We start from the raw sequence: 144,179 nt of genomic DNA on the forward strand, positions 1-144,179 counted from the left end.
TGCTTGCTCAACAATGATCTCAGTCCCTTCTTTAAAGCGTCCAGCCCTGGTAAAAAGTGGATGAGGGACCTTCTTGAAGGACCCTTGTGCTTTGTCCAGGTTGGCATATGTTGCTGCAAATTGAGATAGTTTCTTAAGGAAAGGGGCCCCAAGAAGAAGTCCCTGCACCAAGGGACCTGCCTCAGATGTGGCAAGATCGGCCAACTTCGGGTCCATCTTAATAAGAATAGAACGCCGCAGTTTGCTAGAAATGGAGCGATTGACGTTTCCGAGAAAACACATGGCCCAAGAGGCCCAACCCACAAGTACTTCGGGATCAGTAGGAGTTCCAGATTCCTGAGTGAGAAAACCAATTTCAAGTATCTTTGTCAGAGGCCCAGCGATGTTGAGAAGCTTGTCCTGACCTCCGTGCTATGTGTGATCTATGCTCTTCTTAGGGTCTTTTGACAACATTTTTAAATAGGTCACCAGAGTAGGGCCAATTTCGGGTGTTTTGGTAACCTTAGAAGAAAGGTTGGGTATAGGGCACTCGGACCGCAGACGAGATCTGACCTCTTTATCAAACCTGTGACGTATTTGGGCCTGAATGTATTCCGCCACCTCGTACGGAGGGGCCCATGAGGATGACCGAGGATGAATAACATCCTCCGGTTTAAACGTGAGAATCTTAGGAGCATTCAAGGCCACCTTAGAGTGGCAAGACTTTTTTGTGCGTTTGCGGGGAGGGGAAGCATCCCCTTGACCAGGGCTGTGGGAGGAAGAAGAAGACCCTGAATCTTCTTGAGTACTTGCTTTAGGGGCAGTATTGGAGGAACTACAGTCATGGTCCTTGGCTAAGGACTTCACAAATTGTTCAAAATAGGCCACATGAGGATTATCAGATGTGGAGCCTGCAGAGCCCTGCAAGATTGAGGGATCTTTGCTGCCGCTAGAAAGATTGCCAGGGATTCATCCTGCTGCTCTGCAAAATCAAACAAGTGCTGCTTAATGGGCTGTATAGCATTAGCCAGAACTATATTAACAGTGTGGTGTATGACAGATTCAAGTGCATAGACTAAGTCTTGTTCGAAAGACCCCACAGAGTCATCATAGTATAGACCTGCCCCTGATTCTTCATCATATGTGGCCATGGTAAATGACACAATGGCGTAAACCTTCAAAATCAGGGAAAAACTGATTGCAATTAAAGCTTCATTGTAGAAGTGGGGAGGTAACCACACACAAAAAAATCCCCCAAGGCAGGTAAAGAAAGAGGAGGGTTATGTCTCTCATTATGGTTATATAGGGCCTGTGGCTCTGTGATTGGTCATGTGGTGTTACTATGTTTATGGGAAGTGTAGTGTTTAAAACTTTTGTTTTAATTGGTTGCTGGAAAATTAAACCATAGCAAGAGAAGCATAATCATGGCCTCCGGTCCTGACATAGAATTGGGGTAAGTGCAACCTGTTGGCAGGTATGAGTATATTGTCCAGTTCTATTGTTTCCTTTGCGTTTTGGGTTGGAGTTCGGCATTTGTATCTGTAAAAACAGGGCCGCAAAAGTAAAACCAGGACTTCACACTCTATTCAAGCTTTACATGTTGCAAGTCGAGATCTCTGCCTCACAAGGTAATTCATTCCAAGTTCAAAAATATATAATGTTTATGTTACGCTACTAGTTTTGAACCCAGAAAATGACCACTTTTAGCTCACACAGTTTTAGCTTCATATATTTTTTATTATTGCTTTTCGGCCCCTAAAATATTTCAGATGCTCCATTTTAAGAGTGTCCCATTTCACCGCACACAAACTTAGTGGTCATTTCGCAGCGTAAAAAACTAGAGTGTGCAACAAAATGTGCCACTTTCTATTGTACTGCCATTCAATTGCAGTGATGTAGTTGCTTGTTTGAAATACAGCTTTATATCACTTCTCTGTATCATGGCCGTCTGTATTGGCCACTGTATGTTGGCCATAAACATAAAAGAAAGACCGCCGCTGCATGTTCAATGTGTGTGGCTGGGGGCGTGTATGCAAATAGAGGCCCGTTAGCCAATCAGTCTGCAGTGGGCGGGGAAAGGGCCAGGGCATGTGGGAAACTTGTTTACAACTAAAAGAGGGAGCTTTAACCGGGCTGGCAGCGTCAGCCAGAGGAAGGAGGAGGGACGAAGGAAGCCCAATGAATAGTGATATATTACCACTAGCAGAGGGAAGCAAAACCAGGAACGGGATCGCCTCTAGGAACCGGCTTCAGCAAGAGACGCCCGGCTTTTGCACAAGCATGCACGGTGCAATGGGCACAGCCTGTCTGTGCAGAGGCAGGGGTGCAGCAAGGAGCCCACCTGCATTATATGCATGCCACCTTGCTGGGGTCTAGGATTCCAGAGGGCTGCTTCCATCGGAGATCCACGCCTGGTCTGGGCTGCAGCCCTACATGAGGCTGTGTGTACTTTCCACGGGGAGGCTTTTGGAGCTGGAAACAGAGCGCGAGCCAAGAGGGGGTGTGTGAGGGGGAGAAAAAAACAATTTCAAAACAAGCTCGGGGGTGTGTTTACATTCTACCGGACCGGAGAGCGAGCGCCGGGGAAAGCAGGTAGGAGGCTACAGAAAAGCACGGGTAAACTGTTGATTACAAAAAAAAGAGGGGTTGCAATGCTGTTGCGAATGCATGCTTGTTTATGTTTGCACGTTCTGTTGTACCCGGCGCTTGATTGTTTTGCAAGCAGTCGGTGATCAACGACGAAGCGTTCCATTGCAAGAGCAGCTGCGTAGATTGGGACGTTTTTTCTGTACAAATCGTTGCGCGCTTTATTCGCACATATGCTAATTGATGCATTAATATTGCGTGGAAGCACATGTAATGTTGGGGATGCACGCATGGAAAGGATGTGCGTGCAGTACGTGACAGCTACAGCCCGGCACTATCTGACAGGTAGAGCCCCCAGGAGCCAGCCGAAGCCGGTTTGCACACGTCGGGCCAGAGGGTCTTTGCACGCGCAGTGGTGAGCACCGGCTTGTTTACGCACATTGTGCACGCTGAGGACTGGGGGGTGTTCGGTACGTGTGTGTTTTCTTGCGGTGCCCTACTTTACGTTTTCTGGGGGCGTGCAGCAGGAGTGGGCGCTGGCATTGCACCGCCCCCTCCCGCCAGTCTTGTAAACCGTGTGCTTGCTGGCGGGCCGGGCGCAGCGCGTGCTTATATTTGGCACCGGTCTCGGCGCTGAGCTGGCTACAGGGGACATTCTTACTTTTTATCGTGGCTCTAGGGGTACGCCCCCCTCCCATGCGGGTGAAACCCCTCCCTCGGGAGCCGGCTCTTCAGATAAAACGCGGGCGAGCAGGTCCTGAACCGGCTAGCGGCAGACACACCCACCTCGGCCGTAGCCAGAGTGCCATCTCCACTCGGCAGGGTAGAGGGCTCCTACCGCCCCAGCGTGGGCTGAGATGGGGGGAGACTCCTGCCTCATGGAAAGAGGGATGGGATTAGGTCCAGGTCCGAAAAAGAGTTGTCAGAAGCCCAGGGGTCAATGGGGGTGGGGACAGCTACCCTTCATTTAAAGGCCAGTGTCTCGGATAACATTTTTTTTAAAATAATAATCTTGAAAGCGTTTCTTTATTTTTCAACACAAGCGATCTCGTGGCATCTGCCTTAATGGGAAGTGAACATTTTAAATGTGCGTGTTGGTTATCTAAATAAAATAATTCCCCGTAGCCGCTCAGTGTTCTATACTTGTTTGCTTTCCGAGGTGGGTGTGTCGTCTCAGTGTAGTGCTGAGAGAAGAGTGTATTGCTCCGCTTCTGAATGACGTGGGAATGTTTTCTCTCTTTCCTTAGTGTGTTTGGACGGGGCAAGTAACTGATATCAACCCAGGCATGGTCTACAGGACAGGGGAAATTAGAGTGCTAATCAATTTACTCTGACTGTGGCTTGACCACCATAGTAAGGGAGGCAGTAATTCTACCCTCGGACGGGTAGACAAACGCTAAACCAGTCTGGCAGGAGAGTGGCCTAGATTATGAATTCTGTGTGCCTAAGAAGACAGGAAGTCGAGGTAGACAGAGGGGTTAATTGTATAGCCGACTCATCAGCCGCTACCCCTAGCCAATGATAAGGCAAGTAGTGAGGAGCAGGGTTCACCCTACCAGCAGCAGAACTAGCTCATGTAAATCATTCACTGATCTTCGTGTCTCCCTCAACCTACAGGTGACAAAGCAGCATGGTGATTGGGTGCATTGCAGACTCCACTGTCAGGCACACAATGCACATCAGCAGGGGACTGGCAAAGAAGACCACTAGGCCTGGTTTGGGTATTTTGAGCGTTGGATAGGGGGTGCTGGGGAAGAAGTGTGGAGCCTGGTGCCGGCGTAGGCCAGAATTTGGTGAAGTGTGTGTGTGTGTGGGGGGGAGCAGGGGCTGCCATTTGGGACCACCGGGAGCATCTCGTGGCTATCCTAATATACTGGAGTCCAATTCAATAGTGTTAACTATTCCTGCCATAATGGCGGCCAACCCTGGCATTAGACTTTGCTTTGTGGTGCCCATCCTTGGATTCTAATGGCCATGGTAATACATTTTCCATGTCGTTAGTTGTACTTTTGAGTACTTGATAACAATGACAAGCTTGGTGTGGGGGACCAACGTCTACTTAGTAAATACGAACAGTAGTATTTCGCCGCAAGGATTTGAGGGTTTCCAGAAAATTACAAGTTTTTTTTTTGCTGTAATTTAGTGTGCCTACTCTAAATTAAAATCTATATCTTGTGTTTGATAACAGAATGAGTGTCTTTTTAGAAAGTGATATGCTGATGTTCGGGAATAACACTTGGATGATATTTCAATAATGCATGATGAGTTGCTGTTTAGTTCCTTGGTGACAAAAGGCGCTTGCTGTTAAGGCTATCTGTTCGTGATTCGTTGTGCATTGTGGTGATCACTGATGGTAATCCTAAATTGGGGAGGGGTCACTGTTGCAAAGTAGTATTGTGCTCACTATCATTAATGTGATGTTAGGAGCTTGGAGAGTGTTTCATTCGTCAGAGGAAGCTCTGTTTTTGTAAAATGTTGAGAGCCTCCAGGTGAGGAGCCTCAAGCGGAAGTGCTTGTATGTAAGAGAGCTAAATGTTCGCTGCTTGGTCACTCCTGTCATATTTTCTATGTGGTTGAACTCGTGGGCTCTCCAGACTGAGCATCTTTATGTGGATGAAAGAGGTTTTGGCACTTTGTGACTGAAGTGAAGGAACTCTCAACTACTACGATATGTTGTGATACATGCCAACCAAACTGTAGTAAAATTTGTCAGCTTTGTGCGCACTGCTATAGACAGTATCCTTACACATATATTGTGTTTCTTGGCAACACATACCGCTTCTGCTCACCGCCAGGTCGAAGTCGAGCATACAGAGTGGTGTCACCCACAATATCTCAGCAGCCCTGCACGTAGATGATTGAGCTATGTGTCGACTCCTTGTGGGACTTCCAAAGTGAAGAGTCATAGTTAGCAAGGGAGATTCTGAAAAAGCATTGTTGGAGGTGGACTTGGCACAGCCTGTATTCTTTATATATTAAAAGTCACAAAACATGTTTTTGTTTTCTAAAGCCCATTCTCTAATGTTCCAAGCATTATCACCAAGGCCACTGAAGATACGAGAATTGAGGGGCGTGTTCTAATGTCCCAAGCCCGATTTAACATTAGCTTATTTGATTTTGAGTGTCCTTTGCCTAGTTAGTCAGAAAACAACCACCGTGTCTGCAGGCTCTAAGTTCTTTCATGCGTGCTGCAGCGCTTCTTTTTACACGGATCCGGTGTCAGCTCCGTACTCGAATCCTGTGGTTTACAATTCCAACATTTATGTACACAGCACACAAGCCTGACAAATGCTATCACTGGCATGGATGGGTCAGCCCATGCGCCTCAGTGGCTCTGGGGTAGGAGACCACACCCCGCTCACGTGCTGATAGAATGCTGTTTTTCCACAGTCTGATACAGCAGCCAGGCTTTCATAATAAACAAAAAATAAATAAAAATAAATCTGTCTATGGAGAATTAAACGTTCAAGCGGTTTATATAAGATACTAAAACAGACGGCCTGTTTTTGCTTTCATTTATCTCTCCATATCTAGTTGCACTGAGATGGCTTCTGCAGGTACTTTCCCCCGAATAATCTTAACTCCTACGTATAGATAGATGTCTACACCTTTGTCTAATATTTTGGACTGCAGTTACTTACTTTTTGACCTGTAGAAGCTTGCTCTGCCATTCTATCCGTTTCCTCTTCAGAATCGTAAAGACTCTAATTAGAGTATGGCGGTCTTTACTGTCTGTCAGGACGGCAGAGGATATTATGTCCACCACTCTAGAGGGCAGGAGACCACATATTTAGGGACCATCACCAGCTCAGCAGAGATCTCTGTGCCTTCAGAGTCACAGCAGTTCTTCTGAAGGGTCTGCAAGTTTGAAGCACCACCATCATCTTCAGGTTGCCCTACACCAAACCTTTGTTTGTTTAAAAAACAAACTCCCAAAGCATGAGTTGTTATTTGAAAACAGAAAACTGATGACCCATACACCCTGAGAGTTCGCTTCCATGATGCCCGGTTCCTTTTTCCTTTTTTTCTATTCAACACAACCAGGTTTTTCTTTCCTGTTGAGGACGGACTGAAAAAATGCATTAGACTGTTTGCTCTACATAGGGCAGATGGTGTGGTGTCCTTACTCACGTGACCCCTACTTGTGGGGCAGTGGGAGTAAGCATTCCGACAGCAGAGCCACTGGGGGCACCACTGTCAAAAAGATGACTGTTCACCCATATTATATTAGAGCAGGCATACCTAGGGTTTGATGGATAGGCTATTCCACCACTTTCATGGTGGAGTAACTCATCTTTCAAACTCTAAACCTGACCCGTAATCCTTTATCTTTAGGGTTTCAGGAACTCCCTACATGCTAATCACCAAACCTCCATCCTTTTGTGTTCTTCCTCACAGAGCATAGCATGCATTGACCAAGAAAATTGTTTTGACAAGTGAACATATTTTCTTAAGTTTCAATAAGGCGGAAAACTGGTACCACTTGAGAAGCGACAGTGCAAGTGATCCCTGCGGACAGCAGTACACTATGGGCAGAGCAAGAATCCTTCATTCTCTTCCAGGGGATCCTCATCAATAGTCATAAACATTGAATATTCCCGCCCTTGTGCGGGGACCCCGGAGCATATATAAAATACACACATATAAAGTATGAAATATGCACAAAAAAAAATATATATAGCATTTTTAGTAGACATATTTTTCATACTCAACTCATATATACATGTGTAAAACAGCAATGCAGGCTATAATCATAAACAGGCTAAAATGCTTTATTTCTATGAAGTATTTTTTTTTTTTTTTTTTGTTCTTTATAAAATTACAATAGAGAATAAATATCTACCCAAGCTCCAAAACTGGGCTTAGGGAAATAAGCAGTAGTAATCACTAGAGAAAAAGAGAAAAAAACTACATTGAAAAACAATGGAGCATTCTTAGCCAATAGGCTGCATGCAGGTTAACACAGGAGAACCATAAAAACTTTGGCACCGTGCCTTTAAGACCCTGAGCACCTCCAGTATCCCACCATGCCTCAGGGGTGAAGGAGAGGTGACAGTTGGTTCACAGTTAGGTCAGTTCTTTTTTCCGGCTTCTTCTGAGAGGATCCTGGAGCATTGAGCTCTCAGTTTTTCTGAGTTTCTCTCAGAAAAATACTTTAAAACAGCGTTTTTTCCTGTTTTACTTGACATCTAACATCATTGTCTGAGTTTGGCAGTTTTTTCCTGACAGAAAAATGCCTTCCCTTTTTGTCAAATGCCCTTCCTGTGGGAAGAAGAAGGCCCAGTCAGATCCACACTCTCTTTGTATTGTATGCCTGCCTCAGAGTCACTGCCCTGACACATTCGCAAACACTGCAAGAACATGTCAAAGAGGACTCTGAAGGACAGAGAAAAGATCAGGCTTCATGGACTTCACGAGAGGCAGAAAACATCATCCTCTTCGCTTCCCAGGCAGCCAACAAGCCACTCTCAGGAGAGAATGGCTAGGTCGACGTCAGCAAGTAGGAAAGTACCTGTTTGTTCCCCGTCGACGTCGTCGCTGCCACCATCTCACCGTCATAGATCGCCGTCGACGGCGACCCGCCCGACGTCGAAGGATACGGCATCGAGAGAACATGGCCATTGCAGGGGCATATCTCCATCGATGGCAGCCCGCCGATCGACTCACCGGCGCGCCCGTTCGCTGCCGGAGGCCTCGCACCCCTCGACGTCAAGAGACACGACGTCGAAGTCGCCACGGCGGCGAGAGCGACATCCGCCGTCGGCCGCCCACCACTCCACGTCGAGGCACACGACGGCGAGCAGGTCGAGGTCCAGAGATCGCCGTTCGACGTCGAGACACTCAACGTCGAGGCACTCAACGTCGAGGCAAGAACAACCGGTGGCGCTCCCTTCGACGTCAGTACAGCTGTCGACGTCGACACAGGTTTTACCTGTCTCGCAGGGACTAGAACATCGACTTCTGCCAGCAGATAAGGCCGCTCCATCTCCAGTGGTCTCCATAAGGAGTGATTCATCTCATTCGAGAGCGGCATCATCGGGGCATGTTTCACCCATCAATTTGTCGCCAAGATGGTTGGAGAGCCTTAACAGACCAGCGGCCTCCCCGGATTCGCAGTATTCACGGATGTACTCTCCTACTGCCTCTCTCCCGAGAACACCATCACCGACAGCGCGGGCAGGACGGGCTCGTTCTGCTTCTCGCCAACCGACCACGAGGCCTGGGCGCTCTGTTACAGCGTCTCGCAGCAGGTCGCGTTCCCAGCGACGATCTAGGTCACGATCAGGACACAGAAGATCGCCCTCTTGGTCGTCGTCCGGGTCATCCGTCGGACGTTACTCCCCCACCTTAACAGATTCTCCACCAGCTAGAGTCTCACCGGTGGATGACATCACTACTTTTAATGAGGTACTTTTCAGGGGAGCACAGAAGTTAAACATAGAGGTTCCAGAACCATCAACCTCCTCCTCGGTCATTTTTGAGACTCTACAGCATAGAGCAGTTTCGAAAAAGCTACTGCCGCTAGTGCCTGGTCTGTTGCAGCCAACCATGGACACTTTTTTGGCGCCAGCCACCCTCAAATCTGCTCCGGCTAGGATTTTGAAAAAATATAAAGCGCCTGAACAAGATCCTTTATTCCTAAGAACGGATCCGCCACCGGACTCAGTAATATTGGCCGCAGCCCGAAAAACTCACTCAGAGGCATCATCCTCCACGGTCCCACCGGACAAAGAGAGCAGACATCTAGACTCTCTGGGGAGAAAAATGTGCGGCACGGCGGCATCTGTAATGAAGGTCTCCAGCGCGTCTGCACTCCTAGGCAGATATGACCGTTCTCTGTGGGACTCTCTCAACAGGTTCACAGAAAAATTACCTAGGGAAGACAGACAGGACTTCCAAGAGATCCTGCAAGAGGGATGTCTGGTATCCAACCAAGTCATCAGCGCAGCGGCAGATGGGGCAGACTTAGCTGCACATGGGCACACACATGGAATCTGTGCAAGAAGGTCTTCCTGGTTGAGATTGACTGGTTTAAAACAGGAAGCACAACAGCGCATCCTAAATCTCCCATTCAACGGGAACTCGCTGTTTGGTACCCATACGGACGAAGAAATGGCGCGCATGAAGACTAAAGTGGACACCATGAGGGCAGTAGGCCTGGAAAGGAAGAAGGACTTCAGGCGGAGGTATAGGCCTTATGACAGGCACCCTTTCCAGCAGAGGGTTCAAACCCCTCACTGGTCCCAGAGGCCACAGCAAAGGCAGGGACGCCCTCTATTTCAGGCTCGTAAGGCCACAAGGGAACGAGGATCAAGTAGACCTCAACAGTCCACACCAAAAGCGCCGGCCAAGCAATGAGAACTCGCTTCCCTCAACACTCTGCACCACTCCAGTGGGGGGGAAGTATCACAGATTTTCTTCACGAGTGGCACTCTATCACAAAAGACAAATGGGTGCTCAACATTGTCGAAAATGGCTACTCTCTTCTTTTCAGACAACCTCCACCACACTTGCCACCAGCCAAATACAATCCATCTCATGTCAGCCTATTGCGCAAAGAGGCTCTCGCCCTCTTACGAAAGAAGGCAATAGAAAAAGTTCCGCTTGCACACAGAGGAAAGGGGGTTTACTCCCGTTATTTTCTGGTAGCGAAAAAAGGCTGAGAGGGCGTTTTCAGACCGATTCTGGACTTACGGCTTCTGAACAAGTACATAAAAAAGCAAAAGTTCAGGATGCTGGCCCTTCACCAGATTTTCCCTCAGCTACATCAGGGAGACTGGATGTGTCCATCGACCTGCAGGATGCATATTTTCACATCCCGATAGTTCCCAAGCATCGGAAATTCCTGCGCTTCCAGATAGCCTCACAACACTATCAGTTCAAAGTGCTACCATTCGGCCTGAAATCTGCCCCCCGCGTCTTCTCGAAATGCGTGGCAGTGGTAGCGGCACATCTTCAAAAACAAAAAATCTTCATCTACCCATACCTAGACGACTGGCTACTGAAAGCCTCCTCTCCGGATCAGGCGAGAGCCCATCGGGACATTGTGCTCAAGGTTTTCGAGTCTCTAGGTCTTCAAGTCAACTACCAAAAGTCCACCTTGATTCCAACACAGAACCTCCACTACCTGGGAGCTATACTAAACACAGAGCTCCAAAGAGTGTATCCTTCGGAGGAACGACTATTATCAAAAAAGAGAAAGTGTCAAGACCTGTTAAAATCCGACGCACCTACGGCCCGTCAGGTGACATCTCTACTGGGCTCCATGGCATCATGCATTTTCATTGTCCCAAATGCCAGGCTGCATATGAGGCCCCTCCAAGAGGCGTTGGAGAACAACTGGAGCCAACGAACAGGTCGCTGGGAGGACAGAGTTCGGCTGCCGATAGCAGCACGTCAGTCATTGCAATGGTGGATGCACAGACCTCACCTGTCAGTAGGGGCTCCGTTTCACCAGGTAATTCCATCCGACACTCTGGTAACGGATGCATCTCTTCAGGGTTGGGGGGCTCATCTAGGTCCCCTTCAAGCTCAGGGCCTGTGGTCCGACAACGAAATGAAGTACCACATCAATCTGCTGGAGCTCAGAGCGGTCCATCTGGCTCTCAAGTCTTTTGCTCCATCGATTCAGGGGAAATCTCTCCTAATACAAACGGACAATACAACCACAATGTATTATTTGAACAGACAGGGGGGAACGAGATCCCTACCCCATCTCGGGAGTCCCAAACAATCTGGCATTGGCTCCTGGCCAGAGGAATGTCACTTACAGCGGTTCACCTACCAGGTCAACAAAACGTGGAAGCAGATTTCCTGAGCAGACACCTAGAGGACGCCCACGATTGGGTCCTACACAGCGAAGTCGTCGAAGACATCTTCGTTCAATGGGGTCGACCTCAATTGGATCTCTTCGCAGACGAGGTAAACAAGAAATGCCCAGACTTCGCATCCAGGTTCTACCGTCCGGGATCTCGAGGGAATGCCCTGTTGATCGACTGGTCAGGGATATTTCTCTACGCTTTTCCACCGATTCCCCTCATACCGGCAGTGATCAACAAACTTTACAGATCCAGCACCAGAATGATTCTCATAGCTCCGCAATGGCCCCGTCAATTCTGGTACACAGATCTCCTCGACCTATCGGAACAACCTCACAGGAGGCTGCCGTGCAGACCGGATCTTCTGAGCAGGATGGAGGGCAGGGTTCTGCATCCCAACCTACCCTCTCTGAGCTTGACAGCATGGCTCCTGAATTCCTGCAGTATGGGCACCTAGGGCTCTCGCAGGAGTGCATGAACATCTTGAAAGAGTCCAGATGACCTTCCACGCGGCGTTCTTACGCGTTTAAGTGGAAGAGGTTCTACATATGGTTCTGTCAGCAAGGTCAGAATCCCATACGGGCTCAGGAGGAGGTCATACTGTCGTACTTACTCCATCTGGCAAAGTCCGGTCTGCAGGTATCATCTATTAAGGTACATTTGTCTGCCATTACAGCCTATCGCAAGTCACCTTCTCAGGAATCCTTCTTTACGAAACCAGTAGTCAAGGATTTCTTGGAAGGTTTGAAAAAAGTTTTTCCGCCCATTCGGAGACCCTCCCAACCATGGGAACTGAACATAGTACTGTCAAAACTTATGGGCCCTCCTTTCGAACCTATACACAAAGCCTCTTTGCAACACCTTACGTGGAAGACCGCTTTTTTGGTAGCCATTACTTCCGCGAGGAGGGTCAGTGAAGTTCAGGCTTTGTCTTCCAAAGAACCGTACACAGTCTTTCAGGACAATAGAGTAGTTCTGCGAACTCACCCATCATTCCTACCGAAGGTGATGTCAGAATTCCACATTAATCAGACTATTTCTCTACCGACTTTCTTCCCCAATCCGGAGACTCCGGCGGAGAAAGTGTTGCACTCCCTAGATCTGAAAAGAGTGCTAAAATTTTATTTGGATAAAACAAAATTGATTAGACATTCCAACCACTTGTTTGTAAATTATGGTCATTTGAGGACAGGAGAGGCAGCATCTAAACGAACAATATCAAGATGGATAGTTTCTTGTATTGTTAATGCTTACCAGTTGGCTAACAAACAACTACTTGCTAGACCTAAAGCGCATTCCACAAGGGGAAAAGCAGCTACTGCTGCCCTCCTTAACAATGTTCCAATATCTGAAATTTGTAAGGCTGCTACATGGAAGTCTGTACATACATTTACTAGACATTACTGTTTGGACTCAGATGCAAGAGCAGACGCCCAAGTGGGGCAAGCCTCTCTGAGAAATTTGTTTGCATGATACATATCTATTCCTGCACTTCTATTGGACAGTCCGCAGAGTTTAGGGATGGGCTTGCTAATCTATTCATTGTTTATGACTATTGATGAGGATCCCCTGGAAGAGAAGGATAAGTTACTTACCTGTAAATCCTAGTTCTCTTCCACGGGTATCCTCATCAAAGTCATAAACAATTCACCCTCCGCCCCGGACGCACGTCTCCTAAAAGTGCAGGACAGACTATCTTTCGAATCGGCTACACAGATTGTCACCGTAAAAAAGTACTGACCTAACTGTGTACCAACTGTCACCTCTCCTTCACCCCTGAGGCATGGTGGGATACTGGAGGTGCTCAGGGTCTTAAAGGCACGGTGCCAAAGTTTTTATGGTTCTCCTGTGTTAACCTGCATGCAGCCTTTTGGCTAAGAATGCTCCATTGTTTTTCAATGTAGTTTTTTTCTCTTTTTCTCTAGTGATTACTACTGCTTATTTCCCTAAGCCCAGTTTTGGGGCTTGGGTAGATATTTATTCTCTATTGTAATTTTATAAAGATAAAAAAAAACTTCATAGAAATAAAGCATTTTAGCATGTTTATGATTATAGCCTGCATTGCTGTTTTACACATGTATATATGAGTTTAGTATGAAAAATATGTCTACTAAAAATGCTATATATATATTTTTTCGTGCATATTTCATACTTTATATGTGTGTATTTTATATATGCTCCGGGGTCCCCGCACAAGGGCGGGAATATTCAATGTTTATGACTTTGATGAGGATACCCCTGGAAGAGAACTAGGATTTACAGGTAAGTAACTTATCCTTCTCCTCTTAACACAGAATAGGTATAGCTCAGGTAACAACAGTACAGCTTTCCATCGCGCATTCATAGCACTTGCATTAGTAGCACAGTACTCCCCGAGACGCATACACCTTCCCCCATACCCTGCCATGCAACAACAAGGGCAGTTGTAGGTCATCATTTCTTCTCATTGACAACAGGTATTACATAGAGACAGCAGGAGAGAATTATATTTTTACATGCACAGGGACCAGCATCCTGTGTCCTTTAGCATCGTTTCTCATATTGAGTACCTTTAAAGTGGGAAAACAATATGATGTATTCACAGACACTGGAATCCAGTGAAATTAGCAGCCAAGAGCTAGTTTGTAGAAATCCTTAGTTTAATGTGGCGCAACAGGTTTACAGAGTGCACCTCTAATTGACAGGGATCATTTGAGCACACAATCTCTCTTCCAATCCCAAGTCAGTGTTCTATGATGATGCAGGGCTGCTCTATGTTGCATGAGCTCATCACAAACCACTCCAGTTGCCACACACACATTCCACATTTACAGATTATCAACTGATAAATACAAAACATGAGATGCACAGTCTCTGACGAACCAAATAGAACATAGGTGGCTGACAGCTTGAATAAACCAAATGAGAGCAATTAAAGCATGGCATGCAAAGATTGGTCTGGTCTGTAGTCCAGGAGTTTCTAAGGCAAAACCCTAAGTCTTAATCTATGGTGGTTTTGTTCCTTGAACACTAGCCTCCAAGTCACTTCTTGAAGAACCCTGCAGAAAAAATTCTCTCAAGACTTTAAACATCCTCCCAACTTGTCACCATTGTCCCTCCTCAATGATCACAGCATTGCCTCATACTGTCAAATTGTATATAGGGGCAAGAAACCTTTCTTTAAAAAAGATAGTCTCCTTGATCCCGACTCAATCAGTCACTAAACGTTTTGAGTATTACTCTTGTGGTGTGGTGAAACATAGTCTGTCTTTACTCTTTAGCCTTAGAGCTGCACATCTGTTGTCCTCATTACAAGCTTGGGAAAGTCAACCATCTTTGGAATCATAAGCTCATATCCGCTTAGGATGTAGTACCCAGTCAGTGTTCCCCCATGCATCAGTTGAAAAATCCGATCTTCCAGGTATAAAACTAACCCATGTCTGTAAGCACTCACATCAACAGCCCCTCCTTAAGACCACACAAAGGGCTATACAGCAGAATCTTCCTAAATCACTTTATTTTGGTGCAACCATGTCATGTTTCACTCCTTTTAAATACAGTGTTTCTCTTAAACAAGTGTCTAAACCTGTGTTAAATTTGCAAAATCCTTGATAAATTTGGAGTAAAACACATTCCTTAAAAAATACCATAATTACTTTTTATTTTTGACGGAGAACCATTCACAATGCAATCAACAATACCAGGATTCGGTTTGACTCCTACAGTAGTCAACACGTGGAGCACGTATTCTCCTTCATTGGTCCTAAAGATACATCTTCTGCAATGTTTACACCTTGGTCAAGTAAACATTTCAGAAAATGTTTAGTAGACTCATGTAGCTGCATTGTCTCACTACAATCAATATGTCATCCTGAGAATCTGTTATGTTTGGAATGTTTTTGAGGATCTCAGAAATCATCCTTTAATAGACAAAAACAGCAGACACTAAACCAAAATGACATGAAACAGTATTGGTAAGTCCTACTTGGTGTAGAAAAGACTGCCTAGCTGCAGGGTTTAAGACAATTTGACAATAGGCTGCCTTGAGGCCAAATTATGCATAACATTTAGCTTGACCTACAGGTCTTCCATAATTGGAAAAGGGAAGCTTATGATTTTATTTTTCTGAGATTGATGCACATGCGTGTGTCACCTGTTTTTTTTTTCCAGGCAGAAACTCGTGGGGGCAACCATAGTGTGAAATTAGTAGGTTCAGTTATGCCCTTATTAACATATCTTCAGTCTGCTTGTTAAAAACATTGAAGAGTACATTGTATAGCTTAGGCTTAACAAGAGAGTGATAACATTTAGTAATATGTCTGTAACCTTTGATGCTGTTAGGTTAGTCACGGGAAACATCATTGTATTTATCAATCCGTAATTGCACATTGTCACCATTCACAATTGAAACTTCAATATTTGGGCACTTTAAAAAATATCTGCCTTGAACCACTATCATAAAACATTCAGCCCCCCTTTTTGCTGTATAAATTTGCCTTTGATGGAATGATCTTTAATTGCAATGTCTACCTAGAAATATCTAGATTAATTTACCCCCCCCCTTCCCTGAAATGACAGCTGGTGGAAAAAGTACTTTTTATCTCCAATCCTGTTAATATTTTTCAATAGATAAAACAGTAGTTCTTGCCCCATGTTGACTTGTAAGTCAACCGGTTGTCAGCGACCATTGAATATATAGCTCATCACATCTCTTTGTGGTTTCTACTACACCAGTATTCCATGTTTATTAACAAAGCAAACTGATGCATTTTATGTTCTAAACCATTATTCTCAGCATTGGTGTCTTCATTCACCACACATTGTACCTCAGCTTTCCCACTCCCTCTGCAAACGTTGCTAAAATAGCCAATTGTAACACTTTTTTTACAATGGTGATCAATTGTGGGGAATATATGGAAATTTGCTAAACAGTAAAATGATTCACATTTGTAAAATGCAGAGGATTTGACAGCATGTTACTTGCATTTTCATTTTGTAATGAGAGATATTGGACCCAATTCACAAACTGCATTTTGTAGTCGGTAAAATAGTACTGCTTACTCCAAAATGCAAGTAGGATATCTGTTTGCCTCTCCTGTCTTTTCTGTAGGGAGATCTCCACACATGTAAGTTTACTGCTTGTTAGTAAATGTGGAACGGAAGAGGCAGGTGGGTGGTTGATGTGAACATGGGGAATATCTACCAAAAAATGGGGAGGCATTTAAGGAAAAGTAAAGGAGGGGTGTTTGACCTGGCCCTTTTTGCAGAGTTATCCCCAAAGATTTTGCCTTCTTCCTCCTATTTTTCGGACCTGTTTTTGTTGGCTTTAAGACCCTGGGCACTTTACTACTGCTAACCAGTGCTAAAGTGCAAATGCTTTCTGTCTAAAATGTATTGGTGATTGGTTTATCCATGATTGACATATTTGATTACTAGTAAGTCCCTAGTACAGCACATGGTGCATGCCCATTGCCTGTTGATCAAATGCACTAGGGGGCCTGCAGCACTGATTGTGCCAACCACATGAGTAACCCTGTAAACATGTCTCAGACCTTCACATTGCATTGTCTGTGTGTGCAGTTTTAAACTATCATTTCGACCTGGCAAGTGTACCCACATGCCAGGCCAAACCTTCCTTTTTACTACAAGTGTTACCCCTAAAGTGGGCCCAAGGTGCTAATTCAGGTTATTGCTGTTGCAAGACATATCTTTCCCAAAGGGTAACATGGGATTTGCCTCAAATTTATTTTAAGTGTAATTTCCCATTGTGAGCAGATAGAGATGTGGAGTTTGGGGTCTCCAAACTCACAATTTAAAAATACATCTTTTGGTGAAGTTGGTTTTTGAATTGTAAGTTTGAAAATGTCACTCTTGGTGGGCATGTTCTTGCTTAACCATTCTGTGCCTTTCCCTGTCTGCTGAATCCACGTATGGGTCAGGATGACAGATGGGCTGTTTGTGTATTTACTCTAGACAGTCACTCAGAGCTGATGTGTGCCCTGCATATCCTGATGGCCCATCACCAGGCTGATGGGTCTTCATGAGCTAGAGTGGTGGAAGGAGTTGACACTTGCAACTGAAATGGACTGTGCCTGTCCTCACACAAATCAGTCCTCACCCCCCTAAAGTGTGCCTGGGGCCTGTGCATGGAAAGGCAGGGTCTTGTGCACTAGAAAGACTCCTCTTTTGAAGTTTGCCTTATAAGAGAGAACTTGGTATAAGTACTCAACCTCTGACACAACATAGTTAGAATCCTTTTTCACTGAGACCGTTCTGCCAGGAGGAAGAGCTAGAAGCTGTAGGAGGGACTGCCACTCTGCCTGTTGCTTTGTTGTGCTGGCCTGCTGCTTCTGTCCTGGGAGTGAAAGGATCAACATCCTGCTTCCAAAGGTTCTCTAAGGGCGTGGACTGAGCTTGCCCCCTGTTAAGAAGTCTCAGGGACATAAAGACTTCACCTGCCAGCACCTGGGCTCTCTTGCTGAGAGTCCTGATTTGCCAAGTGGTGCCAAATCTAGTTCCTGTGCTCTCGGTAGTGAGTTCTGGTGCAAAAAGGAAGAAACTAGTGTTTTGACTTCCAGAACGACTTTGGAACCAGCGCCGCTCTCTGTCCCTCTGACTGCACCATAGCCATGGTCCCCAGTGAGTGCAACAACCGTGACCTACTACACAGGCCAGAGGCTACCACAGCTCCTCCAAAGTCCCGCCACAGCGAGAGTCCACAGTGCGTATCACAACGTCCGTCTTACCTGACTTTGCAACCAGGGTGCAAACCACGGCCAACTAGAGACTCCATTTCTAACAAGCAGTATGGGGGATAGGCTACCTCAAACTCCCCACCCACAAAAGAGTAAGCTACTGCTATTCAGAAAAATCTAAAGTTACTACAGCACTAAGGGTGTTAAAGCAGTACTAAATGCACTCTGGCCCAGACTTGAAGTAAGTCAAATACCACACATGACAATTCACAGGTATTGCATCACTCCCATAGAAAATAAAGGAGGCATGGGCTTAAAATAACACCAGATAGAAGTAATGTTAAATATATCAAATTAATTTGATTTTTTAAATGTATGTATATTTTTTTTTAATGTTAAACAATTCTAAATATTAGTTTGAAATCTAATTACAAACATTACTTTAAAATAAAAATAAACTTTTGTTAAATTAAATGTGATTTAAAATCAACACAAATGTTAATAATATACATTAAATACAAATTTCTCTAGCTTTAAAAAATTATTTAAGAAATATTTATACATTATATATATTTAAATAGTACGCAATTAAATGAGTTAATTTGCTATACATTTTATTAGTTCTATGTTAATAAATATTTGACACAATTTTCCATTAGCATTTTGAAATAACATATATTTTAAGGACTAATATTTAAAAGACTTTAAAGATGCTCCCAATACTTTCCAACAGGGACATCTCTTCTGCTGTTACAAAGATCTGCACCAACATGTGGAAGTTACTAATAGTAAATTTAAACTTGTAAATTTAGTTCTCTCGTAGGGGATTTCCATGTATAAGCGGTGAATAGTCCCGCCCGCCTGCGGGGACCCTGGAGCACTTTTTCCAATATAACTTCTTAAGTGTTCATGTTCGCCTTACTTCAGGAAGGCCTGTAAAGTCACTTAAGAATGTCCATATGCAGCCTAGAGGAAAGGCTACAGTGTCCAAAATTCTTCATCCAGTTTGCTTTAAAAAGGACAAATGCCTTGAAATGCATGAAAGTTGAAATTTAAGGAGAAAAAGTATTTCACAAACATTTTTACAATGCAAAATAATGATGGAGTGCAGGGCAGTGTGGCCCATAGGCTGCCATTATCCATGAGAAAAAGGAGACTGACTTTAAGAACAGCCAGTCCTCCAGTATCCCATCATGCCTAGTCTGAGGCAGTTACCTTAGTTCTTTTTTCCGGGCTCTGCTGACAGGATCCTGGTGAACTGAGCTCAACCTTTTTAGGTTTTGTCTCCCAAAAAATCAGTGAAATTTTCAGTGACAACTGTTTTGACGTCTTTTGCCTGTCTTTTTCTGACTGGAATTAGGCTTTTTTTCTGAGGAAAAATGCCTTCTCTATTCGACAAATGCCCAAGATGTGGCAGGAAAAAAGCCAAAACAGACCCTCATGATGTCTGTATTATCTGCCTTCCATCCTCACATCTTCCTGCCTCATGTAATATCTGCAGAACATTTTCTGTACGTACCCTGCGCGACAGGGAGAAGATTCGCCATCAAGGAAAAACAAAAAGGTGATGCCAGAAAGAAGCCAGTGGGACCTCTGGGCGAGGTGAAGGTCACCAGAGCTCTTCCCTCAGCCTTCAGCGGACTTGGAAGGTTTGAGAGGCGTTTTTTCGGGCAGAAAACGCTTTTAGTCCCCGTCGACGTCAAGGAGATCGGCGTCGAGAGCAGGTACGGCGCCCACATGTTTACCGTCGAAGTCTGGATCGACGTCGCACAAATGTCGTCACACGACGTCGAGAGACCGCACAACGTCAAGACATCACAGCATGACGTTGAGGACTCCAGAGGCTCGGCGTGAGACGTCGAGGAGTGTGTTGACATCAGTGAATTCGATGTCGAGAGGAAGGAAACGTCGTCATCACAGTCCGAGGTCTAGGTCGTCGTCGATGCATCGGCGACGAAGGGAGAGGTCGACGTCGAGGAGACAGAAGACTTATAAAAGGAGAAGGATTTATTCCTCGTCGGAGTCACAATGGTCCAGGGAAGTTTCGCCTTCGCTGGTTCTCCTTCCTTCGTCTCCGTCGCCAACTCCCACTACCTCTCCACCTCCAGCTGCAACTTTGCATCCTCAAGAGCTGCCTGCCCCACTGCCGGCTTCTTCGCTGCTCCAGACACCTACGCCACTTCCGGTGCCTTAAGCACAGAGCGTCACTCCAAATCCCAGACTGAGTTAAGATCTCGCCACTGATCACACCATAGCTATCACACATCTGGCCGTTCAACAAGATCAAGGCACTCTCGTCACAGATCGCAACAGGGGTCCAGGTCACGCTCCTTCCGACGCTACCACGGAAACTCCTCATCTACCAGAGACTATTCACCTACTAAATCTGACTCACCTCAACCTCGTTCGTCACCAGTGGACGACATTAATACCTTTCAGGAAGTCTTAGTTTGAGGCGCAGCAAAACTTAACATTTCAATGGCTGTCCCGACACCAAGTACTTCAGTCATTTTTTAAACGCTTCAGCAACGTTCAGCATCAAGACCTTTACTTCCTCTGGTGCCGGGTCTCCTAGAACCCGCCATGGAAGTCTTCCTGACACCGGGCACGAAAAAGTCTGCTCCTTCCAGTCTACTAAAAAACTACTGTCCTCTGGAACAGGACCCTTTGTTTCTACGGTCCGACCCTCCACCTGGTTCAGTGGTGATCCTTGCGGCTTGTAAATCTCATGCCACTTCTCCGTCGGCTACCTCTCCGCTGGACAAAGAGAGTAGAAAGGTGGACTCAGCAGGCCGCAAAGTATGTAGTTCGATGGCAACATCCATAAAGGCAGCAAGTGCCACAGCCCTCCTGGGAAGCTATGATAAGGCTTTGTGGGACTCCCTGCTCCAATTTGCTGACCATCTCCTGAGGGATCAGAAAGAGGATTATTTAGAGATTGTGAAGGAAGGTGCTATGGTCTCCAATCAGGTCATTAGCACAGCAGCAGACTCATCCTTGCTCTTGGCACATGCATACTGCCATGGAATATCCTTAAGGAGGCATGCCTGGCTGCATCTAACGTCCCTCAAGCCAGACGCTCAACAACGTATTCAGAACTTGCCATTTTCAGGATCCACACTGTTCGGCTCTCATGCCGATGATGAAATGGCAAGAATGAAGACAGAACAGGACACTTTGAAAGCGGTAGGTCCTGAAAAATCTAAAGACCGAAGATCCTTCCGTCCCTTCCAGTGCCACTACCCTTCTCAGAGGGTTCAAATCCCTCAGTGGCCATCGAATAGATTTCTGCAGCAGTTCCAAAGAGTCTATCAGCCTCAAAGGAAACAACATAGAGGACGAGCTGCACACCATTCTACTCAGGTTACCCGTCAACAACCAGCCGCAAAACCCTGAAAGTTTTCTTCCCCCAAGGCCGTTATCCACTCCGGTGGGGGGAAGCATCACCAATCATTTAACAGAGTGGCAACAAATTACAACAGATACTTGAGTCTTAAACATTATTCAGAATGGGTATTGTCTCAGATTTTCCACCAAAGGCAACCACTTCTGATCTCACCCTCTTAAAGGCGGAGGTTACCATCTTGCTAGAAAAGAAAGCGATAGAAACATTCCTTTCACCCAGAGAGGAAAATACATTTATTCCAGATCCTTTCTGGTCCCAAAAAAGGATTAAAAAAAAAGAGTTCAGACCCATTGTAGACCTGATGGTTGCCAACCATTGGATCAAAAAGGAAAAGTTCAGGATGCTGGCCTTTCACTAAATATATCCCCGAATTCACCAAGGGGACTGGCTTTGCTCAGTCGACCTACACGACGCCTACTTTCGGATCCCTATTGCGAAAAAACATCTAAAGTTCCTGTGATTTGTGGTGGGGAAACAACACTACCAATACACTGTCCTCCTATTTGGTCTCAAATCTGCACCCAGAACTTTTTCCAAATGCATGGCTGTCGTAGCAGCGCATTTTCGAAAGCACCGAATATTTATTTAACCATATCTGGACAACTGGTTTATCAAGGCAGCCACCTTTCCAGAAGCCCAGCAGCACTTCAATTGGACATGCGATCTTCTGTATCGCCTAGGGCTTCATGTCAATTTTCCCAAGTCCATGACAAAACCTGTCCAGAGACTGCATAACTTAGGAGCTACCATAGACACGCCGCAGGGAAAAGTGAATCCTTTGGAGGAACGACGTTTATCAATCCTACGGAAGTGCTGCGCGCTCAAGACTATTCTTCGCCCCATAGTTCACACAGTTTCCTCACTTCTTGGCTCCATTGCCTCTTGCATTTGCCTAACTCCCAGTGCACGCCTCCACATGCGACATCTCCAGGAGTGCGTGGAGGACTAATGGAATCAACGGACGGGAAACTGGGAAGACAGTCAGTCTATCCACCCATGCTCTCCAGTCAATCTGAAACAAGGAATGCCTTTTCGCCCACATGCTCCGTCTCAGACCATTGTGACGGATGCTTCTCCCCTCAGGTGATCTCCTGATCTCCGAGGAAAAGAACCACATGAATCTCCTCAAGCTACGTGCGGTTCACCTTGCTCCCAAAGCCTTTCTCCCTTTGTTCAACACCGACACCCTTCTTGTCCAGACAGACAATACAACCAGCATGTATTACCTGAACAAGCAGGGGGGGCGCTGGCTGCTGGCCAGGAATATAAGATAATAGCCCCGGAATGGCAGAGGCAATGGTGGTTCCCGGACCTCCTTCCCCGGTCGCTCCAACCACATCTCAGACTTCCATGCAGATCAGACCTCCTCACGAAGTTCGGAGGTCAGCTGACACACCCCAGTCTCTCCTCCTTGAATTTGGCAGCATGGCTTCTGAGCTAGTGCAGTATGGGCACTTACATCTTCCACAGGACTGTATGGAGATTCTGAAAGAAGCAAAACGGCCTTCCACCCGAGCTGCATATGCCTCCAAATGGAAGAGATTTTGTATCTGGTGTTCCTCCAAGAAGATAGACCCAGCATTTCACCAGTAGGATAACATCCTGCCATATTTGTTACACTTAACAAAGTCTGGTTTACAATTATCTTCTAAGTCCATCTGGCAGCTTTGACTGCATACAGAAAAGGTCCTTCACAAACCTATTTCTTTCAGTTTCCAGTCATAAAAGATTTTCTAGAGGGTCTAAAGAAAGTTTTCCCTCCACTCAGGCGTCCTTCCCCAACATGAGAGCTGAACGTGGTTCTTTCACGTCTCCTGCAGCGTCCATTTGAACCTATACACAAATCATCTCTCCAGCACCTCACTTGGAAAACGGCTTTCCTGGTGGCAGTGACATCAACATGCAGAGTTAGCGAGATCCAGGCTCTCCGTGCCCATGAGCCCTACACAGTGTTCTACTCCTCCAAAGTAGTGATGCGTACACACCCTAAATTCCTCCCCAAGGTTATCTCTGATTTTCATGTCAACCAGAGGATTTCCTTACCAACTTTCTTTCAAAATCCTGCCACCCCAGCGGCAAAGGCACTACACTCTAGATGTAAAGAGGGTTTTAAAATTGTATTTAGACAAAACTGAATCTATTAGAAGATCATAACACTTATTTGTCAATTATGGGCCGGTTCGTACTAGTCTGGCCACCTCTAAACAGTCAATGTCTCAGTGGATAGCCTCCTGCATTCTTTACTGCTGCCAGCTAGCTAACAAATCTCTAGCTAGAAAACCAAGGGCGCATTTTACTAGAGGCAAGTTGGCCACGACTGCCTTGTTGAGGAATGTTCCTCTGGCAGATATCTGCAGGGCTGCGACCTGGATGTCTGTTAACACTTTCACAAAACATTACTGTCTTGACTCTGATGCCAGGACAGATGCTCAAGTGGGACAAGCTTCTCTCAGGAACCTATTTTCTGTAAAGTGCATTCCTATATTGTTCGGTCTACTCTTCCGCTGTTTCTGGGATGGGCTTGCTATTCTATTCACCGCTTATGACTATACATGGAAATCCCCTTCGAGAGAAGGAATAGTCTTTTACCTGTAACTCCAGTTCTCTTGTAGGGGTATTTCCATGATAGTCATAAGTAACCCTCCCGCCTATCCGGCGGAGTAGACTGAATAATATCTCAGGTATACCTTCACTCTCAGCAATGACTGCTTACAAAAATAACTGATGTAAATGCCTCACTCTAGGCATGATGGGATACTGGAGGACTGGCTGTTCTTAAAGTCACAGTCTCCTTTTTCTCATTGATAATGGCAGCCTATGGGCTACACTGCCCTGCACTCCTTCATCATTGTTTTGCATTGTAAAAAGGTTTGCGAAGGACTTTTTCTCCTTAATTTTCAACTCTTTCATTTATTTTAAGGCATGCTCCTTAATTTTGTCCTTTTTAAAGCAAACGGGATGAAATCTTTTTGACACTGTAGCCTTTCCTCTAGGCTGCATATGGACATTCTTAAGTGACTTTACAGGCCTTCCTGAAGTAAGGCGAACATGAACACTTAAGAAGTTATAGAGTTATGGAAATACCCCTATGAGAGAACTGGAGATACAGGTAAGAAACCATTCCTTTTCGCTGCCTCCACTCCCAGAAACTAGACGGTTGAGACATGCAAGTCTCTACTTGAGTGCAAATCTAGACTCGGAAATGGCAAATAGCCCAAAAGCATAGATTGACATCAAGTTGGAGGAGTAATTTACTCATGTAAATGTATCTTTGTGAATTGTCCCCATTGTTTCTCAAGGCACGTATCATGGAATCATAACAATCTGGCTGTCGATGAGAGTGGGTGTTCAGTAATTTAAAGAAGATATAGTAATTTGAGAATAGCTACTGCATGTTTATCAATTAATTTGTAACTGCTTTGAATCTTCTTCAGGCCTTTCCATGCTCCTCTGTATATCAAGAGCTTGGTCCAGTATGGGATTTTTACATGACAATAGCCATTCTTGCAAATACGCCTAGCCACTGACTCGTCTGTGGTTAGTTGTGAGGTGAAATCTTCAAATTCACAGCCTTTGGCTAGAGCACTTAAAGCTGTGACAAAAGCTTCCACCACTTCTTTGGGCCCCTGTGCACTAATAAAGATCTTGTGACGATATACAAGTAAAGTTATCTGGCCTTCAAAATACTTCTCTAATTGTTCTGCAGTTATTTAGAACTCCTCTAAATCTGCTCCTGCCTAAGGTGTATAAGGCAGCAGATTATCATTGCCTTTCACGCCTAAATAACTTAATACATTTTCTTCCCATCTGGCCTAAATCTGTGGCCATCAATTGCACCCATATCTATATTAAATTTTGCAAACCATGTATTCCGGTTTGTGGGAACATTACAGACTTCTTGTAAAAATACTAGTGGATGTGTTGCATTTAGTGCATTAGCTATATTCACACTACAATAATACACCACACAAAATGTCAAAGGCTATGTGGGGATTTGCAAAATAAATTATAAAAAACAGAAATGTTGTGGAATATTCCACTTTAAAGATTTTATTTGTATATGTATGTACACATCTGACAAAGTTTGGAAATACTGAAGTGGACAACCAGCTTTGTGAAGGAAGTGTGGGAAACACTGACAGTATGTTTGCAGAGTAGTTTCCCCTCACCTCTTAGTGTGGAGTTAACTACAGAAGAGTTATAGTTGTGAAAGTAGATATTGAGTCTCTTTGTAGGCTGAACACAAGTGGCACTGTGCAGAATTCAACAATAAATAATACAGATGAAAAGTTAGCACTGTCTAACAGCTGAAAATAATGCACAAGGTTAATAAATGTCAGGCGGCAGCAGGTGATCCTGTTTTTAAGCCAGAAGTGCTTCTCCAGAAATGATCATTAGGACCGCCAGCCCTTCGTTACACATGAATAGGAGTTGGGTTGCTCTGCAGAGTAGTCCTTGGCAAGAAGAAAACAATTGCTGGAGGTAATGCTTAGGCGCACACGAGGGCAGCGATCATCATGATGAGATGCCAGTGCGTGCCGTGCGTGGCAGTATTCACCCAAGTAAGTGTGCTTACACACTTGAGGCCACCAGTGAAGAAAACATGCTGGGGTTTGCAAGAGCAGTGCCTGCTAAAATGTTCTTTAACTGAAGGATTATTAATTAACTGTCAAACTGCATATTAAGTTATAGCTAACCTTAATGATAAATTGACTTCCAATGGCAAATGTTTCTGAGCAGGGTAGATTGGTCCCAGACGTCAACCGCCCTCTCTCTCTTCTTCACCACTTAGGGTCACTTATTAATGCTCTGTTCTCAATCTAAAATATCTACAAACACATGAATCCCATGAAAGCATCAGATGGAAGTGTGGGAGTAAAGACCTATAGGTTTAATGAGGCTCAGCAAGTTTACAAAGCATACCGCCTACAGCCGGGAACCAAGTGACTACAAAACCTGAGAATCCCAAGACAGTGATCTGTGAATGATGCAGCAGTGTTCTTTAATGTGTGAGATTCTCACATGACGCTTTAGTCACCACAAAATGTGGCAAGTGCACAAGGAGGAAGTGATATATCCAGAATAAGTTATTTTACCGAAGTACAGTATATGCATCAGTTTTACGAGCTGACCAGAGTATCTTCCCTAGTTCATAGGCATCATCTGCTTTTTTGAGCTTAGTTTAGGATTGCCTAGCCCATTTTCTTTATTATTGTCCATTTTTGGAGGCTTCAAAAGAAATGTTATGTCAAAGTGTGTAAAAAGACATCTGGAAAATTGTGTCCAGTTCTTGATGACTCCCTCACCTGCAGAATTACTGCTACATTTAGATGCCACATCTGGTTGTGATTTCCATTTCTGGATGCCATATTCGAAGTACTGTATCTCATTCTGGGGCCACTATAGAGTATTGTGTTTAATTGTGAAAGTCACCTCTGATGTTGAAGCCTCATTGGATGTATTGTATCATGTTCTGAGGACTGCTTCTTGTATATTTTTGGAAGCCACAAATAGAGTTATCAATTTCTGGATCCAGTTCTGGTGTTTTGTGTGCAGTTCTAAGTGTCAAAGATTAAATATTTGTTTATTTGGAATGGAAGGTTGGTTATGTTGATGGGAGGGGGTTGAATGGATGAGTAATTGGATGTATGAAAAAAGATTGATAGATTAATGGGTCAATGTGAGCATTGTGGGATAGGTTTAGAAATGAGTAATATTTGTGTATTGAGTGGATTGAAAGGATGGATAAGTTGGGTGGATGGGGAGAAGTTGGTGTCTCTTTCCATCTGTGTCTTTCGAGGGAGATCGGTAACTTGAAGAAAGGTTGAATGGATGGGCGAATTGGAGGAGCGAGAGATTAGGTACTCAGTAAGTCATACAGCTAAAAGTATTGTATCTGTGCTCTTAAAACTAGCAACACAGCCATAGGATATGCATGGAAACATACCATGGACACAGCTAAACACATGAATCCAAGTGATGTGCAGAAGAGATTTTCAGGTATACTGCTGCAGGTACTGAAATTAAGTGTATTATTTTAGAGGCATTCTGAATATAACAAATTGTAGGCACGTCATGTTTTCTGTGTATCACTTTTGTATGTCCTATAGATGGATAGAAACATAGAAATTGCATAAATGATACGTTATAAGAAAATACACATCATTTTGGGGTACCTGTAGTAGATTACTAGGAACAGCCAAAGTGCCCCGTGTCAATTGCACCTACTTGATTCTAATACTGATCCACAAAGCTACGCTTAAAACAAGGCAAAATTCGTATCCAGTATTGGATCGTCCATAAATTCACATGCTTCAATCATCCCCGTCGTCGAAGTGGGAGTCCCACGGTATCCTAAAACAGCAGGAAGTAAGAACATCCATAGGCTATAATGCTAGCAAACTCAAACATGTAGCCTATCCATGTCCTTTTGTGAAAAAAAAGAACCAAACTTGATCTATGACCCATCAGGCAGCAGCACCCTCTAGAATATTCTCAAAAGAGGCTCATTCTCTCAGATTTTTTACTGCACGTCGTGTGAAGGGAGTGTCCATGAGCTTTTCCTGTCAGAACAACTGTCTTATCTCAGAAAATGTGATACTTTCAAGAAAGACCTTTTTCACCCTTCTGAGATCTGTGGCAAGAAAAGGCTCCATGTAGATGATCCACATAAATATTGCCTGCATCCCAAACATCAGGTGAAAGACTGCAAAATATGCTGCGGATTCTCTGCTAGAACTCTGAGACACAGAAAAGGAAGGCTTCTAAAATGGTTACAGGAAAAATCCTGTACTTCAGGTGAGGAGACTGACTGAGATCCAAAGCCTTATAAAAGGTCTAGATCTTCTGACCCGGGGCCAGCTGAGGAAGGCAGGAAACATCACAAAACACACCATAAAGACCCTTCCAAAACCTTATCAGGGTCATCCTCCTCCCAGCCATCCTCTCCACGTCGCAAGGAGGAGCTCCGTCACCGTTCTCCTTCCTTAGAGCCATCAACATCTAAAAAGGTACCACTTAAATGGAAGTCGATGACGCTACCATTGATGAGCATGGCGACGACTACCACAGTTACCGTCGCCACCGTCTCGTCTGTGAGACCCTCGTCGACTATGACAACATCGACGTCAGTTCTTAAAGCTCCCACCTTATCAGTTAGGGTGAGTGAGAAAAAACATTCATCGATGGAGCCATCTGAGAAATCTCCACCACTGCTAATGACTCAATCTTCGACGAAGACAACTTCAGACAAGCCTTAGTTGATGAGGGCTTCGTCGACGAGGACATCGTCGACGGAAACAGTTCAGTCGAAGAGACCGACAACAGCTACACCATCGACGAGACCGTCGGCGGTAGCCCCGCAGATAAGACCATTGTCGTCGACGCCATCAACAACACTACTGCCGTCGACAATACCATCTTCGACGCGACTGGTTCCTACCATTCAAGACAGTGTGGTCACCATTTCTGCTGAACCTCCTGATCTTCAAGCAACAGTCAAGATCACAACACTTTCCAGATCTGCCTTACATCCCACCAATACATCCCCTAGTAAAGTAACATCATTGCTACCTAGCCACTTGGTGGACTGGGAAGAGACTGAGGACAATGTGCCTTTTGGGGGACGCAGACAGCCCATCACAGTTACATGTAAAATACCTAGAGGATGATGATGAATACGAACAACAATATCAATCTTATTATCCGCATCAAAGACGTTACTATGAGCCCTTGCATCAGCAGAGAGAGACAGTACACATGCCTGCTTCCTTAATTCAGGACTTACAGTCCATTCTCCAAGACCATAAAAGGAGATTTCCAGCTGCAGCTGAGGAGCAGCCGCAACAACCTTCCTCACCGGCAATACCGAGGAATATGCCTCCTCCTTTGGCAACGTCCAGATTCACACCTGCAATATCGGTTCCCCCCAGAGAGGACATCTCCTCTTCGGAAGATGAAAGGGAAGAAGGAGAAATTCTCACTTCTCAACATCCTAACGAATGGGATGACTATTTAGCCCTTAGACCATCACCTCCTCATCCATCAGATTCTCCTCCGGACGATATAGGAGGTTTCCATAATCTAATGGTACAGCCGCTACACATTTCCACTTACCAACATCTATCTTGCATTCAGAATGCTTCCTTCATGATTTTAAAGAACAGGCAAGAAAATCGGTGTGGGCAATCCCCATCATAGACTTCATCTGGAGTGAAGGTATAAAGATTATGAAAAATCCAGCCACAGTCTCGTCAGTGCCACCTAAACTGGATAAAAAGTATAAGGCTACAGACGACTCTCTAGCCTGTTTAACGGGCACCCAAAACCAGATTCCGTCATATCTCAGGCTGCCCAAAGATGCTCTAAGAATCCATCTTCGCCTATTTCTGCTCCACCAGACAAGGAGGGCAGATGTCTGGACACTGTGGGCAAGAGGTTTTCATCCATTACCTTGCGTGCTGCCTGCACCCTGGCTATATTAGGTTGCTATGACCGTCAAATGTGGTCTGACATGAATGCTTTTATCAATCTCATCCCAGAAGACAAACAACCTGAGGCCCGAATGATACTACAGGAAGGGGAGTGCACATCTGCAGAAATAATCAACTATTCCCTGGACATAGCCTCCATGGGTTTCCGGCAGTTAGCAGGAGCAGCGGTTTTGCGCCGCCAAGGATGGTTAAAGGTGACCTCTTTCAGGCCCGAAGTCCAATCCAGAATATTAGACGTGGCCTATAATGGCTAAACCCTTTTTGGGAAACACATAGATGACGCCCTACTAACCATCAAGACAGATACACAGACTGCTCGTTCTCTGGGTACTCTACAGTACAAGAAGCAGCCCTTTCGGGGAGTCAGAGGTAGAGGTTTCACTCCGTTTTGGGATACCTACCATAGACAGTACCAACAGTCACAGTACAGACCAGCTTATCAACAGTCTTATCAACAGCCATCTACAGCTGCCTACATCAGACAAGGCGGAAGATGAAAATGGACCCCACATTCTCGGGATCAGAGCCGTAAACAATGATCCTCATCAGGTGCTGGCTGCAGTTCAGTGCTTTCCACAAATCAATCCAGTGGGGGCAAACATCTCAAATCAGCAACAGAATTAAGAAAGGATAACATCAGACAAATGGGTGCTGGATATAGTGACTCATGGCCACACGCTAGAATTTGTACAGAAACCACCAAACCACCCTCCTGGGAAATGGCATTCACTTCATGTTCACTTGCTAAAGCAAGAAGTATTCCAGATGCTCTCCAGGGTTGCGATAGAAGCAGTCCCTGTTCATCAGAGAGGCCTAGGATTTTATTCTCGGTTCTTTCTCACAAGAAAGATGTCAGGAGAATGGAGCCCAATCCTAGACCTTAGACAACTAAACACATTTCTGAGGAAACAGTCCTTCCATATGATCACCCTGTCGGATATCCTTCCCCTTCTCAACAGCGGAGATTACATGACATCGTTGGATCTCCAAGATGCCTATTTCCACATCCCCATACACTCCAGGTACCGCAAATACCTCCGCTTCATTGTAGCTGGTGCCCATTATCAGTTCAAGGTTCTCCAGGTCAGATAAAGTCAGCACCAAACATTTTCACATAGTGTCTCGTGCCTGTGGCAGCTACTCACCGCAACAAAGGCTTTCAAATTTTCCTGTATTTGGACGATTGGTTGATAAAGGAACCAACTCTGCAGCAGTCCTCCAAGGGCACCAGTGCCTGCCTAGCCTTATTTCACAATTTAGTTCTGACTGTAAATCACCAAAAATCATCTACTCTTCCACACGCAAGATGGTCTTTTTCTGTGCAAAACTCGACACAGACAAAAACAAGGCTTACCTTTAAATAGGAAGACAACAAAAGCTGTCTAACATGGTTTCCACGATCTCGAAAAGAAATTCAGTTTCAGTGAAAACATACAAGTCGCTTCTAGGAATGATTTCTTCATCAATCAGCTTGGCCCATGTGGCAAGACTAAAAATGAGATCATTACAAGAGGAATTGCAACTGAAATGGATCCAGTCTCAAGGGTCCTTTGAAGACTCAATCAATATCACATCAGACATGGTGGAGACCCTGAGGTGGTGGTCTCAAACCAGTCATATCCCTCAATGGTTGAGCTTCCTAACTCCAATGTCAGATTCAATAATAACAACGGGCGCTTCTCTGGAATGCTGGGAAGGTCATTTGTAAGACGTGCATTCAAGGGAAATTGTCCGACTCACAGAAGAAGATGCACATTAACTTTTAGAATTAAAAGCGATATCTCTTACTCTGAAAGCATTCCTCCCTCGGATTTCATCCTCACTGTTGATCCATACAGACAACGCAACAAGCATGTACTACGTCAACAATCGGGGAGGAACATGATCTCTGTCCCTCTCAAGAGAAGCACAAGCTCTCTGGGAATGGCTCACTCTCCACAAAATCTCTCTGAGAGTGGAACACGTTCCTGGTATCAACAACACCCTGGCGGACTCTCAGCAGGATGGACGACATTTGTCACGAATGGGAGCTGTCGGAAGGAAGTAGACAAGATCTTTCAATTCTGGGGACGGCTAACCTTAGATCTCTTTGCCATCAACAAGAACAACAAATGCCAATTTTACACCAATCGATACCCACTCCCGGAGACGTGGAGGAATGCTCTTTCAATGCGATGGTCTAGGATCTTTGTATACACTTTTCCCCTCTTCCCATTGATCCCCAGACTTCTCAAGAAGATGAATTCAGAAGGCTGCAGGCTCCTACTCATAGCACCCAAGTGGCCCAGACAGTATTGGTACACGGAGCTCATTCTCCTGTCGGTGGCCAATCCCTTACGACTTCCCAGCAAGCACAACCTACTAAAGAAGAGACAAGGGCAGATATTTCATACAGAACCAGCCTCTCTCCAATTGCATTCATGGTTTCTGAGTTCCAGGGCATGAACATTGACGAAGAATGCAAAGTAATTCTGTCAAGAGCACGAGCACAAACAAGACTTACAGGCTCAAGTGGTGAAGATTTTGTATCTGGTGCCAACAAAACAATATGCATCCGTTAACGGTTCTACCAGAGGAGATTATAGCATACCTCCTTGCTCTATCCAAAACTGGTCTTGGACATGCCTCAGTTAAGGTTCACCTGGCAGCTACATCCGCATACAGACGCTCTGCAAATGCACCCTCCCTGGGTTCATCCAGGCTCATAAAACAATTTATGAGAGGTCTGTTTAGCACTTTTTCTCCGGTGTGAGCACCTCCTCCTCAGTGGCATCTAAACATTGTTCTATCGCAATTAATGAAAGCTCAGTTCGAGCTCATGCACAGAGCGGATCTGAAGTATCTCACATGGGAAGTGGCAACCCTCCTTGCACTTACTTCCACTAGGAGAGTCAGTGACATACAGGCATTCAGGAACCCTTCCTCTCTTTCTCAGATGACTTTGTTCTTCTTACAAGAAACCAAAGATACATTCCTAAAGTGCCTTCATCTTTTCACCTAAACGAACCGGTGATATTGAGAACTTTCTTCCCAAATCTATTGACTGTGGCTGAAAGAACTCTCCACACGCTGGATGTCAACGATGTTTGAAATTCTACCTTCAGCGTACTAAACAATTCCGTAAGAGAGACCAACTACTAGTCTCTTACGGCCAAGGTCATCGGGGTACAGGAGTTACTAAAGCAACGATAGCCCGATGGATTGCATCCACTATTCAGTTTTGTCATATGAAGGCTGGGAAACCACTAACCTGCTGGCCTAAAGCACACACTGCAAGAGCAATCTCAACATCAGTTGCTCTGTTTTAAGGCATTCACCTTAAACAGGATATGTCAAGCTGTAACGTGGAAGGCTACACATTCTTTCGCACAATGTTACTGTTTGGAATCAACACAACAAACCGATTCACTCGTGGGACAGGCATTCTTATGTCATCTAATTCATTAAGGTTAGCCAGAATGTATATATTTAATTTGATATCCAATTGCTTCTAAAACCTGTTCAATTATTGTCCGACTATGTAGTAATAAATAAATACATTTTATTTATTTATTTATATATTGGAATGCTCGCACCCACCATCCATTACGGGCATATCAGTTATTGTGAGTACTGCTGGCTATTCAGCTTCAAGCATGTGAATTTATGAAATATCCAATACTGGATAAGAAAACAAGTTACTTACCTGTAACTACATTTCTCCAGTATTGGAATCTTTCATGAATTCACATGCGACCCACCCTCCTCCCCTTTGAGGCTCACCTTTCTTTTTCAGTATATACTCCTCACTCTGCTGCTCGAAAATCTGAGCCTCTTTTGGGAATATTCTAGAGGGTGCTGGCGCCTGATTGGTCATAGGTCAAGTTTGGTTCTTTTTTACAAAAGGACATGGATAGGCGATGTGTTTGAGTTTGCTAACATTATAACCTATGGATGTTCTCACTTGCTGCTTTGTAGGATAGCGTGGGACTCCCACTTCGACAACGGAGATGATTCAGGCATGTGATTTTGTGAAAGATAACAATACTGGATAACTGTAGTTACAGGTAAGCAACTTGTTTTCATATCTCTGAATGTGAATACATATGTAAAGAAAAAATTAACTTATGATGTTTTTACTGGATTTAGAACTTATTCTCTGTAATCGGGCCAAAACTTCTCACCTCAAGTCGTTTTAGACTGCAGGCTATAGAAAGTCACAAGAGAAAATGAAAACCAAACCACCTCCATGTCAGACAAACTCTCAGTCCTCATATGAAACACTCGGTTGCAAAGCCATTTGGTCTTGTCTTTGTAATGCTAGATCAGAGCTGTTGGTTTTGCCAGTGTTTGTAAAGATTTCCTAAAAAAATTAAAAGGGGAAAACAAATCGGAATGCTTGAGGAAAAGCGAACATATATTACGGAATCTCAAAATTGTACATTGAATTTAGAGTTTTCAATTTTATAAATGACATGGTTTAATTTTCAAATACCTTTCACTCGGGAAACTGTTCCAAATTTAAAAAGAATAAGGAGGAGTCAGAATGTAAAGCAAAACACTTGCCAAGGCCTAATTTATTTTCCAAATTAATTATATATCTACTCCTCTGTGTAACCGAGCAAAAGTATTCCTGTTGTTATGTTTTCACAGACAAGCGGAAAGAAGTGCGTGGGTGGAGGTTGAGGGATAAGCAGCACACAAGAGTGGGAGCTAAAACACATGCACTCTCGTTGAGTGCTGAATGAAAAAGAAAAAAAGTAGTTTCCTAAATGTGAGCAGTGGAAGTAAGCCAATCAAAAGGATAGTACAGAAGCTATGTCCCTGCGAGGGACGATCAAATAGAAGACAAGCCACCAAGAAACAAGTAAATGAAAGTGACAATACATCCAACTAATCGTAAGCAATGGGCGGGCTGCAGGCCCGCATCATGCTTTGTCTCATAAACTAAACATAAAAAGCTACATCAGATGGAGTGTATTTCAATTGGGCTGTTTCTTTGTTTACCATTTCCATTGCCCTTCCAAGTGCCTGTGACTTTCAGAGGTCCAACATCTGTGACGTTTTCTGATAGAGATTTTGTCACATTTACTTTTAGGCAAACACCTGAACCTGGTAAAACAGTGCAGGCGGATGAAGAACTTCTTACTGTCCTTTCTGCCAGCACACCAAGATCCTAAGCAAGGCCCACTACCAGAGCACAGACTCCATCTGCCTGTGGTTAGTGTGTGCAACTTGGTGCACCACTTCACGCTTCATATTGATGGTCTGCGGTTTGATACAAACAACTGCTTCATCTTGTGTTCATCAGTGCTGCAGCTCACATTCTTAGATCGTGAAGCAACCGCTTAAATGAAGAGCTACAGTAATCATACCGGATGCTTCACCATGCATGCCAAGCAAAAGAAACACTCCTTTACCGGAGAAAGGAACTTTAAGGCGTCCATCTACTTTCTCCTGTGTAATCTCTTTCCTTTAAAACCGCTCCTATGTTTTTGTTCTATCAAAAATTGTTCTTACTTTCCCTGAGACATTTTTCTGTATCGCTGTGCTGTTGTTTGTGCCTTTTAAATGACTACTTTCGTTATGAATAAAAAACAAAGACTGTTTCTGTTGTATGTTGAAGAGGGCGGTTACAAGTGCACAAGCTCTTTTTGCAAGTGCACTGTATTTTGAAACTGGGAGAAGTACTTGGACGTTTTGCTAATTCCTCATTTTTAAAACCAGTTGAAATATTTGTGTTTTTGCCTCATTGAGGATTACCCAGAGCACACATCAAATTAGCAGTTACCAGTCTCTTATAGTGCAGGAAGCGAAACTCCTCTGGATAGGCATATTTGAATGGGGATAGGGATTGAGAAAACAGTGAAGTGAAAAAGAAAGTCTCCACCTTAGGATTCTATGGTTTTACTTGTTAAGACATTCTGACTTTCATCTAATCTTAAACTAGTAACTAAGTAGGTGAGTCTGACCTTGTAACAAAACATACAGGTTTCACCTGAACAAGAAAGTGTAGTCTTTTGTGAGACAGTGCACCTTTACTGCTTTCATATCTGTTACGAAGGTAAATAAAATCAGGTACTGCTAAACAAGTGCATGTGATTACTTTATCATCAGGTTTTATCTTAGTTATAGATCCCACTTGCACTTAAGCTATAATTTTATTGGTCATTTGGAGTAGTATCAAATTGGTGAAGGTTTTTAAATTATTACTCTAGGCAACACTGCCAGGTGCAAGGTCCCTGCAGGCAGTTGTGAATGGGGTGGTCACTATCCGTTTCGTAAAATGTGGTTACTACTGTAACAATGATTATATGTTAGTAGCCAGGGATTTTGATTTTGATAGGTCAGATGAATCCCTCATTAAAGAAAAGGTTGGAGACAGGGAGTATGATCAATCAGCGATGATCTTGATTGGTCAGGTTAAGCTTACATTAGAGAAGAGGTTGGAGACCGCCGGTATGATCATTCAGGGATGATTTTGATTGGTCTGAAAAAGTTCTCATTAGAGAAGGGTTTATTTTTAAGAGAGACGGTTGAAACGAGTTGGTGAGCAGGATAAATCTCATTTTGAAAAAGTGTATTTTGTAGCATGTTGAGTACATTTTTTAAACTGGAACATCTGAGAAATGAGCAATACTAAATGGATTTGGAATGTTAGCCTGGAGTCTAGATAATGATTGTATCAGATGATTTAATTTTTTTCACTAAGTTGTATAAATTACAATCTGTACACTGCCACCCCATTGAACTGCATTGTTATTTCCAGCTTAAAATAACTTTATTAGAGTAAAACATAGTACATTGCTAATAATACTTAAAAATTAGTACAAAGTTAGAGCGTAGGGAAAGGGATAAAAAGGGAAAAAATAGGAAGGGAGCATGGTAAAGATAAAAATACACACGGTCCAGAGTAGAAATAATGTAATACCTATCATAAGTATATTGGTAAAACATAACAATTATGCAGTATAAGGCCATACAATTAACATCTCAATTATGAAAGAACTACAACATGAGCACATTAATTAACATATCAAGATTTGGCAGACAGCGAAGTACCCATGGATTCAACGTTGTGCTCTTGTAGAAACAAACTCAGGCAGGCTGGAACTTCAGAGGTGAAAGTCTTGTTATTGTAGGTGACCCTGAACAAACAGGTATGGAGCAGATCAAAGTGGGCCCGATGGAATGAAGAGCTGGTTGCATGGAAATAAATTCCTTATGTCTGTCTGCAGTAGGTTTGGTGTAATCCTGAGAGAAATATAAGTTATTGCCTGACCATAACATTTGTTTTTTTGAGCAAGCTGCCAACAGGACTTTGAGAAGGTCCGTGTATTCAAGAAAATAGTGAATAACACCTTGAGGTCTTCTGGGCATAAATGCAGCATGAGGAACATGTTTGAATCTGTGAGCCCGTTGTATATTTAAGGGAGGGGAGTCTGGTATTTGTAGTAACTTAGGGAGTAATGTTCTGGAAAACATGAGGGGACCTGATCCTTCTGTTCCCTCCGGCAGACCATCAATACGTAAGTTATTACAACAATTTCTATTTTTTGAATCTTCAACCTGTTATGGTAGTAAAGAAACCTGAGATTGAAGATGGGTGACTGTGAGAGCTGTGTTAGCGTGATTGGAAACATTCTGTTCAGCTATCCCCATCCTATGCTCTAACTTAGACCATTTATCATCAAGGCTTTGAAGTTTTTCCTTGGTCTCTTCCATATAGGGGCGTAACACCCTAATTTCCTCCAGTATCAGGTCCAAAGCGATGGAGGAAGCAGACTGGGGGAAGGTTTTTTTGTTCGTTTTTTTGTTTTACCTTTTAGTGTAACTTTTCCTCACTGTACTTGATAAAGTGGTGCTGCCTGAAGGTAGAGAAGATGCAGGACTCCAAGATAGAGTAGAAACTGAGTCCTCCATGTCAAGATCTGAGGAGAGAAAGGAGAATGGAATGTTGAAGTTATGTGAGAGGGCAGAGAGTGCTTTAGGTAGTTAGTAAGATCTGAGCGATAGAAATGAAGAAAAGGAAAAAACAAAGGTTGCACGCAACCCAAAGGCACAGCAGGAAGTTATGAGTTGTCATTAATATGTGCTGCAAAATTCAAAAATGTCTTTCTACATGTGAGCAGAGGCGCAAGAGGGATAGATTTGGTTTGCTATGCAGGCAAAAATGGTAAAGTTGTACCTCAGTTGCACGTTGTCTGGAATCTTCTTTTCATGATGGTTCCATGGCTGTCTTCCTCCTAATGGCAGGTGCTGAACGAGGGAAGAAAGTGTTATGCTGTTCTAATAATGTGCGCAGCCTCAAACAGCCGAGCACAGTATTTTAATGTGTCAGCCCCTGTTCACAGACTCCGCCCTGCGGCAGACGGCATTGAGAACAGCCACCTCCATAGATGAAAACTCTCCCGTCGCCTCACGTGAGAGATATAAGGACGCCTCCATCTTCGATGGGTGTCAAGCTATGCCCCCTGCCTTGATATTTCCCACATCACCTTGACTGTTACCATTTTCCCGCTGCTTGAAGAAGCCAAGCCTCACAGAAAGCTGTCTGCTTTTGAAACCTGAACAGGATAACCATATCACTTGAATATTGTAGCCTTGTGATTTACAAATGCATAAGAGCCAAATTCAGCTTTGTTGTATGAAGTCATCAAACAAGTGTTGCTGTGAACATCTGTGTTGTGCTTACGGTTTGTTACTTCATGGGCCCTAATCACAGCAGCAACAAACCGTGAACTGTGGCAATGTAGTCTTCATAGAAGCTGCTGCGATAATACTTTGCAAATCTGTCAGTATTTATTCATTGGACACCTATTCCATACAGAAAGATCCACTTGGTCGATGTGACATAAATATCTTTTCGGATGATCAGCCATTCTTCAAGTGAGATTTGTAAAATTCCTTGAAGCCAGTGTTGCTGCATAGCCATCAACTAAGAAAACAAGTTACTTACCTGTAACTACAGTTATCCAGTATTGGTATCTTTCATAAATTCCCATGCTTGAATCATCCACGTCGTCGAAGTGGGAGTCTCACGGTAGATGAAAAGCAATAATTAACAAATCTTTTTTTTTTCTTCCTATAGTCTATAATGGTAACACAAATCACTCATATAGCCTGTCTAAGTCCTTTTGTGAAAAAGACCCAAACCTGGCTGATGGCCAATCAGGAACCAGCACCCTCTAGAACACTCTCCAGAGAAGCTCTTTCCCTCAGATTTTCTAGCATGAGAGTGAAAAAGATCATGACCTGAGAGGAAATCCGAGCGTCTAAGGGGAGGAGGGCGGGTCGCATTTGAATTTATGAAAGATACCAATACTGGATAACTTTAGTTACAGCAGGTAAGTAACTTGTTTTCTTATCCAGTATTGGATATTTCATAAATTCACATGTTTGAATCTGAATAGCCAGCAGTACTCTTAATCAACATGATGCCCACAGAGGATGGTGGGCACGAGCATAGAAATCCTGTTAAACTTATTACCAAATAACAAGGTTATAATTCTCTTCCAGGGGAATCCTCATCAAAGTCATAAACATTGAATATTCCCGCCCTTGTGCGGGGACCCCGGAGCATATATATATAAAATACATACATATTATCATGTGTAAAACAGCAATGCAGGCTATAATCATAAATAGGCTAAAATGCTTTATTTCTATGCAAGTTTTTTTTTTTTTTTTTTTTTTATATTATAAAATCACAATAGATCATAAATATCTACCTAAGCCCCAAAAACTGGACTTAGGGAAGTAAACAGCAGTAAATAGCAGAGAAAAATAGAAAAAACCACATTGAAAAACAATGAAGCATTCTTAGCCAATAGGCTGCATGCAGGTTAACACAGGAGAACCATAAAAACTTTGGCACCGTGCCTTTAAGACCCTGAGCACCTCCAGTATCCCACCATGCCTCAGGGGTGAAGGGAAGGTGACAGTTGGTTCACAGTTAGGTCAGTTCTTTTTTCCGGCTTCTTCTGAGAGGATCCTGGAGCATTGAGCTCTCAGTTTTTCTGAGTTTTTTCTTCAGAAAAATCCCTAAAAATAGTGTTTTTCCTGTTTACTCGACAGATAACATCTTTTGTCTGAGTTTGGCAGTCTTTTCTGACAGAAAATGCCATCTCTTTTTGTAAAATGTCCTTCTTGTGGGAAGAAGAAAGCCCAGTCAGACCCACACTCTCTGTGTATTGTCTGCCTGCCACAGAGTCACTGTCCTGACACCTGCAAGTATTGTAAGAAGATGTCAAGGAGGACTCTCAAAGACAGAGAGAAAATCAGGCTACATGGGCTTCAGGAGAGGAAAAAGTCAACATCCTCTTCACTTCCCAGGCCTACAACAGAAGGAATGGCCAGATCGACGTCGACAGGTAGGATTGTGCCTGTTTGTTCTCCATCGACGTCATCGGCGCCACCGTCTCACCGGCATAGATCGCCGTCGACGGCGACCAGACCGACGTCGAGGGACAAAGCGTCGAAGCATGGACAGCACAGGGGTACATCTCCGTCGACGGCAGACCGCCGTTCGGCGTCGAGCCATCTCCGGCGCTCCCGTTCGCCGTCGAGAACATCTCGCCCCTTGGCGTCGAAGGACACGACGCCAAAAACACCACGACGGCATGAACATCCGCCGTCGACCACTCGCCACTCAACGTCGAGACACACGACGGCGAGTAGGTCCAGGTCCCGCGATCGGCGATCGGCGTCAAGACATTCAACGTCGAGGCCTTCGACGTCAACTTCGACGTCGAGAACAGTCGAACCATCGCAACTTTCGACGTCGAGGATGCAATCGACGTCGACACAACCTTCAGCTGTGTCACAGGCAGTAGAGCCAGCGGATAAAGCTCCCTCACCGGTGGTCTCTATACGGAGTGCATCATCCCATTCCAGAGCGGGCTCATCAGGGCATGTTTCTCCCATCACTCTATCACCTAGATGGTTAGAGAGCCTGAATAGACCGGCAGCATCCCCGGATTCCCAATACTCTAGGATGTATTCTCCTACTGCCTCATTACCTAGAACGCCATCGCCTACAGCTAGAGCAGGACGGGCTCGTTCTGCGTCTCGTCAGCCGACCACAAGACCTGCACACTCTGCTACAGCTTCTCGTAGCAGGTCTCGTTCCCGAAGGAGAACCAGGTCGCGAACACTACACAGAAGATCACCTTCTTGGTCTTCTTCAGGATCGTCTGTTGGGCGCTACTCCCCCACACTGACAGATTCTCCACCTGCTAGGATCTCACCGGTGGATGATATCACCACTTTTAATGAGGTTCTTTTAAGGGGAGCGCAGAAACTAAATATTGAGGTACCGGAGCCGGCCTCCTTATCCTCAGTTATCTTTGAGACCCTACAACACAGATCAGTCTCGAGAAAACTGCTACCACTAGTACCGGGTTTGCTGCAACCTACTATGGACACCTTTCTGACTCCAGCCACTCTCAAGTCTGCCCCGGCTAGGATTCAAAAGAAGTACAAAGCTCCGGAGCAAGATCCTTTATTCCTGCGGAAGGATCCGCCACCGGACTCTGTTATCTTAGCCGCAGCCAGAAAAACACACTCTGTGGCATCATTTTCCACAGTCCCCCCGGATAAGGAGAGCAGACACCTAGACTCCCTGGGGAGAAAGATGTGCGGTACGGCGGCATCTGCTATGAAGGTCTCCAGCGCCTCAGCGCTTCTGGGCAGATATGACCGCTCTCTGTGGGACTCACTCCACAGATTTACAGAAAAGTTGCCCAGGGAAGATAGACAGGACTTCCAGGAAATCTTGCAGGAAGGGGGCCTAGTATCTAACCAGGTCATCAGCGCGGCGGCGGACGGGGCGGATTTGGCTGCGCATGGGTATGCGCACGGAATCTGCGCTAGGAGGTCTTCCTGGCTACGGCTCACGGGTCTGAAACAGGAAGCACAGCAACGCATTTTAAACCTCCCATTCAGCGGGAATTCGTTGTTCGGTACCCACGCAGATGAAGAGATGGCCCGAATGAAAACGGAGGTGGACACTATGAGGGCAGTGGGCCTGGAACGTAAGAAAGACTTCAGGCGGAGGTACAGGCCGTACGACAGACGACCATTCCAGCAGAGGGTTCAAACCCCTCACTGGTCTCAGAGGCCACAACAACGACAGGGACGTCCCCTGTTTCAGGCACGTAGACCCACAAGAGACCGAGGGGCAAGTAGACCTCAACAGTCTACAGCAAAGACACCAACAAAGCAATGAAGCATTGCTTCCCTCAGCACTGTGCACCACTCCGGTGGGGGGAAGTATTACGCATCATCTTCACGAGTGGCACTCCATCACAAGAGACAAATGGGTGCTCAATATTGTCGAACATGGCTATTCTCTCCTTTTCAAAAAACCTCCGCCACACTTGCCGCCAGCAAGATGTTTTCCTTCTCATCTCAGCCTGCTACGCAAGGAAGTTCTTGCACTCCTACAAAAGAAAGCTGTAGAAAAGGTTCCTCCGGCACAAAAAGGAAAAGGGGTGTACTCCCGTTACTTTCTGGTGGCGAAAAAAGGTCAACAGGGCATCTTCAGGCCAATTCTGGACTTACGGCTCCTGAACAAGTACATAAGAAAACAGAAGTTCAGGATGCTAGCCCTTCACCAGATTGTTCCGCAACTGCATCAGGGAGACTGGATGTGCTCCATCGACCTACAGGATGCATATTTTCACATCCCAATAGCATCCAAACATCGGAAATTCTTACGTTTCCAGATAGAGTCACAGCACTACCAATTCAGAGTCCTACCATTCGGCCTGAAAGTCTGCACCCAAGTCTTTTCAAAATGTGTAGCAGTGGTAGCGGCACATCTTCGAAGGCAAAAAATATTCGTCTACCCCTACCTGGACGACTGGCTATTGAAGGCTTCCTCTCCGGATCAGGCGAGAAAACATCGAGACATTGTTCTAAGAACTTTCGAGTCTCTAGGTCTTCAAATCAACCACAACAAGTCAACCTTGATTCCAACACAAAACCTCCACTACCTGGGAGCTATACTAAACACAGAGCTCCAAAGAGTGTATCCTTCGGAGGAACGACTTTTATCAATCCACAGGAAGTGTCAACAGCTATTCACAGCCGATGCACCTACTGCTCGTCAGGTGACATCGCTTCTGGGCTCCATGGCTTCATGCATCTTCATTGTCCCGAATGCCAGGCTACACATGAGGCCCCTTCAGGAGGCATTAGAGAACAGCTGGAGCCCAAAGACTGGTCGCTGGGAGGACAGAGTGCGACTACCAGCAGCGGCTTTTCAATCACTACAATGGTGGATGCACAGACCTCACCTGTCGATAGGTTCTCCGTTTCACCAGACAATTCCAGCCGACACTCTGGTAACGGATGCGTCTCTTCAGGGTTGGGGTGCTCATCTGGGTTCCTTCCAAGCTCAAGGTCTGTGGTCCGACATGGAAAAGAGCTATCACATAAATCTACTGGAGCTCAGAGCGGTCCATCTGGCTCTCAAATCTTTCTCTCCATTGGTTCAGGGGAAATCTCTCCTAATTCAGACAGACAATACAACCACAATGTATTACCTGAACAAACAGGGTGGAACAAGATCACTACCTCTGTCTCGAGAGTCCCAAACGATATGGCATTGGCTCCTGGCCAGGGGAATGTCTATCACAGCGATACACCTGCCAGGTCAGCAAAACGTAGAGGCAGATTTCCTGAGCAGACATCTAGAAGACGCGCACGACTGGGTCCTACTACTCGGTCAATGGGGTCGACCCCAGTTGGATCTCTTTGCAGACGAAGCAAACAAGAAATGCCCAGACTTCGCATCCAGGTTCTGCCGTCCGGGATCTCAAGGGAATGCCCTGTTGATCAACTGGTCAGGGATATTTCTCTACGCCTTTCCACCGATTCCCCTCATACCGGCAGTAATCAACAAACTTTACAACTCCAGAACCAGAATGATTCTGATAGCGCCACAATGGCCCCGCCAATTCTGGTACACGGATCTACTCAACTTATCGGAAAAACCTCACAGGAGGTTGCCGTGCAGACCGGATCTCCTGAGCAGAATGGAAGGCAGAATCCTACATCCCAACCTTCCCTCTCTGAGCTTGACAGCATGGCTCCTGAATTCCTACAGTATGGGCACCTAGGGCTCTCACAGGAGTGCATGAACATCTTGAAAGAGTCAAAACGACCTTCCACGCGGCGTTCTTACGCTTTTAAGTGGAAGAGATTTTACATCTGGTGCTCTCAACAAGGTATAAATCCCATACGAGCTCAGGAGGATGTCATACTGTCCTATTTGCTTCATCTGGCGAAGTCTGGTCTGCAGGTATCTTCTATTAAGGTTCATTTGTCTGCAATTACAGCGTATCGTAAGTCGCCTTCTCAGGAATCCTTCTTTACGATACATGTAGTCAAGGATTTCTTAGAAGGCTTGAAAAAGGTTTTTCCTCCCATTCGGAGACCTTCTCCTCCATGGGAACTGAATGTAGTCCTGTCAAAACTTATGGGCCCTCCCTTTGAACCTATCCACAAGGCCTCTTTACAGCACCTTACGTGGAAGACGGCTTTTTTGGTGGCCATTACTTCAGCGAGGAGGGTCAGCGAAATTCAGGCTCTGTCTTGCAGAGAACCGTACACGGTTTTTCAGGATAATAGAGTGGTTCTGCGAACTCACCCATCTTTCCTTCCGAAGGTGGTGTCAGAATTCCATATCAATCAGACTATATCTTTACCGACTTTCTTTCCCAATCCGGAGACTCCGGCTGAGAAAGCATTGCATTCTTTAGACTTGAAAAGAGTGCTGAAATTCTATTTGGACAAAACAAAACCGATTAGACATTCTAACCATTTGTTTCTGAATTATGGTCATTTAAGAACAGGAGAGGCAGCGTCTAAACGAACGATATCAAGATGGATTGTGTCTTGTATTGTTAACACTTACCAACTGGCTAATAAGCAATTACTGGCTAGGCCAAAAGCGCATTCCACAAGGGGAAAAGCGGCTACTGCTGCCCTCCTTAACAATGTACCAATTTCCGAGATTTGTAAGGCTGCTACATGGAAGTCTGTGCATACCTTTACTAAGCATTACTGTTTAGACTCGGATGCAAGAGCGGATGCCCAGGTGGGGCAGGCCTCTCTTAGAAATCTATTTGCATGAATATGTATTCTTTCCTGCACTTCTTTCAGACAGTCCGCAGAGTTTAGGGATGGGCTTGCTAATCTATTCAATGTTTATGACTATTGATGAGGATCCCCTGGAAGAGAAGGATAAGTTACTTACCTGTAAATCCTAGTTCTCTTCCAGGGGTATCCTCATCAAAGTCATAAACAACCCACCCTCCTCCCCGGACTCAAGTCTCCTAGAAGTGCAGGACAGATTATCTTTCTGATCAGTTACACAGATTGTCACCGTAAAAAAGTACTGACCTAACTGTGAACCAACTGTCACCTTCCCTTCACCCCTGAGGCATGGTGGGATACTGGAGGTGCTCAGGGTCTTAAAGGCACGGTGCCAAAGTTTTTATGGTTCTCCTGTGTTAACCTGCATGCAGCCTATTGGCTAAGAATGCTTCATTGTTTTTCAATGTGGTTTTTTCTATTTTTCTCTGCTATTTACTGCTGTTTACTTCCCTAAGTCCAGTTTTTGGGGCTTAGGTAGATATTTATGATCTATTGTGATTTTATAATATAAAAAAAAAAAAAAAAAAAAAACTTGCATAGAAATAAAGCATTTTAGCCTATTTATGATTATAGCCTGCATTGCTGTTTTACACATGATAATATGTATGTATTTTATATATATATGCTCCGGGGTCCCCGCACAAGGGCGGGAATATTCAATGTTTATGACTTTGATGAGGATACCCCTGGAAGAGAACTAGGATTTACAGGTAAGTAACTTATCCTTCTTGTATTATGAGCATAAAGGAACTATACATATAAATCTCTCTCTCTCTCTCTCTCTCTCTATATATATATATATATATATATATATATATATATATATATATACATATAATCTATAACCGTGTGTCAACCATATCGCATATCAACTATAGAGTATTGCATATAGAATTGTGTCAAAATAATATAGGAAAGATCTCACCTTAGCGAAAGAGGTGACGTAAGACAGCCTGTCCGACTAGAGAGTCAGTTCTTTGCGACGACTCCAAACAGTAGTGCTGCGTAAAGGAGTGCGTAGTCGTCCATGTCGCAGCCTGACATATTTTTCCAGAGCAATGCCCTGGAACAGAGCAGCCGATGTGGAGACTGCTCTCGTGGAGTGCGCTCTCGGGCGCTTAGTCAACGGTTTTCCTGTTTTGGTGTGGCAAAACTGAATTGTAGATGCAATCCACCGGGCTATGGTGGCCTTAGTGACCCCTGCACCTTGCCGTCCATGAGCATAAGATACCAACAGCTGATCTGTCTTCCTTATCTGTTTGGTACTTTGGAGGTACAATTTGAGGCACCTCTTGATGTCCACGGAATGCAGAGTCTTTTCTGCGATTGTAGACGGATTTGGGAAAAAGGTTCGTAGTATTACAGGCTCATTCAGGTGAAATGATGATGGCACTTTAGGAATGTACCTGGGGTTAGACCTGAGCAGAGCAAAGTCATCCGAAAAAAAACAGAAAAGGTTCCTTAGTAGTAAAGGCCTGTATATCGCTGACTCTCCTGGTGGAAGTAAGAGCAAGCAGAGTTGCCACTTTCCATGTGATGTACTTGAGTTCAGCTCTGTGAATGTGTTCGAACTGAGCTTTCATTAGCTGGGCAGGACTACATTCAGATGCCACTCTGGCGGAGGTGGACGCACCGGAGGGAAAGTGCGGAAGAGGCCTTTCATGAACTGTTTAATAATCCTAGATGTGAGGGCATATCAGCAGAGCGCCTATAGGAGGCTATAGCTGCCAAATGAATCTTAACTGATGCATGGCATAAACCGGCCTTTGAGAGGATGAGAAGGTACAAGAGAATTTGTTCCGGCTTAATCTGTAAAGGATTGAACTTGTTCTGAGAGCACCAAACACAAAATCTCATCCATTTGAACTTGTACGTCCTATTTGTACTGTCCGCTCGTGCCCTAGATAAAATCCGTCTGCATTCTTGGTCAATGTTCATCCCCTCGAACTCTCAGAACTCAGGAACCAAGCGTGCAATTGCAGAGATGTTGGATTGGGATGAAGAATCTGACCCTGAGTCTTTGTGAGAAGGTCGTGGTTGCAGGGAAGGCGCATGGGATTGGCAACGGACAGGAGTAGGAGCTCCGTGTACCAATACTGCCTGGGCCACCTGGGCGCTATGAGAATGATCCTGCAGCCCTCCGACTTCATCTTCCTCAGGAGTCTGGCGATCAATGGGATGGGTGAAAAGCGTACACAAAGATCCCGGACTATCTCATCGAAACAGCATTTCCCCACGACCCCGGGAGTGGGTATCGACTGGTGTAGAATTGGCATTTGGCGTTCTGATTGGTGGCAAACAAATCTAGGGTTGGTTGTCCCCAACGCTGGAAGACGCCGTTCAGTACCTTCTGGTTGAGTTCCCACACATGGCAGTTGTCGTCCGTCCTGCTGAGAGAGTCCGCCAGGACGTTGTTGACACCTGGCAGGTGCTCCACCCTGAGGCGAATATTGTGCAGTGTGAGCCAGTCCCAAAGAGATTGAGCTTCCCTTGAGAGGGACAGTGATCTTGTTCCTCCCTGCTTGTTGATATAAAACATACTTGTTGTGTTGTCCGTCCGGACCAACACTGATGACCCTGCAATGCGTGGAAGAAAAGCCTTGAGGGTGAAGTGGATCGCCTTTAATTCCAACAGATTTATGTGCATTCCTTTCTGGGCATCTGACCATCTTCCCTGAATGCGCATGTCCTGTAAATTGCCTCCCCAGCCTTCCAAGGAAGTGTCTGTCATAATGATAAAATCTGTTATTGGCGTTAGAAAGGTGAGCCCTTGAGAGAGATGGTTGGTCTGAGACCACCATCACAAACCCTGCAGAATTCTTGGTGTAACACTTATTGAGACGTCGAAGGATCTTTGCAACTGGGTCCATTGGAGCTGTAACTCCTCTTGCAAAGGTCTCATTCTCAACCTTGCTAGATGAACTAGGACGATGGCTGAGGAAATCATGCCTAGTAGCGACATTGAACAGTTGTACTGAAACAAACTTTTTTCTGGAAATACTGACAGCCAAGTTGGTTAGTTTCTACTGCCGTGCCCGGGTGAGGTATGCCTTGTTTTTGATGGTGTCGAGTTCTGCACCTAAGAAGACTATCCTGCGTGGGGGAAGGATGACTGACTTCCGTAGGTTTACTGTTAGTCCCAAACTGCAAAACAATTCTAGGCAGGCTTTTTTAGCCCTGGACGCTAGTAGTGATGAAGGAGCTTTTATGAGCCAGTCGTCCAGGTATGGAAACACCTAAAACCCCCTGTTGCGGAGAAAACCTGCAACTGGTGCAAGACAATAAGTGAAAATTCATGGAGCTGACTTCAGACCGAATGGGAGAACTTTGAATTGATAATGGGCACCGGCCACAGTAAAGCGGAGATACTTGCGATGTTTCTGATGTATTTGTATGTGGAAATAAGCATCCTGGAGATCCACTGTTGTCATAAAGTCTCCAGGATTGAGAAGGTGTAGGATATCCGACAGCGTGATCATCCGAAAGGATTGTTTCCGAAGGAACTTGTTGAGCTTCCTGAGATTTAGGATTGGTCTCCATTCCCCTGACCTCTTCTTTATCAGAAAGAACCGGGAATAGAACCCAAGACCTATTTGCTGAACCGGAACCTCTTCTATCGCTCCCTTGGCGAGCATCAGGAACACTTCCTGCTGAAGCAAGCGAAGATGGAATGGTTTTGATGTTCCTGGTGGATGGTGCGGTGGTTTTTGTATAAATTCCAAGGTATGACCTCGTGCCACTATATCCAGCATCCATTTGTCTGATGTTATGTTTTTCCACTTCTGGATGTAATTGGAGATGTTCGCTCCCACTTGGTGAGTCTGTAAATAGTGGGGAAAGATAGCCGGTGCCTGGTAATGATCACTGCTTTCTAGGTTGATCCCGGTTTTGGGAACCCTGTTTTTTCCTTCCTTCCTGTCTGGCGTATGAGACAGTGGATGGTAGCCTATACTGCTGCTGATAGGATGGTCTATATTGGGGCTACTGATACTGCCTGTGATAGGAACCTCAAAATGACGTAAATCCCCTTCCTCTTGCACCCCAAAAAGGCTGTTTCCGGTACTCCAAGGTACCTAAGGACTTAGCAGTATCTGTGTCAGCCTTGATGGCCTGCAATGCATCATCCACATGCTTGCCGAAGAGAGATTTTCCATCGTATGGCATGTCAAGAATTCTGGACTGCACCTTTGGTCTGAAAGATGTGGCTTTGAGCCAACCCTGTCTGCGTAATACCGCAGCACCAGCCAGCTGATGAAAACCGGTGGAGGCTAGATCTAGAGCGCAGTCAATTATCTCTTCAGATGTACGCTCACCTTCTTGGAGGATCTTCCATGCCTCTGCTTGTTTGCTTTCCGGCATAAGGTCCATAAAAGCCTGCATATCAGACCACATTTGTCGATCATATCAACCCAAGATCGCTAAGGAATTTGCTGAACGAAGAGTTATTGCTGACATGGACGAGAATCTCTTGCCCACGTTATCTAATCTCCTTCTCTATCTGGAGGAGTAAAGATAGGCGCTGACGGGTTCTTGGAATGCCTTTGAGCCGCTTGAGAGATGACAGAGTCTGGCTTTGGGTGGCCAGTTAAACATGCCAGAGAGTCCTGAGTTGCCTTATATTTTTTGTCGAGTTTTTGTGGCACTGGTGGAACTGTTGCCGGGTTGCACATGATTTTGATACCCTCGCTCCATATAAAGTCAATGATAGGGATGGCCCTTACAGACTTCCTTGCTTGTTCTTTAAAATCATGGAGGAAGCATTCAGACTGCGAGACAGATGTTGGCCGGTGGAAACATACGGCCGCCCTATCCATTAAATTGTGAAAACCACCTATATCTTCCGGTGGAGAATCTGAAGGGCGAGGAGGTGGTGGAGAAGGAGTGGGGGCTAAGTAGTCATCCCATTCCTCAGTAGGATGCTGTGGCGTCGATATCTCACCTTTTTCCTCCTCTTCCCCAGATGTCGAAACGTCATCTCCGGGGGGAGCAGCTAACACAGAATGAGGAGTCATCCTAGGAGTAGGTGGAGGCGGTGGTACGCTCCTTGGTGTAACAGGAGAAGTTGGCGGTGGTGGTTGAGCCTTTGCTGTAACTGGGAACCTCCTCCTATAATCCTGCAACATTGACTGTAAGTCCTGGATCAAGGAGGCAGGCATCTGGACAGAGTCTCTTGGTTGAGGCGGCGGTTGATAATCGCGCCCTTGATGAGAGTAATAAGGCTAATATTGATCATACTCATCATCATAATCATCCTCTTCCTGGTATTTGACATGCAACTGGGATGGGCTGTGCGCATCCCCAAATGGACCATCATCCGATTCCTCCCAGTCCAGCAGATGAGTAGGTAATAACGTTGACACCTTACTTGGTGAAGTATCTGTAGGATAGATAGTCGATCTGGACAATGGTGTGATTTTAACCATGGCTCGAAGATCAGGAGACCCAGAAGAAGTAGGAATGGCCTCTATCTGACTCACAGGCACCATTGGCATCGTCGATGGTGTCGATGACGATGGTCCCGTTGATGGCACTGCCATAGCAGATGATCTTTCCATTGACGGTGGTGTCGACGACAGTGGTGTAGTCGATGATGGTCTCGTCGACGACGGCCTCATTGACGGTGTCCTCGTCGATGGTGATGCAGCCGCCAGAGCTCTTGTCGGTGGTGTTGCAGTCGACAGGGCTTTGGTAGACGATGTCATCAACGACCATGTTCTTGTCGCCGTTGGCTTCAGCGACGCAGTCTTTTCTGGAAGCCTCGTCGATGGAGGTTTAATAGAAGAAATAGGAGTCTTTACCACCGATGTCAATGTAGTCGTCACTGACAATGGTCTTGTTGACACGGTGGTGGAGACGGTAGATGTGAACACTGTTGTCGACGACTAAATTTTTATGGATACCTTTCTAGAGGTAAAATGCTCAGACGAAGGAGAACGGTTAGATGACGCCTTCTTTTGTCGAGGAGAGGATGGCTCAGAAGAAATTAAGCCCTGTAAGCCTTTTCCACCTTCTTTATGATGCATTTTCTGCTGCTTTATGGATCTTTCCGCCTGACCCAGGTCCTCGGATTTGGACCTTTTGTGTGGCCTTTCTGACCCACTCTCCTCACCTGAAGTTCAGGATTTTGCCTGTAACCATGTCAAAAGTCTGCCCTCATGGTCCTTGAGGGTCTTTGTAGAGAAAGTAAGGCATATCTTGAAGTCTTTTACCTGGTGTTCTGGGTAGAGGCAGTATAAGCAGTCTTTATGTGGATCATCCACATGGAGCCTTTTCTTGCCACTGGTCTTGCAAGGGCGGAAAAGGCCTTTTCTAGAAGAATCTGACATTCTTTAGAGGTTTCTTGAGAGAAAAACATCTGAAGAAGTAGAAAACTGAGCAGAGCTCAGGGAGACTCCCTTCACGTGGCCTGCGGTAGAAAATCTGAGGGAAAGAGCTTCTCTGGAGAGTGTTGGTTCCTGATTGGCCAGCAGCCAGGTTTGGGTCCTTTTCACAAAAGGACTTAGATAGGCTATATGAGAGATTTGTGTTACCATTATAGCCTATAGGAAAAAAAGAAATTATATTTGTTAATTATTGCTTTTCATGTACCATGGGACTCCCACTTCGATGGGGATGATTCAAGCATGTGAATTTATGAAAGATCCAATACTGGATAAGAGGCAAATATTGGTTGCAAGACTAGATTACTTAAACCATGCTGGTGTATTTTGCAGCTGTGCAATTTCTCTATATCTTATGGTGCGGCCTTCGGTTTAAAGAAACAGAATATTATCTTAACCCTAAACAACATTTCTTCATTATGGATCTTTTTATAGGTTTAGATGAAAACCAGTAAGGTTTAGGATTGCCTGCTCTAGAAAGGAAAATATGATTGTGCTAGACCCAGGACATCACAGCCTCTAAATTAATGGGGTCCGTTTAGTTTTGCAGTACCATTGATGTGCTTAGATTTAAAAAGTTGAATGTATGAGTCATATACTGACACAGTTACAGTACCTTGCAATGGATAGTGGAGACCTTTTGTTACAGGCAAGTAACTTATCCAGTTCTTCACCACATGTTTTTAATGCTTGGGAAAGGTGTTCGTGGAGACGGTGAAAGGAACCAATGTTGCAGCAACTATTTTTTTCAGAGTTTTAATTGTGGTTGTCAAGTGAGTGTGTGCAGCTACTGTTCATAATTGCTCTGGGACACATTCCAAGAGTTCAGTCATGGAGAGAACTATTATAGAGAAACTGCAGTCAGCATCACTTTTGATGCAGTGCTCTTTTGCGTAGAGGTTAAAGGAGTTTTTTTATGCAGACATGTTAGTGATCTAATTCGAATGCCCTTGTGGACCAATTCAGAAAGTAAAAAGTAGCATAGTTGAGTGGTGTCTTGTTTCATCATAAGTGCACAGTATGTGATGCAGACTTGTCGACGAGCCTCCCTTGTGTGTCAGCAGCTCTTACTTTATTCTACTTTGTTAACCGTTGTGGACTGTCTGTTGTAGTCTTATAAAATGGGGTGCCAGGTAGAATCAACCGGATTCTGATGGATACAACTACCTGTGGATTCCTCACCTCATGAATACTCCCATGGCGCCAGCATTCTACGGAAATCTTCTTACTAGTCTCTGCACGTCGACGAGGACGTCACTGTCTCGCACGCGACGCCGTCTGACGTCATACAGGCAATAAGAGGTCCTCGACGACGTGCGGACGTCAGTTCCCTTTTTTCCGTGCATTCGAAACGGTTATCTTCGAGGGAGCAACTGTTACTCTTGCGGTTACAGTGTATATCTTGCTGCGTACTCTTTCTCCGTGGAAATAATGTCGCAGAGAAAGTCTGGATTTAAGCCTTGTCGTGAGTGTGGAGGCAAGATGTCGGTGACGGATCCTCATTCCGATTGCCTTTGGTGTTTGAGCTCCGACCACGACGTCTCGACTTGTGATTCATGTCAGCACATGAATCCGAAGGCCCTTAAAGAACGTGAGGCGAAGCTGTTTATGGCCAAGTCAAAGGAGAAGCATCACAAGAAGTCTTCTCCAAAACATCGGCGTCATCGAGACTCCCGGCGCCGTAGAGAATCTCGGCGTCATTCAAGGGAGGCTCGTTCCAGGTCTCCGGATCGGCGCCGAAAGACATGGGAGGTCAGCCCCACGGTGACGCCGCATCCTTCGACGCCGTTGCCCTCTCCGGCGTCACCAACTTCGCCTGGACAGGCGTCGGTGATTGAGGTATTGGAGCCTCAAGTGTTTTCTCCGGCGCAGACGCCGAGGCCGGAGTCGGGGTCGCCTCCGAGACAGGCACCCCAGTATCCGGCTTTTCCCACCCCTGGAGCCGATAGTTCCGCATTCTTGAATGCGATGTATGCCATCTTCCAACAGATGGCTCCAGGGGGTGCTCCGGCTGGGCCTTTGGCCTTTTCTTTGGGTGATCCTGCGCCTCTTCGGCCGGCACCCTTTATGCCCTTTCTCCCGTTTGGGAACGTGGGCTCGGCGCCAGTGTCGGCGCCGGTGGCCGCTCCGGTGGCTTCAGAAGGATTGGCCCCGGGGATTTCCATCCCGTCGACGTCGGGATTTCGGCCTGTGACTCCGGTGGGTCCATCTGCTTCAGCTGCTCTTTCGTCGGCGCCGAAGTTACATGTGGCGCCGGACGCGGCGTCGGTGGCTTCTGAAGATCGGCGCCGATCTTCGACTTCGGCGGAGGCATTGTCGACTCCGCGTATTGAACAACGACTTCATTCGAGGAGACGTGCTCTCCGGGTACTAGAAGAGCAGGAGTACCAACGAGCCCTAGAGGAAGGAGAGCTAGAGGACTCGGGTGATGGGCTGCGTGGACTGGAGTCGGCCAGTGGGCTGGACACTTCCCCTGAGTGGGACCTTTCGTCCCCGGGGGAATATACTGAGGAAGCTGCTTCCTTTCATACAGTGGTACGGAAGGCAGCTAGTTTTTTGGACCTGCCTTTGCCGGTGGTGGAGGCAAAACAAAACCTTTTGACGGAGGTGTTGCATCCGGCCTCAGCCGCGGCGGAGCCTCTGTTACCTTTTAATGACGCTCTGCTGGATCCGGTTTTAGAGGTGTGGAAGAGGCCGGCATCTTCCCCAGCAGTTCACAGAGCCGTGGCCAGGAGGTATCGGACGGCTCCAACTGATCCTGGTTTCCTATCTAGGCACCCTACGCCGGAGAGCTTGGTAGTGCAGGCCTCCTGTTCGTCCAAGTCAGCGCCTGGTTCTTTCCCGACGGTGCCTGGGGACAGAGACTCAAAAAAGCTAGAGGCGCAGTCGAAGAAGATTTTTTCGTCCTGCAGTCTGGCGTTAAAGGCCACTAATGCGACCTGTATCCTGGGGAGGTATATTCATGCTCTGATGGATGACATCTCCTCTTCGTTTACAGAGCTTCCCCAGGGTCTTTTGGATCTTGTCTCTGATGCCCAGGCTGCTGCGACCCAAATTATCCAGACGGGACTGGATACCACCGACTCGGTAGCCAGAGCAATGGGCACAACTGTGGTGGAAAGGAGACAGGCCTGGCTCCGTAACTCCGGCTTTTCGGCAGATGTACAGTCCACATTGTTGGATCTCCCGTTTGATGGGGACAAACTGTTTGGGGCTAAGGCTGATTCGGCCTTGGAACGTTTTAAGGAGAGCAGGGCCACGGCTAAGTCGTTGGGACTCCAAGCTCCTTCTTCCACGGCCTCTTCCAGATTCTTCAGGAGGTTTCGTGGATTTGGGCGTGGCTCTTCCTCCTCTTCCTTTCGGGGAAGATATCAGCAACCTGCCTCTTCCCACCCCTATAGATCTTTTAGGGGGAGGGGTAGGGTCCGCACCAGGGGAGCCTCTCAGCAGCACTCTGCCTCTTCCTCATCCTCTGGCGGGGTGCAGCAGGGGAAGCAGCCTTAGGCTTCCACCATTTCCCACTCACTCCTCTCCTGTAGGGGGAAGATTACAGCATTTTCTCACCAAATGGGAGACTGTTACGTCGGACACTTGGGTTCTCAGTGTTGTGGGAAAAGGCTACACCCTTCCCTTTCGGGAGTTTCCGCCCCTCATCCCGCCCCGCCCTTCGTATTGTTCACAAGAACACCTCCTGTTGCTAGAACAGGAGGTAGAAGTCCTCCTTTTAAAGGGCGCGGTGGAGTTGGTCCCGGAGCAGGAAAGGGGTCAAGGAGTTTACTCAAGGTATTTCCTGATTCCCAAGAAGGATGGTCGTTTGAGACCAATTCTGGACCTGAGGATCTTGAATTGGTTCCTCAAGCAGGAAAAGTTCAAGATGCTGACCCTAGCACAGGTGCTTTTGGCGTTGAACATGGAAGACTGGATGGTGTCTGTCGACTTGCAGGATGCTTACTTTCATATCCCGATACTCAAGTCACACAGGAAGTATCTCCGGTTTGTGGTGGGATCGCAACACTACCAGTTTGCGGTCCTTCCGTTTGGTCTTACTTCAGCACCTCGAGTCTTCACGAAGGTGATGTCGGTGGTTGCGGCAGAGCTCAGAAGGAAGGGGATAGCAGTATTCCCTTACTTGGACGATTGGTTGATCAAAGCCAAGTCCCCGGAGCTTGTGTTGCGTCATCTGCAGTCAACAACCCAGTTGTTGTTCGACCTGGGCTTTTCGGTGAACGAGCCCAAATCTCACCTGGAGCCCTCTCAGCGCCTCCTGTTCATAGGGGCAGTACTGGATACAACATTGGGTCGGGCCTTTCCTCCGCCTCAGCGGATTCAAGATATTCAGGATTTGGTTCCAATGTTTCGAAATGGAGCGGTAGTTCCAGTCCTCAAGGTCCTTCGTCTGCTCGGTCTTTTTGCCTCCTGCATTCTGTTGGTCATGCATGCTCGCTGGCACATGAGGGCTCTTCAGTGGTGCCTCCGAAGGCAGTGGTCTCAACACAGAGGGGATCTAGAGGGTACTGTCAAGATCTCCAGAGATGCTGCTGTGGATTTGAAGTGGTGGATTGCAAGCAACAATCTTTCACAAGGAAAGCCGTTCCAGCAGTCGCCACCAGTGGCCACAGTCATAACGGATGCTTCCACTCTAGGGTGGGGAGCTCATCTGGGGGATCTGGAGATCAAAGGTCTTTGGTCTCCAGAGGAACAGATTTTTCACATCAATCTGTTAGAGTTACGGGCTGTACGTCTGGCTCTCAAGGCCTTCCTCCCTTCCCTTCGTGGTCAGTCGGTACAGGTCCTAACGGACAATACTACCACGATGTGGTACATAAACAAGCAGGGAGGAGTGGGGTCGTACCTTCTCTGCAGAGAAGCTCTTCGACTATGGTCCTGGGCAAAGGACCATCGGATTTGCTTGATAGCAAACCATCTGGCCGGAGTCTTGAACGTGCGTGCGGACAGTCTCAGTCGCCACTTCTCGGCAGACCACGAGTGGCGTCTCCATCCAGATCAAGTCCGTTTAATCTTCCACAAGTGGGGGTTTCCTCGGGTAGATCTGTTCGCCACTCGAGAGAACGCGCATTGTCCGTTGTTCTGCAGCCTTCAGTATCCGATGCAGGAAGCGTTGGGGGACGCGTTTCAAATGACCTGGTGCGGCCAGTTGCTTTACGCGTTTCCTCCCATACCCTTGATTCCTCGAGTATTGAGGAAGATTCGCCAAGACCGGGCTCTAGTAATCTTAATAGCTCCGGATTGGCCAAGGAGGGTGTGGTACTCCGACCTTCTCCAACTCTCAACGTGCCCGCCGCTCCGTCTCCCTTTCAGGGCAGACCTCCTCTCACAGTCGCAGGGGCAGGTTCTACACCCCAACCTCCAGAGTCTGCACCTACATGCCTGGAGATTGAACGGGGCAACCTGAGTTCCTTCTCTCTCCCGCCTGAGGTAGTGGATGTTATATTAGCGGCCAGGCGACACTCCACTAAATCTATCTACGCTAATAGGTGGTCTAAATTTGTTGCGTGGTGTGGAGAGAGGCAGATTGATCCTTTACATGCTCATCTATCGGACGTTTTGTCTTTTGCTCTATCTCTGGCGCAGAAAGGCTGTGCAGTGGCTACCATTAAAGGTTATTTATCGGCCTTGTCAGCCTTCATATGTCTTCCAGACCAACCATCTTTATTTAAATCCCCTATTGTTATCAGATTCTTGAAAGGTCTTCTAAATCAATATCCTCCAAAGCCATTCGTTATGCCGCAATGGGATTTGTCCTTAGTCCTGACTTTCCTTATGGGGTCCCCTTTTGAACCTATGCATTCTTGCCCCTTGAGGTATTTGGTTTTTAAAAACAGTCTTCCTGATAGCTATAACATCAGCAAGGAGAGTGAGTGAGTTGCAGGCCTTATCAGTAAAACCCCCTTATACAACTTTTTATGGGGATAAGGTGGTGTTGAGGACCAAGGCTGCTTTCCTCCCGAAGGTTGTTTCACCCTTCCATTTGGCTCAGGCAATTACTTTGTCCACGTTCTATCCTCCGCCTCATCCTTCCAAAGAGGAAGAAAGACTGCACCGTCTGGACCCAAAGAGAGCGTTGAGCTTCTTTATCGATAGAACAAAGGATTTCAGGCTGGAGGATCAGCTGTTTATTGGATACGTGGGCAAGAGGAGAGGAAAGGCAGTCCACAAGAGAACACTATCCAGGTGGGTTGTTCTTTGCATTAAAATATGTTACTCTTTGGCAAAGAAGGATCCTCCTGAGGGCATTAGAGCTCATTCCACCAGAGCTAAGTCGGCCACTTCGGCCTTAGCCAGAGGTGTTCCTGTGGTCGACATCTGCAAGGCCGCAACTTGGTCGTCCCTTCACACTTTTGCAAAACATTACTGTTTAGATTCTGAGGTTAGAAGGGACGGCCATTTTGCACGGTCAGTGCTGCAGGATTTCTTGGTTTGACCATTTAGGCACCCACCGCCGGGCGTGGTACTGCTTTGGGACTCTATTCATGAGGTGAGGAATCCACAGGTAGTTGTATCCATCAGAAGAACGAGTTACTTACCTTCGGTAACGACTTTTCTGGTGGATACATTAGCTACCTGTGGATTCCTCACGGTCCCACCCGCCTCCCCGTTGCCTTTATGGTCTTGCCAAGTAATCCTTGAGTGTGCTCCTCTTGGTCTTTGAGGGTGCAATAGATGTATATATATAATATATTTATATATATGTAGGTATATGTCTATATATCTTTATGTATATACTTGGTGTGTGTATATATTTTAAAAGAGAGAGTTTTATATATATATATATATATATATGTACATAAAAAGATTTACAGTTATTCATACAATGTGGTGTATTTTTACATTATAATGGATGTTGCTTTGTTCTTTCATTGCATTGCCTGGTTGTTCTCATGCACGTAAAAAATGATTGGTACTGACGTCCGCACGTCGTCGAGGACCTCTTATTGCCTGTATGACGTCAGACGGCGTCGCGTGCGAGACAGTGACGTCCTCGTCGACGTGCAGAGACTAGTAAGAAGATTTCCGTAGAATGCTGGCGCCATGGGAGTATTCATGAGGTGAGGAATCCACAGGTAGCTAATGTATCCACCAGAAAAGTCGTTACCGAAGGTAAGTAACTCGTTCATCTGGTTGTCCAGTACCACTGCCATTATCACTACCCCGTGCAGATTCGCCAGAAATATGATTTAATATAAAATAGGACATTACTCAACAGTTAGACCTGCTAATATAGTAGCAGATCGCTTGTGTGTGGTTAATCACTGTAATCGAATTGGGTAACTCAATTTAGAGTAAATAAAATTGAAAGCATCTTGAAGAAAATAATCTATGCCTATGATGTTCAAATGACAAGATTGTATGTGCTGCATTTTTTCCTTTTGTTCTGTGGGAGAAATCCAGAATCTACTACATTTTCTTCTTCTCTCTGCAGCACTTTTATGGCCAGCATGCTGTCGAAGCGACTGGGGAAGCGGTCCCTGATGGGAGCCAGGGTGTGCGTCCCAAGCACCGTAGGAGATGGGACTCTGATGACTGGACACTATCCCACCTTACAGGCCGTGTTCGGCGGGGAGGCTCCGCTACCTAGCTGCGAGGGCGGCTACTGCAAGGAGTGTCCAGAAGAGGGGGCCAGAGCGCCCGAATGCCAGGCTCCGAACCGTTACAAACTATATCCAGGGCAAAAGGTGAAGCCTGGGCCTGTCAAAATGTGTTACTTTCCTGTCTGCATTGCGTCATGATGGGGCGAAGTGTAACAAACATAGACCTCTTGAAAAATTTCTGAATCTTGAGCATCATGTTTTTGAAAATGACAGTTAAGTTTAGTTATTTTTTTGCACGTCTACTGATTTAGCCTTCACTGTGACGCAAATGTATCGGGAGCTCCCAAAGTAAGCATACTTGCTTGCCAGTTTTTTTTTTTTTTTTTTACTTTAAATTTGGCTGTTTTAAGTAGTGTACGCTAATAGCCGGCAGTCCTTCCTTGAGCAGCATGAACACTAAGCGTTTGAAAAAGTCACTTAAATAGGAAGGAAGCCCCAAGAATGTATTTGTGCACTATACCTTTTCTCGCAGTTACTGATTTGTGGGTTGCTTTTGAATTTGCTAATGTGAAAAATGCAAATTTATTTTTCGACCAATGCCACTCTTTTCCTTGATACCTTCTGTTCAGTAATGATCATCACTATAGCACGGTGTGATCTTGAGTCTTGGCACTGACTCATAGAATGGTAGAAAGCCAGATGTTAAACTTTTAAAATCTTAGTTTTCTTTCTATACCTTTTGCTGAGCATCTCCTTATATAAGGGTCAATATGAGCTGGTTGTGTCTCCTTGGATCATTTTTTTTCATCATTTTACAATTATATGTGCATTCAGTGGCACAAAGAGTACTTTCAGGTGTTAAGGACCATCGTACGCCAGTCCTGATGGGTGCCTTTGCATCTAGTATGCGATCAAAACCACCTTAGAGCAAAACTCAACAATTTCCCTAGGCTATAGTTAATGCCACCAGCCCTAGTGCAGAAGATCTTACCGAATTTATTATTGTCTATAAATTGTCAAGTAATTCCTTCATTGCACTATCTTCAGGATTAACAAATACAACTGTGGTCTGTTTTGAAGATGTGTTTGATACTTGGCATGTTAGCACACCCTTGACAATAGGGAACGTCCTTTTCAAGCATGGATTTTCATATCTGTGTGTTTCAACAGCAGAGGGGTATAATCGAGGCCACTGGAATTATTTGATTGTGTGACACAGCGATTTTCGTATAAATATAGATTTGCCGCATTTGCCACATAATCCATCATCTGCCGCATAATCTGCAGATTTTAACAAGAAAATTGTAGCTCTAATGGTTCAAAAGTTACTAAAAATGCAGTGACACCTATTGCAGCGCAGTGTAAGGCCCATTGCAAACCTGGGCTGCTCACCTTTCTATTGCTATATTTGGGTGCCAAATGGGTACTAATAAGGTGCAACCCTTACTCAGATAGTGTTATCAAGTTTAAAAATGACGAAATAATGAAGCAATACTATCACAAAATGTGCTGCATTAAGCCGCGTAATTTGCCTTTTCCTGATGCATAATTTATAGACACCTGCCACATAATTTGGCCTTCTCAAGCCACATAATTCCAGTGGCCCTGGGTATAATCAGTACTTGTTTGCAAGGACCTGCAGTACTATAGCCAGGAGCTAGAGCCTTGCCTGTTGACATTACAGTCATTCTGGTCTGACCTTGTGTTGCCCGCAAACAATGCTTCAGAAACCATTACGTTTGAGGTTTTATGCTAATCTTTTCTTTCTGCTTTAACTTGTAGAATGATAGAAATGCGTAAGGATGATCCATTAACAATGTCCTTAAACTAGAAGGTTTTCTTTGTTGTAGCTTGACTAAGGTTCGAGATTCTCAGGTGAGGTATTCCATTTGTGAACGGTTTGACTACGTTCATCTACTCACTGATCGGCTAATCATTTCCACTCTTTCAAACACTTCACAGCATGGTTGCAGCAATGAGTGTTCTCTTTAAGCAACCTTTGCTTAGCTTTATCTTAATCAGAACTGAATGATCAGATTATTTAATTTTAGACTAAGAATGTAATTGGCTAGTTAGTTCAATCATACAGCTCTACACCTGTTTCACTTTGGTATTTGGGTTTCCTATTTTATACCAGAATGTATCCAACAGTGAGTTGGTGAACCATGGAGAGACTAGAAAATAAGTAGTAGTTTTGCATATGTGCATGTTTATAGAGACCATGACAAAACCGTTTTGCACTAAGGCCCTTGTGACAGAAGGCCACCATGTTTGTTTTTGCAGGTGTTGGTAACCCATAAAGGACGTGAATGTGTTTCATTTGTGGAACAGCATAATCATGTAGATGATGAGGTGAAGGTATTCATCCCCGAACAGAAACTGTACATTTCCAGGAAAATGGAGGATGTACGCTTGACAGACGTGCAGATGCACCAACACTTTGAGCACAGTCTCTCCATAGTCTCCTCAGAACCTACAGAGGTGGCGTCAAGGTCCGTGTCCAGGAGCATTGATGTCCCTAAAAGGTAGGTGTCTGCATTGTTAGGAATAAATATCTTATTAGAGGTAGTTTGTGGACCTGCAAACTTTAGGAGTCCATATCAAACTCAAGGAGCCTGTAGTTATGTCTTTCGATCCATGCACCAGACTCCGCTCATGCACACTGTAGGTAAGCTAGCCTTTTGCACATCCTGGGCCATGATCGTGCATACCCAGGTGTGTGCGACTCTTGGGCCGCATTCTGCACACCAGCATCAATAACACAATTGCAGTTGCACTACGTTTGGAGCAGTGGGGACTTATTTTTCGGTGAGACACTATTTTTTTCTATTACAAGAACATTTGCTCAAATCTCTTGTCTTTAGTATCAAGATTCATCCCAGAGCTAACGAGTGCTGCCCCTATTCATTCCCTGATGCTTTGTAGTTAAGGACAGAAAGTAGGTATGCTGTTTAATAAGAGACCCTCAATCATCCCTATTACTACGACATCTACCCTACCATATTCTTGTTATTACTTCAGTAAGTCAGTCTTTCCCTGTTTCCAAGCAAATCTACTGAAAATCCAACCCTATTGGCATATTTAGACAGCTCTGTGATAATTTGGAAAATATTGCATCCACTGTTCCAATCATCCTTCGTGACAGTTTCATTGTGATACTCAACAATAAACACGTCCTATTTTCCCAGCTTCTGCTTAGTGGGTATTCATCCGAGAAGTCATAAACACTGAATAATTACGTGCTGACTGGACCCCGGAAATAGCTCCAGTAATGAACATGCCCTGCCTAGGCAGGTGACAGGGACTGGCACATATGATACATTGGGGAGCACAATATGAATAGTAGCTTAAGAAATCCAGATCTTAACCCTGTTTCGAGCAATCTTCACCAAATACATATTAAATAACCAAACACATGTTCAGGACTGAGGTTGTTTCTGCATTGTTTTGTACCACAAGTGATGATGTGGCCCATTTGAAATGATGCCAACCTGTGTCATCTTTATCAGTTCAACAACTTGGGGTCCTCATGCTCTAAGGGTACAAATGTATTTTCCTAGGTGTCAAAGTTTTGTGTTTGTGTAGTTGGGATTGCGGAGTATTTGGGGGGAGGTTTCATAGCTTAGAGATTTTAAGTTTATGTCACGCCGCCAACTTGGTGATTAGTGTGATGCTAGAGTAAGGATTTAATTTGTTGTGTAGATTGATCCTCTGACTGGTTGTGATTTTTCCAGTGTCTTACTATCCAATAGCTCAAACACTTTCTGTATTGTCTAGCTCCATGAACCAGTGTCTTGTTATCCATGGTTACCCTTCTCAACAACCTGTTGGCTTTTTAAACATTTTGTTTTATTGGTGTACATGGAATTCACATTGACAGGACAGGGGACAACACTAAAGGCGAATTATGCAAAGTCAGGTAACACTTCCCTTACACAGTTGATCTTTGAGAATGCTCTAATGTTACATGTACCTTTTGATATTAAATATAACGAAACCACAACGTTAACCCCTACATTACCTTCCCCCACGGTGCAAGGTATAGCAGTGATTAACTGAATGTCCTGTCCTCCTGATCCTAGACAAAGGTTTGCACTTCTCCAGCGGCCCACCAGGTTTATGTTATGGGGCACCCAGCACTTGACCGATGTAGACCAGTGAGAAGTATTGTATGTGAACTGACTGTCCCATTGCCAGGAAGGGAGTTTTGAGTGCTACAGGCGCTAGTGGCTTATCATGGCAGGCGAATGGCACCTTTAGTGACACTCTGAAGTTGCTTAAGGAGCTGGTCTCATGCCTTTGAGATACAATATTTCCATAAGTCTGCCTGCTCCTCCCTATCTAGCAATGTACTCTCGGCTTGACCCCATGCATGCATTGCCTTTGTCCATGTTGGGACTGCCAATGTGTTATTATGTTTATCACTTACTTGGCCTCTTAGCGCTGCTCATAGCCAGGTTGTACATTTACCTGACTGAGCCTCTTTGGGGTATGTTGGGGGAAAAGCAAATGCTTCTTTTCTTGTAGAGAAAGCCCATGAGCACCTTGTACTGTGGAGAGAACTGCAGTGATACCGCTTGATACCACTTCTTACATTGGGCTTTTGCATGAGATGTAGGGGCACCATGTCTTAGTATGCGTAAAGCCCTTGCATTACTGCTTTCTGATAAGGAGATGCTAGTACTCTATAGCCTAAAAAAAGATTTCTGTGTGATGGTCACCAGACGTGAGATGAAATTTACAGTGATTTTGTTGAAGACTTTTTTCAGTAGGATTTGCATAGTCAAATGCTGTGGTAAAAAATTGGTTTTAAAGCTGGCAAACCATAAGTGACACTGATTCTCTTTAGGATTTGCTCAGTGTATTGCTGCTGTTTATTCTATCTTCTCACAAGTCTGTGTTTCCCTGTTTGAAACTGTTTCTCCATATTGTGCTTCAGAAGGTCGGATGCAGTAGAGATGGACGAGATGATGGCAGCTATGGTCTTGACCAGTTTGTCTTGCAGCCCTCTCCTGCAGAGCCCCCCTAGCACTGAGAGCAGTGTTCCGGGTGAGTGTATATTATTAAGGATATATCCTCCTTATGAGCCAGATCTGAATTTTGTAGGTGTATTTTTGTATTGGTTTACAACTAGCGATGTGTACCCCACATTCTCAAGTACAGCAAGGTCTCTTGTATCTTATTGCTTTACATCAAAAATATGTTTTTGCTGATGCTTTTGCTTGAAAAGTCTTTTTAGGGGAAGGGAGAGTGTGTTGCTGGTAAGTGCCAAAAAAAGCTGCGAGGCTGCTCATTCTTGGAGGCTTTTCGGTCTTGCAAGTTATCCCAAACATTGATATATTTGTGATTGTACAAAGCTGATTGTGCAATGCATTAAATAAGTGGTAACTCCTCATTATTTGGAAACATTTGAGTAGTGTGCTACACTGTGCTGTAAGAGTTGCCAAGCGTTACGTATTGGTAGTTTGTACCAGGACCACTACTAGATCTCTCTGTGCAACTCTGAGATGTACAAGTCTGGTGGATGAATGAATTAATACTAATCGGTATTTATAAAGAGCAAATAGCTAACCAAGGGAGCTAAAACACAATTCAAATTGAGCCAAAGGATTAGCTATTCCATATTAAAAAGCCATGTTTTTAGTTTTTTGAAAACTCCAGAAAGTAAATTCCAGTGTTTAAAAGGGCAGGAAAGAAATGTGTGCCATCACTTTCTTTCCCTTCAAACCCAGAGTACTGTGAGAAGCAGAGTGCCAGTAGGTCCTAATGTTGTCCTTGGATAGTGCAACCTGTAACATATTTGGAGATAGATAGGTCCTCGCTGATTCACAGCCTGATAAGTAAGGATCCGGGTCTTACGTAGCACCCTCTTATGAATAGGAAGCTGATGTAATTCACACAGATGGTTTCAACCTGAGTCATGTCTCTGAAGCTGTAGTACAAGACGAGCTGACATATTCTGGACTATATGAATACAGTGCACAGAGTATTTACACAGACACAAATAGAGTGCATTGCCATAGTCCAGCCTTGAGAATAAATAAGAATTTCTGAGGGGCATCGCTCAAGAGGAGCACTCGAGGAACAAATTGAAAAAAACGTCCTGACCTAATCCACGGAGATTGGAGTGAAAGCCAACCACTTAAATGCGAGGAGTGGACCTCCAGCCCTTCTTATGATTTAGCTGAAGATATAAAATCTTTCCTGTAGCAGGAAACACGTGCAAGCATCAGAGATTTATGATAGTCTCCAAGGGCTTGTTTATAAGTAGCATTCACCATTGGGTCACGGCAACTCTCCACTTTCTTTTCTAAGACTTTCCATTTAGGTTTTTAGTCCGCCAGAGCCTCTGTAAACGAAGGAGCAGGGGGAGTGCTCTGCGTAGATGCCCTAGCCCCAAAGATAGACGTGGCATTTAGGGCCATGGAATCCAGGGGCCAAATAAAAGGGCATCCTCCTCTGTCTTACCTGACCAGTATAGGAAACTGGGTTTTGGTTGCAGTACCCCCCCACCCCCCTCCCCCCTTTTTCTCCACCTTTTATTTGATGCAACTTAACCAGCCTGCCACCACAGATGAGTTTCTGACCCCCAAGAGTAAGCGCCTACGCTCTTGGGTGGTCAGGAACAAAGCCTGCTCTGGCAGGGGTGTTCCATATCCCTCCCAAAAAGATGACATGCAAATTAGCATTCCAAGGCAGGGAGCCTGCTGCCTTTGGTATGCAAATCTAGCTTCCCTCAAGAGGTGAGGGGATACCAACCCCCCCTGAAAAGGGCCCATTTGATGCCTGGACAGGGAGGAAAATTAGCTATGCAGGAGGTGTGTTGCACTTGCAGGCTGGACACAATGCTAGGGTGACCAGCATAAAGTGAGCACAAAGTTAGGAATCCCAACATCTTGTGTGTGGAGAAATTAGGAATTCTAGGACAGGGTGATGCCCATTCCCCAAAGGAAGTGGTCACCTCGGGGCCCATTGGCTACTACCCCTCACTCCCCTTAACTTCTCTAAATTGAGTATTTAGGGGACCCCCTGATATAATGACTCGAGATTTAGACCAACACAAAGAAGGAGTGGACAAAAGAAGACTGCTGACCCGAAAACTAAGAAGCACAACTGACTTGGCGCCAACCCTGCCTGCTGCATCTGACCCTCGTGGAGAAACATACTTGTCTGCCGCTGTGCAGACTCCAAGAAACCCAGAGAGCTGCCAGTGCTTCGCCAATCGCCAGAAAAATCTCCCTTGGATCGGAGGAGCAGATTCTCTGCAACTGCTGGAACCACTTGTAAAGTTCGGTACACTGCCCTGTTGGCCATCGGACCCTCCGAGGGATCATCGAGCCAAGAGAAGACTTGAGCCCAGGAGGTCAGCCCACCACTGAGACGCTGACCACCCAGGGGCTCCCTGCACCTATATCTGGGGTACTGACCCCTTACAGTGACCAAGGCTTGTTGGTGGTCCAATCCGGACTCCAACAGCACCAACACAGACCTACCATCGAGGACGTCAGGATCCATGAGGCCATTCAGGAGAGTGGCCCTACTTCCCTCTTTCCCCTATGCACCAGGTCACCAAGACTCAGCCTGTCTCTGGCCACTGCGACCCGACTCCTCAAAACACCCCTCTAATCCCGAGCCCTGCAGCCCGAGGTAGTCTATGGTGCCCTCGGAGTCCTGAGATCCTCTGGAGCTGAGCACACCCTTGGATTTGACAAGACTGGACTCCCAGTCGCCGCCTGCATCCTCTTTCTGCAGGCCCCCCGCTGCCTTGAGTGTCTCTGGTGACAGAAATCTGACACCTCAGAATACCTCTGTCCCTGGCTGCCCCAGCCTGAGGAAAAGCTGACTATAGGTGTCCCCATGTCCCTGAGCATCTCAAGAATTAAGCCTCTCTGTTGGTTTGCCCAGATGGGCCCCCCTAACCTGCTTGCAGCATTTTGGTAACCGGACCGTTCCACATTGAAATGAATGGGACTCCAAATTGTGTCCATGGACCCTGCCCCGTACTCACCTTAAGTCCTGGAGAACAGTGCTGTAAGTCGTTGTAAAGTGTCCGAATGCAGTACAAGTTTCACAGTATCATAGGATAACATTACCGCACCCAAAAATAGCATTGTCAACTTTTGAAAACTCTAAAAATGTATAACCTGAAATGTACTCCCCTGATGATCTTGATATCTAAATGTATATGAAAGTATGTGTTATTTTTATAAATTGGTGTTGGATTTCTTTGAGTGTGTGTCTCACTTACTGCATTTGTGTGTGCAGTACATGCTTAGCACTACTCTCTGATATGCCTAACTCCTCTGGCATCGTTTTTGGCAAATAAATACACATTGCTACTCTTGGAAGAGAGTCCAATGCATACAAAGCATCAGAAGATCACAAAATATGACCCAACTGACGTAAAAGCGTAAACCATTCACCAAGTATGAAATGAAAGTCATCCTTGCGTCTATTTTCACAGGTGATAACAGTGGAAAATTGTTTGTCATGTTTGTTGGCACCATGAACTGGCAGCATCTTATGCTGGTGGTGGACAACACATCGCTTAATTTCATACACACTAGTTACCCATGCTCTCTGTGTGCTTTCAGTGGTGAACTAGTCTTTTCATTTGTTGGTTGAGTTTTCCTCACTTTTATCACCCCCCCCCAATATTTTAACTCCAATGCTCTTCTTCTAAAAGTGATGGGGAGCTTCTGGAGAATTAACTGGGATTGATCAGGGATTCAGACCTCGGACAGTAGAACTGCAGGAGTCTGCAAACTTCCAGACCAAAATTTTCTAACCTTTACGCCCTCCCTTCATCACTTCAGGATAATGATGATTCCTCCGCCACTGCACACCACTGGGACTTGCTATGCGCTTTAGGTATTTAGGATTAGAAAGCTAAATGTCATTTGAAAGGCTGTCTGTAGTTTTCTTTAAGTAGATGAAGGAATGGGCACATATTGGACACCTTACAACAGTTATACAAGTTCTATGGTTTCATTTTTAACAACTTTTTTAACTTTGAAGAATTTAGTTGTCGGTCGTACACTTCATAGGCATGTCCTGCGTAGTGTTTGAGTGCACGTCCTTGACTGTGACTTCTCATATCACGTAGCATAGAAATAACATTTTTTGATCTGAAACGTGCCATAATTGCCGAAAAAATGCTACTAAAATGTGGCAGAGCTGTTCTTTCTGAATCAGTGTTTTAGGAGTATCTGTATAGCTGATGTGCAGTTTCAGCATTTTTTGTAACTTGCAAAGCTGCTGCTGTATTTGCACTTTTTAATTTGGTCACATAGAAGATGTGTATACTGCCTACAGCATTTACACAAAAAGACAGTAAACTACTTTAGGTTCAGCAAGAGCAATCAAAGAGCTGGGAGATGAATAAAATGCCAAGAGTTTCCCTCATCTCAAGCCATTGAATAGCCAGTGTATATCAGGATACCTTTGCTCGCATCAGATCATTTTCTTATTCTTTCAACATTACCTGTATTTGTCTTGTTGAATAAGGTACAATAAATACTGCTTTGTTAAAAATGATAGCAGCACTTGCATCTGCTGGCAAAAAACCCCATTCAGTCTTTTGTATTTAATCAGAATAATGTATTTTTAACATGCTCCGTAATGGTGCACTTTTGTCATTTTTAAGTGTTACAGACAGGTGTTACTGTTGCCTCGCAAAGGGCTAATCAATTTATGAAGTGAAAGGCTGCCGTAGTTCAATATTTTCATCTGCAAGTCACAATAGATGTCTGCAGGAAGCATTTATCTCACTGGGCCATGACCATCATCATTTCTGCCAGTTTTGCTTGGCTGGTTGTATAATAGAAGCAGATTCATTTCAAAGAGCTTTTGGGGGTTCAGGACATTTTTGTTGCATTTTGCAATGTTCCACAAATATAATTTACAAGCTGAAATTAAGTTTCCACATTTCTTCCTACCTTGTTGTGACCCTCATAGCCACAGTGCCCCACTTCACCCAGTCTAGAAAGTAGTCTGCAGAAAGTGGTAGCGATTCATGTAGTTTGCCGAAGTAAGTTATACATTTCTCTACTTCTGTTATACAGCTCCTCAGACAGCTAGTGACTCCTGGAAGGAGAGCGGTGATGTTTCAGACAGTGGCAGCAGTACTACCAGTGGGCACTGGAGTGGAAGCAGTAGCATTTCCACACCTTCACCCCCACACCTTGAAGCCAGCCCCAAGTACTCAAGTGAAGCTTTCGGCCCTTCTCAGGTAGATGAAGGATTCGAAACTGATCCGGATCCATTTCTTCTGGATGAGCCGGCTCCCCGGAAGAGAAAGGTGATGAAGCATATAGCACTCTGCAGTTTGGCTAAAAGTATGGTTTGTTCTTGAAAGAAGGCAACTGATTGCATATTTTTACTTACTACTTAATTTCAGCCCTGATCATCAAACACATTTATGAGAGCTATCTTTATTGTGCCAAAGACCTAACTCGCATATCATTTTTTTTTTAGAACTCTGTAAAAGCTATGTACAAATGCCTGTGGCCAAATTGTGGAAAACTCTTGCGCTCCATTGTAGGCATAAAGCGGCATGTTAAAACCCAACACCTAGGGTAAGTTGTATTTGTAAAACTTTGCCTAATCAGCAGTGAATGATCTTGAATAATGTATGCTGAACTGTCCTTAGCTTCCACAGGACCAGCAAGAAAGCTGTCCAACCTGCAGTTTCACAGTGTTGGATTGAATTTCAGGTTTGTCCTATGCAGGGAAGATTTGTTTCCTCATAAACACAGCAAAGTCCCTTCTCATTTTGGGACTTTTTAGAAGGTACATACTTCCAGACACTTCCGGGTCAATCTGCTTTGTGCAACCGACCCGTATTTCATCGCAGTTAGCCTCAAATCTCACCTAGACCCCTGTCGCCTGTGATCATTGTCTACCGTTGGGACTGTTGTGCTTTTTGGCACCATTTTCTCTAAAATGTTGACAAAATTATAACTCTAGTTTCCCTTTTTGAATTTTTGTTAGTTGTGTGCCATTTAATTAATAATTTTTTCTCTTTATAATTTAGAGTGCCATTTTTATTATGTTGTGTTTTCTACTGTTAACTGTTTTCGTACTTCTAAATGCTCTACACATTTTGCCTAATTTAGGCAATCGCTCTATGCTATAGCAATCAGGATTGTTGAGCGTAGGTTTAATTTACTGAAACCTTTGACTGGACCTAACAAATTAGTGACTTTTACTTGTAGAGGACTTCTAGCCACCCTAATTAATAATTCATTTTTTCACAGCCCACAATAGCAGTCTGTTGGCCAGACAAACTCTTACCAAAAAAACAACACACAAGAATGCAGCTGATGTTACCAAAATGCTACCCTAATATAAAACTATTCTAGATGTTGAACCTATTTTACTTGACATGCTATTTTTCTGACTATCTAATGACTAGATAGGAATTGTGTGAATAAAACTCTGTGACTTAGAGTAAGTGTTATTTCTTAAGCCTTTGATCCCAAAATCTCAATAGGTTTGTCAACTTGCTGTCACAGACAGAATTGTTTTTTAAATTTGGTTTCTCCACACCTTCAGGTATTCATATCATTAATGGGAGTCAGAATTCTGCTTTAGCCGTACGTGTGATATTTTGAGGAGAAGCTCTTGTCTAAAGAGTCAAATAGAAATAATGTTCTCTGCAGAGGAGTTTAAATGTGCCTTTAGATCATTGTGTTTTAAGCAACATCAAATGCCTACTTGAATTAGCTTGATCCTTGGATGATGTGTGTGCTTCTGAAAGGGTCATTTAGGGGTTGGTATGGCTCTACTCTGTTCTGGCAGGGCAGCAGAAATATATAATCTTCTGGCCTTCCTGCTGTCTAGAGCCTGCTGTATTGAGAGATCTCTGATTTTTGGCAGAGATTTCTATGCCTTCAGAGGAGCCACTGCCATAGTGGTTCCCCTGAGGGCACTGTAAGCAGCTACCATGCTTCATGTGGCTGCTCTACAAACTATTGTGTTTTACGATACCAAACTGCCTAAAAGAGAGTTCGTTTTTTAAAAACAAAAAACATGTCACCCAATACCCTGGGACTTGGTCATTACTGTCAGGCTTTTTCCTGGCACTATTGAACAGGAACAAACATACACCGTAAATAGGGTAGACGGTCGAAGGTGCTTAGACCAATGGCCTGATGTCCGTGAGGGTCCATCTATCTAAAGATTTCTCTGGCACAGCCAACAGGCACTCTGCCGGCAGAAACATGGCAGTTTGACTGACTACGTCAAGGAGGTGGACCGTCGGTTTGGTAGACAAGGTACTATGCCGCAATTGTGACAGAATACTCCACTAAAATGATAAATTGCCCCTGCCAGTCCTTTAAAAACCACTACTAAATATCCTATAACCCAAATTAAAGAAGACGTGTCCAAACATTGATTTCTGTTCAAAACTAATACAATTGTTTTATTTTTTTAACACTTTCCTCATACGATAGTCTCAGGGCGTTAACCTGTAACAGGACCAGTTGTTCAGCTACTGAGTGAAATCTTGCTGTGATGTATATCCATGTCATCTGAAAGGCAAAATGCTGTATACCAACAGAATATTCTGGAACTGGGGTACATGTTCATACTGGGCGTGATGGTTTTATATATATATATATAAAACCTAGTGGCAGTCTCCACTTTAACACCGTTTGATGAATCTTCACAAATTCTTTCCAAAAAAGTGTTGCAGTTATTCTTGTTGCTCACAGAAAGTTTCGGGGTGACTTTTCAAGCGGGGCCGAGAAAAAAGGGGGGGTCTCGAGTTGTGTTTCCCATGTTTTTTCCCATAGGACCTTTAGACACATCTGCAGCCCTCACCTGTCCCTGTAATATATACAGGGACCCATGGCCCCCGCACCACGGTACCACCACGTCCCGGGGGCTATCTTCACATTGGAGGGGGGCCATGCGGCCCCCGTCGAGGAGCGTCTGATGGCCCTGAGCTGGTTCCTGCTATGTCTCGGTGTACCCACCCCCAGGACATAGCTCGATGCTGTGGCTTGACTGCAGCAACTAAGTCACAGCAAACACTCCGCTGTTTGACAGCAGGACATGTAGAGCAGGCCCGCTGTCAAACAGTGGAGCTTTTACCTCTGTCCCCTGCATGCGCGCAGGGAACAGAGATGGAATGCTTCAGCAAGCAGGGTGCTGCTGAAGCAGTGGCACCTCGAGGGAATTTTAAGGCTTCACCTGCAGTGCCAGGTAGCCGTAAAGACGATTTTGTTTAAAAAAAAAAAAAAAAAAAAGACAAATATGTAGAGACCGCGGGGGCTCTCTTGCGGTCCCAGATAGCCCATAACGGGCTTAAAAAAAGAAAAAAGGATCAAAAAAATAAAAACAATAGGTCAGTCTGAAGGTCACAGACCTTCACACTGAGCATTGAGGTTTCGAGTCCAGCTGGACTAATTTCCCTTTAAAAAAAAAATTACAAGTTAATATATCTTTTTCAAATGACAGATACATTTTTTATTAAAAATTGTACCCAAATATCTAATTTTTAGTATATCAGACATCAAAGCCTGTAAAACTCTCTATCTCCCCCCCTTTTTCTTTCTCTCCATCTCTTTCAATCAATTTCTTCCACTGAGACACCCACTCAGATATTTATGCAGCGACTCACAGACCCACTAAGACCCTCATGCACTCTCACAGCCAGACCCTCACGCACCCACTTACAAACCCACTCAGACAGTTACGCACCCACTCACAGACCCACTGACACCCTCATTCACCCACTCACAGACCTGCGCACATACTGACGCACCCACTGACCAGTAACATCTGTTTGGTCCCCAAGTGGACCAAACATTAGAAAAAATGAAAAAGAGAGGTTGCAAGATTGATGGGAGCACTTCAAACCCACTCTCCTTATGGTTCCTTGTGGCATCTCACATACAAACAGGAAACCAAACATATACCATCAGATGCCTCTACTGCCTCATATAGGCAACTGCATCAAACCTCCTCATCAAGGGGATATTACAGAGGCACATACGTATTGAGGAAATAATTCCAGTGGTCATGGCAAAGGAGGCTCCCCTCGTACCACTCCTCCACCTCCAAACAGAGACTCTTTCATCATTCCCCCCAACCATTCAACACCTTTCGGGGGACAACTACAACATTTCCTCCATACCTGGAAAACCATAAACAGATTAGTGGGTGTTGGATATTAACCAGTATGGTTCTTGTCTGGAGCTCATCAAAAGACCTCCAAACATCTCACCTTGCAAACACAAACTTTCCACAGAACATATAACCCTCCTCATACAGGAAGTACAGGATTTCTTGCTCAAATGAGCCATAGAACCTGTCCCTCTTCAACAGAAAGGTTCAGGAGTATAATCCCTATACTTTCTGATCCCCACAAAAGACAGATCCCTTTGGCCTATATTAGACCTCAGCCCATTAAATCATTACATCTTATCAGAGCATTTCTATATGGTAACTCTTCAGGATGTGATCACTCTACAGCAACAGGGCGACTGTATGTCTGCACTAGACTTAGAATGCTTACTTACACATCACAATCCATCCAGTTTACCTGAAACACCTCAGACTCAGATTCGTAATAGCAGGAACACATTACCACTTCAAAGTGATTCTATGTGTCCTCTAAATGTCTAGCAGTAGTTGCAGCACATCTGTGCAGACACAGCATCCATGTCTTCCCATATCTGGACGACTGGCTCAATAAAGCCAGCACAATTCCTTTGTGTCCACAACATACTCAGACCACTCTACATCTTCTCCGTCAACTGGAGTTTACCATCAAAATAAGTCACACCTTCACAGATTCAGCCGTATCTAGGAACTGTTGTCAACTCCTACCCATATACAACCAGAATTCAGAACATCACAGCGTTGATACAGCAGTTTCACTCCAATCAACCCATAATGGTCCAACCAGTTCTACAACTTTTGGGCATGATGACATCTTGCATTGCAATAATACCACATGTGAGACTACATACGTGCCCACTGCAGGAATGTCTGGCAAGCTAATGATCTCAGTCACAGGGTCACTTTCAAGATCTAGTGTTGGTTGACAGCCACACCCATTACTCTGCAGTGGTAGAACACACAAAACTTATTAAAAGGGCGGCCGTTCCTCGACCCTGTTCCCCAGATCATTCTCACAGCAGATGTATCCCTGACAGGATGGGGTGCTCACCATAGGATCTTACCGTTCAGGGTCTTTGGTACTCCAACCACCAGACTCTCCACGTCATCGAGCTTCAAGCTATTCACCTAGCATTGAAAACGTTCCTAGTTCACCTGGTTGTCTTGGTCCTGACGAACAACATGACTGCCATGTTTTATCTACAAAAACGGGAGGAGGACACCCTCTCTACAGTTATGAAGCATATCTTAGAGGATTTGGCATTGGGTAATATGTCACAACATTCACCTCCTAGCGAAACACCTCCCAGGGACAGACAGTGACTTTGCTGACCTTTTCAGCAAGATGTGGCAACAAGTCCACGAGTGGGAACTTTACCCCTGAGTCCTCTTACCATACTTCCACAGGAGGGAGTTTTCACAGATAGACCTGTTTGCAGCCAGAGACAACACAAATTGCCCAGACTGCATTTAGGCTCCCACACCTACTATCCAAGGGTAATGCTCTATGGATGAACCAGTCAGGGATATTTGCCTACGCTTTTCCACCTCTCCCTCTTCTTCCGTTAGTGGTTCAGAAGCTCAGGCAAAAGTCTCTCACCCTCATTTTGATAGCTTCCACTTGAGCTTGACAACCATGGTTCACCACACTACTTGAACTTTCCATAGTGCCCCACAAGAAGTTTCTCCTCAACCCAGACTTGCTCACTCAGAACCATGGAGAAATCAGGCACCCAACTCCAAAGGAACTCGCCCTTGCTATTTGGCTCCCAAGGTCATAGAATGTGGTTATCTTAATCTCCCACCAGAATGCATGACCAATCTCAAAGAAACTCTTAAACCCACAGCTAGAGCATCTTATGCCGCTAAGTGGGAAAGATTTGTTTTCTACTGCCGTGATAATTTGATCCATTTGATGTAACTGTTCAGAACATTGTCTGCTACCTTCTTCACTTACAGACCTCTGGTCTAGCTTAGACTTCAATACTCCTGCACTTAGTTATAGTGGCTGCATACCTACAAAACAGACAATAACTAGTACCTTGAATAAGGATAAATGTTAAGGCATTCATAGAAGGACTTAAAAGAATAATTCCACCTAAAGCCCCCCTGCGCCCACATGGAATCTCCACATTATAGGTCCACCATTCAAATTATTGCATAAATGCCTCCTCCAATTTTTATCTTGGAAGGTCCCTTCTTTGGTTACCATCACTTCACTTAAGACGTGTTAGTAAGCTCCAGGCACTAACCTTGAAAGAAACTTTCTTCTAAATAACACAAAGACATGGTAGTCCTTTGAACAAACCCAAAATTCCTTCCAAAGTTGGTTTCAACTTTTCATCTTAATCAGTCAATGGAATTATCTGTATGCTCGCTGCAACCTGATTGAGTTGCAGAAAGGGCCTTTCATACACTAGATGTAAAAGAGATTTAAAGTACTATATAAAAAGATCTAAAGAGTTTGTAAAACTAAGCAACTCGTTGTAGCCTTTTCACCCCCTCACAAATAAAAGCCCAAATCGAAATTAGGCATTTCCAGATGGATAATTAAGTGCATTCAGACATGTTACGCCAAAGTTAAAATAACTTTGCCCACACCTCTTGGAGAACATTCTGCATGTAAGATTGGAGCTTCGGTGGCTTCCTGGGCAATGTACCAATAGCTGAAATCTGTAAAGCAGCTACATGGTCTACTCCACACACTTTCACTAAACATTATTTTGTAGATGTGTAAGCATGCCAACAAGCAAATGTAGGACTGGCAGTGCTACATACTATTTTCGAAACAACTGCAACACCCACAGGTTAGCGACCGCATTCTATAGGACACTCCTTTATAGTCTATGCAGAGCATGTGTATCTACAGCCACACATGCCATCGAACGAAATGTGTTATTTACCCTGTAAGCATCCATTTGTGGAATGTAGTGCTGTGGATTCACATGCGCCCACCCTCTTCCCCGGACACCTGTGGCTGTTGCAGTACCTCTTTATATTTTCATTTGCATTGACACCTCATTAGTAACACTTAGTCACACTCCATTCTCACCCAACGGCGGGAAAACAATCTAAAAATGGAGTTGATGCCATACACATTATTATTGAGATTAGGAGTCACTTTAGCTTGTAACACGAGAAACTTCTTCAAAGTAAAACAACTTGAACACATGTTTTCATTTGAAAAAAAGGCAAAATAGAAAAAACAAACATGCAGAGCGGTCAACCCAAAATCTCTTCAGTGGATGCATGTTCTCCGCTAACTGATGCTTGAAGGGTAAGTAACATATTCCTTCCTATACTTCAAAGTTGGCAGCCATAGTGCATCTAAACACACTGTGGTGGCCGTCTTAGAAGTATAGAAAATAGCTCTCTGCAATCTTGAAAGATAATCTTCTATACATTCAAGACGGTTATCATATTGTGGTTAAATAGTAATCCAAGATAGCTGTTTACTGCTAAATGCTTTGCCAATGTTTGTGGCCCCATTGGTAGAGCCAAAACTGGCAAAAAACAAATACTGACAGAGCAAAAAAATCCTTATTTTTACATGGTCAGTAAACACCACTAAACCTGTTTCTTAGTGCTAGGGCTAATATGAATGTGTAGCAGATGGATACCTTGGGGTAGAGACAGAAGAAAAAGGTTTTCAAGATTCTCCAGTAACTCATATGGGCGTAGGCGGACTAGTGTTTGGGAGTAGAGTTCTAGAGCAAAGTGGCATCTACTGAACAATTTCTGGAAACGTTCTAATTTTGTTAGAAATTGTTCCTCTGTAAACATTGATCGTGCACTGATTCTTAAATGTGATTTGAAAACCAGATAAATGAACTCTTAGATTACGTTTGGATCCTTCCTTTGACATCCTTCTTCCTTACATATTCAGTGCTTGGTAGTGTATGACACCAAGCCTGTGAGTCTCTGGAATATCCTTTGCTGGATAAAGAAACAATTACTAGCCTTTAAAAAACAGAAGCCAATCCTGTATCCTTGGTTGTATATGGCTTTGCTCACCATCTTTTACCTTCTTTAAATCATAATCCAAGTTGGCTCCTATAAAGATAAATTTACTGTCTGCAGAGTAAGAAATCTTCACCAGCTGCTTGGTGAATTACTCCTCAAATAAGGGACTTTGTAAAATACAAAAATCAAAGTAACTTGTCTATAATATTATCTGTCAAACTGTCTTGAATTGTTACACTTTCTCATTATGAAATCTTCTCCTCAGTCCCAGTTTACTTTTTATGTCTGTTTCAGTTACTGCTCCCGTCTATAGAGCTTCCAAACTAATAATTGCTAGTCTGCCTTCTGGAAATATATTATGCACTGAATATCTTAAGTTCTTTCTTCTTCATCTTCCACTGACCTTTCAGTCTCTTTGCTCACTCCTTATGTTTCCTCGCCTCTCTTGTAACCCACCATAGAGATGCCACTGATTCCGATCAACATAAGCGGGAAGAAGACTTCTACTACACAGAAATTCAAATGAAGGATGAGGCTGAGAGTGAATCAGTTGTAAGCCAAACGCCAGCAGTCCCTGTGCCTTCAGTCATTCCGCAACCCCTTGTAAATCCAGAGATACTTCCTCTCGATCTGCTGTCGCCTGAGACTCCCCTTGCCAGTGCTCTCAGTCAATCTGCTCCTGGTTCTTTCTGGCACATCCAAGCAGATCATGCCTACCAGGTAAGCCTCCACCCAGACATGGATTTGAAATTCAGAGTGATTCTGTTTGAGTGCATTTTGTACAGCTTGAGTTTCTACTGGCTAAAATGTTAATTCTCTTCCAGGGGATCCTCATCAATAGTCATAAACATTGAATATTCCCGGAGCATATATAAAAATACACACATATTATACATGTGTAAAACAGCAATGCAGGCTATCATGTTAAAAACAGGCTAAAAAGCTTTTTTTTTCTATGAAGTTTTTTTTTTTTTTTTTTTTTTTTAAATACTACAATAGAGCATAAATAAGTACCCAAGCTCCTAAAACTAGGCTTGGGGAAGTAAGCAGTAGCAAACTCTAGTGAAAAAATAGAGAAAACTGCATTGAAAAACAATGAAGCATTCTTAGCCAATAGGCTGCATGTAGGTTAACACAGGAGAACCATAAAAACTTTGGCACTGTGCCTTTAAGACCCTGAGCACCTCCAGTATCCCACCATGCCTCAGGGGTGAAGGAAAGGTGACAGTTGGTTTACAGTTAGGTCAGTTCTTTTTTCCGGCTTCTTCTGAGAGGATCCTGGAGCATTGAGCTCTCAGTTTTTCTGAGTTTTCCTCAGAAAAATTCTTTAAAAAAGCGTTTTTTTCACTTTCACTCGACAAGTAACATCTTTGTCTGAGCTAGGAAGGTTTTTTCTGACAGAAAAATGCCTTCTCTTTTTGTCAAATGCCCTGCTTGTGGGAAGAAGAAGGCCCAGTCAGATCCCCACTCTCTGTGCATAGTGTGCCTGCCTCAGAGTCACTGCCCTGACACTTGTAAGTACTGTAAGAACATGTCTAGGAGGACTCTGAAAGACAGAGAGAAGATCCGACTTCATGGGCTTCAGGAGAGGAAAAGAACATCGTCGTCCTCACTCCCCAGGCATCCAGAAGGCCATTCTCAGGAGAGAATGGCCCGGTCGACGTCGACAGGTAGGAAAATACCTGTTTGTTCACCGTCGACGTCGTCTCTACCACCGTCCCACCGGCATAGGTCGACGGTGACACACCCGACGTCGAAGGGAACGGCGTCGAGGGAACATCAGAGCAGGGGCAGGTCTCCGTCGACGGAAGCCCGCCGATCGACGTCGAGCCATCGCCGGCGTGCCCGGTCGCCGCCAAAGGCTGTGCGCCCCCCGACGTCAGGACACACGGCGTCGAGATCTCCATGACGGCATGAGAAACATCCGCCGTCAACCTCCCATCGCTCCACGTCGAGGCACACGACGGCGAGCAGGTCGAGGTCCAAGGAACGCCGTTCGACGTCAAGGCACTCAACGTCGAGGCAATCAACGTCGAGGCAGGACCAAGCGACTGGGCGTCCTTTGACGTCGAAACAGCCATCGACGTCGACGCAGGTTTTACCTGTCCAACAGGGAGCAGAACATCGCCCCTCGCCAGACAAGGCTCAGTCTCCAGTGGTCTCCATACCGAGAGACTCTTCTCGGTCAAGAGCATCTCCTGGGCATGTCTCGCCCATCAACCTATCTCCGAGATGGCTGGAGAGCCTCAACAGACCAGCGGCCTCCCCAGATTCGCAATATTCGCGAATGTATTCACCCACTGCCTCCCCGCCAAGAACGCCATCGCTGACAGCCGGGGCAGAACGGGCTCGTTCAGCTCCTCGACAGCCGACCGCGAGGCCTAGGCGCTCGGCTACAGCGTCCCGCAGCAGATCTCGCTCTCAACGGAGATCCAGGTCGCGCTCAAGAAGATCACCCTCTGGGTCTTCATCAGGTTCTTCTGTCAGGCGTTACTCACCTACTCTTACAGATTCACCACCTGCTAGAGTCTCGCCAGTGGATGACATAACCACTTTCAACGAGGTGTTGCTAAGAGGAGCGCAGAAACTCAATATAGAGGTTCCAGAACCGTCTACCTCCTCATCAATCATCTTTGAGACGCTACAACAGAGATCAGCGTCGAAAAAGTTGCTGCCTCTAGTGCCTGGTTTGTTGCAGCCAACCATGGACACTTTTCTGGCCCCAGCCTCGCTTAAGTCTGCCCGGCTCGGATTCTTAAAAAGTACAAGGCTCCAGAGCAAGACCCTTTATTCCTGAGGAAGGATCCGCCACCAGACTCAGTGATCATAGCTGCCGCCCGAAAGACCCACTCGGTGGCATCTTCATCCACAGTACCCCCGGATAAAGAGAGCAGGCATTTAGACTCTCTGGGAAGAAAGATGTGCGGGACAGCGGCTTCAGCAATGAAGGTCTCTAGTGCGTCTGCGCTCCTGGGCAGGTACGATCGTTCTCTGTGGGATTCCCTCAGTAGATTTACAGAAAAACTGCCCAGAGAAGACAGGCAAGATTTCCAAGAGATTCTACAGGAAGGATGCCTGGTATCTAACCAAGTTATCAGCGCGGCAGCGGATGGGGCGGATTTGGCGGCTCATGGGTACGCACATGGTATCTGTGCGAGGAGATCTTCCTGGCTGAGGCTCACTGGCTTGAAACAGGAGGCACAACAACGTATCCTGAATCTCCCATTTGCCGGGAATTCTCTATTCGGTGCCCATGCAGACGAAGAGATGGCCCGCATGAAGACCGAGGTGGATACCATGAAGGCGGTAGGCCTCGAAAGAAGGAAAGATTTCAGGCGGAGGTACAGACCGTACGATAGACGCCCTTTCCAACAGAGGGTTCAAACCCCTCATTGGTCGCAAAGGTCTCAGCAACGACAGGGACGCCCTCTGTTTCAGCGAAGAAACACAAGGGAGCGAGGGTCAAGTAGACCTCAACAGTCCACTCCAAAAGCACCCACTAAGCAATGAAGTCTCGCTTCCCTCGACACTGTATACCACTCCGGTGGGGGGAAGTATTATTGCTCATCTTCACGAGTGGCACTCTATCACAAGAGACAAATGGGTGCTCAATATTGTCGAACATGGCTATTCTCTCCTTTTCAAGCAGCCTCCACCACACTTGCCACCAACCGAACACAATCCGGCTCATCTCACCTTGCTACGCAAGGAGGCCCTCGCCCTCCTAAGAAAGAATGCCATAGAAAGGGTTCCACCTGCCCACAGAGGAAAGGGGGTCTACTCCCGTTACTTTCTAGTAGCAAAGAAGGGTCAAGAGGGCGTTTTCAGGCCAATCCTGGATCTAAGACTGCTGAACAAATACATAAGAAAGCAGAAGTTCAGAATGCTAGCGCTTCACCAAATTTTCCCTCAACTGCATCAGGGAGACTGGATGTGCTCCATCGACCTGCAGGATGCGTATTTCCACATCCCAATAGCTCCAAAGCATCGAAAATTCCTGCGCTTTCGAGTAGCGTTACAGCATTACCAGTTCAGGGTTCTACCCTTTGGCCTGAAATCTGCTCCAAGAGTTTTCTCGAAATGTATGGCAGTGGTGGCGGCGCATCTACGAAGACAAAGGATATACATATATCCATACCTAGACGACTGGCTACTAAAGGCTTCTTCTCCGGAGCAGGCGAGAAGCCATCAGGACATTGTACTAGGAGTTTGCGAAGCTCTAGGTCTTCAGGTCAATTACCAGAAGTCAACCTTGACTCCAACGCAGAGTCTTCACTACCTAGGAGCTATCATAAACACAGAACTACAAAAAGTGTATCCTTCGGAGGAACGACTGTCCTCAATAAACAAGAAGTGCCAGGACCTGTTGAGAGCCAGCGCACCTACGGCACGTCAGGTGACATCACTACTGGGCTCCATGGCATCGTGCATCTTTATTGTCCCAAATGCCAGACTCCACATGAGACCCCTCCAAGAGGCATTGGAGGCCAATTGGAGCCAAAGAACAGGTCGCGGGGAAGACACAATGCGGCTACCGGAGGTAGCACTGCAGTCATTGAGATGGTGGATGCACAGACCTCACCTGTCAGTGGGCGCTCCGTTTCACCAGGTACTTCCATCCGACACTCTGGTAACGGATGCGTCTCTTCAGGGATGGGGGGCTCATCTGGGTCCTTTTCAAGCGCAGGGTCTGTGGTCAGACAAGGAGAAGCAGTACCACATCAATCTGCTAGAACTCAGAGCGGTCCATCTGGCTCTCAAGTCTTTCACACCGCTAATTCAGGGGAAAACTCTATTGATACAGACGGACAATACAACCACGATGTATTACTTGAACAAACAAGGGGGAACGAGATCCCTACCCCTTTCACGAGAGTCCCAAGCGATATGGCATTGGCTCCTGGCCAGAGGAATGTCAATCACAGCAGTTCACCTGCCAGGTCAGCAGAACGTAGAAGCAGACTTTCTAAGCAGACACCTGGAGGACGTTCACGATTGGGTCCTGCACGACGAAGTCGCAGAATACATCTTCGCGCAATGGGGTCGGCCTCAACTGGACCTCTTCGCAGACGATGTAAACAGGAAATGCCCAGACTTCGCATCCAGGTTCTACCGTCTAGGATCTCGAGGGAATGCCCTGTTGATCGACTGGTCAGGGACATTTCTTTACGCTTTTCCGCCGATTCCCCTCATTCCGGCAGTGATCAGCAAACTTTACGGATCCAGGACCAGAATGATTCTTATAGCGCCACAATGGCCTCGACAATTCTGGTACACGGATCTCCTCAACCTGTTGGAAAAACCTCACAGGAGGCTGCCGTGCAGACCGGATCTTCTGAGCAGAATGGAGGGCAGGATTCTGCATCCCAACCTACCCTCTCTGAGCTTAACAGCATGGCTCCTGAATTCCTGCACTATGGGCACCTAGGACTCTCGCAGGAGTGCATGAACATCTTGAAAGAGTCCAAACGGCCTTCCACGCGGCGTTCCTACGCTTTTAAGTGGAAGAGATTCTACATATGGTGCTGTCAGCAAGGCCATAATCCCATACGGGCGCAGGAGGACGTCATACTGTCCTATTTGCTTCACCTAGCGAAATCCGGTCTGCAGGTATCATCTATTAAGGTACATTTGTCTGCTATTACTGCCTATCGCAAGTCACCTTCTCAGGAATCCTTCTTTACGAAACCTGTAGTCAAGGATTTCTTAGAAGGTTTGAAGAAAGTTTTTCCGCCAATTCGGAGGCCTTCTCCTCCGTGGGAACTGAACATAGTCCTAGCAAAACTTATGGGCCCTCCTTTCGAGCCTATCCATAAGGCCTCCTTACAACACCTTACGTGGAAAACGGCTTTTCTGGTGGCCATTACTTCAGCGAGGAGGGTCAGTGAGATCCAGGCCTTGTCTGCAAAAGAACCGTACACGGTTTTTCATGACAATAGAGTAGTTCTAAGAACTCACCCATCTTTCCTTCCGAAGGTGGTGTCAGAATTCCATATTAATCAGACCATAACTTTACCGACGTTCTTTCCCAATCCGGAAACTCCGGCTGAGAAAGCATTGCACTCATTAGACTTGAAAAGAGTGCTGAAATTTTATCTGGACAAGACAAAATCGATTAGACACTCTAACCGCTTGTTTGTGAACTATGGTCATTTAAGGACAGGAGAAGCAGCATCTAAGCGAACAATATCAAGATGGATAGTCTCTTGTATTGTTAATACTTACCAGCTAGCTAATAGACAATTGCTAGCGCGACCTAGAGCGCATTCCACAAGGGGAAAAGCGGCTACTGCTGCTCTCCTTAACAATGTTCCTATATCTGAGATTTGTAAGGCTGCTACATGGAAGTCTGTCCATACTTTTACAAGACATTATTGTCTAGACTCAGATGCAAGAGCGGATGCCCAAGTGGGGCAGGCCTCTCTAAGGAATTTATTTGCGTAAGACATGTCTATTCCTGCACTTCTATCGGACAGTCCGCTGGGTTTAGGGATGGGCTTGCTAATCTATTCAATGTTTATGACTATTGATGAGGATCCCCTGGAAGAGAAGGATAAGTTACTTACCTGTAAATCCTAGTTCTCTTCCAGGGGTATCCTCATCAAAGTCATAAACAACCCACCCTCCTCCCCGGACACACGTCTACTGGAAGTGCAGGACAGACAGTATTTTGATTCAATTATACAAATTGTCACCGTAAAAAGAACTGACCTAACTGTGAACCAACTGTCACCTTTCCTTCACCCCTGAGGCATGGTGGGATACTGGAGGTGCTCAGGGTCTTAAAGGCACAGTGCCAAAGTTTTTATGGTTCTCCTGTGTTAACCTACATGCAGCCTATTGGCTAAGAATGCTTCATTGTTTTTCAATGCAGTTTTCTCTATTTTTTCACTAGAGTTTGCTACTGCTTACTTCCCCAAGCCTAGTTTTAGGAGCTTGGGTACTTATTTATGCTCTATTGTAGTATTTAAAAAAAAAAAAAAAAACTTCATAGAAAAAAAAAGCATTTTAGCCTGTTTTTAACATGATAGCCTGCATGACTGTTTGTTACACATGTATAATGTGTATGTATTTTATATATGCTCCGGGGTCCCCGCACAAGGGCGGGAATATTCAATGTTTATGACTTTGATGAGGATACCCCTGGAAGAGAACTAGGATTTACAGGTAAGTAACTTATCCTTACTGGCACACAAAAGTGGGAAAGTACATAATGTGACAACCTACGTATCATTTATCTTTGACGTTGATAGTGACGCCTTTACAGAATGGCACTGATAACGTGAAACTAAAACATTTTCCTAACTATAAACATGGCAGCCATCTTGGAAGAATTAATTAAATAAATGGGCTAAAACCGAGCAAGTTAAATAGGTTAAAAGTCACTGGGTGACGGGGGCACATGCCTGCAAGCCAGAAGGCTAATCTAACTCCTGATTCCCATTAAAAATAAATAGGATCCACTACATGGTGTGAGTCGGTGCAGTGGCTGTGTTTGTTGCGGCGTCTAGGGTTGAGGGTATGGAGCTCAGCAATGGTGTATCTGCGTGGGGAGGGAGTGCCAGGGGAATGTGGTGCTGAGCGCAGTACAGGCATGGATGAATGCAGATGGACTTGTCTTGGGTGTTTCTGCGTCACGCCTGCTATCCAGTCAGCATTTAGTAGGTCCTGGGGTGGTCAGAGCTTCTGTTGGTGAGAAGAAGATTGAATGGAAAAACCCAGGTGGGAAAACCCGGGCAGCGGCAGTGTCACTTGGTCAAACGGCGGCAACTGGATCAGGCTGGAACAAGCAGGAACTGGAGGCCACAGGCAAGTGGCAGGCTAGGTGCCCAGTTGCCTATCAGGTCCCATCAAGAACCTGGTGTTACGGGCCTAAGGTCTCCTTTTTTAACATGGATATAGACTGCAGTCTTTAAAGGAGCTTTAAGACTAATGAGCCTCCTCTTCAGGGCCCATAACTTAATAGGATCTTTCGCAAGGTTAGGACTGAACCATACCCGAGGGTCATCATCCTATATGCAGGCTTCTGACTAGGTGCATTAGCTAAAGGCATAACTAGTTCCTCTCCAGAAGAGACAGTCACAAGTGACCGCATCAGAGAAAGACTTTACAAACTATTGGTTCCATGGAAAATGGAGCAGGTACTCAACGGTGTTTCAGTCAATAAGGATTTAACAGAACGAACTCTGTTGTCTGTAGAACTCCGTTGCTATTATCTTTGAAACCTTTATCCACGAGCCCACTTTAGATTTTTAGGTCCCATCAAGAGCCTTGTATTAAGGACTCACGGTCTCCCTCATTAACATTGTATACGTCTCATGATGTTCTATATCCTGGTTGCATTGATGGAAATGGCCTGTTGTCTTGAATAAATACTTTATCACACCATGAAAATAGTAAGTGTGCAATACATAACCAGATCATTTTGCAAAATGTCCACCCCCACACATATTTTCCAAATGTATAGACGTGACAGAAGTTTTCTCTGAATATAGAAAATGTTGGGTTACTTTTTCCAGAACAACTGGCAACTGAATGCAAAATCACTGCAGTCTTGGGGGATTAGCAGGTGAACTCCAAATTCTTAAAGCATCTGGAACGTCTGATGAACCCCTTTCCAGAGATTTTTAGTATTTGTGAGCCTTATTCGTACAAAATTATAAAGACCAATGACATACTGAAGGTATGATTTTTACTGAACCTCTACCTCTATTGAATGCTCGAGTGCAATTGAATAGTAATCAAAGAAGACACCTTCATTTTCCAGAAGCCGTTTTTTTAGGGTCGAGCGCCCAAGCGCTCTGGCCCGTTGTAATTTCTCTGTGAACTTTTGACCACGCCCACTGCTGCTATTCATTCCTTGTGCTTGTCTTAAATGCTTCATTTTTATTGGTGCATTTTGTGAAATGTCCCTTCTTTGCCTGCGCAGTTCCCTCCTAGACGATTTCGATAAGTGAACATTTTTGTTGGCCATCACACTACGTCACGCTTCCTACTGTTACAGCATGTGATAGTCCATCCTCCGGTTTCGGTTTGCCTTTTATCCCAGCTGCAATCCTTTTTAGACATTCACGCAGGGATCCACGCTCATGGTGGCCGTGGCGCATTGAATCGGCTCGTTTATGTCAGCTGTTTTACTTTTCATTTTCAATTTAAGTGGCAAGAAAAGTCCAGTTAGAAATTTACAACGCTAATAGCTCTAACTCGAGCAAATGCTTGTTTAGTTTTTTTTTTCCATTTATATTTTCTTTTTTAGCCATTGCATCTTAATGGGAGCCACGCTTTTCTGCTACCAGTGCAAGCTTAGTTACAGAGGCACATATTTGAGATGTGGTAGATTAAGGGCCGGCTTTAGTTCTATAATTCTAGACCATGAGTTGGAGATGAAGTAAGTGCGCGGAGGGATGACGGACCCAGGACTTGTAGACGGTTCTGTGTGCAGTAAAGAAACTCGAACATCATGTCTCGCGTGGGTAATTAAGACTTGGTGTCATAAATGTTCTTCGGGGATAATCAGCTCATAAGAACCTGCTCTTAACAAAATATATTAAGGAGGTTTTCTAAAAAGGTTGCTCTGTCCATGGTCAAGACTTATTGTGGAAAAAACAATGGCGAAAAAAATGAGCACTTGCCAAAGAACCGTGTTACCTGTATCTCAGTTCCTTATTAAACAGAGCCATCTTGTGGTTGTTAGAAGAAGTTCGGTTGTTTTTCTCAAATATTGTTGAAACGCTGAAAATGTTGGCAGCTGGCACTGTCTTATATCAGTGCTTGAAGCCGGAGTCCCAAAAATTCGATAGGCGAGAGATTGCTGTAGAAATGTTTTAGGTTTTTGTTGTGATGAGAGGAGAGGTGGTTCTGTCGCACCGTCGTGTGTTTGGATGAGCTGTGTTTGATTTTAGGTGGGATTTACGGGCAAGAGTTGGTGATCCCCGAAGGACATGTAGCTTTCATCCCCGTCCCGTCCCCAGTGGAGGCTTAAGCCATAAAACAGTGATGGAGTCTTGTATAGAGGAAGTGAGGGGAACAATCTAAATAATTAAAAAAGAACGAAAAGCAAGCATGTGGTGTTTTATCATTGGGAGCAGAGCTCCAAATGCATGTTTTCTTATTCGAGGTCATGTCACTATGTTTTCTGAAATATTAAAGAGGAACCAGCTTGAATCTGTGATATCCAAGTCCAGATTTTGTGATTGCGGTGTATGGATTAGAGGGGGCGAGGAGGGTGGGTTTTGAGGCAGGGAAGGGCTGCTGAAAAGTGGAGTGACATTCCTATCACATTCCTGATTAGACGCCCAGTCAAGCCCACCAAGGTTTGGGATTACACATGGTGATAATATACTTAGCTTTATGGACACATATATTTTAGCAGATTTCAGCAGCAGCCCACTTCTTGTGTAGGTGGGTTGAAAGTGAACCTTTGTTTCCCCTAGTTATGTCAACTGTTGTTAATAGTAAACACAACCTTTCCTGAATTTAGAGAAGGGCATACACTTTTACACCTCTTGGCTGTGTCGAAATGTTAGTATATGAGGTTTGGCCGTATGTCCTTCACAAAAAGTGATAAAACAACACATCGTGTCTCTTTATTTAAAATGAATTAATGCTGTTAGTAATTCTGTGTATTTAGTTTGGCCTTGCCTAGAAGTCATTACGTTTTGCAGTGTTAGCTGCTGCAGAAATATCACTGATATTTAAATTTTATGTTTGAGGTGGTTACTTTAACATTCTGTTTAACAAAAAGTCTGAAATGTCTTCCTTTTTTCACCTGTGTTCCTCTGCTTAACTTCTATAATACCTTTATCGCCTGGTTAAAAAAAAGTATGGCAACTGTACAAACGTCTGTTATCTCTTTCCCTCATTCATTATGTACGCAGTTTTTGTATGTGTTGCACATAGTGCAGGTACATGTTCCCGCTGAAGCCTAGGTGAGCACTGGGTGCGTTCCAACACAATCTTTGTGTTGATGAATTTACATGGACATAATTTGGCTGTCCCTATCCCACCTGAGTGGAGAGCTGAATGTGATACAACTAGATGGTCTGCTCCTTAATAGTGGTCACTGCACGATCCAGTTGTTGGTGAAGGAAGCTTGTATACTGTTTTATGATGTCATTTCCTCTGCGAATTTCTAACCAAGTTTTGTAAAAGTGTCCCCTGCAATACGATCCTGTTAATCTCTTTAGCTGAGTCAGAGTTTTGTTTTATGACCTAAATCGAAAAGGGTTTGTGATCCTAAGGAATTCTTCAATTTGCGGTGAAGTTCTTCTTCAAAGACAAGAGGCTTAGCAGTCCCCCCTGTTTCTGAGTTTTAGGTTTTGGCACATGGACATTTTCGATAATCCTCACTTGAATGTACCACAGAAACTTTTGGAAGTCATTCAAGTTGCAAAAAAGTGTGGCCAAGGAAACAGTACTGAAGCAGTGAAATAGTTACTGCGCTCCCGAGAAGCGGATTGATCCCATTGCTGGCCAGGTCAATTGATCCGGATTATTTCAATTTCTGTAGTTAAAGTATAAAGATCGATTCTTGCACATCATACCCAGCACCCAGAGACGGATTCAGACATTTCTTCTACTTTGAAGCACTTACGTTGTCTCTTCTTTTCGATCCCGGTATGGTACTTCATGCCTGAAGCACAAGCGTTTGATCCAATGGCAACTTCAGTTATAAAGCTTAGTTACATGGAAAACATTATTTTTTTTGTTTCCATGACTTCGACTCGTAAAATAACCCCCTCCATTATGAGTGGAGGAATTTCACCTGGAGGACTTGTTCCAGGTGGTATTCTGACACCCACAATTACAAATGTCTCCGTGCTCTGACTTTTTGGGTCCACATACTCCTGACATGATGGAATCTGCCATCTGACGTCCAGTAGACGAATTTCTCACTTCCTTGGGATACAACTAACAATGCACTGCGAGTAATGTGAACCTTTTGCGACCTAGTACACGTCCAATAAAAGAAATGTACGTTTTCTGTAATTCATTGGAGATATTTTGGAATTCAGTGGAGACAGTTTTTAGGCCCGGAAAATCAGAGAAGTGCTTATCTGATAGGAGAGAAAGCTGACTTTTTTTGGGGGCGGTTGGTAGATATATATTTTTTTTTTTTTACACTCATTTCAATACACACACTAGTCTTTGCTAATGTGCGGTGCTTAAGTAAAATTCCGACCAGTAAGAAAAGTAAACTGCATTTCTCCAATTATTGGGATCCGTTGGTGTTGAGCATAGTCTGCCATTGCCCTAGAAAAAAGGAATGGGCTGAAACACTGAACATTCTGAGCTGCTTTGGTTCCAGCTTGATTATGGCGTACGAGAACACCATCAAAGTGACATTCAACTTGTTGTACAGACACCACTTGCTGTATAGTTGACTCTGACCACATATTTGTTTTACTTCTAGGCTATGCCATCCATCCAGATTCCAGTTTCCCCACACATATTCACCAGCATCAGCTGGGCTGCATCACCACCCAGTATTCCTTCCCTCTCTCCGGTGAGTTATTCCATATTGATTGTTTTTGTGGCTGTTTTACTACTTATTTGCCTTTCATTATCTTTTATTGGAAGACAAGTTAATGAATAAAAATTAACAATATGTATTTCTACATAGTGCAGCCCTAGGTACAAAGTAATGGAGCCTGTAGACCAGTGGTTCCCAAGTTTTTTGACATCTGTGCACCCCTACTTTATCTCTACTAGAACCCGGGGACCCGCTCTGAATCATTACTGGAAGCCTAGGACCCCGGCCTAAATTGTCGATGATTTGACATGGAAAAACAATACACAAAAAAGACAAAAACAAGCATTCATCAAACACATACATAAATGATAACACATTTATTAAATTTGCAAGCAAATAGAAATAAAGAAAAAAAAAAAAATGTAATTGTATTAGGAAGGTTGGAACTTTTCTAAATTCAATTGAAGCCATAAATCATCCATACCATATTCTGTTTGATTGCATTTGTTGCACCCGCACTGCTCCTGCAAATCAAACTGAGGATGCTAATTTAATTTTTAGCCTCCAATTTCAAATTTCTGGACCTTTACAGTACATTTTAAAATGTTCAGTTGTACATTTAGCCACTTTATGTATAAACACTTTATTAATCTATCAATATTATTACATTTTCTGAGCAGTCACAGGCCCCCAGGGGTCACCGGATCACAGGTTGGGAACCACTGCTCTAGATGCATGGCCCTTTAACATGGGGGCAGAAGAAGTATGAGAGGCTGAAGTGATTATACAGTTTTAAACGCTTCCAGGGCAGAGAATTGCAGTAAGGATGCTGTGGTAAGGCTAACAAGTAGCCCACCATAGGTGGAAAAGTGGGTGGCCTGGAAGTAGGTACTCTTTAATGTGATCTGGCATTCAAGTGGTTACCCTGTGACAGAATATGTGGAATTACTGCACTAGGGAAGAAAACCATTATAGATGTATTACAATCTCGCATCTGAAAAATAAATGACAGTGTTGGAAGTGTTTACAGAGCTTACACAATAGCATTCTGTTGGTATGCTATTTGTATCCTGCAAGGTATCCTAAACGAAAACCATTCAAACATTTTCGTAGATTTTCTGTAGTCACAATGTATTAGACAAAGCTACCAATCTCCAGTAATGTTTTTTCATCTCGAAGTCAATGGATTCAAATGCGTTTAGCTGTGAGTAGCTTTTATTAATATTTCCATAGCTTGCCTTCTCGAAGTCTAAAGTAATTTGGCATGGTACTGAAACTGCATATGCCTTCGGAATCAGTTTTGTGCACAGGTCCTCTGTTTGAAACCCCTTCTTTTTTACCTGCATTGTTTGGTCACTAAAATAATAAGATTAGTCAAATTATTATAATATATTTTCAGTCTAGGGTCTTCAGTCAGACTCCAACATACTACAAATTTCTTCATTAAAAAATAAATTTATGTAAATTTTATATTTTTTTGTGCCAGTCCTCTCTTATCAACCCCTTTTGAACAAGCAGTTGATTTTTCAACGTTTCACGTTTCGAAACAACCTTTTGGCATCTCACTAATTTTTTAAGTTGCAAGAATGCTTGCAGTATTTTTAATAGAAGGCATAGCTATCCAAAAGGATCTTGGGTGCGACACGTAAAAGCAATGTACAACATCCGACAAACAGGCCCAAGCGACGCCATTGGCCGTGAGAGAGTAGACCAAACGCCTGGAGAAATTCATGCTTTGGCCACGGAGGCTCGGGTTTGTAAACATAAAAGCCATGAGAAACGACTGAGCTCCAGGCCCCGATGGCCTTCCAGCCAGTATATTCAAACTCACCCGCAGGTCTGGACAAAGGCGTTAACCCCCCTTTTTCAATCGAGCTTACATTGCAGCGCAGACCCCAGGCTCATGGAGAGGCTCCATCCTATGCCCGATCTTCAGAAAAGGAGACCCGACAATACCATCTATCGACTCAGTCCTGCTCGACCTAGAGGCCAAAGCCTACCTCGCTCTCTTCTCAAACAGCTAGAGGAATAGGTTGGAGAAAACCACATCCTGCCTTTTTTTTTTTAAACTGGGTTATCCGCCACCGCCTCAACGATTGACAACATTACTGCACTCGCCATTTTGAGTCATCGAGCAGCCTAAAAATGCCATCCTCCGCTCTGAAGCTGTTTCATTTACTACAGCGCTGTTTTGACAAGGTAGACCGTAACGTGCTATGGAGGAAACTTAACATGTGTGGGACTACCCTGGCAGCTGCTCAGGGCCATCATCTCTCTGTACTCAAAACACCTGGGTTCATGTGAGAATAGGCCCCAACACAGTAATCTCCAAAATCACGACTGACGACGGCCTGAAGCAGGGGTGCATTCTCGCCCCTCTCCTTTTCAACCTGTACACAGCTGACATGGGCAAATTTCTGCAGAGCAGTTGCCTGATACCTCCACCATTTAGCCACTCAAAATTACACATCTTACTTACAATACACTGACGACATTGTCTTAATGGACCACACCAAAGCCGGAATTTAATGAGGCATGAGTGAACTTAAGGAATACAACAAAGCTAACGAAGCTAACTTCTCTCATAGGGGATTTCCATGTATAGTCATAATCGTAGAATAATTCCCCGCCCGCCTGCGGGGAATTATTCTACGCTTATGACTATCATGGAAATACCCCTACGAGAGAACTGGAGTTACAGGTAAGAAACTATAGCTTCATCACAATCAATCAGGACAAGACTGAGGTCCTGATTTTTGGTCACTATACAAAGAAGAAACTTCAAACATGGCTCATGGAGCTGCGACCTTTAAAACAACCACAAAATACAACTATCTGGGGGTATGGTTAAACAAGACCTCTAGTCCAACGGCCCATCTAGCCGCCCTGAAAAAGAAAGCCAGAGCCATCAAGTACAGCCTGACCTGTCTCAATAAGATCCTATTCAGATCCTCGGCTGTACACACACTGAAGGTCTTGAAGACCTCTCTTCTCGCGGCACTACACTGTGGGCAACAGGCTTCTCCCGAGGCCTGTGCCCCCACCTTAAAACGCGCTTAATGCACGGCCTACAGTAGGGTATTTAAACTGCCCAGACATGTACGGAGGGCCAGACTACGTTTGGAACCGGCCCTCCCAAGGCAATTCTTCACATGGGAGGCCTACAAGCTGACATTTTATATAAGGGCCCTTAAAGCATCTGCAAACATATATAGAGCTTGTGTAAAAAACACATTTGGGAGCCCTGGTACTCCATGGCACTGACAAGTTAAACAATACCTTCTCTACAAATCGAAGGCCCTGCATTGAACTGAGACATTATTCTTTACGCAGCCTGGAAAAGGGTTATCAACAGACAGCTGAAGTCAACCTCCCATTTGCTGGACACCCGCCCCTTAAAGTCCTCAAACATCTGATCTCCACCTTAACAATTTCTACTTAACGGAGAAACCGCAAACATACCTCTCAGAAGGCATAAACAGATGGGCCCGCAGAAAATGTTTACTTATGCACCTGTTAGGAGTACCAGTGGCTGACTTCCACTCACAGGCCCAACTGGGCAAGGAGGGGACCTGCAGACTCTGCAGTTATAAGAATGAATCATGATTACACCTTCTGTGTTGTTGTCCCTTGCTTGACACCCCCGGGAGATCTCTCCTGAAACCAATTTATCGAAAGAAGGAAATTCGCTTTTGCCTGGATGCTTCATCACTGTGCTTCTCCCACACCGAAACAAGATCTCTATTGAGGTGTGGCAAACATGTCAAAGTGCTCGAAGACCTACTCCGACCCCGTCCAGCACATCCTCACTCTGCCACCTTCTCTCAAAAACTGATAACTGCCTACTTCACAGCGAGACCTAGAGCCAGGATGAGCGGTACAAGGGCCCCACTGGCTAAGTACATCACACTAATGTGTAAGTGGTCCCTCTTGTTGATGCCCCGTGACTCTCAGCCCCAATACGCACAATGCAGAGGCCTAGCTCGACGTACTTTCAACCCCCTCACATCCTTTGCTGGCATCAACATGCGCACTTTGCACTTCAATTGTTTTAGCCACAGCCTTGATCAGACCGGTCAGGTTGCTGGTGTTTAGACCTTTATATACAGTCTACAACTATGTCTCTTGTTACTATTGTGCAATCTCATTTTTGCACATGGACAATAATAGTGCTTTTTCTTATTCTTTTATAATTTGTTTTATTGTAAAATAGGTAAGGTTTTAACTAACTAATCAATAAACTCTTTGAGCTTGTCATAGCTATCGTTCGATATTGAAATTATTATCTTCGTCTGTCGCATTCTTTGTGTGGTGAAGGCAGTGTAATTCTTAATCACGTCTTTGGAAAATCAGCAGCACCACTTCTTTCTCTGTTGGTAACACATTGTAAATTCTTTCTAACTTCAGATTCGAAGCCGATCGTTCAGTTTCAGTGACCATCAGCCACAGACTGCGCCGCTGAAGTCCCAGTTGATCGTCGCCTCTCCACCTAGGGCGCATAGTGGAACCAGGTACGGGATCAGAGGAAACATGGCAGTAGCTTTGAAATATGTATGTCATTATTAGTGATGGATTTTGATAGTGAAGCCATCAATCAGGCCTACTGTCTACAATGTACATAAAATCGGCTTTGAGTCTGCCAATTTCAAACCCTGCATTTTCTTTGATCAGCTTTTTTCAACCATTGGCTGGAGACTTTGTCAATCACATCCTGGTGCAGCCTAGTGAAGTATTCATCTTTCCCCTAATGCTAGGCCTGTTTACGTGCAATGTTCCGCTTTTACTCCAGTACTGGCTTTGAACTACATGACAGATTACTTTACAACTACAGGCTCGTTCCCTTCTGCTGGCTCTTTCTCAAGTGACTCACTCTAATGTGCCAACGGGGCATCCTTGAGCACAATAAACCCAGACATGTCTGCTTTACCAGTGCATGTTGCTTACACCCCCCTTTTCAAGCCTTTTTGAATTTTGTCCACTGTAAGTATGATGGACCATGTGATAGATTTGATGCATGCGGCTTTCTGTTAGCTGCAGATTACTAGCAGTTGATTAAAATGGAGAATAAAATCGAAACATATACAAAATATTATTTTTTAACACGTTACACTATAGTTAAGACTATAATCATAGAAATACAGCATGCAATTAAAGTCCTTTACTTTAATGTGTTATCCCCGTGAATATACTGTATTTTTAGGGAGTTTTGAAAAACTTAGCATACAGACAGTCAAAAAGAAAAGTACATGAAAAATGCGTCACAATTGCTGAGTTTGCAAGCAGACATGAAAACTGAATGCTAAGTCCGTATACATTTGATGCCAATGCTTTTACAGAAATTGATTCCAATTCAGAAAACTCTTGGAATCAATTCACTACCTTTTTTTGCAATTGAGTAGGCTTTGGGTGGGGAGTGGAGGGGTCATTGGGTGAGCAATCAGCATTGGGTGAGCAATCAGCTGGTTTCTAAAATCCATGTACTGGACCTCAGGATTTGGGATAAGTGTAATTTTAGGATATTAATTGGTACGTGCAGTGAGCGGGAAATGGATGTTAAAATCTGTCACTGTAGCAGTTTTTCCCCTTTATGTTTATGGGCTGGAAAGCACGTGTGTCAGGCAAGCTATCGTTATAAAATGCATCTCAGAAAGCCACATATTTAAAGGTCTTTAGGGTCATCATATTTCAAGTGAGTGTTCTGGAACAGTTGTTGCCCATGGTTTTGTGTCATAGCAAAGCTTTGTAATACTAGCAAATGTCTATGTATTGTAGTTTGCAATATATTTTGCTTTGAGACGTCTGCTATAAATCTTTGACGCCTGCAATTTATCTTGAGTTTAACCATATTTACTACTAAAAACTTGTTTAGCAGAACATATGCTGCACTTAATCAGGTTTTGTGCAGCGTGAATCTTTTCAGGATTCACATGCTGCGCATTATTCCTCCATCTTGTGCTTGGGTCTGAAATACTTCTATTTTATTCTCTTTTTCTTTTTTATTTCTTGGCATTCGTCAGTCCTCGTTTGGTGGGATGTCCGTCTCCTTTTGACGTCATTTGTGCTCCTCATTAGCCCTTGTTTATGGTCATCATCTTTAAATTCTTTTTTTCTGCCACTTTCTGCCACTTGGTCTGGATCAGAAGCTGGAGCTCCATTGAGCTGAACTGGGAGAAACAGTGAAGAAACAACCACTGAAGAAATAAAAATCAAAGCTGATGGAGAAGCACCAAAGAACATGGAAAAAAGTAGGTGCGCAAAGTCGGTGACCAACCGCGTGGTGGAAGAATGCACAGCTGTGTGGCTAGAATCGTCAAGGGAGATGGAGACGACACCCTTTAGATTGTGTACCAAGTTCCACTACGTATTCGCCCAAAATGCTAACAACAAGGCCCGCTGCATCTGTTTCCCAAGGGATCACATCGCTGAAGGCTGTGAGGCGTGTTTGGAATTGCAGTGCAGCCGAGGACACATTGGACCAACGAAAAACAGAGGTAGGCACATTATGCCACAATGAAGTAACAGAAAAGAAAACATCTTTCCCTGAGAGATCTTGGTTATTCGAGTCTGAAATATGACAACTTTGATGACACAGAGGTGGTGCAAGTGGAAGGATCTGACGATGAGGGGAATGTTGTTGAAAGTCAAAAGGAATAGCCACCAAAAAAAAACCACTGAAAGAGGGATGTTGTTGAAAGTGAAAAGAAATAGCCACCAAAAAAAAAACATTGAAAGAGGGAGAACACCACAAAAGTGACCAGGTAACACCTAAAAACATGGTGGAGTTGAGCAGAAGCATTCAGACTCGAAGTCCCAAAAGATACCATTGATGCTGAAACCCTCGATGAGCAAAGGGAAGTCGAAAAAACAAGATCCATGCAAGTCCAAACACATGGACACCAATCGAGGACTTCCCTTTGCACATCTTCGACCCAGCGAATTGATTGGGACAAAGAGAGGGGAAAGGAAATAAAGCAGGACACTCTGATCCTGAAGAAAAAGGCAGTGCCCACCCTAGGCGTGGACCAAAGGGTGCCCAAGGTCAAACAAAAGAAGCGATACCTCAAAGCCGAAATGGAAACAGTCCTCCAGCAAAAGAAGGATCTTGATGCGTAGCTGAGGGAATTTCGAATACCATAAAAAAATTTCTAGGAAAAAACACAAGAGGAGAAAGATCAGGAAGACCTTGAACTGCCAACTACGTCTGAGACTTAGTAAGAAGAGCAAGAGGTGTTCTTCGAAGAGGACAACAGACAAGTTACTTACCTTCGATAATGCCTTATCTGGTAGAAACAATATCTAGTTGTAGATTCCATACCTTAGAATATCCCCCAAGTGTTAGTCTGGATCAGGAGATGTTTCTCGAACAGTACTTCTGTGTGCCATTAGGTGGCATCGATCAGCTCTGCGTTCGTCGGTGTCCACGCTGGATATGACATTGCGGTCCGATATAGATGCCACCCCGGCGCGCTGATGTCAGTTTCTTTTCACGATTTACCACACCAGAAACGCAGAGCCATGAAGAACACTGACCACTGGTGCGTCAAAACTAGGGCTCTGAAGGGGAAGTCTCTGTCCCTAGGAATCATTTCACAGACCAGGGAGGATGGGTTGGTCAGTAAGGAATCTGCAACTAGATATTGTCTCTACCAGATAAGGTGTTACTGAAGGTAAGTAACTTGTAGATCTGATAGAGTCATCTAGTTGCAGATTCCTTACCTTAGAATCGATAACCAAGCAATACCATCCCCAGAGGTGAGTCTGTGAACCAAGATCACACCAGAGAGTCTTGCAGGACTGACCAGAGAAAGTGCCCGTCCCTAAGGACCTGACTGTCTAGGCAGCAGTGTTTGTTAAACGTGCGCGGGGATGCCCACGTTGCCGCCTGACGGATGCCGAGGACTGGGACTCGGCGTGCTAACGCAGTGGTTGCAGCTTTAGCTGTGGTAGAATGAGCACACAAGCCATCAGGGAGTTGCTTCTTAGCCAGTGCGTAGCACATCCTAATGCAGAGTATGACCCATCTGGAGATGGTTCTCGTCTGCACTGCCCAACCTTTCTTCACACCCACATAACCAACAAAGAGCTGATTATCCACCCAGAACTCTTTGGTACGATCTAGGTAGAACAGCATCGCTTTTTTTGGGCCAAGGCTGTGAAGTCTTTCCTCTTTCTCAGAGGGATTTCTGGGGTGCATAAAAAGTAGTCAAGGTGATGGATTGACCTACATGGAAGGGCGAAACCACTTTTGGGAGAAAGGAGGCCCATGTGCAAAGCAGCACTTTGTCAGGATAGATGGAAAGGTAGGTTAGCTTAGATGACAATGCCTGCAGCTCACTCACCCTGCGGGCAGATGTAATGACCACAAGGAAGACTGTTTTCAAAGTGAGAAGCCCTAGAGGACAATTGTGGAGAGGTTCGAAAGGAGCACACATCAGGAAAGTCAGAACCAAATTCAAGTCCCATTGGGGTATAATGAATGGCGAAGCAGTAAACATAAGAGTAAGGTCTTTAAGGAACCTATTTACAGTAGGGGATTTAAATAAAGAAGGCTCATCAGGCAGCCGTAAGAAAGCAGAGATAGACAAATAACCTTTGAGAGTGCCCAAAGCAGAGCCCTCCTGGGCCAACAAAAGTATGAACAATAGAACCTAAGAGAGAGTGGCAGAGAGGGGACCAACAGACTTGTCTGTGCACCATGCCACAAATTTCTTCCAACAACAGGAGTATACCGTTTTGGTGGAGGGACGCCTGGCTGCCAAGATAACGTTACAGCCTATGGGTGGAAGGTCAAAAATTGTCAACTGTCGCCGCTCAATCTCCACACAAGAAGGCGGAGACTGGATAGGTTTGGGTGGAGAACCCTTCCCTGCAGCTGCAAAAGTAGCTGCTCCCAAAGGGGAAGTCTAATTGGAGGATAGATGGCCATGCTAAGTAGCTCAGGATACCAGACTGTTCATGCTCAGTCCGGAGCCACCAGGATTAGTTGGGCCTGGTCGTTCTTGATCTTCTTGAGAACGCTGAGCAGAAGTGGTGTGGGCATAAAGGCAAATCGGATGCCTGTGCTCCACTCAAGATGAAAAGCATCGCTGAGCGAGTGCCCCCTTGGAAACTCCAACATGCAATACTGCTGACATTGCATATTCTCTGCGGAGTCAAACGGATCTAACCAAGGCTCTCTACACTGCTGAAAAAGACCTTGCGCCACCTCTGGATTGAGACGCCATTTGTGATCGACCAAGCATTGATGGCTGAGTTCATCCACTCTGACATTCAGAGAGCCGGCCAGATGTTGAACCACCAGGGAATGCCCTGTTGTTCCAGCCATGCCTCTTGACAAAGGGTCCATGACCCCACCTCGCTCTGCTTGTTGCGGTACCACATGACAATGGTATTGTCTGTGACCACCTGCACTAGCTTCCCCTAGAGAATGCTTTCAGTGCTGGTTTGATCGCCCGAACCTCAAGCAGGTTGATGTGGAGTCCGGATTCCGCAGGAGACCAGATGCCCCTGATCTCTCCCTCTCCCAGGTGGCTGTCCAATTCCAGGAGTGACACATCTGTCACTACTGTCAGATCTGGTTGGGAAAGGGAGAGAGATCTGCCTTTGATCCTATCGCGGATCATTAGACACCACTGCAGATCTCATGCAGTTGCCTCCTAGATCCGTACCATGTCGGGCAGATTCCCCTGATGCTGCACCCACTGGAACTTAAGGTCCCACTGCAGAGCCTAAAATGCCATCTGGCATGTGTCACCAGCAGGATACAGGAAGCCATGAAGCCCAGCAGCCTCAGTCATTTCCACACACTGTGGGGATAAGGTTGAGCAAGTGCTGCCACAGGTGCCGTAGAAGGCCTTGGTGTACTCTATCAAGCACTTGCTGATGAGCGAGAAGCAGCAAAGTTCACGATGCGATGTGGGCTGGACACAACTGTCTCACTGGGCAGAACAGGTGCATCAATAGTGGCCCTTAGGTACCATGCCTGGTTGAAAATGTCTGGCTTTTCAGGTGATGTCCAATCTAACCTTATGGAAATGCCCTTTGATGGCACCCGTCTCTTCGGAGAGCAAACAGACTCTGTGCTTGAGCGCTTCAAGGATTCTCGTGCTACGGCCAGGTCTTTGGGCCTCGCGGCTGTCCCTCACTCTGCCTTTTGCCCCTTTCGTGGCTATGGAAGGGGCGTCTTGCAAACGTCCTTTACCATCCAGCCACCTCGCCCTGCATGCTGCACAGCCTCTGCGTGGCCGGGGACGTGGGATTCACTGCCCCGTGGATCTGGGGGCCAGCGCTTTGGTAAGCCCTTCGGGCCCCCCTTCTTCAGCCGCCTCCAAACCTTCCTAGTCAGACAATTCCCCACCAGGGCCAGTCAGAGACAGGATTCACCATCACCTGCTCCACTGGCAGTCCATCGCGTCAGACAGATGGGTTTTACAGATAGTCCAAAGGGGCTATTCCCTCTTCTTCAAGACTACCCCTCCATCCATGCCACCACCTTATGATCGAATGACAAACGATCACTTGGTACTTCTCTGCGAGGAGGTTACGGCTCTGTTGGTCAAGGGAGCCATAGAGGGTCCCTGTGCCAGAAGTAAGTTGTGGGTGCTATTCTTGCTATTTTCTGGTGCCCTAAAAGGACAAGGGCCTTAGCCCTATTCTAGACCTTCAGTACCTCAATCTCTTCCTCAAGAAGCAGAAGTTCAAAATGCTCACTCAGGTGAGGCTCAGGTTCTGTCTGCCCTGAACCCAGGAGACTGGATGGTAGTGTTGGACTTGCAGGACGCTTACTTCCACATTACCCTCCTGCCTGCCCACAGACATTACTTGCATTTCATGGTAGTGCCACAAGCACTTTTAGTTCACGGTGCTCCCCTTTGGCCTTACCAGAGCCCCTCAGGTGCTCACCAAGGTGATGGCGCTGGTTGCAGCTCATCTACACAGATCAGGGGTTTCAGTCTTCCCCTATCTCGACGACTGGATGATGAAGAAGGGATCACCTCAGACTGTCATCTTCCACATCCAGACTACGGCAGAAATCCTGCATTCACTGGGGTTCGCTATAACCATGCCTAAGTCACATCTTACTCCCTCTTAGGTGCCTTCTTTCATCTGAGCTGTTCTGGACACAGGGCAGTTTCTGGCTTATCCTCCCAAGCAGCGAGTCCAGAATATTCAGGCTGTGATACAGATGTTACAGCCTCCATCCTGGATTTTGATGAGAATGACTCCGTACTTGAGTACAACTAGTCACGCCACCCAAAGACAGTGAAAAAGACTCCTGCACTGGTCATCAGTCCTCCACTGCTGTCGGGCCATGGTCGTAGCCGAAAAATAAATCCGGATGACCAACCTTCTGGTTCGGCACATAGAACATCTAAGACCAAAGTGCATTTGACACCGACCAAACGGACTGCTGCAGCTCTTTCTGTAACAAGCCAAAATAATGGACAGCAGCACAAAACACAAAAATTCCAAAACCTCACATCTATAGCCCCACACTACATTGCTCAGAGGAATGCCCTATTCAAAAGACTGGTTGGGAAGTTTGCATATACTTTTCCATAATACCACGGATCGGGAGATAAGCATAGATTGCACACCAAATGCTGGTCGGTGTATGGGAATTTAGCGCAACACTGAGGACAGAATCGAAATGAAGTTCATTACATCAGCCTGGCAATGAAGTAGGCCTGAAAAGAGCCCCCCGTAAGGGCGTGAAATCAACCCAGTGATCTAAATCGAATCAGCTATAGAATAGAAACGTGATCGAAACTATACCAACGCGATTAGAAAAAGGAAACACGTCTGAACCCAATGGAAGAAAGGAAACAATCGAACAAAGGAATCTATGCCCATGCGCAGTATCCCCTAAAGGAGGAGTCACTCGATCTCGTGACTCAAAAACATTCTTTGAAGAAAAACAATTTGTAACACTCCGAGCCCAACACTAGATGGCGACTTATGCAAAGCATGTGAATTTTACAGCACTGCATGCCACGAACAGATGTCTACTGGGTAAGTAACATTTTCCTTTTGGGAGTAAGACTCAATGCATTGAAGCATAAGCATTCCCCGCAACCAAGAGAATCCTGGCATTGAATGAGCAAGCTCACCTTTATCAGAAGGGGCCATGAGGACAGTGGGGAAAAATGATGACCACAATGTCCTCCTGCATTACACTGATCCCAAATGCCAGGTTACGTATGATACCCTCCAAAAATGGCTGAAGATTTCATGGTCACAACCAACAGAGATTTGGAAAGATCTAATGGTTATTACATATATTGTATGGGAGGAAATAACATGGCGGAACTTGAACAACATAGTAGTACAGAGGTCTTTTTTACAACTAACTCCAGTGATGACCATTAATACCAATTCATCCCACAGAGGATTGGGAGCACACATGGGGGACCTGAACATCAGGGTTTGTCTAAAACAAGGGAAGCAGTTCAACAAATAAATGTGTTAAAGCTAAAGACAATTTTCCTAGCTTTAAAAACCTTCAAAACACGAGTAAGAAGAAGGATGGTTGAAATCCAAACAGACAACACAACTACAGCGCTTCACCTCAAAAAGCAAGGAGGGACAAGATCATATATACTGTCAAAACAAGCCCAAGACATTTGGAAATGGGCCACCCAAAAACAGATAATCGTGGTAGCAATGCACTTACCAGTTAACATAAGGTGGAGGCAGAATGGCTATGCAGACATGCAACCCTCTCTTATGAGTTGAATTTAAAGTGTTGGTAAGGGTATCCTAAGAGTGGACAACAGCAGAAAACACACAAATTCCAAAACTTCACATCCAGGCACCCACACTACATTGCTCAGAGGAATGCCCAGACAATAGAGTCGTTAGGGAAGTTTGCATACACTTTTTCCCAATACCATGGATATCACTAGTGATAATCAGCTGCAAACAGTCTCACGTGATGTTAATCCTGATAGCCCCACAAGTGTGCAAGGCAACCATGTTTGTCAGGCCTAATGCAGATGTCCAGAAACAAATGAATAGTTGCCTGCCTCTCATGTCCTACTTTATATACAGAAGGGCATGGTTTATCATACAGAGCCCACCAGCCTCACTATAGCAGCTTGACTTCTGAAGGCTTAGAATTTGGGCCTTCCCAAAGAGAACAATGGACATTCTAAAGGAAGCTAGAAGGCTAAGCACAACAAAATATTATGCAGCACAATTGAGTAGATATGTCCTGTGGTGCAACATAGAGGATCTGTTTGACAGTAGAACACAAAACATCCCTAACATTCTTGCGAGACCAGAATTTAACCTGTACTTCACTGAAAGTCCACTTATCAGCTATAGTAGCCTACAAGTGGAGAAACCTGGGTGGAAATGTTTTTTGTAATCTATCAATCACCCGAACATTCCTAGAAGGAGCAAAAAGAATAACTCCACCCAGATGTGCACCAACTCCTGTATGTTAATCTGGTGCTCACACAGTTAATGAAGGAACCATTTGGGCCACTCCATAAATAGAACCAATGTTCCTCATACTAAAAACTACATTCCTAATTAAAATTACATCACAACACAAGAACTGTACTTACAAATCCTCAAAGACAGAGTGATCATGAGAACTAACCCATATTTTGTACCAAAGTTCATGGCGCATTTCCACGTGAGAATGCTACCTAGCTGAAGAGGTTTTTCCAACAACCAACGACACAAGTAGAAAAGGCCCCAGTGCTTTGGACTTGTGTAGAGGAGGTTGTGTATTATCTGGAAAGGGTGAAAGAAATCGGTTAAGCAAGCACATTTTTTGTCTGTCTGACAAACAAACGGGTGCCCATCAGTATAAAAAAGAGAAGGACAAGCACTTTTTCTGTGGTAGCGCACATTTGCCCAATCCAAACATCTATCCTAACTCTCACCATTTGGCGTGAGCCAGATCCTCTGTCTAGTAATGCTCAGATAATTGGCAACAGCAGCTCTGTTAATCCAAACCATAAACGGAGTCACTCTTGCTTTCTTAGCAAACTTATCTCTTAACAGTGTACGTATGGCAGCCACTTAGACATCTATACACACATTCACAGAACAATATTATGTGGACTGTAAGATAACAAGAAAATGCAAGTGGGTCAAAAAGTACTAAAGCATTTGGTTGCAAGCACAAGTTCATTTCAACACAACCTCTAAAAAGAAAAATCACCACCCAGCATGTGAATACAAAAAAGATTCACACTGCAGAACAAAATAGTTGCCATTATGTGTAGTTGGCAGCCTGAAGAATTTTCTGAATTCACATGTGACCTGCCCCCATTCCTGAGAAAGTCTGTGCGTTTAAACAAACTATAAAGGGAAACAAAGGAGTTAAGCTTTTGACGAATAGTAAGCCAAAGAAAAACTTGGAGAAAAAGTGTTGCCAAAGGGAAAGAGTCTGAGGATGGTGACAAAACATAACGGCTTCCAGGGGGCATGTGTGATTCCATAGGGGAACAGACATATCTCCAAATGTGGTCCGACGACTCGCAAAAAAAGAGAAAAGGCACAAAAGAATAGTAATCCAAGCACAACCACTAGATGGTGCAATAATACACAGCATGGAAAGAAGAACTCTTCAATCTTCAAAACTACGCTTGCTGGTAAGTAACCATGTTGATTCTTCTTCGTAGCAATGTCATTGTGCATAGAAGAACTCTGTAAAATGAAAACCTACAGAGAAAAATTCTGCTGCATATGTTCCTGCATAGGGTTATGACATAAAAATGCAAGTAGCATCTCACTCATCGGTTAAGCAGAGAGAAAACTTAGTGGAGGTGGAGGAAAAATAGGGAATTTCGCAAACTATTCGAGTAGCGAAGACGAGGGTGAAAAAAAAAGCAACAGTTTTGCCTATTGGAGAAGCGTTCTTGGAAATCTGAAACTATATACGATTGTGGATTCCAGAAAACTAGCAAAGGTACAAACTGAAATTGGTCTCCTTTGACTTGAAATCTGCTGTCGTAGAATGAAAATAATCGTGCACTTTCTGTCTCAAGTGGAAAGTAGAACATTATTGTTAAAAATTATACTCGGGTCAATCCTATAGACTGTAGGCAGTGATTATCAAAAACTGGATTTTGTGAAATGCCTCTTGCATCAATGTTTGGCCTCAGTACATTTTTTCTAATTTTAAACCTGCAGGAAAGTACGTGGTGAAGCAAAAAAGTGCCGCAAAGTTTATGGCATCGAGCACCGAAACCAGTGGTGCACAGCCTGCCGGTGGAAGAAAGCCTGTCAGCGATTCTTGGACTGAATAATTGTGTCAAAGTGCGCGCACCCCTTCTCCGCCCTCCGCAGAGCAAGGCTCCCGATTCCATCTTCACTGCGCACAGTTCCAGGGAGTCTTTATTGGACGCTTTTCACTGTGGGCGGAGAAGAGAACTTTTCATATGTAAATTCCAAAATATTTGTCATGTTGTATGTTCGCCATTTTTTAACCTTTTTATATAGTCAGCTGATCAGGAAAAAAGTTGGTAGCCTGGCCGGATTTCTTTTTATTAATGTGTTTTGTGGTGGCGCAGGGACCAAATTTTTTTTTTTTTTTTTAACAGTTTTATCCATAGACCTACAGTACTGACACAAGTTTCTGAAACTGCATTTCAGTACCAGGTATAAAAAGGGAGGGTGGGTTGAAGTTAGTTGGGGTGGTGAGGGCACAGAACAAGGAAACCCCAAGGCAATAGGATAGTTTGTGTCTCCATTTTCAAGTAGGCATGGTTGTTAAGAATTGCCCGCATTATTAGAGTATAATGAAGTAAACCCAGTGTTAATCGTGTAAAATAATTTTTCAGGCGAAGGTCCCATTAAATTCGTTGGATTTTCAGTATCATACAACTTGCGTATTTCAAAAAAATGTTTTCACGTGTTTTCTCTGCCTATATATAATTTAGCAAACCCGGCAGGCTGGGTTATTGTGGGCGTCGAGATTTCCACTGGCCTCTCAGAAGTGGGGGCCCAGTTTTTGCAGGGTTAGGGAAGCATATGGTGTCCGGTTAATTATTTTGAGCTTGATGTTACTAGTCGTGCTTATCGTCTAGTCTCGCTATTTGGTCAGATCACTAACTTTTAATATTCTTGTGGAATCTGCATCATTTAGAGGTCAGTAAGAGCACATTACCAAACACTTGTGTGATAGGTTGACGTGGGGGCAGAACATGGCAGACGGCGGCTCTCATACACTTCAAAGTACTTCTAATGTAAAAAATAGATATATATCGAATGCCATCTTAGTTTGGACAGCGTTTGTTGTAGTTTGAGTTGAGCCACGGACTCGTAGTGGAGGTCCTTATGAGCCACACAATTCACGTCTGTTGTGCAGCCACGCTTTATCAACATGTTTCTTTGCTCGGCTGGTTGGTGTAGTGACGCACACTCCTCAGTCTCGCGAGTGTGCCTCGGATTGCATGTATCTGTCTTCGGTTTCTCCTTGTAAATCCTCCCCCTTGCGCTTCTTCCTTTGGTCTTCCTTAAGCTACAGGTCGCTGGGGTCAAAGAATGCGGATACTGCCATCCACAGTTACCTAGGACCTATCTGGATCTCTTTGTATTTCGCAACAGAAATAAATTCTCTGCGTCCTTTTCTCTCTCTCCTTGGTTATTTGAAGCCGGACACGAAGTACACCAGATTTTACATGTGAGTGTCACAGATAGGTTTGATGTTGACCTCTTCTGCTCATGTCCTCCAACTGAGTTCCAGGACTTAGTTGAGCTGAAGAAAAAGTTAACTCACTCTTTTACAGGCACTTAGACGTGCTCTTCCTAGCCAGGTACTCGTGGTTATGGAAAGAGTCTGCAGTCAGGAGGCAGGCCACTGGATCAACATTATAATTTCAGGGTTGATCTATTGCAAAACGGAGGCTTGTTCCACCAGGTTTCTTCCTGTGGAACAAATTCAGCATAACGCTTCTCTAGCCAAAGCTCAAGGCACTAGAGTCGCCACTTCCTTCCAGTTGTGACTCAAAGTTCCTTTATTCTAGCTCTGATATGGGAAGAAGACCTGAGTACCAGAAGTCATTTAAGGTTTTGTTTTTCCTGCTTCCATCCCTCAAGCTCCCACAGTACAGTGGAAGCAAAACTGACCTTGCGGTTCTAACAAGAGAACACACCATCCTCGAAGAAAATATCTAGCATTTGAGGAGGTTGCCATTCACCAGCAATGCAAGCCACTGCCTATACTTCCTGCCACAGCTGGCCAGTTCAGATGCATAGCTTCAGTCATAAAGGTCTCATTGGGATGCAGTGCTGCCCACAGGCCAAAGTGTTCTTCTTGTCTAAGCTGTAGTTAATGTTTTTATGCGGCTCTTCTCGATTTTTGGTTGCTACGGATAGAAGATTGCATCCTGTTTGGGATATGGACTGTCTTGTCATTGTTGGCTTATAATCCTATTTATCAATTTACAATAAATTGCCAACTTGGAAGTAATTAGCTAAGGCAATAAGTGAGTTTTTATTCCTCTACTTAGATAAAACCCTGCGAAGCTTTTCATTAGGAGAAAGTCATTATTCCTAAGGATCTTTGAATTTTTTTAATAACAAACAGATCTTAAACCATCTGGACATTGGGTAGGTGGCGTCCTTAATGTCCTGGAATACATACCTCTGAGGCCTCAGTTTTCTGTCTGTGTGTCCACTGTGCATGTGGTATAGGAAGGGAAATGAAAGGCTACCTGTATACTGGAGGGGGGGGGGGGGGCTGTGGGCTGTGCAAGCTCCCCCACTGCTTCCAAATTACTTTTTTCTTACGCTGTGTTAATGTACTGAAGTCTGCACTTGTATCAGGCACACGTTCCTTAAATCGAGGAAGGACACTGCAGAAATAGGAGTGCAAGGAGCCACCTTGCAAGAGATTGGTTCTTTGCTCATTATTGCATATATATAGAAATCTAACTGTTGCATTATTTCTTATTTTAAAAAATCCTGGTGCTTTTTAAACTGCTTTTACTGGGTGCAGCTGCACTGGTGCTAACATCTTTAAGGGGCCTCTTGGTGTGAATAATGGTGTGTTCTTGACTTGCTACAAATAAATGAACAAGGTGCAACACGAATATCTAAGAAGGGCTAGTAGGAAATTATCTTTGCTGCACTGGTTGTCACAGAACAGCAGGTTTGCTCTGGGTTGATTCAGCTATCTAACCATATCTGATATTTGCTTATTGACAATCACATCTACGTCCCTTAGAGAGCTAGTGTGTATTTCATTTGTCTACGTATACCAGATGACCACTGGTTGGCTACAGTGCACCTGATGATGATACGCTTTTAAGTTTGTACATATCTTTTATATACTTTCATTAAGCCTGTGCTTCATCTTCGCCAATGTAGAACTGTTCATATATTGTTCAATGCAGGTATTTGGAATACAAAAAGGATAAGTAACACTAAATAATCAATGTAAACGATTTCTTGTTTGTAATTTTGTTACACCAGCATTTAAATTCATAGGGTTTTAGTCACACCATAGTTTCTTTGGGCAGCTTGCCATCTGGTTCCCCCTAAAACACTTTGCTCTCTAAACATCAAACAGATTTTTTCCCAGTAGTTGCTTGTATTTCCCAATGCAAATAAAGTATGTGCAATCCTATATTGAAAATAATTACCCCCCCCTTCCCAGGAGCCATGGGGTAATTTTAATTTGCATTCAAATAGGACATTTCACAGAAAAAAGCTGTTCATAAACAAGGTGGTCTACAGTTGACTCTGCAATTCTCACTGTGTCAGTTCTCAGGCAGAAAATTGCCAACAATTTTGCATAAGAACTTTTACCTACAGGACTTATTTAGGCATTTGCTCTTTGTTCGCTCTCACTTTTGCACCTTGAACAACAGTGACTTGGCTGTTTCATGTTAACAAAATCGGAATTAGGATTTTTGATGTGAATTTAACATAACCATTGCAGAAATTGTCAATTCCTGCACTATGAGAACAATCTGCAGCAGTTGACATTCCTAGTTTGTATGAATTTTTTTATTTTTTTTATCAGACACTCTATGGCGCGCTAGGTTTTAGGATTATGTAATAAGGTCAATACGTTTTTACAAAGTAAACGGGAATGAAGCCTACATGGGACATTGTTCCTTTAAAGTGCATGCTTCAGATTCATGGTAATTCAACAATTCTTTCTATTAAATAAAGCAGAAATGCTAATAAAAAATGCCCATCCTTCCCACAAACTTAAACAGGAATACACTCCTGCAGCAGTCAACTCTCAAAAGTTTGACGTTTGTATGTTAAATAAATTATAGTATCTTGACGTTCTAAGGGGAGGTGGTTGCTGAATGTGTATATGATCAGTGTGAACATCTGTTGAATTATTTAGGCCGGTAGTCTTAAAATTAAGGAAGTGACAACATTATTATCCTTTTAAGTCCAGTAGTTTGTAACTGAGTTTTTTTTTTTTGACGGGCCATATGACACATGATTTTGTCCGAGGGTTGGGGGGAGATCCAAGTTCTGCTTTCAGGGGAAAGGGAGGGCACAGGGCATAAACAGCCTATAAGGAAGGGACTTTTGTAACATTTGTAAATATTGTAAAATTGTTGACCCAATTTTGTGATTCCCGTTGGGCTTGCACATTAATAAACATGTGCAGATATGAAAATGTTTACCCTTTCTCAGTTGTGCCTCGTGAAGGTGCAGCATAAGAGGACAAAGGTTACATGTAGTATGTTTCTGGTTACCTGTGAAATGGAACACAGTCATATATATATATATATATATATATATTTATATATATATATATATATATATATATATATATATATATATATCCTATCATTTTTATTTCTCAAATACAGCTGACCACTTGCAAGTGAAGGATGAAGATGACAAATTGGCCACATGTATCAAATGTTATGGGTTGAAGGTCATCTCCGTAGCACGGAAAATTGTTAAAAAAAAACCATAATGGGTGCTCCTCTCACATAGTGTATGAATTTTTCATAGCCCAAAGATGACTGATGGAAGTCTAGTCTTCTCTGCGCCCCCACGACCTTCAGTTCATGACCCTTCACATGAGTGGAATGGACTCTAGGGCCTGCCAAGAACATTTTAAGAAGCGCTTTAGTGCTCAAGGATGCATGGCCCAATCAGCACACTCTATTTTTCTAGTGGGTGTAAAAAGCCAGCACATGAAAAGGTGACATTTTCATGGACAACTTTGTTGATTTGAATATATTGGGTTAAAAATGCTTTTCTTGCTTTTTGTAAAGAAAAAGAAATTCCAGAAACATTTATTGTGTAAAAATGTCTCTGGAGTAGTAGTGATGTTGAAGTGCATGTGATTCTTTTCTCCTCCCTTTGTCTTGCTGGAGATTTGTTTTATTACAGTTGTCTTCCAAGTATTATTTCTATTGTAATACAAAAATGTGAAATTGTATGTTTTTTGCAGCAATCTGAAATATATTTTATACAAAATAAATTGCGGGGGAAAACGAGTGCTGGTGGAAATTTCCGTTGCTTTGAGCAAGAGGAGAGAGTTTTAAAGATTTAATACTTGCTTGTTAATGGGACTGTTTTGTGACTCCTACATACACCCCGCTTACTCAGAAATTGTAATTCTGAGTTAAGTGCTGCATTTCCCGCAACTAGCAATTACTGAGTGTGAAGAAGACTGCGTGTTTGTCAAATTTCAACAGGTCAAGCCTGACAGAAATTGAAGATTATTTACTGTGACATAGGGATTTTGGTGCTCTAAATCTGCGTGCTGTGGACCGATTCACAGAATAGATGTAATTTATCGCACTTGATAATTCAAAAGCCTGAGTAGTTAGATTTTATTGGGTGCAATAAATATCTCCACCTCTCAGGCACTCGTAATCCGGGCTTTACCGTTTAAATCTTCTGAGGATTACTCTGGTTTAGAAGTTGGCAGCAAGACCCTTTCATAGACAGAGGCACATAAATCATTTTACTTCCCTTCTGGTTTGCTTTGATGTAGTGTTTCCTCTTTAAGACAGTAACAGGCCTTCACTTCTGTGATAGCAGAACACAATCATGCCTAAAGAAAAATAGTTAAGTACATTAAAAATGGAAACTTCATGTGCTTCATCATTGTTCATAAAGTCCAAGAGATGTACTGCAGGAAACATCATGTAGCCATCAGTAGAAGCTAACTTAAACCACTTTATATCTATGCTTCTGGTTCACATGATTAGCAACACATTTATTTCATCAAACTCCTGCTATCAGTTCCCTATTCCTTCTCTTTCCAAGAAGATGAGTGTTAGGGAAACAACTTTTCCAACCCTCAGAGTGATGCAAAGAAAACACAAACACCAGGCAAGGCTCTGGAATAGATTAAATGTTTATTGAGGCACCAATGTTTATTGGCAGGCCAAGGTAGAAGGCAGATGCGCATCCCACAAGTATCTTCTGCCCGGAGTCATTTTGTCAGGCAGTTATATATGTTAGAAAGTGCTGTCACAGCAAAACCCCAAAAGGGGACATAATCCAAATATGGGCGGGCATATACAAAATAGAAATTCTGCATTTACACAAACTACAAGACTACAGAGCAAAATTATACATAATGCAGTGTGGGCAAAACAAGTGAACAGACAACAGGTGGACTGTAAGTAAAAGGGGGCTGTGACCTTGCTTGTGGCTTGCTTACGGGCTGAACTTACTGTGTGAGACAGCGCTAAACTTAAATGGCTTGGAGAGGTTTGTTTGCACAGCTAACTTATGTGTCCGATACGTCAGCAGGGAAGCCTTGGTGCAGTGCTGAAATAGTAATGTGAAGGAGTAGGAACCATTCTGTGAATTAGAGAGGGAGCACATTAACAAGGAGCTTGGTCAGGGACAGGAATGGATAGCTTGGGGTGATTCAGATAATGCAGGAGAGATTTGGAACTTAAGTATGATATCCATGTGATACAACATATATATATTTTTCCTGAACAGCGAGATGTCATACTTTGAGGCAGTTTCTGTTGTTGGCTTTTTTGGCTGGTAGGTCTACGTTATTCTCAGTTTAATTAATTCTTTGAACCTAGCCTACATCACAGTCCTTCTTTTTAGGTTGTCGCCAATCTAGGTGCAGAAGAATGCAAGGGAGCCCATGTTGGTATCATCAGTTGCCTTTAATTCCAGTTATGCCAAAGCCTAGTCTACAAGCTAAAACAAACACCTCCTCAACCCCAGTAAGAAGATCCAACTGACAGATCCACAGATACTAAACTTTCAAAGCATCTCAGGTACACTCACTACATAGTGGTAGTAAAGGAGAGAATGGAAAACAGATATACCTCAAAGACACTTCACAAAGAATTAATGAAAATATCATAAATGTTAAGTTCTTAGTATGCGTATGGGCATGCGTGTGGATGCCAATTTATGTGGAACTAGGGATCGAATGATTGTCATGGTACCTGTTCACTACACCTCAGGGGCACCATGAATCCAGATGTACTGTCGCACCACGCCTGCTGAAGAACACGATCGCAGCTTGGATACCTAATGGTGAAGGAAAGAGAAACATGGATGGCTTAATCTGAAGGTCCCTGTTATAGATGTTGTTAGTCTTATTTCAGGCTGGATGTTTCAGCTAGACTAGGCTAATCTAGCAGGCAAGAGTATTCTGGTACTGTGTACAGCAAAACACTTGAAATGCGGACAGACCCTTCTCCGAAACAGATTCCAAAGTGCCAACCTACACCCAGTTTTATCAAGTTTTGGTGGCTATGTATGTGTTGTGCTTCCTGATACCTACTCATGGCCTATTAGAGGCATGGAGGGATGGGTTACTGAAAGCTGGCAGTATGAACACAATTTTCCCAGCCAATTGACTAAGGTTGGTTCTGTGACACAAAGGACTGTGTTCTATCTTGCACACATTAGCTCATGTGTCTGAATGCTCTTCCTATATCAGTGCACAACTCTAGATTACCAAGAGTGTCCAGCAAAGTTGTACTTTAGGGTACAGTAGCTGTGGGTGCAGCATTTATTTGCAAATGTCAACAATGTTCAGCTACAGTGGGGAGGCATGCCATGCAGACCCCTCCCCTACCATCAGCATGACACGCTTTAATTCCAAACGTTCACTATAATGTGAATTAACAATGAGATAGACAAGGATATGACATAGAAACATTTATCTCAGAATATCGTAGTCAGATTTATCAGACTTAAATATTGTATCCTTTGGGTGTAGATTTTTTTTATTCTTTCCAATGGGGCAATACTTTTGTAAACTTTATTTAGGACATTATTTATGTCATATTTTGACTACGATGTTCTGGTAGCCCATGTAAGGACATAATGAAGCATTCGGTTCTTATTCCGCCTCTGGTGATGCATTGATTTTTTTTTTCGGTAGTTGCGTGACTATTCTGCACATTTCCAATGGCCCTTCATGAGTGCATTGTTCAACTGTTCTCTCGGTCATAGTTGATAAGCTGCCATCCAGGCATCAGGCTGGGATTTTATTGATGGACCAAGCCCAAGGTGGCGGCAATCTTCTCTCAATGGCTGTAGGGAACTCTCATTGAGGTCTCACCAGAATAGAGCAAAGTCTCACAGGAATAAGATTTGTGGCCGTGAGAGCTGGAAGAATATTGTCAGTGGCTGTTGCGGTCATATGTATAAATGTAAGTTACGGTATTTATATAGGGCATACCTAGCTTCGAAGAAACGGAGCACTGTGCATTACATTGGGGTAGTTAAGAGAGAATCTTACATCATGTGCATCGAGTAGGGATTACACATACATTTCCCACTTTACCTTTTTTTAGGGACAGAGAGATTAGATGAATTACCTAGAAACATGCAAGCCTAGTACTGAGCCTGGGATTCAAGCTTGGGTTTCAAGGTCTATAAAGTCAGTAAAAATATTTTCGATGGCATGTGTAGCTGCAGATACACATGCTATGCATAGCGTCTGCCATCTAGTGTTGGGTTCGGAGTATTACAAGTTGTTTTTCTTTGAAGAAGTATTTTCGAGTCACGGGATCGAGTGACTCCTCCTCCTCGGCTCCATTGCGCATGGGCATCGGCTCCATGTTAGATTGTTTTCTTTCCGCCGTCGGGTTCGACGTGTTTCCTTTCGCTCCGATAGTTTAAGTCGGAAAAGTTTCAAAACTCTCTAATTCTCTTCGGTATTGTTTCGATCGTGTTCCATCTTCTATCGACACTTCAGTACCGTCGGCTCAAACATCTTTATTCGTACTTCGGGGCGCCCGCGCCCAACTCGGGCCTGGTCGGGCCGACCGTGTGGAAGCCTCATGGACCGGACCCCATTCCGCTTTTGTCCTCAGTGCCACGCTAAATTTCCCTACACAGACCAACATCTCGTCTGTAATCTTTGCCTTTCCCCAGACCATCGGGAAGAAAAAAATTGCGAGGCCTGCAGATCCTTTCACTCCAAGAAAACGCTCCGAGACAGAAGAGCATGGAGACTCGAGATGGCATCCAAGAGCACCGAACGTCTCAACGTCGAAGAGGAGTAGATCATGCAGACGGCGGTCTCCGTTCAAGGATCCAACTCCGAGCAGGAGTCTGAGGAGGACAGACCGGTCACGGCAGGACAGCACGTGAGTACACCTGCCCCTGTCCCAGCCAAGCCCAAACATAAGGCTTTGGGAACGCCACTGCCGGAAGGCCATGGCTCGACCCGAAAAAAGACCTTCGGTGACCAACCCACAACTTCAGCACTGAAAAAGGCCAAGCCATCAGACTCGAGCCGAGGCTCTGTCTCCGAGCCCACCAAACATCGACCCTTCGAGTCGAAACCTCAAATCGTTTTCGGAGCCGAGACCATCATCGACCCCGACTTTTTCAATACCGAAAAAAAACGCTTCGGATCCGAAAAAGCCAATTTACACAGAGGAACATGGACTTTCACAAGCACTCAAAGAAAGCCATAAACTCACTGAGGAACACTCACAAATGGAGGCAATGGATGAAAGGCAAGCCAGGATTCACATCCATAAAGAGACTGGCAGAATTGTAACAGCACCTCCTCTAAAGCCAAAGAGGAAATTAGCCTTTCAGGAAGAATTGGACACTGCTCAGCCTCCAGCTAAAGTGCCAAGAACCAAAGAGAAACCTCCACCTCCTCAATTGTCTCCTTCTCAGTCTCAACCTCACTCTCCTCATTTACGTATCTCTCCCCCTACTAGTCCTACACCTATGCAATCACCAGCACACTCATTCGATTTGCAGCAGGACAATGTGGATCCATATGATCTTTATGATCCAGACCCCATTCCAGATAACCCAGATTGCTATCCCTCTAAGCCATCACCACCAGAGGATAGTACAGGCTACACTCGGGTCATAGCTAGGGCGGCATCCTATCACAATGTCGCCATGCATACTGAGCCGTTAGAGGATGACTTCCTTTTTAATACACATTCCTCTACACATGCAACTTATCATTCGCTTCCCATGCTCCCCGGCATGTTAAAGCACGCTGACCAAATATTCAAGGAGCCAGTTAAAACTAGAATAATTACTCCTAGGGTGGAGAAAAAATATAAGCCACTTCCCTCTTATCCTGTCTTTATCAAACAACAGTTGCCTCCAGACTCCGTAGTGGTAAGCACAGCCAGGAAAAGAGCAAACTCGAAGTCATCAGGGGATGCACCCCCACCAGACAAGGAGAGTAGAAAGTTTGATGCTGCGGGGAAAAGGGTGGCATCTCAAGCTGCCAACCAGTGGAGGATAGCCAACTCTCATGCATTGTTGGCTAGATACGACAGGGCCCACTGGGATGAGATGAAAGACATAATACAACATCTCCCCAAGGAACAGCAGAAGAGGGCACAACAAATAGTAGAGGAAGGGCAAGCCATCACCAATAACCAGATCAGTTCAGCCCTAGACTCTGCAGATACAGCAGCTAGAACCATCAACACTGCTGTAACAATAAGAAGACACGCATGGCTTAGGTCTTCAGGATTTAAGCCTGAAATACAACAGGCTTTCCTCAATATGCCGTTTAACCCAAAACAGCTTTTTGGCCCAGAGGTGGACACTGGGATTGAAAAAATGAAAAAAGATTCTGACACAGCAAAAGCCATGGGTGCTTTGTATACTACACAATACAGGGGATCCTTTCGTAAGCCCCAATACAGAGGTGGATTTAGAACCCAAACAACTGAGGCATCCACCTCACAAACAAAGCCGGCCTACCAACCCCCTCCAGAAGATATTGGTACCTTCCATAATCTATTGGAGAAAGCTGGTACACGATTTGAATTACAAATGCTCACAGTCCAGCAAGATTGTTTCTTGTATGACTTTAAAGAACCTCATAGGAAAGTCATCAGAGCTATCCCAATAATAGACCATGTGTGGAATCAGGGTTTGAAAATAATGCGTAACCCTGCTACTGTACATACGGTCTTGCCTAAGTTGGATAAAAAGTAAAAAGTAATGGATGACGCCCCTGCCTGCCTATCAGGTCATCCAAAGCCGGATTCAGTCATTTCCCAAGTCACACAAAGACGTTCCAGGAACCCTTCTTCACCTCTGACCGCGCCCCTGGATAGAGAAGGTAGACGCCTTGATAACATCAGAAAAATATTATCCTCAATGTCTGCTATTGTGGTGCATGCAGCAAACTCCTTAGCGCTCCTTGGCAGGTACAATAAGCAACTATGGTCGGACATCAGTCACTCCTTAGACGAGCTTCCAGAAACTAATAAATCAAAAACTAGGAAAATTCTTCTAGAAGGGCAGCACTCTTCTTCAGAGATAATAGACTGCACGATAGACATTGCCGCTATGGGTTTTAGGCTTTTGGCTGGATCAGCAGTGTTAAGGCGCCAAGGATGGCTTAAAGCCACTAACCTTCGGCCTGAGGTCCAAACGAAGATTCTGGACCTTCCTTATGATGGGGAAGCCCTTTTTGGCAAGCATGTCGACGACGCCCTCCAGAGAATCCAAGCAGACACGGATACTGCCAAATCGCTAGACTCCCTACAAGGTAAGAAAGCATTCCTTTGAGGTGCCAGAGGCAGAGTGCAGTCCTTTCGCAGAGGATACCAGCAATACAGGGTGCCCAGCTTACTCCCATAGCTTCCAAACTACCAGACCCCAATATCACCAAAGACAACCACCTGCAGCTGCGTATAGCAGGCCTCCTCACAGAGGAAAGTCTGGGAGACAAGCCAAAGATCTCTCCTGGAGGCAATGACCACTTCCAAATTCCGGCTACCTCCTTTTTCACTGAAACACCACCTTCATTGTTGGTGTCGTATAACGAACGACAAGTGGGTTCTAGACATGATACGATTCGGTCACCTTCTAGAATTTATACATATGCCCCAGTGGACACCTACCTCCCAAGTACATCAAAGACATCTCCATCTTCTCAATCTAGAAACTAAGGTGGTGTTAACCAAATGCGCAATAGAATTTGTACCCTATAGCCAAAAGAGAAAGGGTTTCTATTCTCACTTCTGCCTAAGCAGGAAAAAATCTTGTCTCTGGAGACCCATCCTAGATTTAAGGAAGCTGAACAAGTACCCGAAAAAGGAGACATTCCGCATGGTGACATTGAAAGACATCTTGCAGCTTCTTAACAGAGTGGACTATATGGCTTCCCTAGACCTGCAAGTCGCCTACTTCCACATACCCATCCACCCAAAACACAGGAAGTTCCTAATATTTATGGTAGCTTGCAGGCACTTTCAATTCAAGGTGCTCCCTTTTGGACTCAAGTCCGCTCCCCAGATTTTTACCAAGTGTCTAGCCCATGTTGCAGCATATTTAAGGTGCAAGCGACATCAAATTTTTTCCATACCTGAACGACTGGTTAATAAAGGCTTCCGACATCCAGTCACTACGCAGATCTCTCAAGGCAACCTTACTCCTTTTCAAACAATTGGGCCTCACTTTCAACCAAGAAAAGTCCCAGCTCCGGCCATCCACAAACATAGTCTTCCTGGGCACTATACTGGATGCAGTCCAAACCAAAGCTTATCCAACAGTGGACAGACAACACAAGCTAGTCAAGCTGGCAAAAACAATCCAACAAAGAAATTGTCTTTCAGTTCGACGCTACAAATCATTGCTGGGGATTATGTCCTCTTGCATAAATCGTATTCCTCACTGTCACCTTCATATGTGTCCACTCCAGGAGGAGGTAGACAAACAATGGAAACAGACACAAGGCTCCTTCGAAGACACAATTCAAGTAATCCCCTGTATGACAGCTTCTCTCAATTTGTGGATAATATCCAAGAACATTTCCAAAAGCCTATGCTTCTTAACCCAGGTCCCTCCGCTAACTATAACAGACACATCAATGGTGAGATGGGGTGCATGTCTGCAGGACCTTCAAGTAAGCAGCAAGTGGCCCCTCTCTCACACCACTCTTCATATCAACCTCCTCGAACTCAGAGAAGTGTATCTGGCATTGCAGGCCTTCCTTCCAAGGATCCAAGGCTCTTCAGTAGTTGTCCGAACAGACAATACGACCACCATGCACTACATCAACAAGCAAGGAGGGACTTGGTTGCATCTATTATCCAAAGAAGCACAGACAATTTGGAGCTGGTGCATTCGTGCACATAAAAGCGGAGCATCTCTGAGGACTGCAGAACACCACTGCAGATTCGCTGAGCAGGCTAAACACATCCACCCACGAATGGAAATTGAACCAGGAAACGCTGGACAGAAAATTCCTCCAGTGGGGAAAACCAAATCTAGACCTGTTTTCGATGTCCCAGAATGCAAAATGCTGATTTTACGCAAGTTGGCATCACCAACGAGGATCATGGGGAGATAGCATGGTCAGGGATTTATGCTTATGCTTTTCCTCTGATTCCTCTCCTCCCATTAATGATCAGCAAAATCAAATTGGAACCCTGCCAAATTATCCTAATTGCTCCAGCCTGGCCGCATCAACCTTGGTACACGGAGCTACTACTGCTGTCGTCGTGTCCACCCATGAGGATAACACTGATTCCGGAGATGCTAACCATCAACCAAGGTCAGGTGAGACACCTGAATCCCGCATCTTTCAATTTATCTGCATGGCTCCTGAATTCAATGAGTTTGGCTACTTAAACATCTCTAACAACTGTAAGGACATCCTTGCTAAGGCGCGTGAAGATAGTTCAAGTAAGACCTACCAATTAAAGTGGGAACGCTTCTGCCTGTGGTGTCTCTCTAAAAACATACACCCCCTTTCTTCCACTATGGAACAAATCTTACCTTACCTACTTCATCTAGCACGCTCAGGCCTTGCCCATGCGGCCATCAAGGTTCACTTGGCAGCCATTTCTAGATACAGAAGAATATATGGTGAACCATCCCTCTGGTCTCACAGGCTTCTAAAATAATTTTTGAAGGGTATTTTTCGTTCTTTTCCTCCAGTTAAAGCCCCTCCTCCAGCTTGGCAGCTTAATACAGTCTTGGGCCAGCTGATGAAAGAACCATTTGAGCCCACCCATAAAGCTGACATCAAATACCTCACATGGAAAGTAGCGCTCCTCTTAGCTCTAACATCTGCTCGCAAGTTCAAAGGGGATAGAGTAATCTTATGTACCAACCCTAAATTTATCCCTAAAGTACCATTGGACTTTCATATTAATGAGCCAATAGTACTGAAGTCCTTCTTCCCACAACTTCAAACTGGAGCAGAAAGATCACTCCATTCTCTTGACTTGAAAAGATGCTTCAAATTCAACTTACACAGAACAGTCAATCAGGAAATCAAATCAACTCTTCATAGCCTTCAGTGCACCCAGAAGAGGGCATCCAGTTGCTAAACAGACTATTTCCAATTGTATTCCGAACACAATAGCCTTTTGCCATCAAAAGGCTGGTCGACTTTTGAACAATAGAGTACGTGCACATTCCACTAGAGCGGTTTCCACCTCTTGTGCGTTGTTCTTGGGTGTATCCCTTCCAGACATCTGCTGAGCGGCAACATGAAAAACGGCACATGCTTTCGCAAAGCACTATTGCCTAGATGTTGAAGTGCTCAAGATGCAGCGGTAGGCCAAACAGTCCTTAGACATTTGTTCCAATGAAGGTGAACCATTTCTTTATTCCCACTATCCGCTCCTACCGTTTAGTACCACATTTTCTGTATAATAATAAATGTGCTTGTATAATCTAAAAACCAGGCATGAATTTATCTAAATGCTGATACTCTCTCATTTATGATAGAATGTTATTACAAATACAGAAAATGTGCTAGTCACTGCTTGCTATTCTTATTCAAACATGTGAATCTATAAAAGTTCCAATACTGGAGTAAGAAATAAGTTACTTACCTGTAACTGTAGTTCTCCAGCATTGGAAACTTTCATAAATTCACATGCAGCCCACCCACCTCCCCCGCTGAGCTCACCTTCTCTTTTCTCAGTGTTTCTCCAGTATTGGATCTTTCATAGATTCACATGCTTGAATCATCCCCGTCGTCGAGGTGGGAGCCTCACCGCAACCTGAAATACACATAGCAGTACATTTTATACACTAGGCCCCAAGGGCCCCCTTAGGTTCTTTTATAGTCTATCCATGTCGTTTTGCAAAAAAGACCCAAAGTTGAACCTCAGCCAATCAGGCATCCACACCCTCTAGAACACTCCCAACAGAGGCTCTTTCCCTCCGATTTTCTACTGCAAGTCATGTGAAGGGAATCTCCCTGAGCTCTGCTCAGTATACCTTTCTGACAGGAATTTTTCTCTCAGGAAATTTCACTTTTACCATCTCAATACGTCTCAGCAGACTAAGAAGGGTCTGTTTAGGGATTGTGGAAGTCTGTGGGAAGATGAGGCTTCACGTTGATGACCCCCACAAAAAGTGTATCTACTGCCTGCATCCTGACCACAAGGTGAGAGACTGTAAAATCTGTTGCACCTTTAGTCAGAAAACCCTCAAGGACTGTGAGGGTAGGCTTCTGTTGTGGCTGCAGAGACAGAAGGCCATGGAAAATCCATATTTAGATGAGAGTGAAACATCATCCCGCTCCCTCAAACGTCTATCTGTGGAACCACCAAAGAAAGTGGTTAAAAAGACAAAATATAAATCTATGGAGAAACAGGGGAGCCAGGAGCCTGCTACTTCCGGATCAGAGACCCAGGCAAAACTCTTAAAAAAGGTTCATTCAGAACCTACAACGCCTGTGGGGAAAAAAGGCACCCACAAAAAATGCCTCTCTGTCCCTGTCGCCGACGAGAGATCCGGTAAGGCCTTCCTCTGATGCTTCCAAAAAACGTCTGCCGAGGATGACCCCGTCAACGACGGTGTCGACGGTCACGACCACGACAATGACGTCGACTTTTACTACGGCGGTGTCTCCAATGATAATAACATCATTGCCGCTTTCATCGACGACGATTATCTCTGCTAAAATATTCAAGAAGGCATCGTCAACAAAGACATCGTTGACAGCAATGGTCCACCCGTTGACGACGGCACTATCGTCGACGAAGCACCTGTCCGCGAGGATGAAGAAGGTGCCGTCGACGAGCACACCTGCATCGTTGACGAGTCAACCGTCGACGATGGATCCGTCAGCAAGAGAACCGTCGACGAGGGGACTGTCGACGACGAACACTGAACAGTCAACGGCAGGGATGGAAATTTCGTCGACCCAATCATCGACCATCATGCCCCCCTCTGGGGATTTCAGAGCACAGCATGATTCGACAAGAATCCTCCCTCTTTCCTTTATCACCACGGGAGAAAGAACATCACCAATCCCTCCAAGACATATTTCTCTAAGCAAAGTCTTGCCATATCCCCCGCAGCATCTCCTGGATGATGATGATGACATTTATTCCCAGGATGACGGAATGTTCGGTGCAGCCAGTAGTCCATCTCAGCTGCATGTAAAATGCCAGGACATGGATGAGGAGGAGGAAGGGCAGCAGCAGCTCTATTATTCCTCAACTATATATCAACGGGACTCTTCATACCCAATGAGGGAACAGGAATCTTCTTTCCCCATGCCTACGTCTTTGGTGACAGATCTACAGGTTATGCTAAAAGACTACTATAGGCGTTTTCCACCGTCAACGCCGGTAACTCCATCTAGACCTTACAGTCAGCGGACACCTATGCAAACCCCTCTTACTAGTCTCCCAGGAACACCGCACAGAAGCGTCCCATTGGTTCCACACCCGCAAGAGGACCACATCTCGACAGATGACGAGAGGGAAAAAAGAGAGATTTCAGAGGCGGCTCCTAGTGAGTGGGATGACTACCTCATTCCCACACCGTCACCGCCACCGGCAGGACCAGTTGATTCACTCCCTGAGGACATCAGGGGTTTTCACAATTTAATGGAAAGGGCGGCCAAGAGATTCGACTTGCCTATCATTTCCTTGGAAACAGATTGTTTCTTATATGATTTCAAAGAACCATCAAGGAGATCCGTAAGAGCGATCCCTATAGTGGATTTCCTATGGCAGAAGGGCTTGAAGGCAATGAAAAATCCGGCCATAGTGCCTTCCCAGATGCCAAAGCTGGAAAAGAAGTACAAGGCCCCTGACAACACTCCATCCTGCTTAATATCACAACCAAAGCCGAATTCCGTAATATCCCAGGCTGCACAGCGTCAATCAAAAAACCCTTCCGCACCTATCGCAGCGCCTCCAGACAAGGATGGGAGGAGGTTGGATAATATTGGTAAGAAGTTCTCCTCGGTGGCGGCGATCACAGTAAAGGCGGCCATACTAGGGAGGTACGATCGCCAGATGTGAGCGGACATGTCAGCTTACGTAGATCTCTTACGTGAGGATGTCAAAGTGGAAGCAAAGAAGGTGCTACAGGAGGGTGAGCGGATCGCAGCAGAAATCATTGCGCGATAGACATTTCCTTAACTGGATTCCGACAGCTCGCAGGAGCAGCGGTCTTGCGTACGCAGGGGTGGCTCGAGTCTACATCCTTCCGTCCAGAGGTCCAGAGCCGCATTCTGGATATGGCGTATGATGGGGAAAGTCTATTTGGGAAGTATGTGGACGACATGCTACAGTCCATCAAAACGGATACTGACACGGCGAGATCGCTTGGTACCTTGCAGTACTGCAAGCAGCCCTTTTGTGGGGCAAGGGGTAGAGGAAATTACTCCTTTTGAGGGGGTTTACAACAGTACAGACCCCAGTATCAGTCCTCTACGACAGGACCCAGAAAGCAATACAGCCAACATCAGCAGCATTACCGATTGCCACCTACCGTTGCATATAGGCACCCAGCGAAGGGAAGACCGGCGCCACGGGGAAGAGATTCAGGCAGAAAACTATGATCAGCTAGCCATACCAACTTCCTATGCTACCAGGTGCTTGAAGATCGGGGGTCGCATCACTTCTCACTTCCTTTGTTGGAAAGCCATAACATCAGACTGGTGGGTGTTGGATGTAGTGGCCAGAGGGCATACTCTGGAATTCATACAGAAACCACGGGACGTCCCTCCGTCGGGCCCTCCACCTCCACGATTAGCCCAACTCCTCAAGGAAGTACAGGTGATGCTACCCAAGGGCACAATAGAGCTGGTCCCTGCTCCTCACAGGAACAAGGGGTTCTATTCACGCTTCTTTCTGGTAAAGAAACCTTCAGGAGACTGGCGCCCCATTCTGGACTTAAGGTCACTAAACAAGTTTCTGAAGACACAATCGTTCAGGATGGTAACACTGCAGGACATCTTGCGCCTCCTGAGTACCGGAGATCATATGGCATCCCTAGACTTCCAGGATGCGTATTTTCATGTTCCAATACACCGCAACCATTGAAAATTCCTCAGGTTCAAGGTGGCTGGTATGCATCTACAGTTTTGGGTCCTTCCTTTCGGTTTGAAATCAGTGTTTCCCTATCTCGACGACTGCCTCATCAAAGCACCATCAAAAGGCCAAATGGTGCATCACATCTCTCTCTGCCTCCAGTTGTTCGGCGATCTGGGGCTTACCGTCAATTACCAGAAGTCGCATCTTCGCCCCACCCAGACATTGAACTTCTTAGGAGCTGTACTAGACACTGTCCAAAGCAAGGCGTACCCGTCGCAGGAAAGGAAATTAAAGCTCAACAGGTTGGCCCGCAACCTCTTGGCAAAAAAGTGCGTTTCAGTTCGCACTTACAAGTCATTGCTGGGAATGATCTTGTCATGCATTCCGCTGGTTCTAGACTGCAGACTGTATATGCGGCCCCTGCAAGAGCAATTGGCTCTTTCGAGGACAAAATTCTCGTCACATTGGAAATGCGAACAGCCATGGCTTGGTGGGCGACACCAGCAAATTTGTCCAGCGGTCTCACGTTTCTTCATCTAGTACCTAGCTATATCGTGACGACGGATGCCTCCCTCGAAGGTTGGGGTGCCCACCTTAAAGATCTTCGAATCAGTGGATCCTGGACTCCAAAGGACAGCCAGCTCCACATAAATCAGCTGGAGCTCAAAGCAATAGATTTTGCTCTAAAGGCTTTCTTACCAAGGCTTCAGGGCTCGAATGTCTTAATCAGGACGGACAATACCACAGGCATGTTTTATCTAAACAAGCAGGGTGGCACAAGGTCTCTACAGCTCTCGCAGCAGGCTCAGACCATCTGGAAATGGGCCATAGCACAAGACATTTCTCTGAAGGCGGAGCACGTTCCAGGACACACCAACGTGCTGGCAGATACCCTGAGCAGGACAATTATCCCCTACCACGAGTGGGAACTAGACCAGGAGATTCTGGACCAACTCTTCCAGTTATGGGGCAGACCAAACATTGATCTGTTTGCCACGCTCGAGAACAAGAAATGCCCTTACTACGCAAGTTGGCTTCCCCAAAGAGGATCGTGGGGGAATGCGTTTTCGATTAGATGGTCCGGCGTTTATGCCTACGCTTTTCCTCCGATCCCACTGATACCGAGAGTCATCAGCAAGATGAAGGCGGAGGGTTGTCGTCTCCTATTAATAGCACTGAGGTGGCCCAGACAGGTGTGGTTCACGGATTTCCTCATGCTCTCGGGAGAAGCCACATGTGCTACTCAAACGGAAGCCATCCCTGTTGACAATGCACCGGGGCCAAGTCAGACATCCGGATCCATCATCTCTCCACTTATCGGCTTGGCTCCTGAGTTCCATGAGTACTCCACCGTAAACTTCTCTTCGGAATGTAGGGAGATTCCAGTCAGAGCTAGAGCGGATACTACCAATAGGACCTACAGGTTGAAATGGAAGTGTTTTTGTCTGTGGTGCGCAGCTGAAGGGATCCATCCGATCTCCTCTTCTCCAGAACAGCTACTACCGTACTTGTTACACCTAGCAAAGTCTGGACTCTCATATTCTTCCATCCGCGTGCACGTGGCGGCAATTTCAAGATACTGCAGGTCTCAGAATACGGGTTTGTTTGTATTCCACCAGAATTGTGAAGCAGTTTCTGAAAGGCCTGTTTTGTGCTTTTCCACCGGTGCGGAAGCGTCCACCGTTGTGGTCCCTAAACGTGGTCCTGGGGCAGCTCATGAAACCTCCTTTTGAGCCCATCCATAGAGCGGAGTTACAGTTAATTTAATAGAAAACTACATTGTTGCTGGCTCTTACTTCCGCTAAGAGAGTGAGTGACATACAGGCATTCGCCATCAAGGAGCCTTTTCTTCAGTTCACCACTACTAGCGTAATCTGAGAACGAATCCTAAGTACATTCCGAAAGTGCCCTCAACTTGCCATTTGAATGAACCGGTTATCTTGAAAACCTTTTTTCCTAATCCGCAGACCGTGGCAGAAAAGGCATTACATTCCCTGGATGTTAAAAGGTGTTTGAAGTTTTACCTACAAAAGACTCAGAGCATACGCAGGTCAGACCAGTTGTTTGTGGCCTTTGGAGACGCAAGGAAGGGCATTCCAGTATCCAAACAGACTGTAGCCAGGTGGATTGGCCTGGTGATCCAATTCTCTTGTATTCAGGCTGGTAAGCCTCTCCACAGCAGGGTAAGAGCCCACACGACAAGGGCTATAGCCACATCGGCTGCCCTCTTCGCAGGGGTGCCCCTGCGGCAGATCTGTAGAGCGGCCACATGGTCCAGCCAGCATACGTTCACGAAACACTACTGTCTCGAGGAGACGAATAACATGGACACAGCGGTGGGACAAGCAGTCTTGAGGCATTTGTTTCGTTAAGGTGAGCCTCTTAAATCATCCCACCTCTGCAAACAGGGTAGGTGAACAACGGTTTGTTATTCTAATCAAGGTTACATTTTTGTTCTATTTCTAATGCTTATGGTAGTGCTTGATTATCATAGCATGCTACATATTTGTTGTAATGCAGAGATCTATGCTTATTATGACTGATTGTTACTTTCAGAAGAACATTGTTCCGTTGCCATTGAACACTAACTGGAGGTACTGTTACTCTTATTTCTATTGTTATTCTGATGTTTGTTCGGATTATAAAGGTACAGCTACATGTCTACTTAATCAATGTTACTGCTCGATACTCTAATTCAAGCATGTGAATCTATGAAAGATCCAATACTGGAGAAGAAAATTAATTACTTACCTGTAACTGTGGTTCTCCAGTATTGGTATCTTTCATAGATTCACATGCGAACCACCCTCCTCCCAGCAGAGGCTCCCCTTCTACATGAGCTATTAACTTCACACTCATACTAGAAAATCTGAGGGAAAGAGCCTCTGTTGGGAGTGTTCTAGAGGGTGTCGAAGCCTGATTGGCTGAGGTTCAACTTTGGGTCTTTTTGAAAAACGACATGGATAGACTATAAAAGAACCTAAGGGGGCCCTGGGGGCCTAGTGTATAAAATGTACTGCTATGTGTATTTGAGGTTACCGTGAGGCTCCCACCTCGACGACGGGGATGATTCAAGCATGTGAATCTATGAAAGATACCAATACTGGAGAACCACAGTTACAAGTAAGTAACTAATTTTCTTCTTTAATATTGCAGCACTTATGTTCGGGAAATCTGAGTGAAGGCAGCTCCTCACAGGAGGCTTATAGAGGGTGATGCAACCTGATTGGTTAAATTTTGAGTTTGTGTCTTTCTTACAAAAGGACTGTGATATGTTACTAAGCTAAAGTCCTAATGCATGTAATGTATGTATACATTTAAGCATATCTTTTATATTACACAGGGGACTCCCATCTCGATGACGGGGAAGTATTTAAGCATGTGAATCTATGAACGTTTCCAATACTGGAGAACTACAGTAACAGGTAAGTAACTTATTTCATGTATGTGTGTGTGTGTATATATATATATTTTTTTTGTTTAACTAAAGGTTAAAACTTAGTTATTAGGAAGACCTATTTTCCTTATGCAAACCAAGTTTAAAATACACAAACATTAAAAATTCCAGTTATAGTTATAACTTTCATTTACAATGTATCCACCATCTTCAAATTATTATAAATAGCAGACCTCGTTACACACACTTTTTCAGCTCGCTAACTATAACTCGCCACATTACTGTGCACTGTATTTTGACAAATATTGTAATTTGAGAAGTTATAAGTTTTATGAATACTATGATTTCATATGCTATAAGTAATGTAGTCTGCAAGGGTATAAACAGTGCATGGAAAAGGCATGAGTTATAGTTAATGCAGTATGGTGAGTGAGGTGTCAAGACTGCTCGGAAGTGTGCAACTTATAGTACTTTGAAGATGGTGCCTAAATTATAAATCTGTTATAATTATAACTTTACAATTTTTAATATTTGTGTATTTAAGGTTGGGTTTGCATAGAAAGAGCACAGTATTTCTAACTATAAAGTATCCTTAACTTTTTCCTTTTTCATTGTATGTTAATGTTTTTTTACTTTTTTAATAAAAATGTGTTTCAAATTGCAGTGTGGAACATCATTGATAGGAGTGTCATAAAGTGGAGTGTAGTACACCAGCAGCAGAAGCTGCAAAACTTTCCCAATGAAATTATAATAAACTATGTTTATTATCATTTTGTTGTGAAAGGGGCGGGACATTGGTGGTGACGAGCAGTAAGGGGGGTACACTGTGTACTCCCCTGAGAGAGTATGTGTGTTTGGCCAGCCGTCTCGGGCTGGCCAAACACACATGCCCAGTGTGCTCTCTCCAGCCCGGCACTGTGTTGCCGTGCTGGAGAGAGCAGGTACAGACTCCCAGTCTGCCTGCGAGCGCCCTGGTTGGGCACTCCCAGCCAATACTAATGCTGCTTTGAGCAGCGTCAGAATTGGCTGCAGGGCAGGCTGGAAGCCTGTGCCTGCCTCCTGAGGAGTCGACGGAGGATCAGTGGCGCAGCGGTAAGTAAAAAAAAAAAAAAATGTATTTCATTTTATTAACTCCCCCTCGCACCAACCCTCCCCCTGCAACTCCCACGAGCGGCAACTGACAGTGAAGGAGGGTGTCATAGATCTAGTGTTGCAGAGTGGAGTACTGTACAGTCAAATAGAGGAGCTGAGTAGAGTGGAGTGACATAGTGTACAGTGGATTAAAGTGTTATACCATGGAGTGGCATAGTCTGTTGTGGAGTGGAGTATTGTAGTGTGGCGTAGCATGTTGTACAGAGTAGTTGCGTGTCAAACAGTAGAGGTAAGTGTTGTACAGTGGAGTGTCGTTGACTGGAGTGTCATTGGGGAGAGTGTCGTAGAGTGTTGAGTGTAGTGGCATAGAGTGGAGTTCAGTAGAGTAGAGTGTTGTATAGTTCAGTGTTGTCAAGTGTAGTGTTGTGTAGTACAGTGGCAGAGAGTCTTGTACAGTGTAGTGTACAGTGGAGTATCATTATTTGTGCGAACACTGCATGGTAGAGTGGCGAATTGTAGTTAGTGTTGTCTGGTTAACGAGGTGAAAAGAGTGTGTAACTAGGTCCGCTACTTATAATAATTTGTCGGTGGTAGCTAAATTGTAAACAAAAGTTAGAACTATAACTTTAGAATTTGTAAAGTTTGTATAGTTTAAACTTGGTTTGTATCTGGAAAATAAGTTTCCCTAACTATAACTAAGCTTTAACCTTTGTTTTTTTTTATTGAATTGTAATGGGTTTTCTAATCAAAATGTGTTTCGAATTGTAGAGTCCAGTGTCATTGAACTTTAATGAGTTTTTAAATTTTTAATAAAGACGTGTTTCAAATTGTAGAGTCCAGTGTTGCAAGTGGAAAGATTTTATAGAATGTCATACAATACAGTGGTGGAGAGTGTTGTAAAGTCTTTTGTCATTGACTGGAGTTTTGTAGATTTGAATCAAGTAGAGTATACTAGTGTATCGTACAGTGTAATGTGTTATATAGTGTAGTGGTATGGTGTCTCATATAGTGGAGTCAAGTATCAGACTGGAGCAGTCAGTTGTACAGTGCAATGATGCGTCAAACAGCAGTGTAGGGTGTTGTGGACTATCCTAGAGTGGAGTAGAGTGTCATAGACTGGAGTATCTCTAAGTGGAGTGTCATAGAGTACAGTGGAGGAGAGTGTCATAGAGAGACGTTTAGTGGTGTGGTGTGGCGTTGAGTGTCATACAGTGTAGCACAGTGGCATAGAGTGGAGTAGATTGTTAGAGTGGCATAAATTGTAGTACAGTGTTGTAGAGTGGGGTTGCATACAGTGGAGTTGTGTGTCAGACAAGTCGAGTGGAGTATGGTGGAGTGGAGTACACTGAAGTGGGGTAGTTTAGAGTGTCACAGAGTGGAGTGCCATGTTGTAGACTATGATGTCATGGAGTGCAGTAGAATGGAGACGTAAAATACAGTCAAGTAAAGTGCCAAAAGTTGAAGTACAGTTTTGTACAGTAGAGTTTAGTAGGGTGTTGTACAGTATTGGAAAGTGATGTATACAACAGTAGAGTGGAGTGGTATACAGTTGTGTGCAAATTTGAATAGTGGAGTGTATGGAGATATAGTTTTGAAGAGTCTAGTAAAGTGGCAAAGCATAGTAGAGCTTTTTAGAGTGGCGGAGAGTACACTGGAGTGGCATGGAGTGGAGTAGCGTAGACTCAAGTGGCATACAATGGAGTGGCGTAAGGTGTAATAGTGTATATTGCAGCATACAGTGGAGTGGTGTATAATGTAATAGTGTATAGTGTAGTAGCATGCATTGTAGTGGTTTAGACTGGAGTAGTGCATTGTGGGTGTGTTGTAGATAGCATTAAGTCGAGTGGGGTACAGTGGAATACCATACAGTGGAGGTGCAAAGATTGAAGTTGTGTTCAGTGTAATAGCATAAAATAGAATGGCATACAGTGAAATACCGTAGAGTGGATTACATCGGAGCAGCGTAGAGTGAATTGGTGTAGACTAGAGAAGTGTACAGTGGATTGGAGTAGAGTGAAATAGCATATAGTGGAGTGGCGTCCAATAGACTAGTGTACAATGGAATTGCATAGAGCAGAATAGTCTACACTGAAGTGACATAGAGTGAAGTGGCATACAGTAGAATAGCATACCGTGCAGTATTGTAGAGCAGAGTGGCGTAAACTGGAATAGAATATAGTGGAGAAACATACAGTGCAGTGGCTACAGTGAAGTGGTGTATACTGGGATTGCTTACTCCGGAATGGGATAGAGTGTAAAGGCATACAGTGGAGTGGCTTACAGTGGAGTTGCGACCAGTGCAATAGCGTGGAATGGAGTTGGTATAGAGTGGAGTGGCATATACTGAAGTGGAGTAGCATACAGTGAAGTGGCATACAGTGGAATAGCAGAGAGTGGAGTGCACACAGTGGAATGGTGTAAAGTGGAATAGCATATACTGGAGTAGTGAATGTGGAATGGCATACACTAAAGAGACACAGCGTGGAGTTGCATGTAGTGTAATAGCATAGAGTTGAGTTATGTACAGCGTAAGAGTGTTTTACAGTGGAGTGGCATAGAGTGTACTAGTCTATAGTGGAGTAACATATAATGGAGTGGTGTAGACCGGAGTTGTGTACAGTGGTGTGGGTAGAATGTAATACATTGGAGTGGAGTCCAATCAAATAGCATAGAATTAAGTGGAGTGCCATACACTAGAGTGGTGTAGTAGTATACAGGAATGGCACACAGTGGAATAGCATATACTGAGTAGCCCATAGCGAAGTGGCACACAGTGGAGTTGCATACACTGAAGAGGTGTAGAGTAGAGTTGCATACAGTGGAATAGCTTGGAGGAGAGTAGTGCAGACTGTTGTACAGTGGAGTGGCGTGGAGTATAATAGTGTATAGTGGAGTAGCGTACAGTGGAATGGAGTATAATGCAGTGGTGTATACCAGGGTGGCTGATAGTGGCGTGGGGCACGGTGTAATTGCATAAAGTGGTGTGGCGTACATTAGCGTGGGGCCCATTCGAATAGCCTATCATGAAGTGGTGTAGAGTGGACTGCCATACACTGGAGTGGAGTAGCATACTGTGAAATAGAGTGGAGTGGGGTATACCAGAATGGCGGGGAGTGGAATAGCATATCGTGGAGTAGCATCTAGTGGAGTGGCATATAGTGGCATTGTGTACAGAGTTATAGCATAGAGTGGAGTCTTGTACAGTGGAGAGGCGTATAGTGGAGTGGCGTAGAGCAAAATATTATATTGTGGAGTGGTACAGTGCTGTTGCATACGGAAATGTGAAATATAGCAGCAAAGCAAATTATGGTATGCAGAGTAACCCAAAACAGTGAATTGTGCTGCCTTGTGTTTCTCCAGATCTACCAATCAACACAGGGCCACGCATGGTGGTCTTGCATGGTCTTTCCTATGTAAATCTACTTAAGTATTGCATTGCCGATGCGACACCATGAGTGACCCATGGGTACCACAATCCAGAAATACAGTTATATTTGGGCAGTGGTATACTATGATAACTTTGCAGTAAACCGTGGTAAATGGCAATGACAAGCCAGTATATAATTGAGTAATGGCTGTTTTTTAAGAATGATAAGGCAGCCACATCATTTTTGCTACACTTTGACTATGTTCAATGTTCGGGTCTTAGATATAGGTAAGTAATAGGTCCCCATCTACTACCGCTTTCTGAAAATGGTAGTAGGTAGGAAAATGTATGTTCGATGGCATATGCGGCTGTAGAAACACATGCTTTGCATAAGTCTGCCATCTAGTGTTGGGTTTGGAGTGTTGCATGTTGTTTTTGTTTGAAGAATCTTTTCGAGTCACAAGATCAAGCAACTCCTCTCAGTGATACTGCGCATGAGCATCAAGTCCTTTGTTAGATTGTTTTCTTTCCCAAGGGTTGATTTAAAAAAAAAGAAGAAAAAAAAGGCGGCACCCACAGACCATATATTTATTAAGTCACAAATTCCTCCTGGCTCTATAGTCGCAGCACAGCACGGAAACGTGCTAACAGCCAATCAACAGGAGATGCACCTCCCCCTGATAAGGAAAGCAAAAAAACTAGGGCGGTCATTACAACCCTGGCGGTCCAAGGCCGCCGGGGACGGCGGTTTCCCATCACATTTGCCCCGGCGGTGATAATCCGCCAGGGCAGCGCTGCCCAGGGGATTACGAGTCCCCGACCGCCAGCCTTTTCCTGGCGGTTTGAAAGGCTGCCGGTACGGGGAGTCGTGGGGCCCCTGCACTGCCCATGCCGCTGGCAGGGCCCGTGCGGCTTTTCACTGTCTGCATAGCAGACACTGAAAAGCACGACGGGTGCAACTGCACCCGTCGCATGGCCGCAACACCGCCGGCTCCATTTGGAGCCGGCTCCTGTGTTGCAGCCGTGGTTTCCACCCGCCGGCCCAGCGGGGACCTCAAAACGGGAGTGCGGCTGCATTGGCGTCCGCCCGGCAGCCAGATCTTGGCCGGCGACTGAAGCCGCCCGCCAGGGTCATAATGAGGGCCTAGATGTAGCAGGCAAAAAAGTACCTGCAGAAGCTGCCAATCATTGGCTTATCGCCAATTCGCAAGCACTCTTGGCACGCTATGACAGGGCCCACTGGGATGAAATCTTCTCCAGTATCTCCCAGAGGAACATTGTAAAAGGGGACAGGAAATAGTCTCCGAAGCTATTTCAAACAACTCTATTAGGTGTACTACTGGTGCCGCAGCACCTGGTATTAATACCAATATTATTATCAGAAGGCATGCTTAGCTCAGATGTTCAGGCTTCAAGTCAGAAATTCAACAGGCAGTTCTCAACATGCCTTTTGACAGGGAACATTTGTTTGGTCAGGAGGTTGACACAACCATAGAAAAGCTCAAGAAGGGTTCTGAAACAGCAAAGGCTATGGGAGCCCTACTCACTGCACCACAAAGGGGTAATTTATGTTGCCCACAATTCAGGGGAGGATTCAAACCATCATCTACGGAGCCCTCTACCTCCCAAACCAAGCAAGGCACCCATTTGTTTATAATAGAGGTTCCTGCAGAGGTGCTAATAATAAAGGGATAGGAAAGGCTTCTACCTCTAGAGGGACAGCCTCTAATACATTCCAGTGACTACTTACACCTTCCACTAGCTCACACATCTGCAGTAGGGGGAAGATTAATTCATTTGTATCCACAATGGTCCAACATCACCACAGATTAGTGGGTTCTAGCAATTATCCAACATGGTTACAGTCTACAGCTCACCTCCACTCCACCAAATATTCCCACTTGCACTCCCAAACATTCACAAGACCATCTTACTCTTCTAAAAGAAGAGGTACAATCCCTACTTCTCAAGTTGTCATCGCGCTATAACAGCAAGGCGACTTCATGACAGCTTTACATTTGAAGGGCGCATACTTTCACATTCCCATTCATCCAGCACACAGCAAATACCTTAAGTTTGTAATTGCAAAGAAACATTATCAATTCAAGATTTTATCATTCAGGGTAACAACACCCCCCCCCCCCCCCCCCCCCAGGTCTTCACAAAATGCCTAGCAGTTGTCGCAGCATTCCTCAGAAGAAAACACGTCCATGTCTTCCCTACTTGGACGACTGGCTCTTCAAAGTCAGTACCATTCAACAATGTCAATGTCACATTTAACGTACAGTAGACCTTCTCCATACCTTAGGATAAGTTCTACAGAAACAGCCCTATTTGGGGGAAGTTCTAAATGCTCAGTCAGCGTTGGCATATCCAAGCCCAACTCGAATTCAAGCTTTTCAAATTTTTCTTTCCCAACTATAAGAAAACCACACTTACACAGTGAGAACAGTGATGCAATTACTAGAGATGTTGGCGTCCTGCATTGCCATCGTTCCTCATGCCAGACTACACATGCATCCCTTACAGCAGTGTCTATCTCACCAGTGGTGTCAGTCACAGGGTCAACTCCAAGATCTAGTGTTGTTGGACCGCCAGACTCATTGCTCTCTGCAATGACAGAATCCCACCAACCGTTTCCGGGGGCGGCCCTTTCAAGACTCTCTACCTCAAGTCACTCTAACTACAGATGCATCACAGGTTGGGGAGCTCACCTCAACAACCTTACAGTCAGTCACGGCTTGCTCTAACTGAAAGGGGCGGCGCGAACATGAGGGTTGGGGGGGATTAAATTAAATACAATTTTTAAAAATATTTAAAAAACAACCTTCACTCCTGCGCCGCTCCTCTGCCTCCTACCTTCTCACTGGTGCTGCAGTCACAGGCTCCCAGCCTGCCCTGCACCAATCCTGATGCTGCTTATAGCAGCATCAGGATTGGCTGAGAGCCCCCTGGCTGGGCGCTCCCAGGCAGACTGGGAGCCTGTGCAGACTCTATCCAGACCTATGCACGTGTGTTTGGCCGGCCTGAGATGGGTGGCCAAACACACATGCACTCTGAGGGGGAGTGCTGAGCACTCACTCCCCGCCACCTGTACATGTCGCCCCGTGGCCCTGCCTCCTTTTCCCAAACTATGATCCTAAACAGTTTATGATCATTCTTTCGGAAAAGGTTTGCGGCTGCAGACGGGGATGGGGGGGGGAGCAACGCTCCTCAGCCCTTATGGAGGAGCCGCCCCTACTTACAATACAAGATATATGGGGTCCCATTCAACAGAATTCTCACATCAACTACTTGGAGTTACAGGCACTCTTTCTAGGACTCAAAGCCTTTCTACCACGACTCTCCGACAAAGTTGTTCTAGTACATACAGACAACATGACAGCCATGAATTATCTACAGAAACAGGGAGGGGCACGTTCTTCTCAAACAATTAAGACAATTTGGAAGTGGGTAATTTACCACAGCATTCACTTAGTGGCAGAATATCTCTGAGAAATGGACAACAAGTTTGCAGACCCCCCTCTCAGCAGGATGCAACAACCGGTCCACGCATGGGAACTTCACCCACAAGACCTTTGCCACTACTTTCAAAAGTGGGGAACACCACAAATAGACCTCTTCACCACCTTGGAAAATTCAAAACGCCAAAGCTTTGCATCCAGATACCCACACCCTCAGTCCAAGGGCAATGCTCTATGGATGAATTGGTCAGGGATACAATTTTCCACCTTACCCACTCATTCCTTCTCTGGTTCGCAAAATGAGACAAACATCACTCACCACGATCCTTGTAGCTCCCACATGAGCCTGTCAACCTTGGTTCACAACACTGTTGGACCTCTCTGTAGTTCCTCACGAGACACTCCCCAACAGGCCGGATCTTCTCACTCAAAGTCAAGGTCAAATCAGACATCCAGACCCCAAATCACTCAGTCTTGCGATTTGGCTTCTGAAGTCATAGAGTTTGGTTATTTGAATCTTCCCTCAGATTGTATGGAAATTTTTAGAGAGGCTCATAAACCTACAACTAGACAGTGTTATGCTGCAAAATGGAAATGTTTTGTTTGCTACTGTCAACCTAAACTTATCGATCCCCTCAAAGCCTCAGTTCAAGACATTGTTTGTTATCTGCTACATTTACAAAAGGCTTTTGAGCCTATGCATTCTTGTCCTTTACAATTTCTTTAATAGAAAGTAGCCTTTTTAGTAGCTATCACTTCTCTAAGATGTGTAGGTGAAATACAGGCTTTAACTTTAGAAGATCCATTCTTCCACTTAAACAAAGATGGAATTCCTTCCAAAAGTAGTTTCACCATTACACATCAATCAATTTATTGAGTTACCTGTTTTTCCCACAACTAGACTCAGTTGCAGAGAGAGCTATTCACACACTAGATGTTAAAAGGACTCTTATATATTACCTTGATAGGGCTAAACAATTTAGGAAATCTAAACAACTTTTTGTAGCATTTTCCATGCCTCATAAATGCTATCTAATTTCAAAGAATGGACTAGCCTGATGGATAGTCAAGTGTATTCAAACTTTTTATCTTAAAGCCAAAAGGCAGATTCCACTAGAAAAAAAAGATGCTTCTATGGCTTGTTTAGGCAACAGTCCAATAGCTGACATTTGTAAGGATGCTACTTGGTCTACACTACATACATTTACTAAACACTATTGTGTAGATGTTTTAACACGGCAACAAGCTAACGTTGGCCAAGCTGTGCTTAGGACATTTTTTCAAGCAACTCCAACTCCTACAGGCTAGCCACCGCTTACTTGGAGGGGACTGCTTTACAGTCTATGCAAAGCATGTGTATCTACAGCCACACATGCCATTGAACGGAAAGTGTTACTTACCCATTAGACATCTGTTCATGCATGGCATGGCATGTAGTGCTGTAGCTTCACATGCGCCCTCCCTCCTCCCCAGAAGCCTGTGGTCATTGTAGTAGCATTCTTATATAAATATTGTATATATGTAAATACACTGCATGGACATATTGTATATGTAAATACACTACATGGAATTTTCTTTTTCCTACTCTCTGTATATACCCCTTATCTCACCCACCTGCGGGAAGACAATCCAACAAAGGACTTGATGCCTTTGCGCAGTATCACTGAAAGGAGAAGTCACTCGATCTCGTGAATCGAAAAGATTCTTCAAACAAAAACAACTTGCAACACTTCGAACCCATCACTAGATGGTGTACTTATAAAAGGATGTGAATCGACAGCACTCCATGGCACGGACAGATGTCTACTGAGTAAGTAGCATTTTCCTTAATTTTTTAATATATTTTTTAATAAGTCTATAGCCGTGTACTGTGTAGTTTCACACCATTTAGTGAAATTCTACAAAATTACTGCAGTGACAGAACTCACAAAGTTTAAATGACTTCTAACTTAAAAAAAATATTTACCGGAGTACCCAAAAAATACATCTCTGCACCATAATGTCATGTAAATCCAATCAGCTGTTTTCACGATATGCCAAATAAAATAATCTATGGAAAATTAATTAGTGGAAAAACATGTTTGGGACCCCCTTTTATCTTTGCACCTCTTTAGAGATTCACCACAAAAATGTACATCATCTCAAAATGTAGTAAATGCTATAAGTCTGGAAAGTTTCACGGTGATTCGTCAAACGGGTAAAAAGTTATTAGGGAGGCAATAACCGAGGAATTCCTATTTTTGTGAATTCTAACTGTACTGGGGGGAAATTAGATTTAATGTCATTTCTTTCTTTTTATCTGTTGTATTTGTTATGTATTTGTTTATTAGTTTACATAATCATGAGACTATACATGTATCTTTTAGTGGTTTATGTAGTAATTCTGAAAATGTACATATGCAGCCTAGTTAATTTTTTGGGATTCCTTGCTACTTTTAGTGTGATTGTCCTACGTACGAAGCCCACAGTAAATGAAAGTCAATCACTGGTATAACAATTAAGATTATTATTTTTAATTTAAATGGCCAATTATCAAGTCCTCTATATTGTAGTTTGTGTAGCTCACTGCTTGGTCACTTATCTATTTTGTTGCACAGGAGTACATAAGGAAGATGGCTTTTGTTTGACGTTTTGGGTGCAGTTTTATTTTGTAGGCCAGAGAGCATGCACAGAAAATGTCTGTAGAATAAGATGTATTCTATTTGGTATGTGTTTATTTAGAGGTTTCCATTAGCATGTGACCATAAATGGGTCGTTCAGTTGTTTATATTATAAATCTGGGCTTCCTTGCTACTTCTAGTAGGATTGTGCTACATTTCAAGGCCAAGATTAATAAAAGGCAATCATTGTTATCAAACATGCCAATATTTTAGAAGTGGAAAGTGGGAGGTTTTTATAAAATAATCACAAGAATGTATTTCACCTGGTGACTTCTTTGAGGGCGTGGCAATTTCAAGCGGGATACATCCAAAATAAAGCCATCTTTGGCTTAAAAAATCTGGAATCTCCCACCTGAATCTGGTCTATTGTCATGTATGTGTTATTGTTATAAAAAGTGAGATTATGGCCCTCATGACCCTGGCGGTGGGTGATAAAGTGGAGATAATACCGCCAACAGGCTGGCGGTAATCACCTCCAAATTATGACCATAGCGGTGATGCCCCCAATAGATAGCCAATGTACCACACCAACCTTCAGGGCAGAAACAACAGCCACCACGGCGGTAGCCGCCAACAGCCAGGTTGAAGTCAAAGTACCGCCTACCTTATTAAAACATACAAATCCGCCACCTTTTTCTGGGGCGGTACCAACGCCAACAAAGGCCTGGCGGAAACAGAGCTCAAAAGTGAAAGGACTCACCATTGGACATACAGGGAGGAACCACGCCACCATGGAACCTGAACTGCAAGTCTTCCCGATGATCTTCTACGTTATGCTCCAAATGGAACACCGATGCAGACAATGACGGTGAGTACAGACGCCTAGCACACAAGGGGGGGAGGGAGGAAAACGAGAGTGACACACACACGTACCACCCCCCCCGACACACTCACAAACAGCTGCAGAAGAAAAACAATTTGTCCCCAAAAATCTGCAGAATAATGCGAGGACAACAGGAATTGACTAAAGTGATTGTAATCAGATCAACAACAAAATTAATAATTCGATTTGATAATGAAACAGATATGTTCACATGTACAAAAAGGGACACTGCCCAGTCCAAAGTTCAAAGGGCCCACATGGCCACAGCACACAGAATAATGCCCAACTTGAAACCTGAGCACATCCGGATAGAACTCTGCATGGGCATCAGTTTGCAAATAGGCAGGCACTTCAGGGGAATGGAGGGGCACCTCAGCCGGATGCGGGAACAAGCCCACTGGTTCTGGAGGGAGCTCCATGCCCTGTGCTTTGTCCTGGGGAGTGCAAGGCCACAGTCTCTGGAGAGGGCGACTTCCCCACTGGTTCTGGAGGGGGCAACATGCCCAGTGCTTTGTCCTGGGGAGTACAAGGCCACAGTCTCTGGAGTGGGGGACTTGGCCACTGGTTCTGGAGGGGGCAGCCCGCACAGTAGCCCCTGGAGGGTGGACTACATGGTGTCTGTCGGCAGTGATAGCTGCATGGCGGTGGTGGTTGGAGGAGGCTCCTGGGCAGCCCCTGCACTCACTGATGGCTGCACATCCACATCTGGCAGTGGGGGCCCGTTACACCTTGTGGTGGTGGCATTGTTTGCCTGACAGCTTCCGCTGGCGTAGAGTGCCTCTTCTGTTCATGGTTCGGGGATCCCTTTCCCTTCCTTGCAGGGGTGGATGGGCTCTTCCCCTCTCTGCCTGGTGGTTCAGGCTCCTCCCTTTCCTCACAGCTGGTGCTAGCTCCTTCCCCTTCCTCATAGCTGGTGCAGGCCCTTTCCCCTTCCTCACTGCTTGTGTAGGACTCTTCCCTTTCCTTCCCCTTCAGTGTTGTAGGTCTGGTATCTTTACCACAACGATTAGTTGTTGCGTCCACTGTCCCCGTGGACTGTTTAGCTGAGATGCTGGGCTCTGTCCTTGGTACCCTGCCCGTGCAGGAGGGGTAGGGAAGAGGTCAAGTTGGACAAGGAAAAGCCTTTTAGGGACTTTGGTGCGGGAGGAGGTAGGAGTAATGGGAATGGAGGATGAGGGAGTGGTTGTCGGAGGTATATATCTGCTGGATTTGGGTGCAGGTGCATGGGCTGTATGCTGATGTGAGGTGGATGGCTGTTGGGTGTCTGGCTGCTTGCATTTGTGTCCTTTGGAAGGGGGGGCAGACACAGTGGGAGAGGACACAGGGGACGCGTGCATGAATGTTGTGGAGGTGTCTGCCAGTGAGGTGTGTGTGTTCTGCTTGGTGTGGTGTTGCTGGTAGTGGATGTTGATGTAGTGCATGCAGGGGTGAGTGTGGACATAACTGGGAGGGGGTGGATGAGGAGGTAGAGACAGTGGAGGCTGTGGATGTTGTCATGTCTGCAATGGTATGTTGTTTGTGTGAGTGCCTGTGGGATGAAGTTAGTGCTTGTTTGCCTGTGACACTCTTGGGTCTTGCCTTGTGTGCATGCACGTCTGTTCTTGTGCTTGGGATGGGTTGGGGTTGAGGAGAATGGGGCCGGGAAGTTGTTGGACTTTTTTGCTTATGCAGGGTCATCCCCAATCTTTTTGCCTCCTGCCTCCTATTTTTTCTGACCTGTTACTGTTGGCTTTTGAACTCTGAGCACTTTACCACTGCTAACCAGTGCTAAAGTGCATATGCTCTCTGTGTAAATTGTATGTAATTGGTTTATCCATGATTGGCTATTTGATTTACTAGTAAGTCCCTAGTAAAGTGCACTAGAGGTGCCAGGGCCTGTAAATCAAATGCTACTAGTGGGCCTGAAGCACTGATTGTGCCACCCACATAAGTAGCTCTGTAATCATGTCTCAGACCTGCCACTGCAGCGTCTGTGTGTGCAGTTTTAACTGTAAATTCGACTTGGCAAGATTACCCACTTGCCAGGCCTAACCCTTCCCTTTTCTTACATGTAAGGCACCCCTAAGGTAGGCCCTAGGTAGCCCCAAGGGCAGGGTGCAGTGTATGGTTAAGGTGGGACATATTGGGGGTGATTCTGACCGCGGCGGACGGCGGTCGCCGCCCGCCAAGCGGTTCCCGCCGAAAGACCGCTCCGCGGTCAAAAGACCGCGGCGGTCATTCTGGCTTTCCCACTGGGCTGGCGGGCGACCGCCGAAAGTCCGCCCGCCAGCCCAGCGGGAAACACCCTTCCCACGAGGACGACGGCTCAGAATGGAGCCGGCGGAGTGGGAAGGTGCGACGGGTGCAGTTGCACCCGTCGCGAATTTCAGTGTCTGCAAAGCAGACACTGAAATTCTTCGTGGGGCCCTCTTACGGGGGCCCCTGCAGTGCCCATGCCATTGGCATGGGCACTGCAGGGGCCCCCGGGGGCCCCGCGGCACCCCCTACCGCCATCCTGTTCCTGGCGGGAGACCCGCCAGGAACAGGATGGCGGTAGGGGGTGTCAGAATCCCCATGGCGGCGGAGCGCGCTCCGCCACCATGGAGGATTCTCAAGGGCAGCGGGAAGTCGGCGGTACACCGCCGACTTTCCGTTTCTGGCCGCGGCTGAACCGCCGTGGTCAGAATGCCCAGCGGTGCACCGCCAGCCTGTTGGCGCTGCTACCGCCGACCTCCGCCATGGCGGTAATTACCGCCAGGGTCAGAATGACCCCCATAGTAATGTGTTTTATATGTCCTGACACTGAAATATTGCTAAATTCGTTTTTCACTGTTGCAAGGCCTGTCCCTCTCTTAGGTTCACATGGGGGCTACCTTTAAATCTGATTAAGGTTTAGATTCCCTTTGGGAGTGGATGGACATGTGGAGTTTGGGGTCTTTGAGCTCACAATTTAAAAATACATCATTTAGTAAAGTTGATTTTAAGATTGTGTGTTTGAAAATGCCACTTTTAGAAAGTGAGCATTTTCTTGCTTATACCATTTCTGTGACCTTGCCTGTTTGTGGATTCCCCGTCTGGGTCAGTATGACAGTTGGGCTGGTTGCACCTCACACTAGACAGTGACACAAAGGGAGCTGGGGTTTAGTCTGCATTTCCTGATGAGCCATCTGTGCTAGGAGGGAGGGGAGGAGTGGTCACTTACACCTGAAAGGGCTGTGCCTGTCCTCACACAATGCCGTCTCCGACCCCCTGGTGAGTGTCTGGGGCCTGGCCTGGGAAAGGCAGGATTTCACATTCAAAAGAGACTTTACTTTGAAGTAGGCCTACTTCAAAGGAGAAATTGGGTTTATGAAGGGCAACCAAAACCACAGACTTTAGATAACTTCTGGATATCAAGAGGAACGTCTGCCTGGAGAAGAGCTGAAGAGCTGAGGAGAAGTGCTGCCCTGCCTGTGACTGTGCTTTGTGGAGCTATCCTGCAGTTGCTGCTTCTGCCAGAGTAAGAGGGCAAAGTCTGGACTTTGTGTGCCTTCCATCTTGTGAAGAAATCTCCAAGGGCTTGATTTAGAGCTTGCCTCCTGTTGTTTGAAGTCTCAGGGACAGCAAAGACTTCTCTCTGCCAGCACCTGGAGTCTCTGGAGAGACTCCTGCTCTGACAAGTGGTGCCCTATCCAGTCCCTGGGCCCTTAAAAGGAAAGCTGGTGGAAATCCATAGAAATTGACTTCGGGCGACTTTGGATCGACGCCGCTGCTGAATCCGGTGACACCGCCTGCAACCGACTCTGTGATCTTCGCTGGAACGCGACGAACTACGCAGGCCCGACGCCGCTGCAGACCCGCTGAAGTCCGCGACTCCGGGGAAGTCGCCGCACCACGTCGTGACCGACGCCGCTTGAAGTGCGCAGATTCAACGTTTCGCACAGATGCCGCGATCCCCGACTTCGCGCATCAACTTGTTTTCGCTCTTCAGCGAAGGTACTGTACTTGGGGGTCTACGCGACTCCGTGTCCGGCACCGCTGGTGTTGGCTTGTTGGGAACAACTCCGTCACGATGCCGTGTTAACACCTCATCAAAGTTTTTTGTGTTTCTAAGCGCTATTTTTGAGTTTAATCTTTAAAAATTCATAACTTGACTTGTGTATGTCGGACTTTTGTTTTGGTCTTGTTTTGTTTAGATAAATATTTCCTATTCTTCTAAACTGGTGTTGTGTCATTTTGTAGTGTTTTCATTAAGTTACTGTGCGTGTTGGTACAAATACTTTACACCTAGCACTCTGAAGTTAAGCCTACTACTCTGCCAAGCTACCAAGGCGGTAAGCAGGGGTTAGCTGAGGGTGATTCTCTTTTACCCTGACTAGAGTGAGGTGAGGGTCCTTGCTTGAACAGGGGGTAACCTGACTGTCAACCAAAGACCCCATTTCTAACAATGGCACTTCTGACAATATGCTCCCCTTTCCACTGGAACCCATGTTTCATCTCATGCCAGTGGGTGGTTGTATTTTAACGTTTGCACATTTGTTGTGTGTTCATATTTCAGATGTCTGGAACTTACACTAAGTCAGGGATGGTAATCCTTCAGGTTCTGTAAAGTCCTTCCAGATTCAGCAGTGTTTTTGACACACTGGCCCAGGGACTCACTTATGAAGAAGCCATGCACCAACAGAAGCTGTACCTGCTGGAGAAGAAAGAATTGCAACAAACAAGATGATGAAATGGAATACTTAAATAAATCTCAGCCACTGGCGACTGCTGAGGGTCGCATTCCACTTCATCGGTTTTCACCCACAAGGCTACTCTAGACAAAGGCCTGACCTAGACAAATCAGTACTGACCCTGCTCCTTCTGGGAAAGGTTGATCTTTAACTGTCAGGTGAGTCTCCCTCCAGCAGGGAGCACAAGCAACCCCAGACTACAGTAGTTTCTGCCTATGTGTGCCACATGAATAAGTTGTAGCTTCTGTCCTGCAAGTGGACATGGGAGCCACAGTTGGGCATACGTTTTGCACTTAAGGCGTCCACTGCAGCACACAAACTGATGGATGGTATGCTTGAACTAGTCTCATTCACTGGTGATCAGTCAGGCCACCATCATTTGTCACCACCATGCTACTTCAGAGGGCCGACTTTCGTAAATCTGTACTGGTCCTGTTTCTCAAATGAACAGTCCAGCCTGAATCTGGCAGGTGATAGAGTGGAATGTGGCACTAGTGATCAGATGTTGCTGGGATCAATTCAAGCATTCCGTCTATCACCTTGTTTGTTGCAGAGAAGAAGTAAGGTCTGTCTATTCTTAAGGACAAATGTATCTTGGAGATGTATTCCGTTTTCTTTTTGAGAAGCTCTGACTACATATCGACCTAAAATGAGTCAAGCCTTTGTCAGGAGATCATTTGTATGATTACCCCAGGGGGCAACCTCTTTTCACTAGTCCTGGAAGACTCCTATTTTCACTTGTTAGTGGCTCCACTTCACCTGATAATTCTCTGCTTTGCTGTCCACCTGGCAAAATTCTAGTTACTAGCCCTTTCGTTGCATTTTAAGTTGACTCTGGAGACCTTCACAACAATTCTAGCTTGGTCTAGAAATTCAATTTTCTCCCCTGCCTGTGCAAGGAATTCATTCAGATGCTCTGTTTGATGCTCCCTTATGGGCTCTCCTGTGATGTGAGGAATCTACTGGGTGCTTAACTGCTTAAGGGACATGTAGCCTGCATATTTTTAGAGCCTTCTGCCAGGTAACTCATCAAACCTTTGATTCACAGGTCCTGGCATGCTAGATGCCAGATTTTCTGGATTACATGTTCCTAACTGTATATGGTGAACTTGGTGCTTCCAGGTAGACAATCTCAAATGTGGAGTGGAACTCTGTCCACTTCGTCTCATGGTCCTGATGGCAGCATGATAGGACTTTGCCCAGTGCACGAGTTGTCTTTGGGAGAATAGTATGTCATCCTGTTTGAGGACAATGAGGACAATCTGGATCCTGGTTCAGTCTTTTCCTTATCAATCTGAGGTGAAAGCCCCGAACGTTCATGTAGACAATCCAGTGGCCAAGACAGAGATAAGCAGACAAACAGGCACCAGATCACCATCTTCAAACTCCTTAACCAAATCC

General features: G+C 44.9%; 1 protein-coding gene across 5 annotated transcripts; it reads left to right on the top strand.

Moving 5' to 3' along the window:
- Nucleotides 1–2,095: 2,095 nt before the first annotated feature.
- ZNF395 (zinc finger protein 395) lies at nucleotides 2,096–110,039 on the top strand. Of its 5 annotated transcripts, none has more exons than XM_069233770.1 (11): nucleotides 2,096–2,571; nucleotides 24,458–24,573; nucleotides 58,922–59,174; nucleotides 61,314–61,555; nucleotides 63,970–64,079; nucleotides 69,095–69,330; nucleotides 69,507–69,607; nucleotides 77,588–77,846; nucleotides 89,539–89,631; nucleotides 94,006–94,109; nucleotides 104,749–110,039. In XM_069233770.1, exons 3-11 carry the CDS (start codon nucleotides 58,929–58,931, stop codon nucleotides 104,858–104,860), a joined length of 1,503 nt encoding a protein of 500 aa, XP_069089871.1. In that variant the 5' UTR covers nucleotides 2,096–2,571; nucleotides 24,458–24,573; nucleotides 58,922–58,928; the 3' UTR covers nucleotides 104,861–110,039. The 5 variants fall into 5 exon arrangements, with proteins under 5 accessions (XP_069089871.1, XP_069089870.1, XP_069089869.1 ...); XM_069233769.1 differs by lacking the exon at nucleotides 24,458–24,573 and adding an exon at nucleotides 35,034–35,155; XM_069233768.1 differs by lacking the exon at nucleotides 24,458–24,573 and having other exon boundaries at nucleotides 2,097–2,571.
- Nucleotides 110,040–144,179: the final 34,140 nt, after the last annotated feature.

This window comes from Pleurodeles waltl, chromosome 5 (genome assembly GCF_031143425.1).
Source record: "Pleurodeles waltl isolate 20211129_DDA chromosome 5, aPleWal1.hap1.20221129, whole genome shotgun sequence".
In the NCBI taxonomy this organism is placed as follows: domain Eukaryota; kingdom Metazoa; phylum Chordata; class Amphibia; order Caudata; family Salamandridae; genus Pleurodeles; species Pleurodeles waltl.

What these genes read in the sequence shown, in the direction of transcription:
- ZNF395 (XM_069233767.1), top strand. Translation starts at nt 27,444, where the DNA reads ATGTGCAGAAGAGATTTTCAGGTATACTGCTGCAG. An exon ending in CGGCTCCCCGGAAGAGAAAG is followed by an intron (nt 69,331 to 69,506) that starts GTGATGAAGCAT and finishes TTTTTTTTTTAG; the next exon opens with AACTCTGTAAAAGCTATGTA. An exon ending in GTATTCCTTCCCTCTCTCCG is followed by an intron (nt 89,632 to 94,005) that starts GTGAGTTATTCC and finishes TTCTAACTTCAG; the next exon opens with ATTCGAAGCCGATCGTTCAG.